Below are 144,179 nucleotides of genomic sequence, written 5' to 3'. Positions count from 1 at the left end.
ATCCCTCATATATTAACTTTGATTTTTCTCTGCACCCCGTCTGAATGCGATATTCTGCATTCTGCTCTGTTACCTTGATGCACTTATATAAGGTATGATTTGCCAGGATAGCACACAAAACAATACTTATCATTGTATCTCGGTACATGTGACAATAATTAATCAAATCAAAAGAAATTATGGAAACCTGAGAGTTATTAAGAGTGTCTAATCCTGTGTTTTTTTTTCTGCTTTGTACCTAAGAGTTGAGAATTCCCTCAGTGCAATGTAATGGGCAAATTGTCCCAACAAATGTTTTGGGAACTGTATGGGCGTATTAACTCACTCGAGTGTGGCACTTTTTTTGTTCCTAGTTTAGGATAACATAAAATTCAATGAAATTGCATTAATTTTTATTTCTCTGAGCAAATATCTACAAAAGGCCTTCTTTAGGTGAACAATGTCATTCAACAATGAAGATAAGCAAACTTAAACGGAGTTAGAGCAGAGTGTGCAAGGAATATAGTAAAGGCCTGATGGCACTTTAAAGGAAGAATAAAGTTGTTCAAAAAAGAAACTGATTGACATAACTTTATAAGAGCTTGAATCTAATCATAGGTATGTGGCAATGCAGTCCACATAGTGAAATGAAAGACACTCCTTAAGTATTTTGCTCTACCATCAGTTATCTTGCAGCTTTTTTTGGGAAACAAGGGAAGCAGATCGCAAGCAAAACAGGAGTCACATCAGAATTCCTTCAGGAATTACAGCTAGGTCAGGAGGAAACCATCCAACGTGAACAGAAGATTAAGGGTCAATGCTGGGTTGCAGTGTTAGGAAAAGCAATAGTTGCTTGTTATAGCTGTAGCCAAAGGCTTAATTTATTTTAAATAAATTCCATCTGTTACATTTCAAAGTCTTCGTTCTACTTCCTTGTGGTAGCCCCTGAGGACTACTCTATTAGTTTGAAAAACAGCTGCAATTTTGATAAGCCTAGTTGTTCTCTCTTTTGTGGTTAAATGTATCCAGACACTTATGAATATACAATTTCCTGTAGTATAACATGAATCGAGGTTAAAGCAGAATGAAATGTACATAATGTAAACTATATTTTTATAGGATTTTTTTCTATTAGTGGCAAGTTTATTGTCATTAGTTGTATTCCATTCAAATCTATCACAACCGGAAGGCAGCTGTTCAATAATAATGGAGATTACAGTATATCAGCTGTAAAAATATATTAGGACAACTACATTTTTTAAAAAGAACTATCTAGGAGCTTGGGAGCTCCTTTCTTGTATAATGATGGCATTTTGTAAAGTGTCTGCAAAAATATATGTGTGCCATTTAAGAGATGTAGCATGTACATAGAAATAAGACAGGAAAAGACATGAAAAGAAAATTGGTTTACAAGCATTAAATAGTGTTGGTGCTAATGGGTGTTGTTTTGATTGATTGTAAAGCATTGTATTGGTGTATAACTTGGATCAATAGGGGACCATTTTTGTTTTCAAATTGTATACCTCCAAATGATTTGAATAAAAAGTGACAATATCAAAATTTGCTCGTGACAGAAAATAAGCATTTCTGAGAAGAGCAAGGCAATTGTAAAAATCTCAGGAGGATGTGGACATGATGGCTGAACAGGCAGTCATGTAGCAGATTCAATGTAATGTGAACATTTGTAAAGTCTTATAGTTTAGGAAGAAAAATAATGAATGACACTCTACACTTCAGGTAAAAGTGGTGCAGAGTCTGAATAAATGGAGAAACCTAAGGATTTCCATTAGATATTTCTCTGGAAATGTAAGTTTATGTTCATAAATTCACAATAATGTCAATAATATTTTGAATGTTATGAACTGGCATTGACTACAAGAGTAAAGAAATAAAGTTAAGCTGCAGTGGGCAGTGTTGAACATTGGCACATTCACCAAAATATTGTTGGGGAAGGCGAAAAATGCCTTTAAAACAGAAGAGACTTTTCTACTGAAGCAGAGAAAGCAAGTGGTGATTAAACCGAATAATTTAAAAGTGTGAAGGGTTTTGATCTGGTGAATAAGGAAAAAGGACTTTGTTTGGTTGGAAAATTAATGTTGCAGAACAATCAATCTAAAATGGTGACTAGAATAAAAAGAAGAAAGTTTAAGAGAAATTCTTTTAAGCAGAAATTTAGTGATGGGTGGAACTGTTACCCAGGACAGAAGTTGAGGCAACACTATTGTATGGGAAACATGGATAAATGTCTATAAGAGGGGAAAACAATGTGTTTGTGGACCAGTTTGGGATTATTCTAGCAAAGACTAGCACTGAGAGATATGATAGACTAAATAACAGTGCTGGAACCCTCTTTAGTTCTACAGTTCTAAAAAATGAGGATTTCTGTGTTCAACTTCCTAAATATTTGCTTGCAAATGAACAAACTGACCACAGCACATTGATACAGAAAGCTCTTTAAGTTGGGATTGTGAAAGGGTATGTCACGGTGTTGGAGCCAGCATAGTCAGAGAAATGCATACCACTCACTACAGTATGATATGGAGTTCAGAACATTTCAGAGAACATCTCCAGGACACACACACTAAGCAACCCCACCATCCTGTGGCCAAACACTTTAACTCCCCCTCCCACTCTGCCAAGGACATGCAAGTCCTGGGCTGCCTCCACCTCCAGATTCTAGCCACCCAATGGCTGGAGGAAGAACGCCCTTTCTTCCCCCTTGGGACCCTCCAACCACGCGGGATAACTGCCAATTTCACTGGTTTCTTCATCTGCCCTCCCCCACCTTATCCCAGATCCAACCTTCCAAATCAGCACCGAACTATCACCATCACCCCCTACCTGCATCTACCCATTGCATTTGCAGCTACCTTCTCCCCAGTCACACCTCCCCCTCCCATTTATCTCTCAGTCCCCTTGGGCCTCTTCCACATTCCTGTGTCGAAATGTTGACTCTCCTTCTCCTTGGATGCTGCCTGATCAGCTGTGCTTTTCCAGTACCACACGTTTTGACTTCTGACTGCCCCAGGCCAGGATAAGACATCTGTTTATCGCTGGTGGAAAACTTGCAGTGGAACAGGAAGGGGCCAGTTATCATAATCCACCTTGGAACCAGGGAGATTGGTAGGAATAGAAACTAAGTACTACTTAAAGAGCTTAAGGAGTAAAATTAAAATGCAGGAACGCTCAGGTGGATTGTTACCTGAGCCATGCAGAAACTGACATAGAGATAACAGATTAAATGGTTAAATGTAGGTTGATTAAATGGTATATGTGGGAAGGGTTTCAATCCATGCGTGCTGGCACTGGAATAACTAAGATGGAAGTAATGTTTCAAGTTGATGTAGGAGCTGGAAGGACTTAGTGAAAAGAAAAACCATTAGCAGTAATAATAACTGGGTAAGAATAAGCAACAGTGGGTCAGAAAGGAAGTGAATTTAACAACAAAAGTAACACCAAATAAAAACAGAAAAAAAATTAAAAATAAGATACGAATGTTCAAGTTATTCACCGCAAAATGTATAAATGTAATGGTAAGTGGGAAATCAAATGCTGGAATTAGAACATAGAACATAGAACAAAGAACATAGAACAATACAGCACAGAACAGGCCCTTCGGCCCATGATGTTGTGCCGAACATTTGTCCTAGCTTAAGCACCCATCCATGTACCTATCCAATTGCCTCTTAAAGGTCGCCAATGATTCTGACTCTGCCACTCCCACAGGCAGCGCATTCCATGCCCCCACCACTCTCTGGATAAAGAACCTACCCCTGACATCCCCCCTATACCTTCCACCCTTCACCTTAAATTTATGTCCCCTTGTAACACTCTGTTGTACCCGGGGAAAAAGTCTCTGACTGTCTACTCTATCTATTCCTCTGATCATCTTATAAACCTTTATCAAGTCACTCCTCATCCTTCACCATTCCAATGAGAAAAGGCCTAGCACTCTCAACCTATCCTCATACGACCTATTCTCCATTCCAGGCAACATCCTAGTAAATCTTCTCTGCACCCTCTCCAAAGCTTCCACATCTTTCCTAAAGTGAGGCGACCAGAACTGCACACAGTACCCCAAATGGGCCGAACCAAAGTCCTGTACAGCTGCAACATCACTTCACGACTCTTGAATTCAATCCCTCTGCTAATGAATGATAATACACCATAGGCCTTCTTACAAGCTCTATCCACCTGAGTGGCAACTTTCAAAGATCTATGAATATAGACCCCAAGATCCCTCTGCTCCTCCACCTAACTAAGAACCCTACCGCTAACCCTGTATTCCGCATTCTTATTTGTCCTTCCAAAATGGACAACCTCACACTTGACAGGGTTGAACTCCATCTGCCACTCCTCAGCCCAGCTCTGCATCATATCTAAGTCTCTTTGCAGCCAACAACAGCCCTCCTCACTATGCACAACTCCACCAATCTTCGTATCATCTGCAAATTTACTGACCCACCCTTCGACTCCCTCTTCCAAGTCATTAATAAAAATTACAAACAGCAGAGGACCCAGAACTGATCCCTGCGGAACACCACTTGTAACTGGGCTCCAGGCTGAATATTTACCATCTACCACCACTCTCTGACTTCGACCGGTTAGCCAGTTTTCTATCCAACTGGCCAAATTTCCCTCTATCCCATGCCTCCTGACTTTCCGCATAAGCCTACCATGGGGAACCTTATCAAATGCCTTACTACATCCACTGCTCTACCCTCATCCACATGCTTGGTCACCTCCTCAAAGAATTCAATAAGACTTGTAAGGCAAGACCTACCCCCTCACAAATCCGTGCTGGCTGTCCCTAATCAAGCAGTGTCTTTCCAGATACTCATAAATCCTATCCCTCAGTACCCTTTCCATTACTTTGCCTACTGCTGAAGTAAGACTAACTGGCCTGTAATTCCCGGGGTTATCCCTATTCCCTTTTTTGAATGGGGGGCACAACATTCACCACTCTCCAGTCCCCTGGTACCACCCCCGTTGACAGTGAAGACGAAAAGATCATTGCCAACGGCTCTGCAATTTCCTCTCTTGCTTTCCACATGATCCTAGGATATATCCCGTCAGGCCCGGGGGACTTGTCTATCCTCAAGTTTTTCAAAATGCCCAACACATCTTCCTTCCTAACAAGTATCTCTTCTAGCTTACCAGTCCGTTTCACACTCTCCTCTTCAACAATACGGTCCCTCTCGTTTGTAAATACTGAAGAAAAGTACTCATTCAAGACCTCTCATATCTCTTCCGACTCAATACACAGTCTCCCACTACTGTCCATGATCAGACCTACCCTCGTTCTCGTCATTCTCACGTTTCTCACATACGCATAAAAGGCCTTGGGGTTATCCTTGATCCTATCTGCCAAAGATTTTTCATGCCCTCTCTTAGCTCTCCTAATCCCTTTCTTCAGCTCCCTTCTGGCTATCTTGTATCCCTCCAACGCTCTGTCTGAACCTTATTTCCTCAACCTATGTAAGCCTCCTTCTTCCTCTTTACAAGACATTCAACCTCCCTCGTCAACCATGGTTCCCTCATCCGACCATCTCTTTCCTGCCTGACAGGTACATACATATCAAGGACACGTCGTATCTGTTCCTTGATAAAGTTCCACATTTCCACGACATCCTTCCCCGACAGCCTATGCTCCCAACTTATGCTCCTCAGATCCTGTCTTACAGCATCGTATTTACCCTTCCCCCAATTGTAAAAACTTCCTTGTTGCACGCACCTATCTCTCTCCATAACCAAGGTGAAAGTCACAGAATTGTGGTCACCATCACCAAAATGTTCACCCACTAACAAGCCCATCACTTCTCCCGGTTCGTTATCAAGTACCAAATCCAATATGGCCTCCCCTCTGGTCGGACAATCTACATACTGAGTTAGAAAAGCTTCCTGGACACATTGCACAAACACCGCCCCATCCAATCTACTTGATCTAAAGAGCTTCCAATCAATATTTGGGAAGTTGAAATCGCCCGTGACTACGACCCTGTGGCTTCTGCACCTTTCCAAAATCTGTTTCCCAATCTGTTTCTCCACATCTCTGCTGCTATTGGGGGGCCTATAGTAAACACCCAACAAGGTGACTGCTCCTTTCCTATTTCTGACTTCAGCCCATACTACCTCCAGAGGCAGATCCCCCTCAAACTGCCTTTCTGCAGCTGTTATACCATTTCTAATTAGCAATGCCAACCCCCCCCCCCTCCTTTTTTACCACCCTCCCTAATCTTACTGAAATATCTGTAACCAGGAACCTCCAACAACCATTCCTGTCCCTCTTCTATCCACGTTTCTGTGATGGCCACAACATCGTAGTCCCAGGTACCGATCCATGCCTTAAGTTCACCCACCTTATTTCTGATACTCCTTGCGTTGAAGTATACGCTCTTGAGCCCATCTCTGTGTCCGCAAGTATTCCCTGTCAGTGCTACCTTCTCCACAGCCTCCCTACAGTCTTGGACATCCTGACAAACAACTAGCCTACTTGCTGGACTACAAGTCCGGATCCCATTCCCCTGCAAAATTAGTTTAAACCCCCCCCCCCCCCCCCCCCCGAAGAGTGCTAGCAAATCTACCTCCCAGGATATTGGTGCCCTTCTGGTTCAGGTGCAACCCGTCCTGCTTGTACAGGTCCCACCTTCCCCAGAATGCAGTCCAATTGTCTAAATACCTGAACCTCTCCCTCCTACACCATCCTTACAGCCACGTGTTCAACTGCACTCTCTCCCTATTCCTTGTCTCACTGTCACGTGGCACCGGCAACAACCCAGAGATGACAACTCTGTCCGTCCGAGCTTTTAGCTTCCAGCCTAACTCCCTGAGTTCCTGAATGACCTCCCCAACCCTCTTCCTACCTACGTCGTTGGTGCCAACATGCACCACGACTTCTAGCTGCACACCCTCCCCCTTAAGGATTCTGAAGACACAGTCCGAGACGTCTCGGACCCTGGCACCCATGAGGCAACAAACCATCCGAGAGTCTCGCCCATGTCCACAGAACCGCCTGTCCGTCCCTCTAACTATAGAGTCTCCTATAACTAGCGCTCTCCTCCTCTCCCCCTTTCCCTTCTGAGCCTCAGAGCCGGACCTTGTGCCAGAGACCCGGTCACTGCAACTTACCCCTGCTAGGCCTTCCACCCCAACAGTATCCAAAGCGGTATACTTATTGTTGAGGGGAACGACCACAGAGGATCCCTGCACTGCCTGCTTCCTCCCCTTCCCACCTCTAACTGTTACCCAGCTACCTCTGTTCTCTGTCATAACTATGTCCCTGTAGCTTCTATCACCCTCTCAGCCTCTTGAATAATCCTCAGTTCATCCAACTCCAGTTCCAGTTCCCTAATGCGTTCTGTGAGGAGCAGGAGCTGACTGCATTTCCTGCAGATGAAGTCAGCAGGAGCATCGGTGGTCACCCCTACCTCAAACATCCTGCAGGAGGAACATTCTACTGCCTGCGCTGCCATTACTCTACACTTAGTCTCCAAAACAAGAACACTGAGTAGCTTACCTGTGAACTTTAAAGTTAGGTTAGAGGAGGAGGATGGGAGGGAGGCCCTACTTTGTAGGGCCTGGGGACTAGAACACACCCACTCAAATATCAATCACTTACCTTCCCGACCAGCTCTGCGCTCCAACTTCACTTCTGCCCAGCTCACGCCGCTCTCTGCTGTGAAATTATTCAACAGGTTTGGCAATAATATGTGGGATGAGAAATTGACTTAAAATGAGCATGATTTTCCTTTTGTAATTAATAGTATCTTTCAAGGCAACCAGCAGCCTCAGTGATACCTGCCACCATTCCAGCTCCCACCTGCTTAACACAAAGGTTCACTCCTGGCAAATCCAGTGCTTAGCTGATTTCCCACTGAAAACTGGTTTTTGATCCAGAAACAGACCTGATCCCACTTCCCACCTCAGAAAGGGCAATACTTGATGTTGAAATATCTTCATTTCACATAAAGTCATCAATGACTTTGATATGTACTTCCAGCATGCAGGAGTGATCAATAACCCTATTCCATTTTCTCTTCCTTAATAAGGGACTGCTGAAGTCCATTGTGATACTTCTTTATTGTATTGATCCATTGAACTATTGGAAGTTCCAGACAATTGGGAATCAAGTCAATGGCAAAGACTGGAAAAGATTAGACTGCTTTTGCCAATATGAAAGCGTAAACTTAGAACAGTATAGTCAATGAATTTTGTTTCTAACCATTTTATAACTTGCTATCAGTTGAAAGTATTCAATAGATTTTCTATCAGTAGGCTTCACAAACAGGGTTGCAATGACTCATCAACATGAGTAGTACTAACACACAGCACAAAATTTAGTCATTGCTGCAAAGGGCCTCGCAGCAGATGCAGAAATGGGTGGCATTTTGCTCGTAATCAAAACACTTAGCCAGCTACCATTACACAACAGCCAGCTGGGGCAAGAAGTAAGACTGAATCCTCCAATATCTGATGGGTTCAGAAATCCAAGTACCAGTAGCACTGTGATCAGCCTGCAGCATTTCTGAAACAGCAACTTTACTGTTGTAAAGGCAGGAAGGAATCTGACTCTAAACTGACCTTCAGAATCAACCTTGTTTGTCCTGTTCTGTGATAGATATCAAAGAGGGGAACGTTCTATGCTCAGAGTAGAGAAAAGATGCTTGACTGGTTTAGTGAAACCCTCTTACATACATTCCTTGCCCAGAAACTGCAGGAGGTGCTCTTCCTCATCAACAGCATCCAGAGATCCTATCCCACTGACTGAGGTGGCCTTGACAGAGGTTACAACAGAGGTCAGTATCAAAGGAGTCTACAGGCAGAATTGGGTGCAGTGGAGAAAGTGGGGCAATAATCTCATCGGCACTACTTGGGTAAGTATGATGCTCACATTAATATGATGCCAGTAAAGCACAGTAATGGAAAGGATCCATGGTGAGAGGGTGCAATGCATTACAAAGTGATTTGACCAGCACAAGGATTCACATGGGTAGGTCCATTGACAAGCTTTCAAGTTTATTATATTATAATTAAATTAATTTACTCGAAAGAAAAACCAGATCTATTAATTAGTTTTAAATTATAGTCACTTCAATATACAGCCCTATACTGATGACTAATGTTAAATAAATGAATCTAGGTAAAAATTTGTCATTTATAAACTAAATGGTTCTGCATTTTTCAGTAAATTAACATGAGATATCGAAATGATGAATTAAGTAAAATATTTATATTACATAAAGCAATGTCAACACAAGGAAAGCATTTGATTGGTCAGTAACCTACAAGTATTTAATTGTCTTTTCTGTCAACTTAGTTAGTTATCCAAAGAATTGATGCATGGCCGGGAATCTCAGTTCCATGGAGTCAGCATTCTGTTCTTGTGAGCACTCTGGGACATTTCTCTTGTGCTGGACAATATTGTGGAAGACCTGTTATCAGTTGAAATAGCTCAAGCTCTGGCTTTGGACCATACAAAGTTAAAAATCACACAACACCAGGTTATAGTCCAACAGGTTTAATTGGAAGCACACTAGCTTTCGGAGCGCTGCTCCTTAATCAGGTGAGAGCGGAGGACACAATCCTAAGGCACAGAATTTTTCGCAAAAATTTACGGTGTGATGTATTTTTGCTATAAATTCTGTGCCTTAGGATTGTGTCCTCCAATATCACCTGATGAAGTAGCAGCGCTCCGAAAGCTAGTGTGCTTCCAATTAAACCTGTTGGACTATAACCTGGTGTTGTGTGATTTTTAACTTTGTACACCCCAGTCCAACACTGGCATCTCCAAATCATGATTACTTTGGAGCATGAGTGGCAACTAGAATCACTCATGTGAACAGACTTTATTGATAGTACTGTTCTGGATATGGTGACCTCACAACTTAAACTTAGACAGGAATATAGTGAATGGTGACTATGAAACCATAGTCAATTGTTATACAAACTATCAGGTTCACAGATTTCCCCAAGAGAATTCACTTTTGAGAGGAAGAAAGCTGCCAGACTTAGTCAGTCTGACCTATATGTGACTCCAGACCACAGCTGTGCAGTTGACTTTTAACTATCCTCTGAAATGGTCGAGCAGCCACACATCTGTGTCAACCATTGAAAAGTCTCAAAAAAGAAATGCTACCAAACAGACAACCTGGTATTTATTTAGGTAATGGAAATGTCAATGGTAAACACACTCCTGCTGACACAGCAATATCCTTCTTACCTACATTTGAGAACTGGTATGAAAATTGGAAGAGCTGTCTCTCAGACTTGTCAAGCACTATTCTGATGTTGTCATACAGCCAGAGGTAGTGGTAAATATTGCTACCAATGACATGGTTTTTTTTTTTAAAATGATGTTGTCGCTCCTTAGATGGCCATGTTGATCTTTAAGGGCCCTATTCTTTCTCTAGTTACTCTTGTGCCCTTAATGTATTTAAAATCTCTTTGGATTCTCCTTAATGCTATTTGTCAAATCTATCTCAATTTCCCTTTTTGTCCTCCTGATTTCCCTCTTCAGTGTATTTCTCCTGCCCTTATCATCTTCTAGGGATTCACTTGACACCGGATATATGCCTCTTCCTTTTTCTTGTGCAGAACTTCAATTTCTCTCATTATCCAGAATTCCCCATACCCACCAGCCTTGCTCTTCACACTAACAGGAATATACAGTCTCTGAACTTGCGTTATTTCATTCTTAAAGGTCTTCCACTTCCCAACTGCATTTGGGAAGCAATAATGCAGAAGAAAAATAAAGTAAACCCAGAATTGCAAGAGACTAAGACAAAGTAATAGCTATGATCAGAGTAATTAAACAACATCTAAATGAGTCTTCATGTGCATGTATGTGTCTGCAATGAGTGTGAGAAATATAGTTAGCAAGTTGCAGGTGCTAGTATCCACTGAGTAGTTTAATTGTGGAGATAGTAAAGACTCAGCTCAAAAATAGAGCAGGACTGGGTACAATGTATTCTTGAATTCAAGGTGTTTGGGAAAGAACAGAGGAAGTGTAATCATGTTGATTAAGTTGTGTTATAGTACTGAGAGGGAGGGAGTAAGAGAGGAGGACTGATGACAGAATCTATTTGATTGCGGCAAGAAATAATAAAACTATGACTTTGCTGTTGGGTTTATTCTGTAGGCCTGGCAAAGATTGAAGGATTTACAGGAATTAATTTTCAAAGAAATTACAATAGTGCAAAAGCTATCAAGTAGATATAGTGGGAACTTTTAATTATCCCAATGTAGACTGGGATAGTATTTTTGGCAAAAGCAGAAAAGAGTTTATAAACTGTATTCAGGAGAATTTTCCATAAACAGATGTTTCCAGTCAAATGATGAAGGAGACATTGCTGGACCTGATTCTAAACAATTGAGCACAAGTGGATCAACTGTCAGTCAGCGAACGTTTAGGTAACAGTGATCATTGTTGTTATGAGCTCACAGGACAACAGTCTATCTTGTACCATTTACTTATTGAACTGATTGTATGATGGATGCCTGCAGTTAGTGCATCATGGTAGAGATCACATGACTAAGACAGGCCAAGAGGCACATTAACACTGTATTGCATTTCTATCCCAAACATTCCCCTTGCATACAATAATAGACTGTGAATTATCTTGAGTTATCCATTATGTACACAACAGTTCTCATGCATTAGCAGCATGTTATTTTCATTTGTCTGTGCACATGTATTGCACATGCAATCCATAAATCGTGCTGGTCTCTTAATAGTATGTGTGCATTTAGTCTTCGGCTGCTCCTCTGGGTGGTGTACCTTCTCCAGAGAGAACCATTGCAGTCTCATGTGTTGTGAAAGTATTTGTTTTTTTCTGTATCTATTCTTAAGGTGCAGTGAACCTCTGGGATTGATGGTTGTTCAGTGGTCTATATCGATGAATGCACACCTTCCTGGTTAACCAACAGCAGTGAAGAAACAGTTGCCATGTGTATGCTTGCAGTAGGTGGTATATTTCCCATCTTATTTTTCAGGCTGGCCCTAAAGGCAGCTGGACCTTCTGTTGGCTGCTGTTGAATTGGAATGCCACTTTCAACTACTTTAAAATAATTTTGCCTAGGTAGACATCCTAAGCATGTAAGCATGTTGTTGCACACTTCTAGGCTCTGTTCTGCGATGAACAATTAGTGTTCTGCATTATTTAGAAATCTCTTTTGGTACTTGAGGGATACCATCCAATAGTAGTATTGCTCTAGATGAGATGAATGTCTGTGGCTGTGTAAGATCTGGAAGTCTGTATCTTCATTCTTGCCAATGTATTGGGTTGTCAGAGTAATGGTGCCATCATATAGCCTCAACCTTACTTTCAAGGCTTGCATTTCTCCAACCCTATGTTGAACCACTTTGCACAGCTCTGTGAATGTCATGATATTGTATGATGCACTGATGTCTATCTGATGCTTAATGTTGACTTGATGTTCTCCTCTGCAGTTAACTGTTCAAAGGTCACATACCATTTATTAACCATCAACCTGACAGAACCAATCTGTTCAGTGATTTGCAGTGATTCATCAGAATACTTGGCTGATATCTCTGCAGTGGCCATCTGCACTTGCTTATTGTGTTTCCTTCATGCAATGTTCCCTGTAAGCTGCACAGCCACACAGCCATGCACACCACTCAGCATGTGGATGTACTGACTTTTGGCTCCAGAAGACACAGAGTAGGAAAATGATTTGGCTTCTTACAATGAGAACATTGCTTTCCCACACTGGACATGTTTCCTTTTTAACAAGTCACACAGGATCCTCGACTTTATAAATGCAGTAGAATACAATTATAGTGAATCTGTATAAAATAATTGCCGAATTCAGGGTGCTACACTTTATGATGGCACAGCAGAGGATTCAAGAATGATTTATGAGAATAGGGCTGATAATGAAAAGCTTGGATAAAATGCTGAGTGTTAAGGAGTACATTGAAATAAGAAAGAGAGATGGAGATGTTTAGGGAGACAATTCCAGAGCTTAGGACATAGACAGCTGAAGACATGGTCATTAATGGTGGAGCAAATAATATCAGGGATGTTCTCATTGACAGAATTAGAGGAGCATGGATAATGATTAGATTAGATTACTTACAGTGTGGAAACAGGCCCTTCGGCCCAACAAGTCCACACCGCCCCGCCGAAGCGCAACCCACCCATACCCCTACATCTACCCCTTACCTAACACTACGGGCAATTTAGCATGGCCAATTCACCTAACCTGTGCATCTTTGGACTGTGGGAGGAAACCCACGCAGACACGGGAGAATGTGCAAACTCCACACAGTCAGTCGCCTGAGGCGGGAATTGAACCCGGGTCTCTGGCGCTGTGAGGCAGCAGTGCTAACCACTGTGCCACTGTGCCGCCCACCTACTCCACCTATTCCACCTACCTACCTCTGACCTGACTTGTACTCTGTGATTTTCACCGTGGTGAAAAATGATCCCAGGTTGTTGGAAAATGCACGTTATTCATGCTATTTTACATCTTGATATTAATGTCTTCTATCACCATCTCCTATTTGATGGGTAACAATGGCTGGGGTTAAACATGTAAAACCAATATGTACGTGTATCTACTGTTTTTTTATGGCAGTAGTTTGCCACCTGAGTTCTACATCTTGGAGAAATGGAACATTTTATTGATGTAATTAATTCAGGCTTCAACCTGTTTTAAACTTTATATAATTTAACCATTCATGAAAGCTGAAGTGTGGAATGATGCAGGAACTGTCAGTTCCTTAAACGGAATCATTTTTTGTTGAATTTCATGTGGAGGAAGAGGAAGAGAAGTTCTTGACCTGAACCTTCAAGGAGTACTTGAGTCTCTCTACTCTCAATCATGACTTCTCATGTTTTCTCTGGTGATCTTACCTTGACTGCTGACTCCAACTACCCGGACACCAATCTGAGGTCAATTTCCCTCCTGGTTGCCTGGAACTCTCTCAAGTGGATGTGGATTCCAGATTTTGGTTTTCAGTCCTGGTAGCTAATTTGCCTGTCAATGTGGCCAGTATCCAGGTAGGAAATAAATGGAAAAGTTATAATGAAGCCCTGCTGTTAGCTTTGGCAAGAACTCCACGTCCCCAAACTGCTGTATGTTTCACCTTTCCCTCACCCACATCCTCTCCATCTCCCAGCCGATCTTTGGCCCTATATACCTGAAACTCCATTAACATTCGTCTCTCTATTTTTCACTGAGCTGAGGTTCTTTTTTTCTTAACATGCTTTCTCTCACTTCTTTTCTTTGATTATGCAGTTAGCCAGAGTTGAGTAGATTCTTGTGAAACAAGGGGTTGAAAGGTCATTGGGGGAAGTAGGAATTTGAGGTTATAACTAGATCAAACACAATCTTATTGAATGGTGGAGCAGACTTATGGGGCTAGAAAGACTCTTGGCTGCTTCATGTTCATCATTGTAATTACAGTTGGAATGTCTCTCTTTGGTTGGTTTTAAAATAGAGGTAGAAGTGGTAAGGAAGGGAGTGAAAGTTTTCAGGCTGAGCATAAATGCAGATTTAAAATTACAATCTGATTTTCCATGATTGTATTGAATGGTATAGTGAATGTGAGGGGCTGAATAGCCTATTCCTGACCCTGATTTATAACATCAGGCATGGTGCATAACAGGGATTAACCTTCAGTTAAAATAGATCCCTGCAGTCTTGGATTCACTCCCAGCTCATTTCATAGTGCTGGTGTTTACCATTTGACCACATCTTGATCACTGGAAAATTCTGAGGAAGTTTCATTTAGTTCCTTAATTGAAAATGTAGAACGATGAAAGAAGCTCACCTGTTAATAAGATAGAATTTTATTGAATGTAATATTCCAAGAAATTAATACATGTTGAATAGGTAACAGATAATACCATTCTCCTTTGATACTACATGAGTATAAATTATGTACTCTGAAGAGCTGCAGGCTGTCGAGGACATAGCATTATATTTATTCTTCCTTTTAGCTTTTCCCCACGATCTTGAATCAGACCATTCTGTTAATAATGAAGGTTGAAGTGTGTTTTATGCTAGAAATCGGAGCAGAGAGATAATTGAAGCATAAGGCTCAGCCAAGAGCTTTAATTTGCTGGAGATCCCGCTTTGTCTGGTTTTAGCATCCGTTCCAATCATTAGTAGACAGATGCAATTAATTGTGTCATGACCGCTAAACTATGGCAGTTGAGCTCATTCTAGGAATGTGAGCTTTTGCTGTACGTTAATGCTCCAATGTCTCTTCCAGGATAATCTATCTACTAATAATTGTAGTGCAGTGAACTGTAGTGAATTATCATTTTTAATTTCACTGAACCGAATTATTACATCCTGGACTTTGAGCAGTGAAATGATCTTTCATGTCCTTGTAGTTAAATAACTCTTTACATAAATGTAGATTTGCCCAGTCACCATTCAGTGGAAAAAATTGAACCAACATTAAAGTGTTTTTCTTTTTGAAAGCTGTATAAATCCCAATTTATTTTCACTAATCCTGAAAGAATTACTGGAATGTAGTATGCAGCATTTGCAAGTATCACAACAATGACCTTTCTTCATATATGAACCCAATAGCCCAATGGCAGAGATTGAGGCCAGAATAATAAACAGGAAGACATACCAGGGCCCTGTTGCTCTAAATAGAATTTTCTTTCCCTTGTGAGTGCTGTTGATGTCCTTGCATGCCCACTCAAGAAATTGACAAGGTTTTCATGTTAATCTGTCTCACCTATTGCTGTTTCCTGTGATCATCTTATGAAGTTGATGATAGCTGCCAAGAATTGCATGTCTGAGATGCTTTAATCTAGAGAAATTGTCTTCACTTTCCTAAAGAGGAAAACATTGTTCAATATCTGCAGATAGATTCATCCACAAGAAGACATTGATCAGTGGCAGAAAGAAGGACCTCAGGATCTCTTCTTCCTAGCTCAAGGAATTTGAAATCTCCATGGTCCTTTTACTGTCATTTAAGTTAAGTTGATCGAAATCTGATATCGTATCTCAAGTTCATTCACTCATGCACAAGGAGACAAACAAATTACAATGCAGATTTTAGGATTACATTTTCATGTTGTCATATCCATAGGAAAAGGTTAATTATCCTTCTTTTTTTTTGGCTGGTAGTGTTACATAGTCCATTTATACTATGCATCCAAACCTGCTTCAGATGAACTAGTTACTAGACTTAACTAGGTTACTACATATATTGCACCTTGAATTCTGCTGTAATGGATTACATGTGCACCAGATTCAGAATGTTTGGACCAGGCCTTCAGTAATAAATATGATAACAGCAGCATCCAGTAATTGGAAGCTCCCAAAGATATTTCCTTCTAGCTAGACACTTGCATCACGTGATTACGAGTTGATGTCAATCATACACTGGCCTCAAAGCAAAATTAGGAAGTAAGTTGGTTATAATGAATTCATCCTCTAAGTACACATCCTTTTTTGAAAGAAACAGAACTTAAGTTTATTTTGAAACAACCTGTTTAGTAATAGTAATTTAGTAATATCACAATCATTTTTGTAGATCCTTAAAAACAGTTTTGTGGTTTTTATAGACACAAAACCTAATAGGGGTCAAAAATAAAATTGTGTAGGTTTACAGGACCAATTTTTCCCACGCAAGCCGAAAGGACTTATTTACATAAGAATCAAGATTTGCCTTTTATAAATTAGACAATATTTAAATTTTATGTCCAACGATTTGCTGTTGAATCGAACCCACAAAGCAACATATTTTGATTGCAGTTCACACGCCACTTTTTTCCTCTTGTCTCAGCCCAAAATTGTTAGGATATCCTTTTGTGTGGGACTTTCGCCAGCACTTTTTTATTGCTGGGTTATTTTGTTCACATGTTACTGGTAAACTGCAGTGAGTACTGATACAGTGATGGAGTCATTGAATCCCTGCAGTGTGGAAACAGGCCACTTTGGTCCAACAAGTCCACACCAGCATGCCGAGAAGTATCTCACCCAGATCCATTCCCTTACCCAATTACTCTACGTATCCCCTAACCAATGCACCTAACCTACACATCCCTGAACACAATGGGCAATTTAGCGTTCTTAATTCACCTAACCTGCACATGTTTGAACTGTGGAAGGAAGTCGGAGCACCCAGAGGAAACCCACACAGACACGGGGAGAATGTGCAAATTCCACACAAACAAAATTGAACCTCGGTTCCTGGTGCTGTGAGGTAGCAGTGCTAACCACTGAGCCACCATGCTGCCCTTGGAAAACAGTGAGAACAGTGATCACTCCACCCTGGGTGGTCTCGAACCAACAAACGTTTGGTTAACAGCCGAATATGCTGACTAATTGCGCCATCAAGACTAGCATCTTAGAGCTGTACGGCATGGAAACAGACCCTTCAATCCAATTCATCCATATCAACCAGATATTCTCAATTAATCTAGTCCAATTTGCCAGAATTTGGTTTTTATCCCTCTAAACCCTTCCTATTCATACACCCATCCAGATGCCTTTTAAATGTTGTAATTGTACCAGCTTCCACCACTTCTTCTGGCAGGTCTTTCTATACACGCACCACTCTCTTTGTGAAAATGTTGTCCCAAAGATCCCTTTTAAATCTTTCCCTTCTCACCTTAAACCTATGCCCTCTAGTTTTAGATTGCCCCATCCCAGGGAAAATACCTTGTCTATTTACCCTATCCTTACCCTTCATGATTTTATAAACCACTAGAAGGTCACCCCTCAGCCTCCAATGCACCAGGGAAAACAGCCTCAATTTGTTTGGCTTCTCCCTATAGCTCAAACACTCCTTGAAACCTCCTTGTAAGTCTTTTCTGAATCATTTCAAGTTTCATAATATGCCTCCTGTAGGAGGGAGACCAGAATTGCACAAAGGTATTCCAGTGGTAGCCTAACCAATGTCCAACACAATGTCTGTCCTGATGGAAGGCTTCTGCCTGAGACATTGATTTTCCTGCTTCTCAGATGATGCCTGACCTGCTGTGCTTTTCCAGCACCACGCTCTCGACTCTAATCTCTATCATCTGCAGTACTCACTTTCGCAATGTCCAACACAGTTGCACCATGACCAGCACTTGGCTTTTTCATCCTTTTTCTCTTAGACACTCCCTTGAGACTGAGAATAACTTTTTTCCACTCTGAGTTTGTGGGTCAGGATCTACACACCTTATAACAGTGTAGCAGGTAGTGTTGAAGAAGAATATGAGTGAGATCTTCAGGTTTCCATCTGCCCCTTTTGCTGTTTGTTGTTGACCTCCCCCTAGCTTGTTGGGAATGTTCCAGATGCTTGGCTCCATCACAGAAACTAGCTCTCCATTTTTGGGTGGTCTTGAACAAGAAATTCCCACATCAGTGGGGTGTTGCATATTTTTGGGGAGGGTGTGAAAACATCCTGTGTTTACACTGACTTCCTGCTAAAAGCTTGCCATGGTGAAGCTTGCAATAGACAGCTTGATTTTGAAAGTTTATCTGAGGTATCCAGAGTATATGATACAGCCAACGTAGCTTATTGACCATAATGATGCCTTTAACTGGGGGTGTGAGCCTGAGAGAGAACACAAGTATTGCAGTACCTCTCCTGCCAGTGTTTTTGCAACAATTTGCAGAGGCTTCACTTGTGACTGTTCTCTAGGCATTTGAGGTGCACGATGTACATTCTCCAATTCTCTGACACATGCAGAAAGCAAGCAACATTACTACTGCAGAGCTAGGTGCTAAGTTTGATGGCTTTGTCAATCAACATTCTGCTCCTCAGATAGCCATGAACACTGACACTAACTGGAAGGTGATATTGAAAAGAGGCCTTTAAGATATGGGAACTTATCCACATTGTTCAGTGGCTCATTGTGGACTTTGATAGTTGAGTGACAATATTTCATGGTAACAGGAGACTGGTGAAAGACTTCTGTCTTGCAAATATTTAGCCTAAGACCCATTCTTTCATAAGCTTTCATGAATGTGTCAGGAATAGTTTGGAATCTGGCCTCTAAGTATTCACACACAAAAATGACACTTTTATACTGCAGCTCAATGACTGAGATCAGGCAGGTTTTGATTCTGGATTGATGGTAACGCAGATTGAAAAAAATTGCTGCTCGTCCTGTCGAGATGCTTCAACAGGAAACTTGATGGAGTTGGGGTGGTGTGTTATGCTGAGAAATGTAGAGAAGGCGTGAGGACGTAGCCTTGTCTGATCCCAGTTTACACACATATATGGTCTGCAGCAATTCTATTGGTGAGGATCCCAGATTGCATATTGGCATGCAACAAGCGGAGATGGTATCAAATTTCTGCAGGTAAGTAAATTTGAGGAGGATACTCAATAATCCCTTACAGTCAATAGACTCAAAGTCCTTTATGAGGTTAAAGAGAGCCATGTATAAAGATTGTTGCTGCTCTCTGAACTTGTCTTGGACTCGTGAAGGTTATGTCCATTTGATGGACAGAATCTGCATAGTAACTTGGAAGGAGCTCTTCGGCCATTGGGGGAAGATGGTTGAGGAGGAGTTTTGCAATTACCCTCCCTGTAGAACATACCAAGAAGATCTCTCTGTAATTACCTCAATCTGTCTTATCTTCTTTCTTGAGAATGGTCACAATTATGACATTTGGAGATTTACTTGCATGTGCCCTTCATTCTGGATGAAGGAGACAAGCTCATGTATTCAGGCTGAGAGTACCAGTCACTGTATTTCAGTATTTCTGAAAGGATTCCATCTTCACTGGTAATCTACTTGTTTCTCAATTGTCAAATGACTTTTACCAGGCTGGGGTTGGACTGAGATGATTTTGGGTACCATGCTATAGGATGTGGTTGACCACATCCCATATCAAGCTATTTATCAGTACACCACTGGCCACTATCCCTTATCTACTAGATAAAAAGGTAAAAACAAGGACTACAGATGCTGGAAACCAGAGCCTAGATTAGAGTGGTGCTGGAAAAGCACAGCCAGTCGGGCAGCATCCGAGGAGCAGGAAAATTGACGTTTCAGGCAAAAGCCCTTCATCAGGAATAGCTCTATTTTGCCTGAAACATCGATTTTCCTGCTCCTTGGATGCTGCCTGACCTGCTTTTCCAGCACCACTCTAACCTAGACCCTTATCTATGAGAGACCAGACTAGAAAATTATGAAAGAGATTAGTGCTGTATTTGAGAAATAACAGGTTACATCTTCATCATGGAAGTCTGGATGCAACAATATAACATCTCTTTCAAATTACATTGTATACTTTACCAAAATAAAATTAAGCTGGTTTAGTTATGTCAGCTAAATAGCCAGCATATACTTCAGAATAATGTATATAGTGCTGGTTTAGCTCCTGTGGCTGAGTTAGACTTGTGACCAGCCTCTAAGAATAGAAGGCAATAGCAAACTCTCATTGCCTCGAGATGCCTCAGGATGAAGCGTCAGCAGCCAACAAGCCAAGGGCCTGGGTTTGGGCAGTGGACTCATGGAATGAAAACATGGAATTAACATTTAAGTAGACAAAGATATATGTTTTACATGTCCTGCATTTCCCTCTAATGTGTGATACTTTTCTGTAATTGTACAGTGCTCCCAATGGATGAGTAGATTAGTAATATGTATGTCATAGCTGCTGGTTTTCACGTGTCTGGTAAAGTGATTCAGTGTTTTCAATTGAAGAGGAAAGTTTTTCAGGAAATTTGGAATGTATGTGCTGAATTAGTGACTGATGTGCCATAGGTATAAGGTGGCAGTGGCCTGTGAGACTATAAATGCTATCTACACATTTACCCACTCAGGTGGCAGACAACTAATTTTTCTTTTCGACGACTGCCTGCTGCTTGCCATATCTGTTCCTTTGCACTATCTCTTGTCACAGACTATTAGGTACCAAAGAAGATTGGTGGGAAATTGCTTCAGTGTGCAGGAAATTGTATCTGCAGCCTCTCAGAAACTCTCTTGAGTCTGACACCATTCTGCTACAGCTATTGGTGCAGTAGAGTAAAACTAGTCTTTATCTCAAAATTAAATTTCTAATGTATGCTGTTAAATGAATCGAAATATATGTTAAAGATAAGTTTGAAAAGATTTTCAGAATTAAGCAGTAATGGCAATGTGATTGCACAATATTCCGGAGTGCTGTGGCAGCAGTACCACAGGGGTGCAGAACATTGATTTTACTCTCTGCCCTGCTTGGCTCATGATTTCAACCATGTTAATGTTTTGAAACATTTTTGAGAAGAATTCAAACACCCCTGGAGTGGAGATAACAATAACAGGCTTGTAATTTGTCTCCATCAACTTTTTTTTCTCAATCCTTGCTGCAGCAGAAACTTCCAAGGAAGGCAGGCAAAGTGAAAAATGCAATTTACATCTGCATCACTCTTCCTTCAACCTCTGTGTACCGCATCTTTTCCTAACTTCCTCTCTCCTCTCATTGTCCTCGAGACAAGGTGTCAAACTTGTTTAATGAAAATTCTCCTCTTCCCTTGGCAGTCCTGCCCATTATACGGCCTGTATGGAAGAAAGGTGTTTAAAAGCGTGCATAGTTTATATATATCAGATTTGGAGTTTAGATTTCAAAACAGAAGCTGATGTCTGTTCATTATTTCCTTGAAGAGTTTGCTTTTTAAGAAGGAAACAAGGTCTGAAAGTCCTGCCAGAACAGTGATTAAATACTGCATTTGTAATAAAGCAGGTAACTCCACATCCCTGCGATATTAATGGAAAGATGGTTATGTTGTCGAGTTTATGATTAGATTCCCTACAGTGTGGAAATATGTCGCTCAGCCCAACGAGTCCACACCAACCCTCCAAGGAATAACCCACCCAGACCCATTCCTCTACATTTACCCCTGACTAATGCACCTATCATAATGGGCAATTTAGCATGGCCAACTCACCTGGCCTACAAATGTGCAAATTCCACACAGTCGCCTGAAGCAGGAATTTGAATCCGGGTGCATGGTGCTGTGAGGCAGCAGTGCTAACCATTGAGCCACCATGCCAACCATAAAAATAGGCAAATCATGAAAACCCATTAGCTTCTGTTTCCAGTTCTGAAGAAACTAAGGTTGAATTCAGAAGCAAGTTTACTATCTCTCCGTGAAAGGAGTTCAGGACAATTCAGGGAATAATTTGCCTCAGCAGAACTATTTAGTTTGTAAAATTTCCAAGCCATTTTTTTTTGCTATATTTTCCTTCCAGTTAACTCATTAACATGAAATGCAAAGGAAAAAAAAACTTTGTTCTGTAATGTGACCACCACTGCTCAGGAGGTGGTAGTGAAGTGGCAATGTTACTGGACTAATAATAAAGAGCTCCAGGCTAATGCACTGTGGACATGGGTTTGAATCTTATTAAGGCGAGTGGTGAAATTTGAATTCAGTAATTCCTGGAATTAAAAGCAAACCATATTTAATTTTCCTAAAAATCCATCTGGTTCATTACTGTCCATTATGGAAGAAATTCTACTGTCTTTATCTGGTTTAGTTTACATGTAATTCAAGATCTACAGCAGTGTATTGTGCAACAGAAGCTACACCCAAATGATTTTTCCAGCGTGGAACATTGCAAGATCCTCATTTGAGCAGTCTGACTATCAGAAGCTGTATTTCAGCACTCTAAAACCTAATAACTATATGTCTTTGCTTTGGTTGAGTATGGTGATTCTCTAGTTGAAGATACACATCATGACTTTAGTCTTGTTTAAGTTCGTCTTTCATACAACTTTCCCCTTCATACACATCAGTTACATTGGATTATCCCAGAATGAATGTCTTATATAGCATGACTTAGATATGATAAAACACAACCAGCTCAGTCAGCTTTGCAACATGCTCCTCACTAGCATGAGGGACTTGAACCTGGTAGAGCTGTATTGCAGACTATTCAAGTAAGTGCCTGGCATAGTCACAAAAGTAAATGATCATATCTTTCCACCAATATTCTGGACTCTGCACTAGGAAACCACCTGATGAAGGAGCAGCGCTCCGAAAGCTAGTGCTTCCAATTAAACTTGTTGGAGTATAACCTGCTGTTGTATGAATTTTAATTTTATGGGAACAGTATGGTTATTTTCTGAAAAACACAACGTGGACACCTGATCCTGAGCAGCATATGGCTCAGGTTTGTGACTGTGTTTGTATTGCTAGTTCTAATTATTGTTGCAAAGTCATGTTACATGATGGACCCATGCCTTAGTTGTGAAGAAAACGTACTCCGCTCAATAAATTCAGGTATTCTAAGGTTCAGCTGCTCTATGCCTTGTGAGCAAACATATAAAGGCAAGAATTATTGTGTCCAAAGGGATAATGGTGATTGACATGAGAAATAACGGCTTAATTATGTAAGGTTAAAATTGTTCTGTTTTATATATTAAGTAGTTACATTATATGCATGCATTTTTATATTTCTCCACCTTTAGCACAGCATATCTGCTGTTGAAATCCTCATTTGTGCTTTTTTTTTTAACTTCAGACATGACTAGTCCAATGAGGTGAAATTCAGTACTGAAAATGCTGGAGATTAGAGCCAAGAGTGGGGTGCTGGAAAAACACAGCAGGTCAGGCAGCATCCGAGGAGCAGGAAAATCAATGTTTTGGGCAAAAGAGAACATTCAAAGCTCTCTGACACCTATGTTCTTGCTGATACCAAATCCTGTTCCGTCAATTACTCCAACTCCAATGACCAACATTGAGAACTTGTCGAGTATCAACTGGATATTAAAAGTTTCTTCCTTGTTTTCAACTCTCTACATGACCTTGTCACCTGAATCCTTGTAATCTCCTCTGTTCTATCTGCAGTTCTTCAATCCTGGCTTCCTAACCAACCCTGCACCATTGGCAACCTGGTCTTTAGCTTCCAAGAGCGAAAGATCTGGAATTTCCCTCTCTAACTCTCTCTGCGCCCCTTCTCATTTCTCATTTTAGACACTCTTTAAAACCTAACCAAGCTTTTCATCATAGCTCTAATATTTCTTCATGTGCCTTTGTCTATATATTTTCCCCTGTTAATTCATATCTGTCTGAAATAAATGTTTATAAGCAGTTATAATGAGTCAGTAAAAAATCATAGTATCATAGAATCCCTACAGTATGGAAGCAGGTCATTCGGCCCATTGAGCCACTGAACAGCATCCACCCAGACTAATCCCCCACATCCTATCCTTGCAACCCTGCAATTTCCATGGTCAATCCAACTAGCCTGAATATCTCTGGACACGATGGACAAGTTAGCATGGCCAATCCATCTGTTAACAGACTGCATATCCACGTTTCAGTGTTCTGTTCTTTCAAGTATCGATTTTATGTATTTTTTCACAAAGTAAATTGAGAGAAAAGCCAATTTATGAATTCATGCAATATCCAATTAGGACCTCATTACTGTATAAGCTCAATGCAGAAATATAATTTAACAACAGAAAATGCAGCACCTGATTCTAGTTTGGTCCTCAAAATTTCAATGCTTTGCAATTCTCCAGGCAATAATGTATCCCAGTTGCAGAGGCTGGGATGGGACATGATGCTTTTGTTTTGAGGTAATCAAATGTAATACCATTGTTGATTAGTGAAAGAAAGATGGATCTTTGGGCCCTTGGAGACTAGACTACACTGAGGCATCATGGATGATGACACCATTGCACAATTTTCATAGAGGTCTCATATGACAAAGCACATAGGAGAATCAGAAATTAAAAAAAAACAAAATGATGGAGAAACTCAGCAGGTCTAGCAGAACCTGTGAAGGGAGAAACAACATTAATGCCTTGAGTCCAATATGACTTTCTTTTTTTGGATCTCAAACCTTAACTCTATTTCTTTTTCCACAGATGCTGCCAGGCCAGTTGTATGTATTTAGCCTTTCCTGTTTTTATTTCAGATCTTCAATATCCGTCGTATGTTGCTTTTATTTCAGGAAAACCAAGCCCTTGTTTCAATTTAATTTGGAATACTAAACTATACTTAACACTTCTAAAACATGTGGAGAGAAAATATGGTGAACTTCTTTAATAGATGAGCCATTATATAGTTTGTCATGCCTCTCTCTACTGATCTGGGCAGACGCCTCACCGTGGATCAACTGACAACCAAGCAAGAGTAGGATAACGAAATGAATCTGTCATCAGCTCCCAAACAGCTACTTTAGGCAGGAGGACAGATGCTTGAGATTGCTCACTTCTTCCAAGAAACTCAAAAATGAGGTATAATTGGGCATGTTTACAATTACAGGCCTGTTGCTTGTTTTGTCTGTTTTTCTGTTTGAAGGCACCTACATATGTTGCATAAGTTTATGTTTAATTAGAATCAAAGAGTAATTGCAGGATTTTTTTTAAAAAATGAACTAATTTATCAATGTCTCTGGTGGTTATGCCCTTAATGTGTTTGCCAATTTTCTTCATCTCTTGCATGACATGAACCGACCTTAGTTATTGTGCATGAGTTTGTTCAGTGATTCCCCAAGTTAAAAGAGTAATACTGGATTCATATACCAGACAGCAAGCTGAAAGAGTATTGTGACTGATACTGGAGCGTGTTCATGTGTTTGCTGTGTCTTTACTGTGTTCTCGTCTCTCTGTCAGAATGTTGTGATTCAGGTACTAAGCACAAAAATCCAGGCTGACACATCAGTTTACTTTTTAGAAAGGGCTGCATTGCTAGAGATAAAAACAATTTTCATGGTAGTGTTTTGAAGAAATGTTATTCCTGATGTCTTGATCGATATTAATCTCTTAGTCAATGCCAAAAAGCGTACATTAATTGGTCATAATTATATTCTTGTTATAGAGCCAGAGTTGTATAACATGGAAACAGACCCTTTGGTTCAACTAATCCATGCCAACCAAGTGTCTTAAACTAAAGTAGTCACCATAGGCCAGTGTTTGGACCATATCACTCAGAACTTTTCCTATTCATGTACTTTTCCAAATATCTTTTAAACGTTGTAACTGTACCTGCATCTACCACTTCCTCTGACCTTCCCCATACACACTACTCTCTGGTGTGAAAAGGTTGCCCCTCAGGTCCCTTTTAAATCTTTCTCCTGCCACCTTAAAAATATGCCTCCTAGTTTTGAACTCCCCCACCCTAAGGAAAAGACACCTGCCATTCACCTTAGCTATACCCTTTATGATTTTATAAATCTCTGTATGGTCACCCCTCAACTTCCTATGCTCTGGAGTAAAAAGTCCCAGCATATCCTTGTAACTCAAGTTCTCCATTCCCTGAAATATCCAGGTAAATCTTTTCTGAACCCTGTCTAATTTAGTAATACCCTTCCTATAGCAGGGTGATTAAAACTACACACAGTACTTCAAAAGTGGCTTCACCAACATCCTGTACCTCAACATGACATCCCAACTCCTATACTCAATGGTCTGAGCAATGAAGGCAAGTATGGAAAATGCCCTCTTAACACCCTGTCTCTACCTGCAATGCAACTTACAAAGAATTATCTGCCTGAACCCCTGGGTGAGTCTGTTTGACAACACTACCCAGGTTTCTTTCATTAACTGTATAAGTCCTTCCCTTGTTCATTTTGACAAAATGCAAATACTTATCCAAATTAAACTCTATTTGCCACTCCTAAGCCCATTGGCCCAATTGGTCAAGATCCCTTTGTAATCTTAGATAACATTCTGCACTGTCAATTCTACCAGCAATTTTGGTGTCATCCACAAAGTTACTAACCGTGCCTCCTAAATTCTCATCCAAATAGTTTATATAAATGACAAATAATAGTGGACCTAGCATTGATACCCGGTAGAATACGAGCCTTCAGCCCGAGAAACAACCCACCACCACTAACCTCTATCTCAAGCCAATTTTATATCCAATTGGTAAGCTGTCCCTGAATCACATGTGATCTAACTTTTCTAATCAGTCTACCATGCAGAACTTTATCAAAGGCTTTACTCAAGTTCATGTTGATAATAACTACTGCTTTGCCCTCAGCAATATTTTTGGTGATACCATTTACCATGCACAAACCATGCTGACTATCCCTAATTAGTCCGTGTCTTTCCAAATGCATGTAAATCCTATCTCTCAAAATCCCCTCCAACAACTTATCCATCACTGATGGCAGACTCACAGATCTCTAGTTCCGAGGGTTCTCCTTACAGCCTTTCTTAAATAAAGGCACAACATTAACCACCCTTCAGTCCTCCAAAACCTCACCCATGACTATAGGTGACCTTTAAAGGGCCCTATTCTCTCCCTAGTTGCTCTTTTCCTCTTAAAATGCCAGTAGATTCTCTTTAGATTACCCTTAATCTTATCTGCCAAGGTTACATCATATCCCCTTTTTACTCTCCAATTTCTCTCTTAAGAATATCTTATACCCCATATACTCTTCAAGACGTTCATTTGATTCCAATTGTCTACGCCTAACAAATGCCTCCTTCTTATTCTTGACCAGATCCTCAATATTTTATTCATTCATTGTTCCCTACTCTTACCAGTTTTACCCTGCACTCTAACAGGAACATAATTCCTCTGTACTCTTCTAATCCCATTTTTGAAAGCCTTCTACTTGCCAGTCCCTTTACCTATGAGCAGATTACTCCAATCAATTTTTGAAAGTTCCTGTCTCATGCAATCAAAATTTGCCTTACTCCAATTAAGACCATTAACTTTTATAAAAGGTCTATCCTTTTCCAAAACTATTTTAAAACTAATAGAATTATGATCACTGGTCCTAATGCGCTCCCCACTAACACTTCAGTCGCTTGCTGTATCTTATTTCCCAAGAGAAAGTCAAGATTTTCTCCATTTCTAGTAGGTACATCTATATATTGATTAAAAAAAGATTCTTGAATGCATTTAACAATTTGCTCACCATCTAAGCCCTTAAATATGATGGCAGTCCTGGTCTACATTTGGAAAAGTTAAAAATCCCCTACTATTACAATCTCATTATGGTTACATATATGTGAGATCTTTCTACATATTTCCTCCTTGGCTGTTTGACTATTGGGTGGCCTCGAGTACAATTCAATAAAGGGGATCTTCCCCTTTCTTATTTCTGAGTTCCACCCATATAGCTTCACAGGATAATCCCTCAGAAATGTCCTAAGTACAGCAATAATGTTATCCCTAATCAAAAATGTCACTCCCTTTCCTTTCTTGCCTCCTTTTCTATCCTTCCTATATCGTCACCTGGGACATTGAGCTGCTAGTCCCTCCCTCAGTCAAGTTTCTGTAATAGCTGTGATGTCCCAGTCCCATGTTCCCTTATATACTCTGAGATCATCTGCATTAGCTGTAGGACCCCATACATTGGAATAAATGCAGTTTAATTCTTCATTTACAGCATTCTCTGACTTTCCCTTGCCTATTTTGTCTAATTAACTTGTTCTCTTTAACTTCAGAACCATCCTCATCTGAATTTCTATTCTATCTACTACTTAGGATCTCCCCTACTCCCTCCTTACTAAGTTTAAAGACTTCCAAATAGAACTAGAAAATCTCCTCGCCAGGATATTAGTCCCTTTCAAGTTTCGGTGAAATTCATACCTTTCAAACAGGTCTCATTTGCTCCAGAAGAGATCCCAATGACCCAGAAATCTGAATTCTTGCCCACTGCACCATCTCCTCAGCCATTGATTTCTCTATTCTATTTTTCATTCTTACTCTCACTAGCCTGTGGTATTAGGAGTAATCCAGAGATTACTACCTTTGAGGTTCTACTTGTTAACTTCCTACCTAACTTCCTACTTTCATTCTGCATAGCCTCAATCCTAACTATCTTGTTCTTACCAATGTGTACAATGTTCGACTTCTCACTCTTCTCTTTGGCAATAAGCTGCAATCGCTTTGAGACATCCTTGACCCTGGTACCAGTGAGGCAACATACCTTCCTGAAGTCAACCTCATGGCTGCAGATTCTCCTACCTGACAGGAGACTCCCCTATAACAATTACTCTTTGAATCTTGACAAACTCCTTTAATATAATAGTCATTCTTGGTGCCCAAGATCTGGCTGCCATTTCTATTTTTCTCTGAGAAATTTGTCCCCACCACTCCACACCGCCGCCTACCCCCCACCCCCACCCCCACACCCCCCCACCCCCACCCCCACAGCAGTACCCAAAATAGTATAGCTGTTTTAGAGAGGAATAGCCACAGAAGACTCCTGCACTGCCTCCCTTCTCAAAACTCGCTAACCTACCTATCTCTCCTGACAGTCACCCATTTATCTGATGGACCGTCCGGTCAGACCACTTCTCCAAATCTACTAAACATAACACACTCTGCCTCTTGTATTCTCCTCAGTAACTCTGCCTCTGCAGTCAATCCAAACAGTTCGATATGAGATGGGGAAAAAGAGGCTGGAGACAAGAGTCAAAAGATGCTGTGCTGGAAAAACAGTTGATCAGTTAGCATCCAAGGAACAGGAGAGTTGACCTTTCGAGCATAAGCACTTCATCAGGAATGTGTGATGAAAAGCTTATGCTCGAAATGTCAACTCTCCTGCTCCTCAGATGCTGCCTGACTGCCTGTGTTTTTCCAGCACCACACCTTTTGACTCTAGTCTCCAGGGATAGTCAACTGTTCCCCAATCTTCCACACACAACAGGAGGATCATACCACTCCATTGACTGCTGTAATCACTCCTTAAAAATTTGCTAATGTTGACTTGTCTAAAAAGACCCACATTTTCCTCAGTCCAGTCTTTATAGACTGATTGTTGCTGTGACACTATACTGGGAGAATATAAAGCCTATATTCTATAATATAAGGTCTAAAAGAAGAAACTGTAAATCCAAACATTAAAAAAAATCACCCTTTCCTTGCATACAGTTTTTAAGCATGCAAAAGAGAGAAAAAAAATCTTAAAATCCAACTCTTAACTTAAACTCCCAGCAACTGAAAACAGTCTCCTCCTCAGAATTTCTATTAGTTGGCTCTCAACTCTCCAGCTCTGAGTAAAGGTATGTTGATCCTTTCGACTCCTAGATTCAGCCTTGTAAACATAACGGACCCAGGAACATGCTTGATGTTGTTATTTAAACCACTACTAACAAAACCTCGACAAACAAGTTGAAAATGTGGATCTTCAGAATTCCATCCACAAAAGAAAATCTCTCCCCAGAGCTCACGGCTTCGCGACAAACACAAGAACAGGCCTCTCCTAAACTTTGTTTATTACCAATTTGTTTAATGCACAAACTTGCCTCTCCATTCTTACATTATAACCGTGCTTATATTTGTTTATAAAGGGTGTAAAATCTTTGAAAAACCTAGTGGTCACAAAAGCTGCCATTAAAAAAGCAAAGTTAAAAATCACACAACACCAGGTTATAGTCCAACAGGTTTAATTGGAAGCACATTAGCTTTCGGAGCGACGCTTCTTCATCAGGTGATAGTGGAGGGTTCAATCCTAACACACAGAATTTATAGCAAAAATTTACAGTATGATGTAACTGATATTATACATTGAAAAATTGATTGTCTGTTAAGCCTTTCATCTGTTAGAATACGGTGATAGTTTCACTTCTTTCATGTGTAAATCACAAAACCATTTTTTAAAAAGTTACATTCTTGGGTTAGCTGTTAACAATGGTGATAGCTAGACAATATGTTGAAGGTGTTGGCTCCCTGTGTTCTCTGTCTATGCCATGATGTTTAGATTGATTCTAATCTAAAAAGTGAGATAACGGAGTTCTACATGAATGCATGCAGTTTTTGAACAAAGTACAATATAATCCTGCAAGTACAAATTCACCCCACAAAATATATGTCTGGGCCTTTGTCTGTCCGTGTGTGTGAAATAAAAATGCTTTTACACTTTTACACTTGCATTAGCAACAGTGAACTGCTTGAGAGGAAGTTCTTTCAAAACTAGCATCACCTTTCATTTACCCAAAACTCTGTGATGCTACAAAATTGCTGCTGGCTGAATCACCAAGTTGTTTCTGTACTACTTCATGCATGCCACTCTCCTACATATCTGCCCAAAAGATGTAATAATTTGTTAACATATCGACTGTGGATATCTTTGAGTTTCTGAAATGTCTTCTTGTTTGCTGTAAACATGACCGAACCTTGCAGTTTGGATCTCATTCATGAGATTCTGTGACATTGCATTGATTGATACTGACCTCCTCCACATCACCCAAATCACTTCATAATGTTGTGTTCATAAAATCAAGTGGCTGTTTAATTAATTTGGCACTGTACCAATCTCCATATGAAAGCAAGCCATCTAACCCCAGGCAAATCAGGAAGGCTTGCAGCATATTGTGTCTTTGCCTTGCCTTGTATCTCTGTTCATCATCAATCAGCATCACTGCTGCTCAATTCTCATTGTGTTTGACTTCAGGATTAACAACAAAGTCTCTTGCAGAATGTACACCTCGACTGATGTCTAGTTCAAGATGATGTGTCATACTGTCACCCTTTATGTTTAGATCAGGATGAGTGGGAGTTCTACATTTGTCAAGCAATTAGGTGCATCAGGATAGCTTTTTCTTGCACATATCTTTAACATCTTCTGCATTCCCACTAGACTACATATACATGGCATTTCTCGTCTAAAACAATGTCCGCACCTTGCCAACAAGCTTCTTGCTAAATGATCTAAATTCTCTGGAACTCTAGCTAGGTCTGCAGATTAGATTATCCTTTAATTCTTCTCCTTTGTATTTTATTTGCATTGCTGAATGTCCTACCAAATGTCTGGTAGGTTTTAGTGTGACCAGTGCCTTCATGGCTTGGACTAGCCCTGTCACTGGCCCATTTTCCACAAATAAAGAGCATTCCATAGCTAAGAGAAAGTATTTCAACATTGGGTTTCAAGTATTATCATGATCTGGCAAATCAATATTTGCTCCCTTTAGTTACACAGTTGTCCTAAGACCTTAAGAGCCAACCACACAGTACGGAACTGGGACTTTGTATGTTAGACCAGGTAAGGATGACCAGTTCCTTGAAGGCCTTGAAGGATTTAGCAATGAAATTGGGTTTTTGCAATAGTCATTGAATCACGCAATTATTATAGGACAGAAGAAAGGCATTCAGCATGTCGTACCTGTGCTGTCTGCAAAAGCAATTCATCCAGTCCCACTCCCCTGTCTCTTATCTATGTGTATTTCCTATCAGCTTCTGATCCAATTCTCTTTGAAGGCTGCAGTTAATCTGTGTTAAACAATCTCTGAAACAGTGCATTTCAGATCTACACCATTTGCTGTTTATAAAAAGGATTTTCCTCATATCACCATTGATTTTTTTTAGTCCTTAAACTGATGTCTTCTGGTTCTTGATCACCAGTGGAAACAATTTCTCCCTATTTATTCTGTCCAAAATCTCAACTTTCTCCTCTTTCACAAAGACTAAGGCAACATCTTCTTCCTTGGTAAAGAGAGATGACAAGAATTCATCTGGTGCCTCAGCATTCCCCTCTACTTACATATGTAAATCCTCTTTTTAGATCCCTAATCAGGTCTATTTCTCCTTTTACTCACATTTTGTTAATTATATGTCTTTAGAAGACTTCAAGATTATTTTTTATTTTTAGCTATTAGTCTCTTATCATATTCTCTCATTTGCATTTTTCTTCATTCTTCTCTGAACTGTCTGTACTCAGCCTAATTTTAGTTGTACTATCAGCTCGACATCTATCAAATGCATTCTTTTTCTGCTTCATTTTCCCTCCACCTCTTTCGTCATCAAGGGAGTTCTCAATTTGATCACTCTACCGTACCCCTTCAAGGGAATATACATGGATTGCACCAGAACCATTTCTTCTTTAAAGGCAGCCCATTGTTCTGAGACAGTGTTGCCTGATCATCTCTGATTCCAACTTACTGTGGCCACATCTGTTTTCACCCCACTGAAGTTAGCCCTTCTCCAGTCTTTTTATATATTTAACACTGAATTGCTCCTTGTGGCTTTCTATGTCTAACCTAAACTTATGATGCTATGACCATTATCCCCTAAATGTATGTTCATTAATTTAACTCACCTCATTCCTCAAACTAGGTCCAGCAGAGTCTACTTCCCTAGGAATTACTGATGTGCAAACTTTTCTTGATTGCACTGTGGAAATTGTTGCACAAAATAAAACAGATAACCATGTATGCCGGAACCTGAGCACAGAAATGCAGATATTGCTGGAGAAACTCAACAGTTCTTGCAACACCTCTGAAGAGAAAACACGGTTGACAGCTTGAATCAAGTGACTCATCTTCAGTGCTGATAGCATCCAGTACTTATGCTGAAGGCGGGGAGGAGGTAGCGGAAAAGGAGGAAGGGGGGGAGTGAGTGGATAGATGGAGACAGAGCTGATGGCTGATAATAAGTGAGGGAAGAAGATAAGCTAGAGAGGGGGCCTATGAGTGGTTAAAATGGGTAGGCTGTGCTGAAAAAAAACATGTCATGACAGGACCTGGGGTGTGGGGGTGGGTTAAGGACACAGAAGAAGGTGTTCAGGCTCTAAAATGATTGAACTCAATACCAAATCCTGAAGGCTGCAGGGTTCCCAAATTGAAAATGAGCTCCTGTTTTCCCAGCTTGCACTGAGGCAAGCCCGAGGCAGGGAACATGGCGATGTATTAAAATGGCAGGCAACTGGACTGGATAAAAACAAGGACTGCAGATGCTGGAAACCAGATTCTAGATTAGAGTGGTGCTGGAAAAGCATAGCAGTTCAGGCAGCATCTGAGGAGCAGTAAAATCGACGTTTCAGGTAATAGCCCTTCATCAGGAATACAGGCAGAGAGCCTGAAGGGTGGGGAAGGGTGGACTGGAGAATACACTGATCTATGTAATGGTACGTCCACTTTTTCTCTCAGCTGTAGGTCTTTTACATCCTTAGCCTGTAAAGGATATTCTTCCTCTCTACTACTGTATCTGCTACACTAACAGCTCATTTAAGATTATCAGGTGAATTTACAAAGTGACTACCTTACACATGCTAGAAACTACATATATTCATATGCAAGCAAAACATCCATAATCAGGCATGACACCTTGTCTGAATTAAACAAGAGTGTGTGCTGTAATAATTCAATGGTGTATTCTTTCTGGCAATATGTCAACTTGCTTTGTTGGACCTTTCTTTCATTCAGTATAAATTGTTGCTTCTTTTGAAATTTGGCATTCCTGCATTTGTCCTGATGAATACAAGGTGAAAAGAGAAACAAAAATATTTTTTCAGCAATATTTTATTTAAATGTAATTTGTTTAGTAATACAAATGAAAGCAAATCATATTACTGAAGTATTTTGGAATTTTTCCTGGCATCAGTGTCATAATCATGAGGTTTTATCATTTATATATGCATTTTTGAAGCAATGTTTAGCTTGGGAATTAAAGTTGTAAATGGAAAAACCTGGTTAAGAAATTGAAACTCTAATGCAAAGACAAGCTCTTTACAGGAGGTTAACTTACATAATCAGTTAACTGTGAATGAAAACATTACAATGAATGTCCAATATTTAAATTTGTAATGCAGACAGAAGGTGTACCTTTTCTTCAAAATAAAATATTTAATTTGTTTATGTAGTTCCCAGATGAAAACCAGTGGTATAGTTCACCTAGTTAATCACTGATCTTTTAATTTTTATTCAAATATAAGTGGTCTATAACAAGAAAACAGTAATTTGACCCATTTTCCTATATACACCTGAGATCAGTTTTTTCTATTCCAATTTTCCTATTCCCGTATCAGCTGGATGTAAAATTGGTCTAATGAATCAATTCTGAAGTATGTTTCTTTTATCTTTTCTGAACTACCCATATTTGTGGAGATTGCAGCACATGTAGCACATGCCAGATGAGGATACAATCCTTGCTAGGGAATGAATTAATCTCTTCTGTTGGAACAAATAGTCTGTTATAATTACGAATGTTAACTTTGCCTCAATGGTAAAATTCTTTCCTCTGAGTCTGCAAACCATACAGAATTTTCTATTCCAGAACCATTTATCATCCTATGTATTTATACCTTAGTCATCTGTTTTTAAAGGAAACGGGTCAAATCTTTCTATTATCTCCCCTCTATACTTTAGTCCTCTAATTCTGGAGGTTAGTTTTATGGCTCATCCCTATACTTTCTCCAAATCTCTCTCATCGTTTAGTCAATGGAGTTGAATACAAATCTCGGGGCAATACTTCATCAAGGCACATTTTTGAATCTCAACCATGCATTCATAATAGTCTCAGCTGTCAAAACACACCCTTGCAACTCTCGACAATAGAACCTTGGAAACTGAAACACGAGATGTGCTTTTTTTTATTTCAAACCAGATGGCCTGTCAATTAAAGTAGTGCAATAGGTGGTTGGATTTATTCTAAGTTTATGCAACAGGGCCATTGAAAAAAGCTTAAAGTACTTATTTACATTTGACATTGATATCCTTATCCAAATCTTTTCTAGATCTTGGCAAGAACATATTTTCCTCCAGTTTTCATAGAGTTGTAAAATTCCTATAGTGTGGAAGCAGGCCAATCTGATTGTACCATGTTAATATTTCCAATGGGAAATGCTGATCAATCATCAACTTTGCAAAAGAAAGCCCTTTGATTAATCAATGCAGTAAATGTACATTTGTCTTGAAATGCAAAATATAATATTCACGTTTTAAGTCAAAACATTTTTAATATGCTGTTAGGAATGTTCCTTACAGGCTTCCCCCATTGCTCGTGAACTCTCAGATAAGAGGGGATTTAAAAAGACTTGCAGATTTGAGCAGACCCAACAAAAATGTTATGATATATTAAATATAAATTCACCAAGGGCTGTCAATGTGATCCAGATGACAGCGGATGTCCATGTCAGGTCGTGATTCAAACTTAGACCAAACCTCTTCCTGCCTGTGTAGGATAGCTTGAGTCAGGGTTATACAGGAAATTTAAGTTTGCTGTGAGGAAACTAATTTTTGGCAATTTCACCTTTGACACCTGGAGTACAAAAAAAATCCAATCTAAATATTTTTCCCCTGGAGATATGCTGATGGCAGGCCAATTTTTTGTCAATTGTTGTTGGTCACAGTGGATTTCCAAAGTGGATCCAAAAGTGGCAATATTGTGCATTGTCAAACTATATTAAGCCATCTGCATATATTAAACAAATGAGTTAATTGAAAGCTACATACCGCACAGGAAGAAGCTAGTTCACCTGAAATGCTGCTTAATCAGGAACAGAATTGTTGCAGGAAATCCTGAAGCCCCAGTAGACTACTTAGAACTTAATCTGAATGTACATTTTTGAACAGTCTCTGAGTAGGAGTGCCATGATCAGCAACCTCTCAACTGGCCATGGCTGCAGCTCCTCAGTTTCACTCACCAAAGTCTTCCCAGACTGTCAGTTTCAGTGAAGAAAGCTCCCTGTTGTACCGTCACCTTGGGGACCATAGTGAGTTGCTGACAACTCAAGAAGAAGTCCCACCCGTTGATAAAACAGGGTTTACTTGCTTGTTTGCAAATATAAGTACCTTTCTCTCTCCTTCAAATGTGCCTGGTGAAACCTAGAAGTGTATGGGATGATATCAGAATTTGATGACAATGCAGCTTCTAGAGGATCTACTGCCTTGTGGGCACACAAGCTGGTCACTGCCTGGGAAAACACTTTGCGTAGTTACCATTTCAGGTTTACCTTCCATTAAAAGATTGTTTGGTTCAAGAGGAAGTAATCATTTTTGAGCAAAATAAAAGGTAATTCTGCAAGTACAAATTCACTCCACAAACGTATACGCACGTGCGCGCATGTATGTATGTATGGGGAGGTATGAGTGTCTGTGAGAGAGTGTGCATATGTATGTGAGTGTGAGTGCAAAGGGGTATAAGTCTGTGAGAGGATGCGTGTGTGGGACTGTGTGTGAGCGAATTTTAATTTGCTCAAAAACTGCATGAATCCCATGTCAAATTCTGTAGATCATTTTTAAAAAATGGAATCAGTCTGAACATTGGGGCGCAGACAGTCTCACACAGGACACCTCACACCTTCAATGCATTATCTGAGACAACATGGCACCTATTGTTAAAGTCACTTGAGAATGTAACTTTTAAGAAAGGGACTGAAACCAACATGGTTATTCTAATAGATGAGAGATTTAACAAACAATCCAGGTCTTTTTCAATATATAATTTCAGTTACATCACACTGTAAACTTTTGCTATAAATTCTGTGTCTTATGGTCTTATACTCCACAACCACCTGATGAAGGAGCAGCGCTCCGAAAGCTCGTGCTTCCAAATAAACCTGTTGGACTATAACCTGGTGTTGTGTGATTTGTAACTTTGTACACCCCAGTCCAACACTGGCACCTCCAAATTATAATTTATAATATTTACTGAGAGACATCTGATCTTTGCAGCCTTTACATTTCTTCATGCTGTATAGATCTTGAAAGTATTCTCGATCCATCAAACTGCCTGTCCTTGTAAGGTTATAAACAAATGCTTCAATAAATTTGTGTGCTCTGTCTCTCCCCACTGCCTACATATTTAACTATCATCCCTATCACTAGCCTAGATATTAAACATAAAAGAAAAAAACATTTTAACCTGCAGTCTTTGACTCCCTGAGGCAGCTTATGTGGGTTGCTAAGCAACTAGTGAATACCTGGTACAGTGAGTTTGTGTACCTTCTCCCTCTTTCTGCGTTGGATTCAAAGTCAAATATAGTTCACGTTCACACCAGCAGGGATCTCTGTTGACCTGAAGCCATGTTATAAGTTGTAAATTATTTTTAAACTGTTTCTGGTAGTCTATTTTGCTAATTGTGGTCAAAAATAAATCGATCTTAAGCTTCATACTCATGAGATGTCTAATTAGTGAATTACGGCTGCTAAGTGTGAATTATCTTAACATAGCACCTTGAGGAATTTATACTGTTTGTTTCTGGAAGTCTGTGATATGAATATTCCCATCATGCCAACAGGCAGTTAATCAGCTTCTGGCATTTCCTAACTGCATTATTCCAGGACGTTCACAGCAGATATTTAAAGCACAGGAGTGTTATTTGTTACAACACTGATAAAGAGTATTTAGCTGTTGCCATTTTTTAAAGCCTGTTATGCATGGGAGTTAAATGCTTTTGTTGTTTTTTTCTAATCTATTAAGCACCCATCTTGAAGCTGATCTGGTGTGGGAAACATATCAAACAAACCACATGGAAAAATACCTTGAATTTTCTACACACGTGCTATTGGTTTGTATCATAGCATTTATACCAGAACATTAGAAATTCAAAAATTTGTAACACTTCCCTTGACCTCTCGGTATTGAAAATCACATTTCCACTAAATTGCGATGCATAATTATAATTCATCGAAATTAATGGGGCACAAATGAAGTTCCAGGAACGTACATAATTGATTAAATAATTTCTTGAGAATGTACTTGCGCATCAAAGTATCAAAAATTATCAGCATATAATAATATGTCTGTAATAATGATTCCTTAGCACTTCTCAGGTAGCTAATAAACCATTTAGCCAGTATGAATGCCCGAAGAGTCATTTATCTAGCTGGACCATGCCTAATAGGAATAAATAATGGTTCAGCATTCAGTGAGAAAATATCATGTTACTAGCTAGGCACTCTTAAGTCTTTGTGCATGATGAATTTAAGTGTCTTTTAGGTCGAGGATGATGACCTGCAAGTATACAAGGAGAAAAGGCATATTTCAAAACATTTAATGGACATGGCAACTGCAGACTCAATGTGAACAAAGTCATGACATAAGTTTGTAGAAAAAGGTTCTATTTCCTAAGTAAGTGCACAAAGGTAAGGCTTAAATAATTTTGTTGCATCTGTTATAATACCTGATGATGGGAATGCAGAACAAATCAGATCCATGTATAAAAGCTGGCTTGATAGATCAAATGTTTTATTTTTAAAGTTGGTTACCATGGTAGTTAGTTATTGGACATAGTCAAATGCTATTTGCTCTTGTCAAAACATCCCCATATGATTCAGGGGAAGTGCTATATGCAGATACAGTTCCAATGTTTAAAAGACATTTGGATATGTAGATAAATAGGAAGGGTTTAAAAGAGTGTGGGAAAAACACAAGAAAATGGGACTAGTTTTGTTTGTAAAAGCTGGTTGGCATGGTCCAGTTGGACTGCTGGATCTGTTTCTGTATTGTATGAAACTCTATGAAACATTAACTATTTTTAAGTGAAACTCCAATGAAACAGTATTAGATTCTGTCAGATATCCCCCCCCCCCCCACCCAAAGTAACTAAAATGATATGTTTCATATAAATAACAATTTCCTAAAGATTTTAGATATGCAAATGTAGCAACAGGAATAGCACATTGAATCTGTCATGCCTGCTCCACCATATAATATAATCATAGCTGACTGAATACTTCAATGCCTTTTACTCATATCACACCAACTGATGCAATTGACAACTAGAAATCAATCATTCTCCACCTTAACATATTCTGAGCTTCCTTGGCCTTCTGGGAAAGAGTATTCCAAAGATTCACAACCTAGGTAAAGCATTTCTAATTATCACAATCCTAATTTTTAAATTGTGCCCCCAATTCTAGGACAAGCAAGGGAAGCATCTTACCTGAATCTACCCTATCTATCATCAAGTGAATTATCTTACCTGTATCTAATGTACCTATCCCTTTAAGTATTTTGTTCTTCTCAGATTTTGCTGAATGGAATATTGTCATTTTATGATAAATCCAATCCAGTGTTTCTAAAGTTAATATTCATTTGGCTGTATCAGTAAATGGAACTTTCCAATATCCTTGTGATAAGTCAATTTTTGTAACAAATCATGCTTGTCCTATCCTCTGAATGCAATCCACCAATCATGGAATTAGTCGTGAATTTGTTAGCATGTTGACTTTGTATTAAATACCACACAATATTTGTGATTCATTTGGTATAAGTGATGATCACCTCAAATGAGCTCCACTTCAAGTGTTGATCTGCAAGGCTCAGTGCTGGGATCACTACTTTTCACTTTATACATTAATGATCTAGATGAAGGAACTGAGGGCATTCTGGCTAAGTTTGCAGATGATACAAAGGTAGGTAGAGGGCAGGTAGTAATGAGGAGTCAGGGAGGCTGCAGAAAGATTTAGACAGGTTAGGAGAATGGGCAAAGAAATGGCAAGCAGAGTACAACATGGTAAAGTATGAGGTCATGAACTTTAGGAAGAGGAATAGAAGCATGGACTATTTTTAAATGGAGAGAAAATTCAGAAGTCTGAAGTGCAAAGAGATTTGGGTGTTCCAGTCCAGGCTTCTGTTAAGGTAAATTTGCAGGTTGAGTTAATAGTTATGAAGGCAAATGTAATGATGGCATTAATTTTGAGACGATTAATATAAAACCAGTGATGTACTTTTGAGGCTCTATGGGGCTCTGGTCAGACCACATTTGGGGTATTGAGTGCAGTTTTGGGCCCCATATCTCATGAAGGATGTACTGGCCCTGGAACATATTCAGAGGAGGTTCACGAGAATGGTCCCAGGAATGAAATTCTTAACATATGACGAATGTTTGAGGATTCTGGGTCTATACTCAATGGAGTTTAGAAGGATGAGGGTGGATCTAATTGAAATATAAAGAATACTGAACAGCCTGGACAGAGTGGATGTTGGAAAGGTGTTTTCATTGGTAGGAGAGACCTGAGGGCACAGCCTTAGAGTAAAGGGAATACCTTTTAGAACAGAGATAAAGAGAAAGTTCTTTAGCCAGGGAGTGTTGAAGCTATGGAATTCACTGCCACAGACAGGTGTTGAGGTCAGGTTATTGAGTATATTTAAGACGGAGATAGATAGGTTCTTAATTGTCAATGTGATCAAGGGTTACGGAGAGAAAGTGGGACAATAGTGTTGAGAAACTTATCAGCCATGGCTGAATGGCGGAGCAGACTTGATGGGCTGAATGGCCTAATTTCTGATGCTTTGTCTTATAAAACCATAAGACATAGGAGTGGAAGTAAGGCCATTTGGCCCATCAAGTCCACTCCACCATTCAATCATGGCTGATGGGCATTTCAATGCCACTCACCAACACTCTCCCTATAGCCCTTATTTCCTTGTGTGATCAACAATTTATCAACCTCTGCCTTGAAGATATTTAACGTCCTGGCCTCCACTGGGCTCCATGGCAATAAATTTAACAGGCCCACCTCTCTCTGGCTGAAGAAATGTCTCCTCATTTCCATTCTAAATTGACCCCCTCTAATTCTCAGTCTGTGCCCACGGGTCCTAGTCTCCCCACTGAATGGAAACAAATTCCCAGCATCCACCCTTTCTAAGCCATGCATTATTTTTTAAGTTTCTATTAGATCTCCCCTCAACCTTCTAAATGCTAATGAATACAATTCCAGGATCCTCAGCCGTTCATTGTATGTTAGGCCTACCATTCCAGAGATCATCCGTGTGAATCTCTGCTGGACACGCTCCAGTGCCAGTATGTCCTTCCTGAGGTGTGGGGCCCAAAACCAGACACAGCACTCCAAATGGGGCCTAACTAGAGCTTTATAAAGTCTCAGTAGCACATCGCTGCTTTTATATTCCAATCCTCTGGAGATAAATGACAACATTACATTTGCTTTCTTAACCATGGACTCAACCTGCAAGTCAATCCTTAGAGAATCCTGGACTAGCACTGCCAGATCTCTTTGTACTTTGGCTTTATGAATTTTCTCACTGTTTAGAAAATAGTCCATGCCTGTATTCTTTTTTCCAAAGTGCAAGACCTCGCATTTACTCACGTTGAATTTCCTGGAACACTTTCCTAAACTGTCTAAATCTTTCTGCAGCCTCTCCACCTCCTTAGAACTATCTGCCAGTCCGCCTAACTTCGCATCATCGGTGAACATCATCAGAATGCCCCCAGTCCCTTCATCCGGATCATTAATATATAAAGTGAACAGCTGCAGCCCCAACACTGAACCCTGCGGGGCACCACTTGTCACGAGGTGCCATTCTGAAAGAGAACCTTTTATCCCAAAAACGTGGTCTTATGGTCTTTTGACTCAGTTCAATAATGTTATTGTCCATCATGAACTTAATCATTTCCCTCAATTGAGCTAATGTATCTGGGTTGAGCCTGTACTTTTTTTTAATGGATAGCGCAACTCCGATATAATCATTTTGTATAGCCAAAGACGTATTTCTTGAAATAATTAGTCAAATCAATTCATGAATTTGTAAGTGATTTTGTTAGTCACTCTGATAGTTTTCTTTTTTTTTATGCACGTCTCTTTTATCCACTGACAGAACATTTACACAACAGGTGGCTGTATATCAGGCACAGAAATAAAATTTGCTGTAAAAGCACAGCCGGTCTGGCAGCATCAGTGGAGAGAAATCAGAGTTAATGTTTCAGGTCTGAGGAAGGGTCACATGACCTGAAATGTTAACTCTGATTTGTCTTCACAGACGTTGCCAGATTTGCAGAGCTTTTACAGCAATTTCTGTTTTTGTTTCTCTTTTATCCAAACTGATTATTAAATTTCAATTTTTGAATATTAATTTCTGATTAATTCTCAAATTGCTCTTTTTTTAAAAAATTCACTTCTTGTTTCTTTCTTTGCCATAAAAACCCACTCCCCAAATAGCCTGCTTGTCATAGCACCATTTAAACATAGTAAAGTAACACACTCTGATTTTTCTCTTATCTGAAGTATTCACTTTATCATTCATTTCACAGTTTTTTTTCCATTTCATAAAACTAGTGGGGACCTCACTTCTCAAGCTTCCTCAGAGGCAAGTAACAATACTAATACCTTGTCTCCAGCAACAAAACTTTGAGCTTTTTCTTAGTCTTCTCTAATTTTTCTTCTGAGAACTTTTCAGGTGCTTCTTGAACAACTCAAATACTTTGCATAGATTTTCTCCGGAATGTGATACCTATGTCAGAAATATATCACCTAGGCATTGACTTGTAAACTTTCTGTTAATCTACTTCAGAGGGTCTTTTGCCTGATGTCCATATATCAGTTGAAAAGGACTGAATCCTGTGAATTCATTAAGGACATCCCTAATGTGAATGGTAACAAATGAATTCCTTTATTGCAATCATTAGGACATTGCCGACAACAAACTCCTTTTGGTTTGATTTAGACACCAGAAATAATAACTGTAAATCCAGCCTTGTTGACATTGTCACATGTACTAAGATATAGTGAAAAGTAATGTTTGCATGCTAACCAGACCAAGCATAGTTTACATAAGTACATCAGGGTAATAGAACAGAATGCAGAATATAGTGTTACAGTTATAGAGAAGGTGCAGAGAAAGATCAACTCTAATATATGAGAGATCCATGTATAAGTCTGGTAACAGCTGGGAAGAAGCTGTTTCTAAATCTGTTAGTATGTGTTCTGGCAGAGGAAACTCCTGACAGTTGTGGCAGAGCAGGTGATATGCTGGAACATGATATTATGGATTGTTGTTGAATAAAATTCAGGTGCTACTGATGGTCTTTGGTGCCTCTTGGATGTCTAGGTTAGAGTTGCTAGGTCCATTGGAATTCTGTCCAATTCAACACAATGCCACATAAGATGATGGAAGGTATCCTCAATTTAAAAGTAGAACTTTTGTCTCCACAAAGACTGTATGGTGGTCACTATTACCATTAATTTCATGGAAGCATCTATGACTGGTTACCAACAGGGATGGGGTGGGGTAGATGGTTATCAGCAGGAAGTTTCCTTGTCCATGTTTGAGCTATTGACATGAGATTTCATGGTTTGTGGACTCAATGTTGTAGACTTCCAGGGGTTAATTCCTTCCTGACTATATAAAATTGGGTCTCCACCTCTGGCACACCTGTCCTCCAGTCTGACAGGACATGTCCAGGGATGGTGATGGTTTTGTCTGGGGTATAGTCAACAGTGTACGATACTGTGAAAATAATATATGTTTTGTCGAGCCCATGAGAAAACTATCCCAACTTTGACACAAACCTCTAGAGGTCAGAAAGGATGATTCTGTCAGGTCAACAAGGCTGGATTTACAGTTATTATTTCTGGTGTCTAATTCAATACTGAATGTTCCCTTTGGTGTTTCATTCATTAGACTTTGTAGCAGTTCAATACAACTGAATGGCTTGCAATGCCATTTCAGAGGGCATTTTAGAGAAAACCACATTACTGAGGGTTTGAAATCATATGGCGCTAGACAGGGTAAGATTTGGATATTGAAACTAATTTTAACATTCTTTTATTCAATTACTATCACAATACTTAGATGTCATGATTATGATTGTAAATTTTAAAATAAAAGTTATCTTCATTGACCTTATCGGTATACTCTAAGAACTAGGCACACAATATTGCTTGAAAGAGTAGCTCAGTGAAGAGTAGTGTTACATTTTCCATGCCATTGAGTTTGCAGCACCACACAGTATTATAATAACAATTTTCAGTGACACACAAAACATTCCATATTTATGCAAGCAGAAATGTCTCCTGTAAATCAGCAGATAACTGTGGCTCAAAATCTCGCTAAAAATACTGCTATAAGATGTTGTTCCAGTAAGGTATCATCTTGGCAGACTTTAGACAATCCTGGAGTCCTTTGGGCTTGTTTCTGAAAATTATTCTGTTGCCATTTCAATGAAACGTGCTCCAGGACAATGACCTCGCTGACTAAAAATATCTCCTGTCACTCAGAACATTGAAAGCTACGTCAGCTCTCAACCTTTCCTTACCCTTATCAATAAGCAGTCAAGTAAGTTCCCCTCCAAATCTCTCACTGCCCTGACTAGGAACTATCTTTCCATTCCCTCAATTGTCACTGGGTCAAAAGCCTGGGACTCTATCGTGCAGCACTGTGGCTGTCCCTACAACCCAAAGACTATAACAGTGATTGCCACTATCATTGCCAGGATAAGTCCATCATGAAAACCAGCCTTCCTTCCATTAACTCTGTCTACACTTCTTGCTGCCTTGGGAAAGCAGCCAACATAATCAAAGATCCCTCCTGCCCCGTTTATACTCTCTTCCCCCTCTTCTTTCAGGCAGGAGATATAAACGCTTGAAAACACATACTAACAGATTTTAACAGCTTCCACCCTGCAGTTATCAGAGTTTTGGCAGGGCAAACCAGGGTAGGAGCTATGGAGTTAATGGGAAGGCCCAGGAGTGTGTTGCCCTCGGGGAGCAGGTGCACAGTTCCTTGAAAGTGGAGTTGGAGGTAGACTGGATGGTGAAGAAAGTGGTACACTTGCCTTCATTGGTCAGTGCAAGGAGTTGGAAGGTCATGTTGTGGCTGTGTAGGACATTGGTGAGGCCACTTATAGAATACTACTTACAATTTTAGTTTTATGGCTACAAGAAAGATGTTTTAAACTTGGAAGGGTTCAGAAAAGATTTACAAGGCTGTTGCCAAGGTTGCAGGGCTTGAGCTACAGAGACAGGTTGAATTGGCTGGGGCTTTTTGCTTTGGAGCATTGGAGGATGAGCGATGAGGTTTATAAAATCATGAGGAGCATGGATAGGGTGAATAACCAAGGTGTTTTCTCCAGGGTAGTGGAGTCCAAAGAGTGCATACATTTAAGGTGAGAAGGGAAAGATTTAAAAGGGACCTGAGGGGCAATTTTTTTCACACAGGAGGTGGTGTGTGTATGGATCGAGCTGCCAGAGGAGGTGATGGAGGCTGATACAACATTTAAAAAGGCATCTGGAATGGGCACATGAATAGCAAGGGTTTAGAGGGTTACAGCCAAATGCTGGCAAATAGGACTAGATCAGTTTAGGATATCTGGTCAGCACAAATGAGTTGGGTCGAATGGTCTGTTTCCATGCTGTGTAAATCCATGACTCTATGACTCTAAGTGGTGTATTTGCTTTTCCTAAGAATCAGGTAGATAGGTTGGCAGTTTCTCCTCCGAGGAAATGAATTCTATGATGCAGAGCAATAAAACTCATAAGACTTAGGTATATCATGTGAAACCAGAAGAGTCTCCTGTACACTAACGCATGTGAGTGTATATAATGCATATAACATTTGTCATATTACTATTATTCCCTGGTTACATTATTGCGCAATGAGAAATTATGCTAATTGTCAAAACTATGAGGTAGATTTTAACCCTGGGCATGGAGCAAGTGGACCATGCATGATATGCCTGCATGCCTCAGAAAATTGTCACGTATTTAGAGGACTGAGTCAGAGGAGTGTGGAAAGGTATGTGAAGACATTCAGGCTACTAGCTGCTGCTTGCTGTCTCAGGCTAGAGCAACAGCAGGTAGCTGTCCACTGAGGACACCAAATGCTAATTGGATGGTCCACTTTGGGGAACACCTCTTTTCAGTCAGAAGTATGAACTGAGCTTCGAGCCACCTGTCAGTTTAATCCTTCAATTTGCCTGAATGCTTTCCTCTTTGTCTGCAGCCTTTGTTTCCTTTGCCTTTACAGATTTCAGTTTCACTCTCACATTTTTCTCCTGTTTTTACTTTTGGTTGGCAGCTGTTTATCATTTTACTGTTCACTACTCTTGTGATGCACTCTACATTCATTAACTTGCCCAATTTCCCCATTCATATTGCTCCTGCACAACTCTATCACTTAAGCTCTTACATTTTACCTTTCCATAAATCTTCCACTTTGCTGAAGGATCATTGACAAGAAACACTGACCATGTTTTTGTCAGCCTCTGGAGAGGGTTAGCAGCTGAAAAAATTGGCAAACTGGTAGCAGGAGGGGTTAGGAAGGAAAGCCGATGATTTCCAATTACTTTGGGCTATTTCTCTGGGTGAAATAACAGTGACCACTCAGTTGGGCAGTTAACAAATCCTGTTAGATGACCTGTGGACTGTACTTTATGACCCGACTAGTACTGGAGAGACCTCTGCCTCAAAGTGAGCCTGTCCCGTACATTGTGGTGGTCTCATAGGGTTATGGTCCTTTCTTCCTTCAGGCTTCATTTTCTATAGTTTCAGGGAATTATATATTTATACCTCAAGTTTCTTTGTTCCTGTATCCCATTTAAAAACTTCCAATTTTATTTTTATTGCCACATCATATTCATTTTGTCAAGATTAATCCTTTCACTCTTCTCCTATTTAATTTGTTCATTGTTCACTACAGATCTGACCTTCTTATCATCTGCAAACTATAACATTTTGCTCTGTTTACTCCGGTCTGGTCATTGATATGAATGGAAAAGATCAATAATCCTAATGCTGTCCCATCATTTCATCGTTCCTTCTGTATGAAAAACAAATGTTCACTACTACTCACTACTTCCCATCCCTTATTTAATGTAATTTAATTTGTACACTACCATGAGCTTTAATTTTACTAAATGTCATCATGTGCCCACTTATCAAATGCCCTTTTCAAAGTTCATTTACACTACATCAGCCAGACTATTCTCATCAAAGTCCTGATCAGGTTTGTTTAACATAATTTATCTTCAACAAATCTGTGCTTTATTTTCATATATTAGCCCATATTCTTCCAAATATTAATTATTTCCATCTCATATTATTGTCTCTAAAACTATATTCAGCAAGAAATATTATCTTGTCAGAAGTGCCTTTCATAATTTTAGGATGTCTGAAAGAACTTTGTGCTCAGTGGAGTATTTCTATTATTTAGTCACTGTGGTGATGTAAGAATACCGTAACCAATTAATGCACAACAAGGCTTCAAAAACAGCAAGAAGTGATATTTTCTATTGCTTCATTTCCCTTATTGTGGAGCACTTCCTCTCCCTAAAGAGTGTGAATGCAAAAATTTTAGTGAATAACATTTGATGGACTTCTCTCTCTGGTAGGAGGGGTTATCTTCGACTTGAGCAAGAATACAAAAAGTGATAATTAGTTTTGTTTATTAAAGCATGCAGTGATGTTCAGGCATCAATGTGTACCTCATTATATGTGCACAACTGGATTCTACAAGATATTAGAAAGCTGATTGACATGTGAAAAAAACTCCCATTAAAAGCTGGAGGTGTAACAGGCTCTATGCTACTCTCTGTGGAAGCATTGCGAACATTTGCAGCACTTTATTTTCTTATCGGAGAGATAATTGTAAATGGTGGAAACTGTTATTTTAAGGCCCAGCTGGTCCCCTACTTTACTTGATCTGATAATGTTTCAATCCTTCAATGCTTTTAATTTAGAGTCAACCAAGAGACAATATAACTTATCAGAACCATGTTAACAAGCAGTCAAAGTTAAGATAACTATTAGAAACAAAGAGATATTGCAGGCTGAATGTTTCAGACATATCTGAAGATGATTAAGAACACTCTGAGTAAATGTGGACCAAATTTACCGGATGTCCAACTGATTATGAAAATCAGTTTAAAGAATTTACATTACATGAGCAACACCAAGAAGAGTCAATCTATCAGCAGTTTCAGGAACAAAGATGGGGACTGCTCTTTTCTGAATCTAAGATGTCTGGAAGAATGACCGAGCTACTAATTGCATCAACGTTCTTTGAAAATTTTCAATACAATTTCCTAAAAATGTAATAACTCTTGAAATTGAAACTTTATAAATGATGGGCTATATATAAAATTGCAGTATGTCAGAGTTTGCAAGCACTTGATCTGGCTTCAATGACTGGGACAATAGGTAAGATGTTGAAATTGGGCAGCTCTTTGCAAGATGTGGAATTCTTCATCCACTGAAAACCTGCCAATGTATCCAGATCACTGTAAGACATGTAATATTAAAAGGCATTGGGCATATCAACATAAGAAACCTATTCAGAAGCTGTGGCAAGATGTCATGGCAAGCCACAATCAAGAAAACAATATATAAATGTTGAAAGTGACAGAGTATGTTGGGCATAGAACCAAGTGCCTACAAAGCAGTTAGAATGGAAAGCAATGATAAGTAGCAAGTAACATTCACCCCATTCAAGTGTCAGACAATAGAGAAGTATTGACTTTCAAAGGTATTACCATCAGTGAATCCTCCGCTATCAACATATGTGGGGTTACCATTGATCAGAAACTGACTGAGCCAACGTTCCAAGAGAGGGAATCTATTCGGAATTTCACTGGTTGGCAATCTGGGGGATTAATCTAATGCTCTGGGGATATTGGATCAAAGTTCAACCCGGCCCTTGGTAGAATTTAAATTCAATTTACAATTTGAGTTGAAAGGTGCAGTAATGGTGACTATGAAACTAATGTTGAAACAACTCACCTGATTTACTAATGTCCTTTGGGGCAGAACATTTTCCTGGTCTGGCCTCCAAGTGACTCCAGATCCATAGCAATGTCGTTGATTGCAGTTAGGGATGGGCAATAAATGCTGGCTTAGGCAGTGATACCCACGCTGCATGAACAAATACAGAAAATGGAGATGAAGAGACACCGCACTCAAAATAGTGAATCAGCTTTCTCCCCATAGATGCTGCCAGACTGCTGATTTTCATCAGCAATTTCAGTTTTTGTGTAAAAAATGTAGAGACTTCTCATCTGGATGAGTAGAAAAATTATTGGTCAAGGAGTACAACTGCTAGCAAATGACATGGATGTTCAAGTTATAAATATGAGGCCTAATTTTAGTACGTTAATTGTAAGTAAACAGATTAGAAAATTTACTTAAGAAACATGAATTGGGCAAAATACCTACACTCCAGTGTATGTAGCTTAAAGTAAGAGGATGGGAGACTCAAGGTCAAGGTTCATAGATCAGCAAGTTGCTGATCTTATCTTTATTATTGCACTGAAATAAAATAATAATGTAGATAATATTAATGATAATAATAATGCAACTGGAGAAATATATGTCTGTTGCTATTCACTGAAATTATATATCCAGAAAATCAGAATAGCATCTTCCTAATTCAACATTTGAGGATTTTATGGTAAATGTTTAATTCCTTTGTTTGACTGAACTATTATTTACTTGAAAAAAGTGCTCTATGTTTTGACTTGCAGATTGTTATGGATAGGAACAGGCAACATTTGAAAATCCTGCTTCCTTTCAGTGCTGTTTGTAATTACTGTGTTTTTCTTAAGGGGAGAGATGTATGTTTCTTAACCCCTCAGTGGGGTCAACCTGAATACCGACAGCTTTCTCACGTGTTTAAATAAAGAGGATATGATTTCACTCGTTCACCCTGAAAGTCTAATATTACATCACTCACTCACCATTTACAAACCACATACAGAAAACAGATATGGTTAATGAGGATAGTGCACTTTTACAAGTTACAAATAATACAACCGTTCCTAAGTCATATGATTTGCCCAACCAGTGCAGGCCTGGAGAAGAAAGGCTTACTTTGCACTCATAAAATGTAACTAGCTGAATTCAAAGTTGCATGTAAAAATTCAGGAGTTATTTGGAGAAGAAGAATTTTTTACAGGTTGCAAAGTTAATTCTTACAATCCTATAACTAGAAAGTTGGTGATAGTGGACTTTAAATGGCAATCTTGGAAATTTTATAGTGTTGCACTCTCCAATTTTAAGCCACATATATTGGCTGCTCTTGGTTTTTCACACTGGATTGTTTGTAGACTGAGGGTTCATTTCATGTTACTTGGGGTAATGACATTCGCTACTTGCGATCAGTTTTGGTCAGCTAACTACCTGAACAATACCTCTCCACCCAGACTGGTTTGGGAATGGATGGTGGCCATCACACCTAAAACTCTCTTTATCAAACTTCTCTAAAACTCTCTTTAAACTCTGAGACAATACGAAGTCTATAGATTTTGACTTTTGGTATGAATTTTACAAATAGCTTTGTCCTGGTACATCCATTCAAGGGGTGCACCGCGCCAATATTCATTCAATTAGAACCTTTGTACAGCCTTGAGATACTTCTCAGTCTGGGCAGAAATTACAGAAGACACCCTAGCCTCAGCAGTCACTTCAACAGCCTTTTAACAATCCTTTTTGAACATTTCACTCCCTGTCACTAATTAACAGCACCGTTTTTTGCCCTATTTTCTAAAAATGTACCACGATATACACTGCAAAAATTTCAAATCTAATTAAAATACATATAAACAAAACAGACCACCTGACATCTCAAATCCAATTCACAGGAAAATTTAAACATGAAACTGAACCACATCTTCCTCTTCTTTACATATAAAATACAAAATCAGCTTAAAATTATACATTGATGCAAACTGGTAGAAAGCCAAATTCCTTAGTACTGAGCAATTGCTATAGAGTTGTTCAGTATTATAGCTCCACGTTTAGATCGATTGTTCATATTTTACCATGACTGATACATCAAGCAATCTAACTGTGGACAATAATAGTCACATTGACATCTGAATAAGTTATTAATCAATTTACATTACTGAACTATATACATGACTGGAGAGCTAAAGTTAAAATGCTAACTGAATAATATTGTGTGACTTTAAGCAGCTCCTTGAGTATTTCTATAATGTATTATCAAAAACTATAGGCAATATAAGAAAAACGTAAATATTGCTGGCATGCTAGTTTGTTAAATAATGAAAATCAATTCATTGTTAGTTAAAACAATTATTTCAAGCTGCCCAGACTATGTTGAAATTCTTGCAGCCTTAGTGAGGAAACTCACTTGTTGGCATATCAAGGACAGTTGTTTTTGTTCAAAACAGAAAAATTGCATTACATTGGAATTATAGCCTATTTTGGTTCACTGGTGAGTAATTAAAGTGGACCATCAAAAGAAAAATTGGATTTTGTTGAGGAAAGTAGTAGTGAATGATTAATACAATTGAGCTTTCTTCAGATAGTTGAAGAATATTTTCAAGTTGAATTGGAATGGTGAGGTGGGGTTGAGGAGAGTGCAGTCACATTTGGGCCCTCTCGAATTCCATCACAATTAACTTATGAATCAACACCCTGAATATATGGCTAGGAATGGGATTGGATGTTTTATGGATAAGTTTGGTATGCTTTCCTTTATTGGTCAGAGTATTGAGTACAGGAGTTGGGAGGTCATGTTGCGGCTGGACAGGACATTGGTTAGGCCACTGTTGGAATATTGCGTGCAATGCTGGTCTCTTTCCTATCGGAAAGATGTTGTGAAACTTGAAAGGGTTCAGAAAAGATTTACAAGGATGTTGCCAGGGTTGGAGTATCTGAGCTACAGGGAGAGACTGAACAGGCTGGAGCTGTTTTCCCTGGAGCATCGGACGCTGAGGGGTGACCTTATAGAGGTTTACAAACTTATAAGGGACATGGATAGGATAAATAGACAAAGTCTTTTCCCTTGGGTTGGCGAGTCCAGAACTAGAGGGCATAGGTTTAGGGTGAGAGGGGAAAGATATAAAAGAGACCTAAGGGGCAACATTTTCACGCAGAGGGTGGTACGTGTATGGAATGAGCTGCCAGAGGATGTGGTGGAGGCTGGTACAATTGCAACATTTAAGAGGCATTTGGATGGGTATATGAATAGGAAGGGCTTGGAGGGATATGGGCTGGGTGCTGGCAGGTGGGACTAGATTGGGTTGGGATATCTGGTCAGCATGGACGGGTTGGACCGAAGGGTCTGTTTCCATGCTGTACATCTCTATGACTCTATGACTCTAAGTGCAGACTGAGATAATCAGATATTTGAGGGCCATGATCCTTGCATAATTGTCAGGGTGAGGAGTTATTCAGATTTTTGAAGGTTTCAATAAATATTTTATTCGTATTAGGTGGATAGGTTCGAACCCTTGCTGAAGTCGATTACATATGATCTTTGGTGGATTAGGTGAAATAGGCTGAAACATCCTTTGTTGTGCTTTGTTAATACAGAGGCATGTGGTTAATATTGCACCCATCTGGGTGGAGCCTGGCTGCTACGAAGAGTCCAGTGTCTTCCTCTGACAGGACAGCTGAACAAATGGCTAGGCTGGAGACTTTCTGACTATGATTCTGAACAGCAGCCAGAAACTTGAAAGCCCCGCAGTCATTACCTTTGTGCATGCAGCTGAGTCTGATATTTGCCGCCAAATTTAGCGGTTTAACTAGTGCCTGAGCAATGCTGAAGAGCTCTGCTCGAATTGAAGCTGCCGAATATCCGACATGTTTTAACAGAAATCCCTTTTGCAGTGCAGCAGCTGATGCCTAGATATTGTGATATTAAAAAACTTTGAGTTCAGTATACCTGTGACCAGATGAAATTTTACAACACAAGTCCCACTTTCTATTTTAAATGTCACCATGCATACAAGTAGCCTATTCACAGACCACACCCTGTAGCTCATCTAGCTAATTATGATAATTTTCATTGAAGGAACTGCTCTATAAAGGCTTCAACTCAGGCAAAGTTAAAAGTCACACAATACCAGGTTATAGTCGAACAGGTTTAATTGGAAGCACACTAGCTTTTGGAGCGACACTCCTTCATCAGGTGATAGTGGAGGGCTCAATCCTAACACAGAATTTATAGCAAAAACTTACAGTGTGATGTAACTGAAATTATACATTGAAAAATTGATTGTCTGTTAAGCCTTTCATCTTATAGAATACAGTGATAGTTTCACTTCTTTCATGTGTAAATCACAAAACACTTTTTTTAAAAAGTTGCATTCTCGGGTTAGCTGCTAACAATGGTGATAGCTAGAAAATATGTTGAAGGTGTTAGCCCCCTGAGTTCTCTGTCTATGCCATGATGATTAGATTGATTCTAATCTAAAAAGTGAGATAACGGAGTTTTACATGAATTCATGCAGTTTTTGAGCTCAGAGGTCTACATGAATGCATGCAGTTTTTGAGCAAAGTACAATGTAACCCTGAAAGTACAAATTCACCCCACAAAATATATGTGTGCATGTGGGTCTTTGTCTGTCTATGTGTGTCTGTCTGGGTTGGGGGTTGTGAGTGTGAGAAAGTGTGTGTGTATGTGTGGTGAGTGCAGAGTGTCTTAAGTCTGTGAGGGGGTGCATGTGTGAGTGTGGGAGTGTATGTGTCTGTAAGGGTGTGTGTGGGTGTCTGTGTGCACATCTGTGTGTATGTGTGTCTGTTGTATGTGTGTATCGGAGTACCTGTGTGTGTGTGAGAGTGTGTGTGTGTAGGAGTATCTGTGTGTGTGTATAATGCAATGGTGGTCACCTGTAATGTGACATGAACCCAAGGTCCCGGTTGAGGCCCTCCCTATGGGGACCCAACTTAGCTATCAGCCTCTGCTCGGCCACTTTTCTCTGCTGCCTGTCACGAAGTCCACCTCGGAGGATGGTCACCCAAAGGTCCGAGGCTGAATGTCCTGGACCACTGAAGTGTCCCCCAACTGGGAGGGAACCCTCCTGTCTGTTGATTTTTGTGCAGTGCCCACTCATCCGTTGTTGTAGCCTTTGCTCAGTTTCCCCAATGTACCATGCTCTGGCATCCTTGCCTGCAACGTATAAGATAGACAACGTTGGCTGAGTCACATGAGTACCTGCCATGTACAAGGTGGGAGGTGTCCCCACACGTAATGGTGATATCTATGTCCACACTCTGACATGTCTTGCAGCGTCTACCGTGACAGGGTACCGTGGGGGCCAACACCTTGAACATATTGTCTAGCTATCACCATTGTTAACAGCTAACCCGAGAATGCAACTTTTTAAAAAAAAGGTTTTGTGATTTACACATGAAAGAAGTGAAATTAAGACTGTATTCTAACAGATGAAAGGCTTAACAGACAATCAATTTTTCAATGTATAATATCAGTTACATCACACTGTAAATTTTTGCTATAAATTCTGTGTTAGGATTGAGCCCTCCACTATCACCTGATGAAGGAGCATCGCTCCGAAAGCTAATGTGCTTCTCATTAAACCTATTGGACTACAACCTGGTGTTGTGTGACTTTTAACGTTGTACACCCCAGTCCAACACCGGCATCTCCAAATCATGTCAACTCAGGCAAGTGTGAAACGACATAATAGGGAGAGGTCTATGCAAGAATCCAGCCAAGTGGGACCTGTTACATTTACCTGAGCTGTAATACAATGCCATTGTTTAAACTCTTATCTGAAAGACAGAGTCTCTCACAACACTGCACCTACTCAGTACACATTGAAGTGTCAATTTAAATTACATGCTGACATGGGTGAGAGGCTAGGGTGACTTGAACTCATGCCTCTCGCGTCTACTACAAGTGTGTTGCTGACATTAGGAGGAAATCAGAGATAACCATGCTTTTCGATTTTGTCCACATTTCTTGTGAGCTATCAATCATGCATACATTTAAACTGGAAACTGCTGTCCACTTGAAGAGCTATCTTTTCAAAAATTACATGCAAAAATTACCTTTTCAACAGCCTCATTAATAATGCTTAAGTTGCATGAGACACATTTCTTAGAAGTGAAAAGCTGGCAGCCAAGGCTCATTGATCAGATGATGAGAGCTCAAGGGTGAGATGCTACCTTGCAGTCAGGAGTTTTCTCCATGCATCAACAGACAGTGGAGTATGAAATGGCCTCGACTTTCCAAGAGCTACATATCAAGAATGAGATTAAAATAGTTAGCTGCATTTTTGTCCCATTCATTCACCAAATGTGAGTATTTAATGCCCATTGTAACTGCTCCTGAGCTGCCTGGATGACCATTGTATTTATGATTAAGGCACTTCCATAATGCTATTAGGTAGGAAGATATAAGATTTCAACCTAGCAATGGTGAAGGAATAGAGGGTGGCGCTGTGGCTCAGTGGTTAGCACCACGACCTCATTGTGCCTGGGTCCTGGGTTCTATTCTACCCTTAGATGACTGTCTGTGTGGAATTTGCACATTCTCCCCATGTCTGTGTGGGTTTCCACTGGCTTCTCTGGTTTTGTCCCATAGACCAAGGTAGATGGATTGGCCATGTTAAATTACCCATAGTGTCATAGATTCATAGAGATGTACAGCATGAATAGTGTAGGTTAGATGGACACTAGATTAGTTTCACAGGTTGGTGCGACATCTAGGGCTGAGGGGCCTGTACTACTAATGTTCTTTGTTCTATGGAAACAGACCGTTTGGTCCAACCCATCCATATCAACCAGATATACTAAATTAATCTAATCCCATTTGCCAGTAACCCCTTCCTATTCATGTACCCATCCAGATGCCTTTTGTTATGGACTAAGCCGGACCACTCAGAACATTCTTAAGCATGCAGCTCAGACCATAACTTTGCAATTTGTTTCGGTAAGTATACAGTGAAAATAACCTGGATAAAGTTACTAGGTTGACTACTAGATTTTTAAAAAGACAAGAATTGATTCACAAAATAACACAATGAAACACAAGCAACAGAATAAAGATCCCCTACAGAATTTAACCTATCCAACTAGACTTAATTATGTTGTTCTGAAGATACACAACAGTCCCAATAAGCAAACTCCCTTTAAAAAAACAGTATAAATGGAACACATACTTACAGGTTGAAGTTGAAGGGCAGAAAAGAGAGAGAGAGTTTCCACACTGCTCCCTATTGAACTTCCAACCAGCTCCAGACTGAATTAAATTGCTCAAGTCAGCTAGAGATTTGACCAATCAACTTTCATTATACAGGTCACTTCTAAAACATGACCACTATGGCCTGAAGTCTCATCTGTTTACAGATAAACAAAAGGCCTCTCAAAATCCTTTCATCTCTGTACCAAACCAGACTGATTGGAGCCCAGACCATGCTGAGAAAAGTCAAGGACAGTGTATCTTTGAGCCAAGGAACAGCTTTTATATAAAAAGGACCAGCTTTGTGACACCTCCCCCTTTAGAAAATAGAACCATCTGTACCAAAAAATGGCTTCATGTTTAACCTTTCAAAACCTGGTTAGTAGTCTAAACACACATATACACAATACTAACTATAAAAATGCAAACATGTACAACCACATGCAAATTCAGGCCGCGGTACACCCACTATCAAATGCCTCCATATTTTATTTGAGCTTCGATAACACATCAGCAATCACGTTTTCGCGACCTGCCACATACACATTTGTCAAATTAAATGGCTGCAACAACAAGTTCCATCTAAACAGGCTGGCATTTTTGCCCTAAAACTTTTCCACAAATATCAATGGGTTATGATCAATGTATATGATTGTCTCAGTTGCATTGCTGGTAATATAAACACTGAAACGTTGTAATGCCAACACCAAGCGCAAAGTTATTTTCTCCACCATTGAATATTTCTGTTGACGAATTTTCAACTTCCTGGAAAAATACCCGATTGGTCTTTCAATCCCCTCGTCATCCTCCTGCAGGAGCACTGCACCGACACCCACATCACTGGTATCGATAGCCAACTTGAAAGGCTTCATTTAATCTGGTGTGGTTAATACTGGGACAGTGGTTAACACAGTTTTTAGGCTGTCAAATGCCTTTTGACAGTCCGCTGTCCACTGAAACTTCTGGCTCGTTTTTAACAATTCGGTGAGTGAAGCAGCCACACTGCTAAGGTTTGGCATAAACTTTCGGTAAAATTCACTCAACCCCGGTAACCATGGTACTGCTTTTCTCGTTGATGATGTGGGAAATTCCCCAATTACTTTTGTTTTCACATCCTATGGGGCCATTTGTCCATGTCCAATAACATGGCCCAGGAAGGTGACTTGGGCTTTGGCAAATTCACTTTTAGCTAGGTTTACCACCAAGCCTGCCATCCGAAGTCAATCGAACAAGTCCGATAAATGCTATAAATGTTCTTTTCATGAGTGACTAAAAATCACCAGGTCATTAATATACACCATGCAATTGGAATTTGGCAATGACCTTAATAGTCAGTCTCTGAAATGTGGCTGGAGCATTTTTCACATCAAGTGGCTTGATTGAACTGATAGAGTCCATTTGGTGTTATGAAAGCCGAAATTGTCTTTGCTCTCTCTGACAGAGGTACGTGCCAGTAGCCTCTAAGCAAGTCCAACTTTGAAATGTAAATTGCTTATCCCACTTTTTCGATACAGTCCTCCAACTGTGGAATTGGATATGCATCAGTTTTTGTAACGGCGTTGACTTTGTGATAGTCCACACATAACTGTTGGGTACCATCTGGCTTTGGCACCATGACTATGGTTGAGCTCCAGTCACTATAACACACTTTGATTACACCATCTTGGGGCATGCGCTTTATCTCCTTCTGAATCTGTGCCAACTTTAGAGGGTTATGCCGGTAAGGGTGTTGCTTAACCGGAACAGCATCTCCTATATCTATATCATGCATAATTAGGTTAGGACTTCCCAGTTTATTTCCACATATCTCCCCATATGATAGTAATAACTCTTTCAGGTCATTTCAATTTTTTTGTGGAAGGTAACTCAATAATTTATCCCCATTTTTGACAACTTCCAATTTGATTTGAGGAATGTCCAATTCAGAATCCTCTGGACTTGCTTCTTCCTTCTGTACTGTAGTCATTAACACTTTCTCCTCTTGCTTTCCTTCCCTATCCAAATACCTTTTGAGCATATTCACATGACACTCGGTGAGATTTCTTCTTGTCTGGAGCCCATATCAAGTAGTTCACCTCACTCAATTTCTCTTCAATTTGATACGGTCCACAAAGCCATGCTTTTTTAAAAAATATATTTTTATCAAAAAAAATAGAGGCTGTAATTGTACTTGCCTCCATCACTTCCCCTGGCAGCTCATTCCATAAATGCATCACCCTCTGCATGAAAAAGCTTATCCTCAGGTCCCTTTAAAATCTTTTCCCTCTCATCCAATGCCCTCTAGTTGTGGACTCCGCCAACCCAGGGAAAATACCTTATCTAGTTATCCTATCTATGCTCCTCATGATTTTATAAAAAATTATTAGATCACCCCTCAGCCTCCAATGCTCCAGGAACATAGCCCTAGCCTATTCAGCCTCTCCTTATAGCTCAAACCCTCCAGCCCAGGCAACATCCTTGTGAATCTTTTCTGAAGAGTCCAGGTTATGTGCATTAGCCATGGAAGTGCATGGTTACAGTGATAGAGTATAGGGATGGATCTGAATGGAATGCTATTCGGGGGATTGGTGCAGACTCTTTGGGCCAAATGGTTTGTTTCCATATTGTAGGGATTCTATGGAGAGAATTCCATGTGATGGGGTGGGGGAAAGAAAGTCAAGGAAACCTTTGAGGTTCCCATGTGTCTAATGCTCTTGACCTTCTATGGCACCGTTTTTGGGCTTGAAGCTGAAGACAAAGACACCTTAGCAAGTTGTTATAGTACATCTTGTGCATGGCACACAATATAGCTATGTTCACTAATGATGGGGGAATGAATACTTGAGGTGGTAGATTGGTTGACAATCAAGGGGATTCACTTCTCCTGAACGGTGCTGAGCTTCCTGATTGTTGTTGGAAATGCATTCGTCCAGATAAGTATTCCATCGCATGTCTGACTGTGCAATTATTACGACTCCCAGCTGATGGTGCTTCTGGAAAATTAGATCCCAGGATGAAATTTGGCCTGTAAATCAATTTTTCTTTTTGTTTTTGTTGTTAACGTTGTGTTCTGTCACTGAAATATAGTCATGCAAGCCTGCTGAATTCCTTTAGCAATGGAACAAAAGTTATTTATACCTGAGTTGAAAATAAGTTATTTGGATGTGAGCATAAGAGGTGTAGTTAGTAAACTTGCAGATGACACCAAAATTGAAGGTGTAGTGGACAGCGAAGAAGGTTACCTCAGAGTACAATGGAATCTTGATCAGATGGGCCAATGCGATGAGGGGTGGCAGATGGAATTTAATTTAGATAAATGCGAGATTCTGCATTTTGGAAAAAACAAATTTTGGCAGGACTTGGCACTTAATGGTAAGGTCCTAGGGAGTTTTACTGAACAAAGAGACCTTAGAGTGCAGGTTTGTAGTTCCTTGAAAGTAAAGTCACAGGTAGATAGGATAGTGAAGAAGGCCTTTGGTATGCTTTCCTTTATTGGTGAGAGTATTGAGTATAGGAGTTGGGAGGTCATGTTGCAGCTGTACAGGACATTGGTTAGGCCACTTTTGGAATATTGTGTGCAATTCTGGTCTCTTTCCTATCGGAAGGATATTGTGAAACTTGAAAGGGTTCAAAAAATGTTTACAAGGTGGTTCCAGAGGAAGTGGTGGAGGCTGGTGCAATTGTGTCATTTAAAAGGCATCTGGATGTGTACAGGAAGGGTTTAGAGGGATATGGGCCAAGTGCTGGCAAATGGGACTAGATTAGGTTAGGATATCTGGTCGTCATGGATGAGTTGGACTGAAGGGTCTGTTTCTATGCTCTATATCTCTATGACTCTCTGACTCTATAAATAAACAAATAAAGCTACATGGTTACAGAAGACATTTTAGAAAAATATTACACTGCACAACAAAATAAAGAGTTGTTGTAGAAAGTGAGGACTCGAGATGAGGAGGTTGGACAATTCATCAACTTCATGAACACCTTCCATCCTGATCTCAAGTCCACCTGGACCATCGTGTACACCTCCCTCCCCTTCTTGGACCTATCTGTCTCCAGTTCCGGCGACTGACTCAACACAGACATCCACTTCAAACCCACCAACTCCCACAACTACCTGGACTACACCCCCCCACCAACCCCTCCTGTAAAAATGCTATCCCTTACTCCCAATTCCTCTGCCTCCATCGTATCTGCTCCCAGGAGGAGCAATTCCATTCCAGAACATCCCAGATGGCCTCCTATTTCAAGGGCCACAATTTTTCCCCCCTGCACATCTCCTTCACTTCCCACACCTCCGCCATTGAACCCCACCCTTTCAACTGCAACAAGGATAGAACTCCCAGTCCTCACCTTCCACCTCACCACCCTCTGGATATGATTTGAAGATGCCGGTGTTGGACTGGGGTGTACAAAGTTAAAAATCACACAACACTAGGTTATAGTCCAACAGGTTTAATTGGAAGCACACTAGCTTTCGGAGCGACGCTCCTTCATCAGGTAATTGTGGAGGGCTCGATTGTAACACAGAATTTATGGCAAAAATTTGCAGTGTGATGTAACTGAAATTATACATTGAAAAATTGATTGTCTGTTAAGCCTTTCATCTGTTAGAATACAGTGATAGTTTCACTTCTTTCATGTGTAAATCACAAAACCTTTTTTTAAAAAAGTTGCATTCTTGGGTTAGCTGTTGACAATGGTGATAGCTAGACAATATGTTGAAGGTGTTAGCCCCCTGTGTTCTCTGTCTATGACCTGATGTTTAGATTGATTCTAATCTTCTGCCATTTCCGCCACCTACAGTCAGATCCCACCACCAGAGATATATTTCCCTCCCCACCCCAATTTGCATTCAGTACTGACCATTCCCTCCATGGCACCCTCGTTAGGTCCATGCCCCCGCCTGCCCCCCCCCACCCCCGACCAACCCACCCTCCACTCCCGGCACCTTCCCTTGTCACCACAAGAAGTGTGAAACCACCTACAATGATCCCCTCACCTCCATCCAAGGCCCCAAAGGATTCTTCCACATCCAGCAGAGATTTTCCTGTACCTCCAAATACCTTATCTACTGTGTCCGTTGCTTTTGATGTGGTCTCCTCCACATTGAGGAGATAGGACACTAGCTTTCGGAACATTTCAAAGAACGTCTCCAAGATGCACGCATCAAACAACCGCACTGCCCTGTGACCGACTACTTCAACTTCCCCTCCCACTTCGCCAAGGACATACAAGTCCTGGGCCTCCTCTGTCACCAAATCTTAGTCATCTGCTGCACGGAGGAAGACCGCCTCATCTTCTGCCTTGGAACCCTCCAACCACATGGCATGAAAGTTAATTTCACCAGTTTCCTTATCTCTCCTTCCCCACCCCATCTTGAACTGTCCCATCTGTCCATCTTCCTTTCTACCTATCAGCTCCACATTCCGCTCTGACCTATCACCGTTACCTTTAACTACTTCTACCTATCACCTTCCAAGCTACCTTCCCTCCAGCACCCGCCCCCCCATTTATCACTCAGCTCCCTTTCCCCACCCCACATTCCTGATGAAGAGCTTGTGCCCGAAATGTTGACTCTCCTGCTCCTCAGATGCTGCCTGATTGGCTGTATTTTTCCAGCACCACACATTTTGAGTCTGATCTCCAGCATCTGCAGTTTTCACTTTCTTCAACAACTCTAATAACATCAGCTTTTTCAGTTCTAATAAACTGCAGATTCCCAACTAAACTCTTCTGGTTTGTAAACTTCATGTACTATCCTTGCACAGAGATGACTGTTTTCCCAGAACTATCATATACTCTTCTAAGGAAAGAAACCTAAACTTTGTTTCTGACTCAATCAGGTCTCCTCCAAACTGCCTGAAAAACATTCAATCTCTGGTTTTCAAAACTACATCAATTCTTGATTATTCTGAACTGAGAACAAAGCAATGGCTATCAATAGTTACTCAGCTTGTCATAAACCATCACAAAATGAGTAATTTTCCAGAGTCTGTTTCTCTTTCTAGCTCTGCTTCTTGAACAAAAAGGCAAGATAATGGTTTTTATTCATTGTTGGAGCTGCACTTGTTCAGGCAAGCATATTTGACCACATTCCTGACATGTGCCTTGTAAGTGGTGGAAACTTTCCCTGGCTTTGGGGAAGAATTTGCATGGAAAAATTTGCAAAAATTGCTTATTTGCAAACATTGGTATCCATGTGAAACTAGATGGTGAAGTCCCAACATGAAAGTCAAAATGGTTACCTGTGACTTCGGCTTGCAATTGCTACTCCCTACATCCATCTTAAACGGTCATGGCCAGCATCTCTGAGCATGCTCCATGGGCAGCAATAACCTCCACCCATTGAGTCTAAACATTGGCACTGGACATGTACAACCATCACTGCACCTCATGGCACAGCTTTGATTCATTTGCAATATGGTTCTGCACTTTAATGTTGTACTTTGGAGCACATCAACACCTATCATTGTAATATTGTTGCCAGAATATATTGCATGAAGGGACAAGTGAAGTCTGACCAGAATGCATCTCAGGGCCCCTCATTTTCTCTTTTAGTGGTAATTCACTTTGCCTCTATTTTAATGCCTGGCAGCATCTCTACCAGGTCTTACTGTGGTAGGGAGGTCACCGAAGTTGAATCTTGTGATTGGGGGCAGTTTGCTGGGTCACAGACAGGATAATATTTGAGGGGGAAACTCAGCATATAAATAGGGGAGATGATAGTAGATTGGACGAGGGGAGGGGATCATCGAGAGCTGCATTTACCTTAACCTTAACAGGAGACAGTGCAGAATACTGTTTGGCAGAATTAACCTGTTAGGCTGAGGCTTGGTGTAATGTTGAGAGATAGAGTCATAATTCAAAGAATTGAGGGGGAACACTTGGAAGTTCAGAACTGTTGTTAGATTTCACCTGAACTATCTAATTTAAAGCCCTATCATGATACCTACATGGATATTTTGTTCACCTCAGGCAGGAATTCTGGACTGTTTCCTTATATTCATTCTGGATTAGTGGTGCTGGAAGAGCACAGCAGTTCAGGCAGCATTCGAGGCGCAGTAAAATCGATGTTTCGGGCAAAAGCCCTTCATCAGGAATACCTGATGAAGGGCTTTTGCCCGAAACATCGATTTTGCTGCTCCTCGGATGCTGCCCGAACTGCTATGCCCTTCCAGCACCACTAATCCAGAATCTGGTTTCCAGTATCTGCAGTCATTGTTTTTACCTCCTTATATTCATTGCCTTGTCCAGATTGAAACCATCTGTAAATCTAAAAACAATTTGCACTGAGTTTCAGAATCCAGTCATTAAGATAGTTTCAAAGACGGAATGGTTTCAACACTGTTCCCTGGTATCAGCCCACCCTGATATTATCTTGTTAACTAGTATTGTTTTTCTGTCCTTTAAACAGTTCTTATCCTGACTCGAATTTTACCTCTGATTCCCCTAGCTTTGAGCATCATTCAAACTTCAATATGAAGATTTTTTCAAATGTATTTGGAAGGTAAAAAAATCAGCATTACAGCATTACAATCAACATGGATTATCACTTCATCAAAATAATCAAAAACCTCATCAGATAGTAACTGTTTCATCTCAAACTGTTTATTGTTGTTTGATGGATTGTGGGACAGATAATTCTCAAATCTATTTGCAGAGATTAATTCAAATATATTGCATGAAATTGACATAGAACAAATGTGATCAAATATGGGATTGTTCTAACTTGTACAAGTCAGGATCACACCCTGTATCCCATTTCTCATACTGAGAAACCACCTTCAACAGTTAACAGTGAGTCTCTTGAGTGCCCCAGTAATGCAAAACTGAACAAAATCAATTTGAAGCACAAAAGGAAGGAAACTGCAAATTTAGTTGATGCAAACCAGTCTATTTCAATCACAGGCTTGTTTGCCACTGCTCATATTGTCCTTGATCTGGGGAAATGCTAATTAAGCATGTGCACAGCTCTTTTTGCAGGACTCTGAGAGATTAATGTTTTTCAGCTTGATTTGGAGGGTTGTTTCTCATTAGCATTCTTTTAGCTCCAGTAGGCCTTTCAGTATTAATCTTAAGACTTGTTATCTTAATTTTCTGAATTAATTAGTCCCATTATCAAGCAATGTGCCTGATTTATTCTCTGCTGAAATGGAAGGTAAATTCTATTTGTACATCGCTATGGTAAATAGAAAAGGAAATAGGAGTGTCAAAAAAACAGAAAAAAAAGCAAAAAAAATGTTCAGAAGGGTGGAATCATTGCCTTCCAACATCTCGAGAATCTATTAAAATTCTAATTGGAGCTCCTCCTGTGAACTGATCCATCCAGTTTATGCCTGAGTGTTTTTTTTTATATCCACATTAGGCTGTCCTCACCAATCAACATTATTATTACTGAGTGCTCAGTGCATTTACTTTGCTTTCAGAAACCGTCCTATTCCACCATCTGTTTTTTGTGAAACATCAGTGTAAATCCTCCTCATCTGTTTGTTTACACACCAGCTGCCCCCCAAATCCCAACTGCCTCACTTAATCAGGCAGGCAGCGATTAGGAACAGGGCTACAAATTGCTAAATAAAAACACAATTGTTTAATCTGCTTCCCAGGGCGAAAACTAAAGCTTTGTGTCTTCTGTCTGTTCTGTTGCGCACAATATGAGCCATTGGCAATTACGATAGTTGCCAGAACACTCTTCAAATGTCCTGAAGATAGTGAATGCAAGACATGTTTGATTCAAGATTTACACTCATTTGCATAATGTTCCTCTTTTCAGTATAGTAACATACGTGTATAATTTAACTAATCAAGCTTGCCTCAGGGAATTATGTATTTATTATGGAATTCTACACTCCAATAAATTATCTAGGGATTCATAATAACAACCTGTCAGACATCATCCACTATTGGTCGTCTTTGCATAATTCCTGCAAAGACAAAATGATCAATCTACCGTCCCAAAATATGCGTGGTCAGATTTAATGCAAAGAATTTCCAACCTTGGTTGAAGCTTCAGTTCCACTGATGCTGACTGGTTTAACAGTTGGACTCCTGAAATTCCATTATGCATTATGTCATAATGTTGCATCAAGTAAACTCTGCATAAAATTCTGATGCTAATTAACAACTTACAGTGAGTGGAGATATTAAATATGAAATATCCTTTATGTTGTTACTTAATTTAAATACTATAACTGTATACACAGTGGAGAAGGGATAACATGGATTCTGGAACTTAACACTGAGGCACAAAAGGCCAACTGCAGATGGACTCTTACCAAATACAAAAATGTCACAACCTTTTGTCCAAATCAGCCAAAAACCCATCATATACAAACTGCAATCTGGTAGCAATATTCTGTTAAATTGATCAGAAGCACTGTAACATTAACCAAGGAATTTTCTATTTTAAACACAGCAAAACAAAAAGCTACTTACTTCAATTCAACATAACTGGTATGATATAAGACAAGAATTTGATTACTTTCTTTCAGCAGGTACATTTTGGTCTGAAAAGCTAAAGAAAAGGCTAAGCCCCAGTAACAACTTAAAAACCTGACAAGAGTGGACCTCGTTTAGGTTAGATGTCTGACATCAGTTGAAATTCTAACAGACGTAACTTAGTTATCCAAGAAGTATGTTTCATTAGATATTTAGATATCTAATTATCTAAATAATTTAGATGACATTATTTATGTATACATAACAAGGTATGTGATGCTATAAAGTTTTGTTGCTTATTATCACAAATTATGTTATGATGCACAATTTTCACTCCATATTTCATTGAGCTGATGTTCTGAGGTAAATTTAGGCTGAATGCAGACAACTGGTGAGGGACCTACACCCCACAGCAGCTGTCATTTTAGTTCCAAATGATCTGTTCCAATGACGAGAGTTACCCTGGGGACTGAGGGCACACCAGGCGCAACATGGTGACTTCAATTATGTTCCACACTTTGATTTAGCTTGAATCTTGGTTCTGTCAAAGTAATGATTAAAGCTTTCATTTTAAAATATCCCCTTAGAACTGATAACCTTCATGCAATATCAAAATGTGTTTAAGGATAAAATGCGTTAACAGATATTTTGATACTGCTTTTCCATAAAACCAAATAAAAGTATTTTTAGTACTGGCCGCCTCGATTGAGCGGACAATATTTTTTTCCTCCTGCCTGTTTCTCTCCTCTTCTTATGTCCCGACTCATTCTGGGGTACAGTTTCAGATGTTTGGCAACCAAGGGGACATTCATCCTGTGTAAATACTCAAGGTGAATCTTGAAAAAGGACACAGCAGAGGTTAATCCTGCTTTTGTCTGACAGATATGGATACAATGGGCTAGATTTGCATTCTGGAGATGGGTAGTGAGAGTTGGATGATTCCCAGTTCACCTTGTGCACCGCAGGAAAAGCACCTACAAAGGCAAGATTTTCATTTTGAGGCATGTACTTGCTGGAATCATGCCCATTATCCCGGAAACAGTGTGAAAGTAGTTGGGCTCTAAGGTGGTCTGTTTAAAAGGCCTATGCCAGTTCTTTGTTATCATGAAGCTAACAATGCTCAAGCCTCACCCTAACACTTGCTGTGCTCGGCACTGATGTTATTTGAAAGGCTAACCAATTTGAGATGAAATGCTTTTCAATGACTTCTTTTCCTGCTGGAGATAGTGGAAGTACAACATTTTGTGACAATGAAGGGATTTTACAAGCATTTTTACTTTCCCAAAGGGTTATGTACATCTTGACAAAATGCTGAGAAGAGTTGGTTGTTTTTTGGAGGAATTCCTGCTTCAGTAATGAGGTTATATTTCCAGTCTAACTTGAATTATAGCACAACTTGGAAATCGAATACTAGTAGCAGAGGGTAGAGCTGTGTGGAGAGTGGGAGAGAAAGTGAGGTCTCTATAAGAGTACAACTCACTACAGGTCCTGTTGAAACACTTCCCCTATCTCCACTTCAGCCAGGACCACTATCTGACATATTTGTGCTTCATCAAGTGACATTGTCAGCTCCTTTGAACCAACCCGCACAGGCCATCAATATTATTGTTCACCAAAATTTCCACACCAGTAGATCATTCTAGATGGGAGCAAGAAGCAGTTGCACTACCTCACATTTTATCATCCAATGTTGGAACAGGGAGACGACAAGATAATTGTATAGAAGGAGAGGAAACTTCATGTAGATTTCAATGTCTTCTCTCTGAAGACATTGTAAGTAGGAGGGAGGAATTGTGGATTTAGCAGGCTGTTGAGTGTGTGATGCAATCAATGGCACAACAACTTGGATATTTACTTCCAGTCTATCCACTACTTCTGTAGCTAGTTCCTTTGGCCTGCTAGGATGCAATTAGATTAGATTCCCTACAGCGTGGAAACAGGCCCTTCAGCCCAACAAGTCCACACCAACCCTCCGAAGAGTAACCCACCCAGACCCATTTTCCCTCTGACTAATGCACCTAGCACTATGGGCAATTTAGAGTGGTCAATTCACCTAGCCTGCACATCTTTGGACTGTGGGAGGAAACGGGACCACCCGGAGGAATCCCACGCAGACAGGGGGAGAATGTGCAAACTCCATACAGTCAGTCGCCTGAGGCGGGAATTGAACCCAGGTCTCTGGCACTGTGAGGCAGCAGTGCTAACCACTGTGCCACCATGCCGCCCCAATATGTGGGTCTTACACATTAACAGGGAGATGTTCAATTCGCTTGCAGTTGGTGTGCAAATATGCCAAGATAATCCTTTTCATGAATACCTGCTATGTTGGCAGCAGTAAGAATGTATCAATCAGCTAGTCCCACCACCTTTAATTCTCATGCCTGGCTACTGGGTACATGAGATGTCCACTCTACACCTTGCTATTGGTATTGATTCCCCTTTGCCACCCAACCACAAAGGACAGAACACTAATAATGAGAATCCTACAGCATAAAGTAAACAGTGGTGATGAAGCTATGATTCTGCTACCTGAACCATTCAGTGAAATGATTAGTTCCCAGGATCTGATTGGTTGTATCCTCGTCTGCTCAAGGAGGTAGCTACAGAAATAGTTGATGCATTGCTTGTAATCTTCCAAGAATCCTTAGATTCTGGAAAAGGCTCAGAGTATTGAAAATTATCCAATATAATACACTTCTTCAGAAATTGAGGGGCACAAAAAAAAATTATTGGACAGTTAGCTTAATTTTCTTTAGAAAATTATAAATATTCATTATACAGGATATAAAAGGATTTCTGAAAGATTTAGAAATTTATGGGGGAAGCATAGTGACAAATTTATTAGAATTCTTTAATAAGCAAGATATGTAAAGGTGGAACCAGTCGATGATATATTTGGCTATTTAATAAAATAAGAGCCCGGAGGGTTGTAGATAGTATATTAGCATTGGGTAAAGAATTGATAATTGAGATAGGGAAAGGGACAAAGGGGGCACTTTAAGGGTGACAATTAGTGGAGTACCACAGGGATCAGGGCTGAGGCCACAATTACTTACAACATACATTAATGAATTAGATGAAGGAAGAGAATGCATTATCATCAAGTTTGAAGATGACAGAAAAATAGATGGGAAGGCAAACGGTGAGGATGACATGAAGTGAGGGCAGCAAGAAATAGACGGGCCAAGTGTTTTGGCAAAAAACATGGCAGATAGAATATGATGAAGGAAAATATGTGGTTATGGAATAGAGGAGGTAGATGGTATTTGAGTGAAGAAAAACTGCAGAAAGCTGCAGCACAGGGGAAGTTGGAAGTCTTCATGCTTGAATCACGAAAAGCTGGCCTTCTAGTTCAGTGGGAAATAAGGAAGACAAATGGAATGTTGGCATTTATTTCAAAGGAAATGGAGTATAAAAATGAGAAGGTCTTGATAAAATTATATAAGGTACTAGTTAGAATTTCTCTAGAATACCAGAACTGTTTTGGTCCTTTTATCTAAATGAAGATATACTGGCAGTGGAGACAGTGCAGTGAAGCTTCAGTAGGTTGATCATTGGTATAGAGGATGTCCTTATGAGGACATGTTGATTGAGTTTGACCTGCACTTGTTGGAGTTTAGAAGAACTGTACAATGACTTTATTAAAACCTGTTAGATTTTTAGGGAGCTTGACAGGGTAGATGTAGCGAGTTTTCTTTCCCTTGTGAAAGGGCCTCGGAGCAGAGGGCAGAATACTTGCTACCCACTTAAGAAAGAGATAAGGAGGGATTTATTTTCCTAAAGGGCAGTGAATCTGTGAAGTTCTTTACCACACAGAGGTGACAAAGGTGGTTTGTTAGGTGTGTTCAAAACTGATATGGACAGACTTTAATCAGTTAGTGAATCAAGTAGTATGGTGAAAAGGCAGGAAAGAAATGTGAAATTTAACAGTGGAAGTTGTAATGTGGAATAAAGAGATAGCAGAATAGTTAAATGCATATTTTAGTTCTGTCTTCACAAAGGAGAGCATAAATAACATCCCGGAAATGTTGAGAAAGACAGAATCTAGTGAAAAAGAGGAACTGAAGGAAATCAGTAATAGTAAAGAAATGGTGTGAGTGAAATTCCCAGGGCCTAATATTCTACATCCAGAATACTTAAAGAAGTTGTCCAAAATTTGGTGTTCAGTGATCATCTTTTAAGGTTCTATGGACTCTTGAATAGATCCTATGGATTGGACAGTAGCTAATCTAACCACACTAAAATGGAGGTAAAAGAAAACAAGGAATCGTAAACCAATTATCCTGATTTCAGTACTGGGAAAAATGCTAGATTCCATTATGAAAGACATAAAGGTACAGCACTTGGAAAACAAGATCAAATACTGTCAGAAGGTTTACAAAAGGGAAATTATGATTGACAAATCTACTGACGATCAATAGAGGACTGTCATAAGACTTTAAATTTCAGATTTTTGAAAATTGGATTCAAATCCCGCCATCCCCCATGATTGATAGTCTAGTGGTAATAGTTACTTGGTTATCACATGATCATATGGCTAATGCTTTCATGGTGGCTAGGGAATGTATATTCTGGCAAGGATTCAAGGTATTAATTGCTTGATTATTGTCAATATTTCATAGTAATAAATCACTGCAATACAACATTGCAATGGTTTCCAACATTTAAAAAAGCTCAAGACCGCTCTTTGAATTTAAGTGCAACACAGGATTGGTAAAAAAAAATCACAGAATTTTTACTGTGCAGAAGGAAGCCTTTTAGCTCATCATGGCTCATCTGTTACCTAGAGCTGAAAAATGTGTTGCTGGAAAAGCACAGCAGGTCAGGCAGCATCCAAGGAACAGGAGAATCAATGTTTCGGGCATAAGCGCTCCTTGGATGCTGCCTGACCTGCTGCGCTTTTCCAGCAACACATTTTTCAGCCCTGATCTCCAGCATCTGCAGTCCCCACTTTCTCCTCATCTGTTATCCAGTCCAGCTCTCTATCTAGTCCCAATCTCCTGCCTTTTCTGATATCCCTGCATACGATTACGATCCAAAAACAAAATCAAGTGCCCTCCCATATGCCTTAAGTGAACCTGCCTCTATCACATTTCCAAGCAGTACTTTCCACAGCTTAGCTACTCACTCTGAAAAAGTTTTTTCTCACATCACACTTTTTTCATTTGTTTAAATCTATGCCCTCTCAGTCTTGTAAAAGAAACAAATGAAACAGCTCACTCTATTTATTCTGTCCAGCTGCTTGATTTTGAAAACCTCAAACAGAGTTCCTTTCAGTTTTCTTCTTCCCAGCAAGAACAATTCCAACTTCCTCAACCTGTCCTCATAACTGAAATAATTCTCATTCCTGGATTAATTCCTGCAAATCACCTCTGCACTCTTTCCAATGCTTTCACATCTTTTCTATAATGTGGTGTCCACAACTGCACACAACACTCAGCTGAGGTCTAACAAATGTCAATTATAAATTTAACATCATATTCCTTGCTCTTTCACTCTATGTTCCTATTGATCAAAGCTGAGAACACTGTATACTTTATTAACTGCTTTTGTACCTGATCTGCTACCTTCAATCATTGTATACATATACACCCGTGTCGATTTGTTACCTTATTTTGTACTGTCTTCCAATTTTCTTCTCACCAAAGTGCATCACCTCACTTAATCTAACAGAAGAAAATATAAAATAATTTAACTTAGTGCTGTATACATCTAAAACCAAGAAAAATAGTTATTTGTTTTGTCCTTTGCTCACGATGTTTCAGTGTGATAACTGTGGCTATGCATTATTTGCCAATGCCTTAAAGCCTGGATTGAAGTTTGAGAGTGCTAGTCAAACAGAGTCCATTAAGTAGGTATCTGTGTGAGGTTGTGTAATATTTGGACTTGATTGATGTCATTTGGGAAAATGCTCTTTCAAAGAGGGGTGTTGTGTTGTTAAAGTGAGTTTTTAGTTTAAGAACACAGAATCACAGGAGTAGGTATTTTTCCATTTATGATCCCCAAAAATCAGTGTCCCTTGATCTGACTTTCAGCTCGTTATCATTTTGCATGGTAATTATTTCCTTCTCAACTTCATTGTTTTGTAAATGAAATGCATGACGGAATTTAATAAAACAAAGAACTGTGGATGCTGAAGATCTAAAACAAAAACAGAAATTGCTGCTGAAACTCAGTGGGTCTGGCAGCATCTGTGGGGAGAAAGCAGAGTTGAAGCTTTGAGTCCAGTGACTCTTTATCAGAAATAATAGCATCTTGGAAAACATGGTATTTATGGTAAAATCGGATTGAGGTGGGGTGGCAGAAGACATAAATGGAGAAATGGAGAGATGGAGCCCGAGAGTGATATAAAAAGGATAAGCAGACAAGGAGATTATTGATAGTAATCCATGATGAAGAGAAGCTGAATTAGTGATATTGTGGGCTCAGAGTGGTAAGCCATGTTGAAAGCAACCCATATAATATGATAATATGGCTCAGAGTGGATGACAATCCATTGGTTGCTCTGAAAACAACCCATGTCATGACATCACAGTGTTGGGGTATGTTAGGTAAAAAAACATTGAAGGGCAAAATCATGGTCCAAGATTATTGAACTCGATGTTGAGTCCTCGAGGCTGCAGGGCCCCCAAATGAAACCGGGATCCTGTTCTTCGAGCTTGTGCTGAGCCTCACTGGAGCACTGCAGCATGCCTGAGAGAGAGCTGTTGGCCAGGGAACATGGTGCTCTGTTGAAATGGCAGGCAACTGGAAGCACAGTCATTTTTGTACACACAACGTAGGTGATCTGCAAAGTGGTCGCCCAGTCGATGCTTCGTCTCCCCAGTGTAGAGGAGACCACATTGTGAGTGGTGAATACTAAATTGAGTGAAATACAGTAAATCACTGAGGAAGTGTGTGTTGAATCTTGGATAATGGGGAGGGAGAAATTAAGCTGACAAATATTGCATTTTCTTTGATTTCATGGGAAGGTGCTGTGGAACTGTAGGTAGGTGGTGGGAGAGGCAGAGGAGTAGACCAGAGTGTCCTGGAGGGAACATCCCCTATTGAAGGCTGACAAGGGAGGGGAGGGGAATATGTGTCTGGTGATATCTGTCCTGCTGGATGTGCCAGAAAAGGCAGCTAATGATCCTTTGGATAGTGGGTGGTAATTGAAGACAAAGGAAACCCTATTTGTTTTGTGGGAGGGGAGGGAAGGAGTGAGAATAGAAGAGTGGGTGATGAGACGGACACAACTAAGGGGACTGTCAACTACGATGCTGGAGAATCCTCATTAGTGGAAGAAAGTTGACACTTCAGAGGACTCCCTTATGGAAGCTGGCATCAGCAGAACCAATGCCACTGACACTGAGAAACTGGGAGTACAGAATGGAGTCTTTACAAGAAGCAGGGTGTGCAGATGTATAGTCTAGGTGACTGGGGGAGTTGGGTTTGTAGTGATATTGGTTGGCAGTGTATCCCCAGAACTGGAAAGAGGAATGTTGAGGAAGGTAAGAGAAGAGTCAGAGATGGATAAGGTGAAGGTTAGAACGGGATGGAAATTAGAAGCAAAATTGATAAATGTTTCCAATTGTTCTCCTCGTATCTGCTTAGGTTTCCTCCAGTACTTCTGTTTCCTCCCACAATCCAAAGATGTGGAGGTTAGGTGGATTGGTCATGCTAAATTGCCTGTAGTGTGCAGGCTAGGTGGGTTAGCCATGGGAAATGCAGCGTTATAGGGCGGGGTGGGGGAGGGGGTGGTTGGGGTAGTTGAGATGCTCTTTGAAGCATTGGTATGGGCTGAATGGCCTGCCTCTGCACTGGAAGGATTCCGTGATCATAGAGGTTTATAAAATCATGAGGGGCATAGATAAGGTGAATAGCAAAGGTCTTTTCCTTAGGGTGGGGGTGTTCGAAACTAGGAAACATACTTTTAAGGTGAGAAGAGAAAGATTTTAAAGGGGCCTGAGGAGCAATGTTTTCACACAGAGGGTGATTTGTATGCCAGGTGAAGCGACAGATGTAGGTACAGTTACAACATTTAAAGGTCATTTGGATAAATATATGAAAAGGAAAGAGGTAAATAGGTTACACACAGGCAAATGGGAGTAGTTTAGTTTGGGAAACTTGTACGGGCATGGACAAGTTGGACTGAAGTGTCTGTTTCTGTGCTGTACAATTCTATGACTCGATCTCCACGATGGAATTTGGTAAGCAACCCAATGAGTACTTGAAAGAATGGATCTGAGATAACTATAACAATTTATTTTGTCACATCTAATTCCTGAAATCGCCTGTTAAATCCTAACATTCTTAGGTGCGCTCAGTTTTCTGGGTGGGTGGAGTCATTTTTCTTTGTCTTTGATTTTTTTTCTGGTATTTTCTCCAGTCTTTGGAAGCACTGCAGCATTTTATATTTTAATTGGGAGAACTACAGACCGAGTTTCAATTTATCTACATTTGCAACACTGAGCATATCTGCAAAGTCTCTGTTCTCTCCCTGAAGTTCACAAATTACCTCATTCGATTTTGACATTATGTCTGTGAAGAACCTGAAATCAAGCATTCACAGCTCGCTTCATTCTTGATGTCAGAAAAGGGATAATTTCAAAGAACAAAGAACAATTTAGAATAGGAACAGCTCCTTTATGAGAATATTTTGTGGTTGGTGTATATCTGAAAGTATCTTATGTAGTTGAAATGTTGTCAAGTAATGTGAATGGGAATGTAATCTTAATCCATAAATGTGTTACAGTCTTTCAAACATGTACTCTTCTGCACAATAGATGCAAATACCACTCACAAGAATATTTATTCTTCTCAATAGGTCATGGTGGACAGTGATAGGTTTGTAATAGAGGAGAGATATCAAGTCATGTGGGTTATATCAGTTTTTATTTCCCATCAATTTCACGGTGAATAATCCACCCGTCCTTTGCACCAAACGTCATGCATGTTGCCAGTAGGAAATCTTGCTCAAGCTGCCTCTTGCTTTGTGCTCGCTGAAATCAATGGATGGAATATTGTTCTGCACTAATTGTGCAAGTCTGCAGTGGTGATTCACAGCATTGTAAAGTTGATGCTTACATTTATTATGGCAATTTAATTCCTCAAATTTTATGTTATTGACACCACACAGTGCTGCAAAGTTTGAGGATGATCATTATTCATGAATGTTCATGAAAATGAACATTTAAAATGATGGCAAGCCACATTTATGATGCATTTTCTCAGGAGATCTGTTTATTCCCATTATACTACACCATGGCTAATTGGGTAATTGCACTGAGAATGTATTATATACTTGAAACCATGATGTTAAAAAACCTGTATGTAAAACACATCGGGAATAGTTTGCATCTTGGACATACATCAGAGCCTTGATAGCTTTAAAACCATAATATAATTCAATGGATTCTTTGTGAAATATTGATGGAATTTTCATTTCTGAGGCTAAGTGTTAAGGCAAGTGGAAAAACAGAAGAGACTTGTGAGTGAGTAAGTTAGCTTGTGTAATTGTATTCTTTGCAGCTCATTCAATATTCAGGTGTGGTTAATATGCCAAATGGCAGAAAATGGGCAGGCAGGAAGTTCTGAAAACTGCCAGGATCTATTAGATTCCTACAATGTGAAAAAGTCACTAGGACATCATTTCACTCAGTGTCACTCAAACCATCCTCGTCATTTTTTAAATGATTCTACTATCTTTACCCTTGGAAAGGTTAACCTATGCAATCTAACATTATTGTCAGCTCAAACCTTCAACTGTAAGAAATTTCAGACCAGTAAAGGAACGAAGTCAGCTTCATGAGTTATAGACAGGGTCCTCAAATAAAATGCCTTTTCCCTCAGGAGTTTTTAACTCAGGAAAATTATCTCAAGACAGAATAAACCTGCAGACATATTATAGCAGAAACAACTGGTGGAATCATGTAAAGATTTGAACAACATGGGCTCTTATGAGAAACCTGATGGAATCGTGAGGGAAGTCAGGCGAGGTCTGAGCAACTTATTGTATTTTCCAACAGAGTTCCAGTTGTCAAGATGAGGTTCTCACTAGCACACAGAGAAATTCACTGCTTGTTAGCAGCCTCATTAACAATTAATCTTACCTCATTAAGATGCAGCTTCCAACTTTACCATGAGGAAATTAGACATTGACAATTCCCAATGTGAATATCAAGGCACACCGGAAACTAGCATTGATAGGTTGCTGAAAGGCTGCAATCATACTTGACACATAAAAAATGGTTGTGGTTGTTGGAGGTCAGTCATCTCAGCTTCAGGATATCTCTGCAGGAGTTCCTCAGGGTAGTGTCCGAGGCCCAACCATCTTCACTTGCATCATCAATGATCTTGCCTGCATCATAAAGTCAGAATTGAAGATGTTTGCAGTTGTTTGTACAATATTCAGCACCATTTGCAACTCCTCAAATACTGAAACAAACCATGACCAATTGCAAAAGATCTGGACAATATCCAGGCTTGAGCTCAAGTAACATTCATGCCACACAAATGCCAGACAATGATCATCTCCAATAAGAGACAATCTAACCACCGTCCTATGACATTGAATAGTGTTATCATCATTGAATTGCCCACTATCAACATTTTGGGGATTACCATGACCAGAAATGCAACTGGACTCATCACTTAAATGTAGTGGCTACAAGAGCAGGTCAGGGGTGAGGAATCCTGCAGCAAGTAACAACATCCTGACACATCTATAATGCACGAGTTGGGAGTGTGACGGAATACTCCACATTTGTCTGGATGAGTGCAGCTCCAATAACACTGAAGAAGCTTGACAGCATCCAAGTCAAAGCAATCCACTTGATTGGGACCACATTCGCAAACATCCAATCCTCCACTCAGTAGCAGCAGCATCTATAAATTGCACTGCAGAAATTCACCAAAGATCCTTGTATAGTACATTCCCAACCCGCAACAATTTCCATCTAACAGGATAAAAAAAAATCACACAACACCAGGTTATAGTCCAACAGGTTTATTTGGAAGCACTAGCTTTCAGAGCGCTGCTCCCTTATCAGGTGGTTGTAGAGTATATCTCCACAACCACCTGATGAAGGAGCAGTGCTCTGAAAGCTAGTGCTTCCAAATAAACCTGTTGGGCTATCACCTAGCATTGTGTGATTTTTAACTTTGTACACCTAAGTCCAATGTCGGCATCTCCAAGTCACATCTAAAAGGACAAAGGCATTAGATACATAGGAACACCAGCCCTGCAAGTTCTCCTCCAAACCATACACCATCCAGACTTCACTATCATTGGGTCAAAATCTGGATTCCCTCCCAAAGGGTTCAAAAACACCTTCTTCCACCCTGTCTTTAGACTGCTGAATGGACATCTCTAATTTCAAACCTAATGTTGATCTTGTTTTTGTGTAGCCATAACTTTGTATGCCTTGGTCTATCAAAATACTCTGTGATCTGTATGTCCTTGTATGTTATGATGTGCCTGTACTGCATGCAAAACAAAACTTTTCACTGTACCTAGGTATATGTGACAACAATAGATCAAATCAAGTCTAAAGGAAATTATGGATGAGCATAATACAAGCATGTGGACTTCAGCAGTTCAAGAAAGCAGTTCACTAAGAACAAAATCTCATAGCATAAGCAACTAGGGACAGGCAATTAATGCTGACCAGCCAGCAATATCCATGTGCCAACCTGCTCACTAACCTAGCAGCATCTCAGGGCTGCTCACATGCTCTCTTGGTGCTCACTCATCTTGAGTCTACCTGGAAGTCCATGACATCCCTGACTTTGCCTTATCTTTTCGCACTTTGCCCCTCAATTGGAGCTACCAGGCCCAAACTACTTCTGTATTACTTTGCTATTTAGGGCAGACATAAAGCTAGGATACTTGTCATAGGGTCATAGAGATGTCGAGTACAGAAACAGACCCCTTGGTTCAACTTGTCCATGCCGACCAGAAATCCTAAATTAATCTAGCCCCATTTGCAAGCATATAGCCCATGTCCCTCTAAACCATTCCTATTCATGTACCACTCCAGATGCTGTTTAAATATTGTAGTTATACCAGCTTCCACCACTTCCTCTGGCAGCTCATTCCATACACGCACCACCCTCTGCATGAAAAAGTCGATTAAAACATTTTAATCAAGAGAACATACCTCAGTAAAACATATACTTTAAAAACCCTTACCCTATTTGCTATTGTAGATTTACAAAAAAAAATTAAGATATATGTTTTATCAGACAAAAAAAAACTTAGCTGAGTCATGGTTATCAGCAAACTTCAGTCAAGGAAGGTAACCTTCAGTCAGGGGTCCCTGCACAGTAACTCAAGGACAGTCTCTGATATTAGTCCAGGGGCTTAGGCATGGTCTTTCAGCCACACTGGATGGTGAAGGTCAGGCTGCTATCCTTATAGGGGTGAAGAGCTGGATGTTGGATAACCCACCAAAGAATTGGATCTTTCTGCCCCATTGGGAGTTGTTTTCACCTGGAATGAGAGAAAATGATGGATCGAACAAGCTAAAAGTGGGTGACATAGCTATTAATAATAGTACAGCTGGGAGAAATGTGATGGGTTTGCCTGAGTTATTAAGTAGGCAGCACAGGGTTTGGATGACAAATGCAAGAAGGTGTTGCATGTAATAGTGAGAGAAGTGGTGGAAGATGGGTGCAGTAGCAGAGAAAGACCGAGTGTGAGGTATCAGGGAGAAGGTGATGGCGTTTATCCTAATCCTGTGGAGTGAGTTATTGACCTTCTTCCAATGCTGATGGGCATTCCTCAAACCGTTGAGAGTACAATGTCAAGGATGGTAACCTTGAACCAGGCTGGTAAGGTCTGAAGGCATGGTGTGCTCTGCCCCAAGGAAACAACTTTGCTGCTTTGCAATATCCCATTGACCAGGACTTGCAGCTGCCTGTCCACAAAGTGCAACATTAGTCGGAATGACAGAGCTTGTCTGGGTGCAGGTGCCAGAGGTGCCAGTCTGTTTCAGGATATTCTGACAGTGATGAGATTTTTCGGGCATGTTGGAATCAGCTAGCATCAGATGAGAGGGCTGCTGTGGTTGTGTGGCGGTAGTTGTAAGGCAGGTTTGGGATGATATGGTGAGACATTCTATTATTCCTGATGGAAGTAAATCCTCTGTGAAACTTGACAAAACTGACATATAGCCAAAATAGTGTAGGATTCAGCAATCTCTTTCTTAAGTTTATCATATCAGCACTTAGAATCCTAACTTAAGAACTCCATGATTTTATAGTCTCAATTTGGTCTGGTGAGGATTTAAGTATGAGATTACAATTGTTATACTTATGAATATTTCTGGTACAAGTCAATTCTAACTTACATTATAAAAATAAATACTGTATCATAGAATATCGAAAATAGTAAAAACATGACTATTCTACTCTAACTGTTAAATCTGCTGTTAAAAACGCTGTTGGATAGTCAATAAAATAGACTTAAAGAAATCTATATTTACAGCGTAGTAAAATTTCTTTGCCTATTTGCCTTCCCTGGGGGAGTTTTAGTGGGAATCTCGACCTTGTTTTATCCTGAAATGGCTGCCTCTGTATATGTGTCTATTTTAATGTATCTGTGTAATAATTTATTATTATTATCAATATTGCATTTCTTCATGAATTCTTATATTTCCAAATAATCCTTTTGTCAGATTTCTGTCATAGGTGTTTGATTACTCTCTCAGGCCTCTCAGAGTGTCACAGTTTTCTGTTAAGTGCTTCCTGGTATCTATTCAAATGGTGGATAGAGTGTGTTTTACTTCTAGTAATTTCTATTAACTTTATTAATACTTCAAATTTTGGTTAATTCCTTAACACACCCACATACCCCAGAGATGTCAAAGACCAGGCAAAAACTCGTATCAGTCTTCCTCCCCAGAGTTTCTCCTGCGTGCTAGAGGGACAGAAGGGAAGGTATTTTCCCAAAGGATGCCAAGAAGAGGCCATTCTGACTGAAAAAGACAACATGGACAGATGGAGCTGTGGAGGTCCATGCCACAGGTGGCTCAAAAGAATCTTCTTTCAGTTTTGCAAGACAATGAATGATCTTCTGGGCTCTTCTAGGGTATGTACCATTGTCTACTCAATGCTTTATATCTTCCAATGACTATTAGCATTGAAATGTTGTGTCATACAGAAGGATGCGTGCCAGGGATCTCCATGAGATGCCTCGTATGCAATCTATGCTAATATCACATTATTGCAGCTACCAATATTGCATGACTAGCATAATAGCAATACTGCCTCTCACACGTCAGCCAGGCTGATACCTTAAAATATACAAATCACCACAACACTCAGTAGTTCAAAGATCATCAAGTCACTGACTTGTTTTAAAAACTAGGAGAATGTACACATCTGTGGGGATCAAGACACCATCACAAAAAACGCTTTTCAGTTAATTGCCCTTTTGCGTTCAGCCTCTTTTGCCTGTCTCACTGACATCAGCCATTCTGGCTGCCTCACATTGCTGAACAACAAACGTGATTGTATACAATTGAGACTTCTCATTAATGGATAAACGTGAAGAAACTTCACCCCGAGCACCGTGAGCATTTATACAAACAAGTCAAATTTTCCTGAAGGAGCTTAGTTCCTAAAGATATAATTATCTATGAGGCCAAATGGCCCCTGTGCCATGATGTCAACTGGATAGGCCACACGATATGCGCAGCAGGTCAGGCAGCATCCGAGGAGCAGGAAAATCGACATTTCGGGCAAAAGCCCTTCATCAGGCTTTTGCCCAAGACATTGATTCTCCTGCTCCTCGGATGCTGCCTGATCTGCTGTGCTTTTCCAGCACCACACTCTCGACTCTAATCTCCAGCATTTGCAGTCCTCACTTTCGCCTAGGCCACAGGATATGTCTATGCATGAGTCACTGAGTAGTGGACCAGAGCGGCTGAGCAAGAGGTGGAGAAAGAGCCCAATGACATGGATTTCTCCTCTCTGTAGGACTAGGGAGAAGAGTCAGCCTTGCCATTTCAACAAGCAGAGGCCTACACTGGGAGCAGAAGTTTGGGGAGACCTACATGATAAAGAGACTTTGGAAGAAGGGCTGCACCCTGAGTGGGTGGGGGTTGAAGGCTGGCAATAGAAGTAGAGGAGGCGTACACAGCCTCTGCTTTCAGGAGTGGGAGTAGGGAAAGCCTGTATCAGGACTGGCAGCAGGAAAGTCAACACCAGAAGTGGCAGTGGGAAGGAAGGCCAGTACCAGGACGAACCTCCATTTCTCCTTTTTGTGCATTTGTCTTTATTAAAAAATCTTTAAAGATCTGAAAAATGTTTCTAAATGCATACTTCCTGTAGCACCAATTTTAAGACTCATTGAACCAATTTTGTTGATTTTCTCCTTCTCAATTTATGTGCTTTAGAACATAGAACATAGAACAATACAGCACAGAACAGGCCCTTCGACCCACGATGTTGTGCCGAACATTTGTCCTAGCTTAAGCACCTATCCATGTACCTATCCAATTGCCGCTTGAAGGTCACCAATGATTCTGACTCTGCCACTCCCACAGGCAACACATTCCATGCCCCCACCACTCTCTGGGTAAGGTGGTGTTTATATGAAATGCAGCTGACTTTTGGTTTGAAAGGTTTTTATTTTGCCTCATGAAACAGATCAAAAGCCAAGAAGTGTAAGTATTTGAAGAAGAGTGAGAAGAGACACTAATATTCCCTCTCTTCTTAAATTCTTTGCATTACTGTTGTAATATGCTGTGGTTATTAGCTGCTACACAATTGTCATTTGTCATGTCACACTGATGGCATGTTAATGAATGGTTGGCTGCACGATACATGTCATGCTGATAGCATGTTAATGGACGTTTGGCTGCATTATACATGTCATGCTGATAGCATGTTAATGGATGGTTGGCTGCATCATACGTGTCATGCTGATAGCATGTTCAAGGATGTTTAGCTGCTTTACACATATCTACCTTGCGTGATTGCATACATTTGAAATAACATTTGCTGCTGTAATGTGGCCAGAGTTTAACTTATTCTCATACCAGATATTTTATCAATATTTGGCACAAAAGTAAAATATACAAAAAATGCAGTTCCCCATTAATTTCCAATGAGTTAATCAACTTACAGAAAGCAAAGGTTGGCTGGTGCTCATTGATATTATACCTAGAACATGGTAACACTATCAATTATGGAGGAAAACCTGACAGGCTGACCACTTCAACTTCTTCACGTAGAGTGTGGTGCGTGTTTGGAATGGGCTGCTAGAGGAAGCAAAGGAAGCAACATTTAAAAGGCATCTGGATGGGTATATGAATAGGTAGGGCTTGCAGGGATATGGGCTGGGTGCTGGCAGATGGGACTAGATTGGGTTGGTATATCTGGTCAGTGTGGACAGGTTGGACTGAAGCGTCTGTTTCCATGCTGTACATCTCTATGACTATGACTTCTGTAAGTAACATATCCAAAACTTAAGCACCGATAGTTAATCAACATTAGGCCCAAACCTCTACTTTAAACCATGACGTAATTCTAACTGATCTCTGTATAGGGGCTGGACATTTATTTAATCCATCACCAACCATTGTCCCAGATTAGATGTGGTCATAGTGGGGAACTTTTCGGGTCATGCTCCCATTTATGCACTTGACAGACCACAGAAGGACAATGTAAATTGAGATTTGGTACACACCCTTTTAGGCCTTTATTAAAATCCAAACCTTACCTAAAGTGTGTAATTGTTTGTGGAACTATTTATTGTAGGAACAATTTTTTATCTTTAACTGTGAAGGACCTGAAACAATGCAGTCAGAATAGCGATAGAATGCATTTTTTTACAAGACTAGATTGAATGGATACCCCAAATACATGCTTGGAGTCACCAGAACTCCAACCTGACAAAACAACAGGATCTGTGAGCATAGCTGTAGTCCAGCTGGAAGCTCAGGATAATACTTTGGGTATACAGGTTCAAATCTCACCATGGAAACAGCTTAAATTCAATTAATGAAGCAGTAATTTTAAAAGCTAATCTTAGTAGTAGTCATCAGGAAACCATTATTGTTAAAGAAATCTGATTCACCTTTAGGGAAGGAAATCTGTCTTAAAATTGTTGCACCGATATGTCATAATGTGTAGTTGATTATAAATGTCTCTGAAATGGCCTAGCAAGCTGCTCAGTTGTATCATTATGATGCCAAAAATGAATGATACTGGATTGAATGCCCAGCAGTGGTCTTGCACAACAGCCAACCCAGTCAAAATCTTGGAATTCAATTACTAATAGCACTGAGGGTATTCGTACACCACACACAATGCACCTGTTCAAGATGGCGGCTCACCACCACCTTCTCAAGTGCATAAGAAATACTGGTAACTCTGTCAAAATGCATGTAAGTATGAGAAAGATTGTCAGAAAGATCTTGGTTGCATACCAAGAAAACAGACATTTGATAGATGCAAAATACAGAAACCTAAAACTTGAAACATGGGGAAAGGTGGCATGGTTAGCACTGCTGCCTCATGGTGTCAGGGACCTGGGTTCAATTCCACCCTCAGGCAATTGTCTTTGGGGAGTTTACGTGGTCACCATGTTTTTCATCCCACAGTCTAAAGATGTGCAGGTTAGGTGGATAGACCATGCTAAACTGCCCATAATGTTTAGGAATGTGCAGGCTAGATAGGTTAGCTGTGAGAAATGCAGTGATAGGGTTGGTGGGTCTGCATAAGATGCTCTTTGGAGGGTCAGCATGGACTTTATGGGCCATATGGCCTGCTTCTACACTGTAAAGATTCTAGAGGCTTGTGCCTTCTTTTTCAACAGGTCTCTAAATATTATTGGAGGTTTTATTTAAACAGGCAAGATTTAATTAGTTCCACCATCTTAAAAATCATCTTCATAAAGTTATAATTTTGTGTTGTGGAAAATAAGAAACTGCTGGCCAACTCATTATATAATTTCTGCAGAATGATCCAGTGACTGACATAGTGAGAAGCACAGTTTGAAACTGGGCAACACAGAGAGCACTTGCTTGGTCAATATGGGGCTCAGATTGCAAGATGCTGAAGAAAATTCTGAACATTTCCTTTATCTGCCATTTTCCATTGTCATTGAAATTGTTGACAATAGTATTGCAGGTGAACATGGTAACACAGTGTGATTTAGATTAACAAATGGTAACAGTAAAATTTACATCGTCAAAGACAAAGGGGCTGATTTCAGAAATAATCCAGTTCAAATAACTACTGCAACTCCATCTGCCACTTCAGTACAATATTAAAATAATAATTACAAAGCTGTTAGTTTCAAGGCTGTAAGGTACTTTAATAATTATGATGACATTTACAAAGTACTCAACCTTCACTTTCATAGCTTACAATATAATCTAATCATACTATATGTTTCAATCATCACTCCCTATTATCTAATACTATACTGTCAAACTGTGACCTTCTTCAGCTGTACATTATTTGAGGCTTTTTAAATTGATTCCATGTTTCTAAAGAAATTTGGGGAGTTCCCTTGGTAAGGATGTATTTCCATTCCATATGTCACAATACATTACAAGACAAATTCCTTAAACTATACATTGAAAAATAAGACATAGGGCTCAATTTCATAGATTGCAATCAAATGAAGGAGGTGGACTCATAAATGGATAGTTCACTCATGTTCATCACTGCCAATTCTTCATGCAAATCGAGTACAGGAACTCTCCAGGTTATGAATGAGTTCCGTTTTTTCTGCTGTTTATAAGCCGAATTTGCGTGTATGTTGCAAATTAGTGTTACCATTGCAGGTAACACAGATTTTTAAACATAATTTTTAAAAATGAGAAGCTGGAAGTTGGTTTGTAAGTATGGAATGTTCACGAGTCGGACATTTCGTAACCCAGGAATTTCCGTATGTTGTGGCCAAATAGCAGTGCTGTGGCAATAGATTAGCTGACTCACCGTATGATGCGTCTCCACACCCAGTTGGTCCTTTGAGGTAGGACATCCAGCACAGGAAGGGTCAAGTTGTTAAGATTAAATCAGTCTGGATGTACTAGGGAGGTGACGGCCTAGTGACTTTATCGCTAAACTATTAATCCTGAGACCCAGGAAATGTTTTAGAGAGCTGGATTCGAATCCTATTGTAGTAGGTGGTGGAATTTGAATTCAATAAATATCTAGAATTAAGAATTCAATATCTCCTCACTCCGTATGCCAATTTGCTCAAGAACCCCACAGTCCCTCTTCCTAAGTTTACATAATCCTCTTTCTCCTGAGTGAAGACAGATGTTGCTGTTGGCCTAACACCTTACCAATATTCTCCATTTCCATACACAGATTTCCTCCTTGGTCACGAATGGATACTACTTTTCCCTCATTATCCTCTTCCCCTTAATAACCTTAAAGAATATTTTTGGATTCTCTCTAATTTTACCTACCAGTGTCCCTCTTTGCTCTCCTAATTGCTTTTTAAAGACTCCCCCGCACTTCCTATACTTCAATAGGGTCTCCACTGATTTGACCCTTTGAATCTGCTAAAAGTCTCTCTTTTCCTGCTTATCAAGTCCTGAATATTCCTAAATACCCAGAGTTCTCTGGGCTTGTTGTTCCTTCATGCCATCCTAAAGGGAACATTTTATGCCTGTTCTCTTCCCATTCATTTTTGAACACCCCAATTGTCCTGCCTGTCGATCCTTTACTCCAAACTGCTGAGTTGTCAGTCCTCCCCCTCTTCAACCAAGTCTCCGTGATGGCAAAAAATATTGCAATTCTATGTGCCAATCCATGATCTCAACTCACCTACTTTACCTACAGTATTCATTAGCATTAGAGAAGATCCAGTTTCATCTTACTCCCTTGCATTGCAACATGACTGAGCTCTCTGTCCTGGTTTCTTTTTGCTGCGTCTGTATTATACTAATGCTCTGAGTCCCTCCTCCTGCCCTATTTTCCTATTTCTGCACGTTGTGCCTCTTTTCTTTTGCATGGTGATCACCTAGTCCCTCTCAGCTTGCTGCTCTTTACTGTTGGGGTGACCACCTCAGAACACTTGCTTGTGAAGTAGTCATATCAGAAAACACCACTCCCATTTCCTTTTTCCATTAGAAATGTATGGAAAAGGAATCATATTATATCCCTTATTTGCTTTTCAATCTATCCCTTTTAGACAGTCTGACATTCAAAAGTTCCCCAGATCTTTCAACCCCTAAGTAGTGACTACTCCCCACAGATATATATCTCCAATCTCAATGTCATGCTTTGGAGGTTTGACAATTCATGCTAATCTGAGACATTTGGAGCTTATTTGGTTGTCTTGCTGCTGGTTGCTCTTACAATCATCATCAGAGTATTCTTCCTCGCTCTCTTTGTGTGTGATTGGTGAGCCATACATTCAGCTGGTTTACAGTCCTTTTCAATGTGATACATGATCAGTAATTAACTTGTATGATTTAGTCCCATTCAGTATTTTGGAAACTTTGGCTGGTATCCAAGTACTTATGATACTATTTCTATTACTATTTTTAACTCGCACTCAATGCTAAATACACTGTTTGTTAGTTCTCTAGCTGTATGTTCATTATGTATATCTATTGTCTTCTTCTGCTTTTGAAAAGGAATGTGTGTACCAAAATTGGTAGCTGGACAAGTTCACTGATATCTGCATTTTGGGTATAAGTGTTGGTATGGCACAAAAATGTAGCAGAGCAATTTGAAAATCTTGTTTCTTTGCTCTCCTTTTAATGATTGTTGATTTGTCAGTAAATACCATATGCTTGTCATCCTTTCCATCATTTAATCCCCTCTGTTACTGGCCTTCACTTTTGTTCTATCCACGCAACCTCCCCCATTCCCACCTCTATACTTGCCTCAGTAGCTTACACCTGTAACTTTTACATTTGTCTTGAAAGATTAACTCTCTGCCTTCCCCCACAGATTATTGCCTTACTTGCTGCAAATTTCTAGCACTTCAAGTTTAATGTTACAGGTTATATAAAGTACATTATTCTTCCTGTAATTATTTTACCTCAAATTAACACTTAACTTGAATGTTATCACACAGTTGAGAACCAAGGAACTGCACATCAAATATCTTAGCCTGGGCAGAGACCTTTTTTTTTATCATATTGTCTATTGCTGGAAACATAGTGCATTACGGGAATTAGAGAAACACCAACAAACATTAACATGAAAAAAATTAAAACAGATATTGGAGAAATTTATCTAACAATCACGCTTGAAGTCTTACATCCTCTTGAGACCTGAAATATTCAATTTGCAAATATAATTTGGCATCAGATGAGGAAATTATAATTACTATCCAAAACTTCTCGTAACAATGGGAAACTCAGTTTAATTTTGTGCTTCCTGAAACAACTTGAAGGTCATCACATTTTAAATTTCTTTTCTCACCTGCGTTCCTTTGGTGTCCCCTGAGGATCTGCACTGAGACCCTCCTTACTTCTCATACACCTGCTGCTACCCTCAGTGATACCATTTAAAAACAGTTTTAGTTTTCTTCTGTACACTGATGGTGTCCAGGTCTAGCTCACCACTACCTTTCTCAACACTCCTCTCCCTCCCTCTCCCCTGGCTGTTGTTGTATTGTCTGACTGCTGGTACTGGATGAACAGAGATTTCCTCCCGTTATACATTGGGAAAACCGAAGGTACTGGTGCAATTTCCACTCCTTGGAAATATAGTGAAAAGTGGGTGAATTGCAGCATTCGCAGGCGAGTAGTTGGTTGAGTTGGCCCAGGGAGATGCTTATCTCCTTCCCACCACTTTTGTAATTAAGTTATAAGACACAGTGGCTCAGTGGTTAGCACTGCTGCCTCACAGCGCCAGTGACCCGGGTTCAATTCCCGCCTCAGGCAACTGTCTGTGTGGAGATTGCACGTTCTCCCCATGTCTGCGTGGGTTTCCTCTGGGTGCTCTGGTTTCCTCCCACAGTCCAAAGATGTGCAGGTTAGGTGAATTGGTCATGCTAAATTGCCCGTAGTGTTAGGTGGATTAGTCAGGGGCAAATATAGGGGGGATGGGTTTCTCTTCGGAGGGTTAGTGTGGATTTGTTGGGGCGAAGGGCCTGTTTTCACATTGTAGGTAATCTAATCTAATTAAGGTTAAAAATCACACAACACCAGGTTATAGTCCAACAGGTTTAATTGGAAGCACACTAGTTTTCATGATGAAGGAGTGTCGCTCCGAAAGCTAGTGTGCTTCCAATTAATTCTGCTGGACTATAACCTGGTGTTGTGTGATGTTTAACTTTGTACACCCCAGTCCAACACCGGCATCTCCGAATCATAATCTAATCAAAACATTCATAAGTGATATTCTTGACTGATAATCAATTAAGGCCTTCAAGTGGCCAATTAACAGCCACTTAAGGGTCTCAACCTGGCACCAATCCAGATACCTGCCTACTCAGCAGGTGAGAAAAACAGAGTGTACTGCCTACTAGTTTTGGAGGCCTTTGTTTGCCCCAAATTGGGTTAGCAGGAACAATGATAGGATGCAAAGAATTGCTGCTGAAAGCCATCCTCACGCTGTTGCCTCTGCTCCCTGACCCTCCTCTCCCTGCACTCAGTGTTCTTGTCCTAAGATACAACTTACCTGCTCATCATTGCAGCCTTCATGATTGGACGATGAGGGCCATCAGCAATGATATCCAGCACCCAATGGCTCTGGCATCTGATTGGTAAATAAAGCAGGACTTCAGTGGTGAGGCACTCGATTGGATGAGAAGGTTGCCAGACAGTACTTTAAGTGCTTAATTGTCCTTGATCTAGAAAGCTTTCTTATTTGTGAGTGGGGAATTAATTGCCCCTGAAGTTACCCACTCTCACACTTAGCGCACAGATTACTGAAACCATTGTCTCTCCTCCGTCCACAAGATCTGATCAATGATGATTCCTCTTCTTGGCAATTGTCTGAGGTGATCCATACTGTTAACAATCTTGGAGTCAGATCTCACCTGAGATGTCATCACCAAGATCTGTTATTTGCACCTCCATAATTTTATCTGATTCTGCCCTGTCTCGATCCATTTACTGTTGAAACCTTGAACATTGTCTTTGTTACATATAGACTTGACTTTTCTAATACTCTTTGTTAGCTTCACATTAAAGATAAGTTGGATGTGATAGAATGGCACTCGTCTCTTTCCATGCTTCATTTGACCACACTAGTCTTTTTTTAAAAGATCAAGCTTGCCAATCAGTGAGTACTTACTGTTTAAGTGTTGTTTCTGCAAATGATATATCATTTTTTTCTTGCAAGTTTAGTATTAAAATGAAATGAAATAGTATCTATATTTTTTAATCCAAACTAAATAAACAGGTGAAAAACACTGACTCTCAGACATATGCATTTCAGGGTTCTCTCACACAACAAAAATAAATTACAATGTAATTTACAGTGCTAGGTTCACATAGATTAAAATCCATGTGAACCTCAGATATACATGATTCAATAGATTGTTGATTTAGATAGTTTCACACAGCGTTCAAAGGTCCTCATGAACTCTGCAATGGGATAATTTAAACATGTTCTGGATTTCACTCCAAAACCTCTCTAAATTACTACTTCACTTTCTTACTTTAAGATGCTCTTTAAAATTGACCTCTTTGACCAGGCTATTGACCATCAATGCTAATATCTCCTCATGTGGCTTAATGTTTTATTTTATATTGCAGTAGTTCTGCACAGTATCACAGATGATTTATTACATTAAAGGTGCATTATAGTTGCAAGTTGTTGCTGTGCCTTCTGTTATCTCATGAGTTAAATCATCATTCATTCTCCAGACAAACATATGCAATTACAATATGTTTGGTGGTAATTAGAGAATAGTGGCAATTGCATAAAAATGTGTTGTTATGCATTATGTTTCCCTGTATATGGAGTCACTGTTAAATAAAAAGCCAAATACTCTCAAAAAACCCTAGGAAACCTAACACATATTTGTGTACATTTCCCGAGGTAAGTTGTATGATAATGATTGTGTGAAGTGGAAGATTTACTAAATTGGATTGAAAGCTTTATAAATAAGTTTTTTTAAAAAAAATCTATAATGTGATGAATCTAAGCTTTATCAGGCATTTTTAAAATCTGCACTCAATAAAATAAATGTAGTGTTTGTCTCATATCTTGCTCTTTGCAAATGCTATTATTTGGCAATAAATTTAAATCTTGAGAAATCCTAGCACAGAGCTTCACCTGGCAGAAGCATGCATTTAAAAAATAGGGTAAGTGCTGCCCATGTTTTTAAGTCCATTCATTCTAATGGACAGGAAATCATTGGCAGCAGCTATCTGATTTTCCAATATTTGCTATTAGCATTCAAAGCTCTGCGTTGGGAGCACTGAAGATGAACATTTACCATGTAGTTGTAATAAAGCTGTCATTTTGATGTCATGTGGTTTTCTGTTTGTTTGTACATCAAATTACGAACAAACATGTATAAACAGATACAACAGAGACATGGATAACTCATCTGCACAATCAGCTGCCTTAGTCATGTAAGTGCAGACAGCTGCAAAGGGTTCAGAAAAAATCCAAAGTACTCCACAGTCATGTTTTAAATCCAACTCTTTCAAGCATAATTTTCTGGTTGGCTACATTTTGTTTGCAAGAGTGTAAGCATGCATTGAATGCAATGGCCCCATAAATCTACCAAGCAAATACCTGGCCCCATTCAAGATTCTTTTGGTCTCAAAGTCTATTTTGAATTCAGGGCAGTGTTACAGAACACTTAAAGGTAAAAAAACACACAGTTATAGCTTTTTCATTGCAAAGTTTATAGTGCCTCTGAATTTGATAGGATTTATTAGTAAACATGACTATTTGGATATTTGGTTTCTTATTCATCTGAACTTACATCACATTACTTAGAATGTAGATCCATCTATGGTATGATGGTCAATAGTGTATTGTACACTTCATGGGTGACAGAACCAATGGAACACTCCATCGGCCAACCACATGCCATTAAATGTCACCGGGACTAGCAGCCATAAATCACATTGAAATTTCGCACTGAACGCTATGTGCATTGCAACATCTGAAACGAACCTAAAACAACTTTAGGGTAGTTAATTAGAACTGAAACATTTTTGAAAAGCTGCAAAGTGAAAAGCAAATCTTGTCTGCCTTTATATTCCCACCCTAAATGCTTTCCAAAATTGAATCTGAATCCTCCTGCGAAATCTTCAGTTGGTCATTGCAGAAATTTAGCTCTGATAGCCCTTTCTGTTCAAATAAGGAATTGAATCTTTCAGTGGCATCTTCAGCAGCACTTGAATCCCACCAGTAAACCCCTGCATCTTGTGGAGACCATTAAGCCGCTGAAAGTAGGTGGCCCTGTGCTTTCACAACAGAGGGGAAATATCCTGTTCAATGAAGGACGAAGAAGACACCTTTCACCTGTTGAATTCAGGTCCGCACAGCACCTTATTACTGCTTTGGCAGTCTCTAGTGCCTAACTAGAAGACATTAGTAATGCAGAAATTGTGTATCATTGTCACTTCCATTGCCACTGACAAGACCATGTTGAATCTGGACTGTGCCTTTCAGATTTCATGGAGCCTTTCATATGGGTGAGTAGCTACTTTCCTGTGGATATGTCATTACACTGCTCTCAACTTCCTTAAAAGGCTTAGAATTAATATTAAACTTCAAAAGAAATTGCTACCAGATAACTAACAGCACATAAATAAACCAGCAAAAATGAGAAACTTTAAAGACAAGAAACAATAATAATTCCCAAACAGCTGGGTTATGGCTTCACTTGTCTCATTAATGATCATCCAGGGCAAAAATCACATCAGTAGCAGGTGACCAAGATCATCAGTTTTCAGGGTACCCAGCAGCACACAAATATTGCTATGAATCTGCACTGTAACCATCACTATGACAACGAAGGAGTCAAGAGATCAAATGGACTTTTATTGGATTTGGTAAGGGTAATGATGGGACAGTGCAACAAAATTTGTTGCATAACTCACCCATTACTGCTAGCTAGTTTTATTCATTGACAATGGTGTATCACTCTTAAAACATGAATTGCATTCTGTGAGTTTCCTGCAAGTTCAGGCTCAGTACATTTTAATTAAACAGTTTTTACACAAAGATGTACCATGTTTTAGTTCTGAATAAAGTTAAGCTAAATGAGAGTTTGTATTTGCTGTATGAGCTTGACACTTGTGTCCATTTCTTTCTTGACTATATTTATTCAGTTATAAATTGTGTTTCCTCTCTGGATCCAATTTTATTCTGAGAGGGATTAAAATAAAGAAAATGTTGGGAGCATTCAGCAGACTGAGTTATCTGTCACAGATATTTAAACATCTGAGTTAATGGACTGGATAGGAGAGGATGGACTGAGGTTTCTTCAGCATCTGGTGTTTTTTTTCTCTCTGTTTCTTGGCCACAAGCAGCAAGACTGAGAGGCGTAATCAGAAAATTGAGGAGGTTGAGACAGAGTCATGGGAGAAATGATTCCTTTCTTATGTAAGGAAGTCAATGCTATACACAGTATTCTTGATACATAGTGATCAGTAGTGATCTTCCAATTATCCTTAGATTCTGGAGAAGGTCCAAAGGATTGGAAAACTGTGAGGTTTTCACAGATGGGGAGGATTTCTTTTTCTCAAAGATCTTTTTTTTCTTAAAGTGACTATGTGGAACTCTTTAACACAAAAGAATTCAAGATTGAGCCATCAAGTAAATTCAGAGCTGAGATAGACAGATTTTAATCAGTAAGGGAATCAAGGTTATGGGCAAAAGTGAAAGTGAAAATGATCAGGTCAGTCATCATCTCATTGAAGGGCAGAGTGGACTTGATGAGCTAAATAACCAACTTCTGCTTCTGCATCTGCATCTAATTATCTATGGTCATCAATGCCTTGACCAAGTGCAACAAAACATTCTGATTACTTCTATTCACTTTTCCTCGCAACAAGCAACAAGATGCCATTTGCCTTGCTAATCACTTGCCAGATTTCTCAGTACATAAGGTTCTGCAGTCGCTCTCTGTTCAGATTATATATTGCTGTCTTATTCTTCTTGCCAAAGTGGATAAGATCATATTTCCCCACCAGCCACACCATGTGTCATTTGCTCACTCACTTAATCTTGCAAACACTTTGGGTGGAATTTTCCCTTTTGGGGCTAATGCCATGGCAGGTAAAGTACTTCAACTGGGGGAGGGGAGGGTTTTGTTGGGTGATTACCTTCTTTAGAGCTCATTGCAAACTCATGCACGGGAATGAACACCCAACTGTATTAAGGACTGAGCATGACTATCAGCTCCCCACCATACAACACCATAATTGAAACTTTCTGCTCAGACACAATATTTTAAAAGCAAATGGACGGCACTTTGGTTTCTGAACTGCACAACCATCCCAGACCCTGCCAATGCTGGTGGTGCCAGAGAATTTTAGTGCAACACCTTAAAGTTGTTCCTGCGGGTATGTGTGAGCACAGGGACATGCTATCCCTCAGAGATGATAACAAGAGACTATTCTGACTGATGATGGCAGCCTCTACATGGACTTTAGCAAGGCCTTCGACAAGGCTCCGCATGGTAGACTCGCTAGTAAGGTTAAGTTACACGGGATCCAGGGACAGCTAGCCAACTAGATACAAAATTGGATTGATAGCAGAAGAACAGAGGGTGATAGTAGAGGGTTGTTGTTCATACTTGAGATTTTTGACCACAGCTGTGCTGCAAGGATTGCTGCTGGGTCAACTGTTTTCATCATTTATATAAACAATTTGGATTAGAATATAGGAGGCATGGTTAGTAAGATTGTGTATGATGCCAAAATTGGGGTATAGTGAACAGCAAAGAAGGTTATCTAAGAGTTCAAGGGGACCTTGATCAACTGAGCCAGTGGGCTGAGGAATGGCAGATGGAATTTAATTCAGATAAATGCGAGGTGTTGCACTTTGGTAAGACAAACCAGAGTAAGACCTACACAGTTAATGGCAGGGCCCTGGTGGATGTTTTCAAACAGAGAGATATAGGCGTGCAGGTACATACTTCCTCGAAAGTGGTGTCACACACAGGTAGACAGGGTGGTGAAGAAAGCTTTTGGTACACTTGCCTTCATTGGTCAGAGCATTGAGTACAGGAGATTGAATGTCATGTTACAGCTGTACAAGACATTGGTAAGGCCACATTTAGTGTACTGCATACAATTCTGGTCACAGTGCTGTAGGAAGGATATTATTAAACTGGAAAGGGTGCAAAAAACTTTAAAAGGATGATACCGAGACTGGAAGATTTAAGTTAAAAGGTGAGGTGGGATAGACTGGACTTTTTTTTCTGGGGCTAGGTGGCTGAGGATGACTTTACAGAGGTTTATAAAGTCATGAAGGGCATGGATAAGGAAAATAGTAAAGTGTTTTCCACAGGAAAGGGGAGTTGAAACTAGAAGGCATAGGTTTAACGTGAGAGGGGTAAGATATAAAAGGGACGTGAGAGGTAACTTTTTTCACACAGAGCGTTGTGTGCATGTGAAATTAGCTGCCAGAGAAAGTGGTAAAGATGAGTACAATGACAACATTTAAGAGACATTTGGACAAATACATGGATAGCAAAGGTTTAGAGGAATATGGGCAGGCAATTTGGATTTGTTCAGTTTAGGAAACCTGGTTGGCATGGACAAGTTGCGCTGCAGAATCTGTTTCTGTGCTGTATGACTGTATGACTCCATGGTATATGCAGAGTGGCTGTGGCAGTCAGCATGGAAACAACACATGAGACATGGCTGTTTCAGTGTCGCAAAAGAATAAATGATCTCTTACAGTCTGTCAGAGGAAATGGCACTGCCCACTATGTCGTTCATTCTCCCATGACCGTGTCCTATCGTGATAAGGTTCTCATTGCTGAGGACTGTCATATGCAACTGTAGGTAACAACATCTCCATTCTATGCTTGATGTCTGATCAATAGCTTCTTTGTACCTTCTCATGTTGATGGAGAGTAAAACATTTTGAGCGCATCTTACATATCCGTATGGTTCACACTTCAATCAAAAAGGGACCTCCAGCCCTCATGAGCTCAGACACCACCAGCTCACTCAATTTTCATCACAACTAGGAGAACTGACACATCACATAAACAAAAAGTGGCTCGAGGATCAGATTCTCAGACATTTATCATCATATGAAGCTTCACTGAAATTCATCAACTTCAATTCTTTCACCAGAGAAAAAGCCACCGTTCATTCAGGAACCTCTCAATCAAAAAGTTCCCCAAAGCATTTTCTTCTTACTAGGAGCACACATGGATAATCTCAGGTTAATTGGTTCCCACTAGTACCTGGATTGCTTTAAATATGGTTCATGTGCTCATGGATTGCTATGAATATTGTTTAAGTACTCATGGCAATGGGTCTTAATGCCTCTCCCCATTTGTAGCACATGAACTTGCAGAACAAAAGACAGGATTTCATAATGGTGGTGACTCTCAAACTCCAAGCCTGCACCCATTCAAGGAGCAGGCTGCTTAACTCTCACAGATATTGGGGAGCAGGTCTGTGCAGAAGATTACATATGTCCAGTCATATCATGAGAAAATCTTCAAGCAGCTTCTCACATCAACATCAGACTCCAAACTTTAAATGCAAGCTTTTTTTGCAGTGACATTAATACATCTTCATGTTTTTAACAGAAATCTCTGAAACAAATGCTCAAAGCCCTAGGAGATGAGGAAGTGTTCCATCACTCAAGGCCCTCTCTCTCCCAGCCACGTCGATACATCTCTAAAGGGGAGCTGCACTGATCCTCAGAGGAAACACCATCAAGTCATCTACTCCATTCCTTCACCAGCCCAGTGATGTCATAATAACATATATAGGCACAGGATCAGACTGGTAAGCACAACACTGGCACAGGCCCGCAGCTACAGTGGACGAAAGGTTTTAGGTCTCCAACACACAGACTACTGCAGAAAAGGCCCCTGTTGAGTCAACTGCAGACAATGAGTCTCTAAAACTCAGTTAGTCATGACAATCCTCAGCAATGAGAATCTTACCACGATACCACATGGGAGAATGAACGACATAGTGGACAGTGGCATTTACTCTGGCAGACCGTAAGAGATCATTCATTCTTTTGCAACACTGAACCAGCTATGTCTCTGTGTTGTTTCCATGCTGACTGCCACAGCCACTCTGCATATACCATGGAGTCATACAGTCATACAGCACAAAAACAGTTTCTGCAGCACAACTTGTCCATGCCAACCAGGTTTCCTAAACTGAACTAATCCAAATTGCCTGACCATATTCCTCTAAACCTTTCCTTTCCGTATATCTGTTCAAATGACTTTTAACTGTTGTCATTGTACTCACCACTACCACAGTCTCTGGCAGCACGTTCCATCTGCACACAACCCTCTATGTGAAGAAGTTGCTCCTCAGGTCTCTTTTAAATATTTCCCCTCTCAAAACCTATGCCCTCTAGTTTTACACTCCCCTACCCTGGGGAAAAGACTTTTGTTATTTACCCTATCTATGCCCGTCCTGCTTTTATAAACCTCTACAAGGTCACCCTCAGCTTACCCACACTCCAAGGAAAAATGTCTAGTTGATCTTTCCTTGCCTCATAACTCAAATCTTCCAGTCTTAGTAACACCTTTGTAAACATTTTTTGACCATTTTCCAGTTTTATAATATCCTTCTGACAGTACACTGAACAGAATTGTATGCAGTACTCCAAATGTGGCCTTATCAATGTTTTGTACAGCTGTAATATAGAGTCCCAACTCCGATACACAAAACTCCAACCAATGAAGGCTAGCATGTCAAATGCATTCTTCACCGCCCTGTCTACCTGTGACACCACTTTCAAGGTGGTGCACCCCTAGATCTCTGTTTGAAAACATTCACCAGGGCCCTGCCATTGACTGTGTATGTCTTGCCCTGGTTTGTCTTACAAAAGTGCAATAACTTATCTGAACTAAATTCCAATGGCCTTTCTTCATCCCACTGGCCCAGTTTTTCAAGAATCCACCAATTTTAATGTCCTTCACAAATTTACTTACCATGCCTCCTATATTCTAATCCAAATTGTTTATATAAATGATGAACAACAGCGGACCCAGCAGCAATCCTTGCAGCACAGCTGTGGTCAAAGGTCTCCAGTCTGAACATCAACCCTCTACCACCTCCCTCTGTCTTCTGCCATCAAGCCAATTTTGTATCTGGTTGGCTAGCTGTCCCTGCATCCCATGTGATTTAACCTTACTAACCAGTCTACCATGCGGAGCCTTGTTGAAGGTCTTGCTAAAGTCCATGTAGAGACTGCCATCATCAGTCAGAATGGCCTCTTGTTCCCATCTCTGAGGGATATGATGTCCCTGTGCTCACACATACTCTGCAGGAGCAATGTTAGGATCTGGCACTAAAATTCTCTGGCACCTCTTGCATTGGCAGGGTCGGGGATGCAAAGCCCACTGATGATTGTGCAGTTCAGAAACCAAAGTTCGTCCATGTGCTTTTAAAATATGGTGTCTGGGCATTGGAACCCAGAAAGTCTCAATGATGGTGTGGGGACTGGGGGGAACTGATAGTCATACTCAGTCTTTAATACAGTTGGGTGTTCATTCCCATGCGTGAATTTACACTGAGCTCTAAAGAAGGTAATCACACAACACAACAAAACCGCCCCCTCCCCCAGTTGAAATACTTTACCTGCCATGACATTAACCTCAGAAGGAAAAATTCCTTCTGAAGTGCTTGCAAGGTTAAGTGAATGGGCAAATGACACATTGTGTGGCCGGTGGGGAAATATGATCTTATCCACTTTGACAGGAAGAATAAGACAGCAATATACATAATGTGAACAGACAGCGACTGGAGAACATTATGGTGCTGAGAAATTTGGCAAGTGAATAATAATTTTTGTTTAATACAGAAATCTGGGTCCATGTGTTCTGTTGATCTTGGTTTGGGGTACTGTGTCCTTACAAAAACTTTGACACCTGGTATGATTCTGCAAATAGTGGGGCTCAATTTATGGCATGTTGCCTCAGTAGTTCATAATGCTATGCAGCCTTGCTGTACTCCTGTGAAGACATTGAAGGATTCCGTGAATCCTGTGTTGGTCTTGATGCAGCAGCTGGAGTCTCAGTATGAGATTTTGAAAACATTAGATACAGCTTTGGGATGCTGAATTATCTTGGTGAAGTATAAGTGTAACTGCCATTGGACACAATTGAAAGCCTTTTTGAAGTTGTAGGTTGAATGTAGTAAACATCAAATAGCTTCTGATACTCTAGATTTTGCTCAACAATGTGCCTCAGTTAAAGACCTACTTGGAACAAGATCTGCCAGCTCAAAAACATGCCTATTCCTCAGTAATTGTAAAGTTTGTTTTTGCATCAATCTGTTCAGGAGCACTCTACTGAATACCTAATGAGGTATTGATGGCTGTGTTTGTTCCTCCAGTTATTATCGTTGCTGTGGTTCCCTTTTTTTGTCTGTTTGACAATTATGCCTTGTTGGTTATCTGGGACATCTTCCACACTCTCAATCTTGTTGAACAATCTGTTAGTTCTGTTAATGCAATATTTTTGCCATGTTTCAACAGCTCGTCCTGCCCATCTCATCAATCTCAGGTACCTTCTAGGTCTTCAGGCTCTGATAGTTCTTTGGACATCTGATCTGACAATGTCTCCCAGGTTATGTTCAGCTTCTGAGGATTGCTGAGTTCATTGAATTCAAATTTTGACCCACAGATGGGCTGCTTCGGGATCTCCCACTTTTTCTTCTTTTCCTTCTTCATTAACAGCTGCTTACTGGTCATTAGTTTTGTTTGGGATGGTGGTGTTGTTTCTTGAACTGGTCAGTTCCCATAATACCCTGCATAGCAGATTGGAGTCATAGGCTGTTTCTTATACCTTTCAGCCTTTTAAACCGCGCTAGTCTACGTTTGTTTTCCCACAGATTTATCACAATTTCAATACTTCTCGTCATCTTCTTGTCTTGGTTTAATGTCTTTTCCTTCTTTTTGTTAGCTTTCTTTCATCAATCAACTTGTATGCTGGGTCAATGATCCATCCTTCTATTTTGCTTCCTTTGTTGCCCAATGGTACCTTTTGCCCTCTACTAAATGCCCCTTTTGAAGATTTGCCACTGTTCCTCACTATTGCCTGACCTCATTAGTATTTTGAATCTGTCGGAGAGGGCTAGCTGAAGACTGTTCAAATGTCCTTTGGTCTCTCCTTTGCAAATGGCCACAGTGACTTTGCAGCAATTCAGCTTCAGGTGGGGCCAAATACAAAGTGTGATTCAATCCTAGATTGGCACCTTAACAGTTTCTGGGCATCTTGTAGGGATGAGCTCCATCTGTTGCTCACACATAAACAGTCAATCTCCTTCAGGGTGTTACCATCTGGAGACATCCATGTTATTTCCTGGTAGTTACATTTTAAAACACTTAAAATTTCATTCTTCTAAATTCTTGGCTCGGGGTTCGTCATATTATATCAATTCAAGCACAAAGAAGGCATAAGATTTGTCCATAAGGGTGGCGTAATGGTTAGCATTGCTGTCTTACAGCACCAGGTCCCTGGGTCCAATTCCAGCCTGGGTGACTGTCTGTGTGGAGTTTATCCATTCTCTCTGAGTCTATTTGGGTTTCTGCCAGGTGATCCGGGTTCTTCCCACAGTCTAAAGATGTGCAGGTTAGATGGATTGGCCTAGTGTTTCGGGACATGCAGGCTTGGTCGGTCAACTGTGATCAATGTTGGGCTATGGGGATAGGGTGGGATATTCTTTGTGTAGACTCAATGGACCAAATGGCCTCTCCCTGCACTGTAGGGATTCTATAAATTTCTATTGCAGCAAGGTCACATAGTGAAAAGGGCTATTCAGTCCATTATGCCTGTACAAGTTTATTAATTGCGCCTCATTACCTAGAGCCAATTTTTTTCCATATTTCCTATACCCTTGTACATTATTTGCATCTAAATTATTACCCAATGCGCTCCTAAATACTTAATAGCATGAATTGTAAGTAGTTCATCCAAATATTGACTCTTTCAAAATGTATTTTGCTATTGGCAGATTTTAACTGAAGGGGTGTTAACTACATGTTGGGATGAAATAACACAATTGAATGACTATTAAGAACATAAAATGGATGTATTTTTGGGATAACTTATAGGGAATATGAACAATAGTGGTGCTGTCAGTGTGGTCTTATAATTGACGAGTTTTGAGATTAATAAGATTCCAATCATAACATTGCACTTGTCTTTACGAAGCTGGAAGAATCAATGTAAAACGTAATGTAAATTAAGTATTTAAGGACCCAATACCAATATTCATTTGTGTTCTGAAAGCCTCAAAGACAATCAGGTATAAATTATGTCTCGTTGTAGCAATAGATTGAAAGTGAGTCAATATTTGTGATTCACTGCACATACAGTGCAGAATCTGACAGGGGCCTGGGGGATGTGGGCTCTGATGAGATTTATGGCAGAATAGTGTGAAGATGTCCAGCCAGTCCAACCGCGATGTCAGGAGTAACTTGCATAATATTTTAATGTATTTGCCCTACGGGGGAGGTGAGTTGCCAATTGTTGGAGATTATAACTTGGAGAATGCCTTAAAAATACTGCAACTCACTTCATTAATGTTCAATTTCTTATCTTGCCCAATTGGTCAATCAAGGTGTAACAATAAGAATTTTCAACATAGACGCCAGTTTGGGTACCTGGTGTTTTCAGTTTCCATGTTGCTCAGCACTGAATAGCATCTCTGGGCACAATCAATGGGCACCTGCCACACACACTCTTTGTCCATGGACATTGGCATCTGACATTTGCCAAACCCTCATGACTGTCATGGCAGTCAGATCCATTTTCAGGTCACTTAGCAAGCACAGACATGTAGTGCAGTGTGTACAGACAACTAGCATTGGAAGGTTGTTTCAAGGACACTGTGCTCAAAGTAAGCCACACAGCTCATGGACTTATTTTATTGATTTACTTATTGACACATGTACTTATTATATGTATTTGTGACAAATTTAGACCAGACTACAACCTTACTCTATTAGCCTTATTTGGTAACCAACGACATGAATCATAGTCCCTCCTTTTTTAAAAAGAGTGGAGTTACATTAACCTCCAATCCATTGGAACACTTCCAGAGTCTACGGAATGCTGGAAAATGATCGCCAATGCTCCTGCTATTTCTAGGGCCACTTCCTTAAGTACTCTGAGATGCAGAGCATCAGACCCCAGGGACTGATTGGGTTTTAATCCCATCAATTTCCCTAATACCATTTCCTGACTAATGTGGACGTCTTTCAGTCCCTCCTTCCTGCTTGACCCTCTGTCATCCAGTATTTCCTGAAAATTATTTGTGTCCTCCTTAATGAAGACAGATCTAAAGTATTTGTTCAACTGTTCTGCCATCTCTTTGTTGCCTATTATGAATTCACCTGATTCTAACTGCAAAGGACCCCTGCATTTGTCTTTACATATGTGTAGAAGCTTTTGCAGTCAGTTTTTATGTTTTCTGCAAGCTTTCATATTCTATTTTCCTTTTCCAAATTAAACCTTTCGTCCTCCTCTGCTAAATTTTACATTTCTCCCCATCCTTGGGTTTCCTGCTTTTTCTAGCCAACTTAACTGCCTCCTCTTTGGCTTTAACACTGTCCCTGATTTCCATTCTTAGCCATAGTTGAGCTATCTTCCCTGTTTTACTCTTACACCAGACAGGGATGTACAATGGGTGAAGTTCATCCATGTGTCGGCCATTGCCTATCCACTGTCAACTCCTCAAGTATCCTTGGCCAGTTTATCCTAGCCACTGCAGGCCTCATACCATCAAAGATAGCTTTCTCTAAGATCAGGATCTTCATTTCAGATTTAATTGTGGCACTCTCTGTTTAAATGAAGAATTCTACCATATTATGGTCACTCTTCCCCATTTCATACCAGAATGTTTCTAATTAATCCTCTCTTGATACACAATGCATAGTCTAGGGTGGCTTGCTCTTTAGTTAGTTCCTTGACAAATTGGTCAAGGAAACCATCCCTCATGCATTCTAGGTAATCCTCTTCCAGCAATTTGGATCCCTCCCTCTTGCACCATCCTTCAAACCACACGTAATCATCTTAGCTATCCTGCCATTTCAACTCCAGCTAGTTTATGGAACTGGTAGCAATCCCAAGATTACTACTTCTTAGTTTAACTCCTAGCTCTCTAAATTCAGCTTGTAGGACCTCGTCGTATTTTTTATGAAGTCATTGGTGCCCATATGCATGGCAGCTGGCTGTTCAACATCCACCTACCCCCCAGAATATTCTGCAGCTGCTCCGAAACATTCTTGACCCTTGCACCAGAGGGGTAAAAACAAGGACTGCAGATGCTGGAAACCAAATACTGGATTAGTGGTGCTGGAAGAGCACAGCAGTTCAGGCAGCATCCAACGAGCAGTGAAATCGACGTTTCGGGCAAAAGCCCTTCAAAGGGCTTTTGCCCGAAACGTCAATTTCACTTATCCTTGCACCAGAGAGGCAATGTGATATTAAAGAGTGAACTTGCTCTGTTGACCTGCAGGAAACTGGATATCTTGAGGCTAGGGTGGGATGCCGCTGACTTACAGATAGATTGTAAGAAATTTACATCATCATCTTCTATTATTCAGAACCATTTACATGGCCACTTCCTTGCAGTTCAGAGCCATTACATTTACATTTTCATCCCCTATTCAGAAATCAACAGGAGCATTGCAGTTGGAATTTTACTACTCCCCTTTAGTCAAAAATAAAATTCACAGCAGATCTGGTCATTACGGGATGGTTTGCATTACATTGTTTCTGGAGATGATGTGATCATTGCATTGTGTCTTGAATGACATGTGACTGTGAGGGAGTGACTGGGGATTGTTTTGTGGACATTACTGACTGTGATGTAAAGATTTTATATAAAGAAAGGACTGTTTTCCTTAGTTCGGAGAGCGCTTTGGTACACCTCCATAAGCCCTGAGAGGTGAATGTTAATGTTCCACCGGAAAGTTTGTACTGTACTGTACTTAAAAAAAATTTGCTTGTTCACAAAAGTTAGTATGTTGCAGTTGTATTAAATGTGCAAGATTCTCAGGAAAAAAAGAACTTAACAGCAACATATGATCCTGGACTCTTGTTTGTGGCCACAGAGACAAATATCTATTCCCCTGACAATTAAATCCCCTATCACTAGCTCTGTCATGATTGTTCCTGTCCTGCTGTGCAGCAGAGGCAGCCATGGTGCTATGAACCTGGTTGCTGCTACCTTCCCCTAGTCAGCCATCTCCCCAAAGAGTATTCAAAACGATATACCTGTTTTGGAGGGAGATGACTGCAGGGGGCTCTGCACTGCCTTCCTAGTCATCCTGTGACTGTTGGTCACCCTATCCCTTTCTTCCTCAGTAATTTTCATCTGTGGTGTGACCAACTGACTGAACATGCTGTCCATGATTCCCCCAACCTCGTGAATGCTCCAAAGTGAGTCCAACTGCAGCTCCAGAGCTGTCAAATAGTCAGGCAGGAGCTGGAACTGCACCCACTTCCTGCAAGTGAAGGAACCAGGGACACTGGAACAGTCCCTGAATTCCCACTTTGCACAGGAGGAATATAATATGAGCCTGGGATCTCCTGCTATGCCATAACCCTTATGTTAACAATAGTAGCGATGCGGAGAGAAAATGAGAGAAGAGATACTACTCACCAGTCACTCACCTGCTACCTGTGACTTCTCAGTTAATCTTCCTTCTACTTCTTCTTTACCCTCATGTCTTCAGCAGCTGCAGTTGTTTGCTCCTCCTTCAACTGTCCTATCTCGCTGCTGCTCGCCCTCCGCTCAAAGTCTACGCTTACTTCTCCAGCAGCACTTCAACCACAAAGAATAGAAAAGATGTAGAAAAGGCAAAGTTAGCCATCATGGGGTACTTCAACATGCTGGTGGACTGGGTAAATCAGGTTGGCAGTGGTTCACAGAGAAGGAATTTGTGGTATGTCTATGGAATGGCTTTTTTTGTGGTGGAGCCTACTAGGGGATACCAAGTGACTACTCTTCCCTAAGGCGCTGAGACACGGTCGCTGGCTAGCTACATTTGTAGTGTCTGTGCTATGTCGGTTGCTGTCACAAGGAGTAAATGTGTGATTGATAGAGCTTGGTGACATACAGAGAGGCATACACCCTGTTGACTGAGGACAGCTAACCAGTCTGGTGATTTGCATTAACTGGAAAGAACAATGGAAGGCAAGAAAATATATAAATATATGGATGCTAAGAGCATCCACGCATAGCACGTTGGCCCAGTGTTTTGCAGTGCTGCCTCGCAGCACCAGGGACCGAGGTTCGATTTCACCTTTGGGCAACTGTGTGGGTTTCCTCCTCTTACAGTCCAAAGATGTGCAGGTTAGGTGAGTCGATCATGCTAAAATGCTCACAGTGTCCTGAGTTACACAAGTCATCTTGATTGGCCATAGGAAATGCAGGGTTACATGGATAGTTGGGTTTTGGGTCTGGATGGGATGCTGTTCAGAGGGTTGGCATGGACTTGATGGGCCAAATGGCCTGCTTCCACACTGTACGCAAACTATGATTCATGTCAGTTGATTAGATTAGATTAGTTATGGTGTGGAAACAGGCCCTTTGGCCCAACAAGTCCGCACCGACCCTCCGAAGAGCAACCCACCCAGGCCCATTACTCTACATTTACCGCTTCACGTAACACTATGGGCAATGTAGCATGGCCAATTCACCTTTTTTTGCACATTTTTCAGACTGTGGGAGGAAACTGGAGCACCCGGAGGAAACCTACACAGACACGGGGAAAATGTGCAAATTCCACACAGAGCTGGGAATTGAACCCGGGTGTCTGGCGCTGTGAGGCAGCAGTGCTAACCACTGTGCCACCGTGCTGGCACAAAGTAAGTGAAAGCTAATAGAGTAAGGTTGCAGTCCGGTCTAAATATGTCACAAATACATGTAACAAGTACATGTGTCAATAAGTAAATCAATAAAATAAGTCCATGAGCTGTGTGGCTTACCTTGAGCACAGTGTCCTTGAAACAACCTTCCGATGCTAGTTGTCTGTACACACTGCACTACATGTCTGTGCTTGTTAAGTGACCTGAAAATGGATCTGACTGCCATGACAGTCATGAGGGTTTGGCAAATGTCAGATGCCAATGTCCATGGACAAAGTGTGTGTGGCAGGTGCCCATTGATTGTGCCCAGAGATGCTATTCAGTGCTGAGCAACATGGAAACTGAAACCACCAGGTACCCAAACTGACATCCATATTGAAAATTCTTGTTGTTACACCTTGATTGACCAATTGGGCAAGATAAGAAATTGAACATTAATGAAGTGAGTTGCAGTATTTTTAAGGCATTCTCCAAGTTATAATCTCCAACAATTGGCAACTCACCTCCCCCGTAGGGCAAATACATTAAAATATCATGCAAGTTACTCCTGACATCGCGATTGGACTGGCTGGACATCTTCACACTATTCTGCCATAATCCCCCAGACCCCTGTGAGATTCTGCACTGTATGTGCAGTGAATCACAAATATTGACTCACTTTCAATCTATTGCCACAACGAGACATAATTTATACCTGATTGTCTTTGAGGCTTTCAGAATATGAATAAATATTGGTATTGGGTCCTTACATACTTAATTTACATTACGTTTTACATTGATTCTTCCAGCTTCGTAAAGACAAGTGTAATGTTATGATTGGAATCTTATTAATATTAGAACTCATCAATTATAAGACCACACTGACAGCACCCTATAAATTATTTCAAAAATGCATCCATTTTATGTTCTTAATAGTCATTCAATTGTGTTATTTCATCCCAACATGTAGTTAAAACCCTTCAGTTAAAATCTGCTAATAGCAAAATACATTTTAAAAGAGTCAATATTTGGATGAACTATTTACAATGAGTGCTATGAAGTATTTAGGAGTGCATTGGGTAATCATTTAGATGCAAATAATGTACAAGGGTAGGAAATAAGGAGCAAATTGGCTTTAAGTAATGAGACGCATTTGATAAACTTGTACAAGCATATGGACTGAATGGTCTGCTTTCAGTTTTTTACCTTGTTTATAGAAATTTATATAGTCCCTAGAGGCCATTTGGTCCATTCAGTCTACACTGATCCACTGAAGAACATCCCATCCTATCCCCATAACCCAACATTTACCACAGTTGACCCACTAAGCCTGCATGTCCTGAAACACCATGGGCAATTTACCATGGCCAATCCATCTAACCTGCTCAAGTTCATAGAGGCACCTGCGATAGGGTTAGGTTTATGTTCGTGCTAAAGTCATTTGGTGCCACCCAGCCCAGTAGCTCAAGGGCAGCCTCTGACAGCAGTCCAGGGGATTGACCGTGGTCACGTATCCTGTTGGAGTCTTTTAAATCTGGTGACTGGTGTCTCTGCAGTCTAGGAAGTGTGTCACGTGTCCTGTGGCTCCAGACGGCCAATCTGGGGATGGGGTTAATCCAGTCAGGGAGATGTAAATTTGTCAGTCCGGATTTGGGTACTTTTTCTGTGGTGCTGTCTAGTTAGGTCATCCAAGGGAGTGTGCGACAATCATTCCGTCTGCCTAAAGCATTTGGAATATGGTAGATGAACTGATGGAACAAATCAAGGTCAAGAATATGATCTCATAGCCATTATGGGAGCATTGTCACAAGAAAGTTAAAACTGAGAACTTAACATGCAGGGTTATTTGACTTGTCAGAGACACAAGAGGGATGGAAGAGTTGGTGGAGTAGCACTATTAATAAGCAATGAAATGAGGACAGTTGTGAGAGGTGACCCAGGCTCTCATGATCTTGAATCCATTTGGGTGGAGATAAAAAGCAGCAAAAGAAAGAAGAGATTGGTTGGAGCAGTGTACAGACTCCCAGACAGCAGCTGCTCTACAGGAAAGGCTATAAATCAAAACAATAATAACTGCATGTAAAAAAAACAGCAATAATTATGGGTAACTTTAATCCTCATGTTGAATGCGTTAATCAAATTGGGGAGAGTACTTATGAGAATGACATCATATCATGGATTAGAGATAATTTCCTTCAGTAATATGCCATGGAGCCAACCAGGGAACAGGCTATCTTGGATCTAGGAAAACGTTATGGGACCGGCTTAATAAATGATGTCCAGATAGAAGATTTCTAGGAGTAGTGATCAAAACATGCTAGAATTTAATATTCAATTCGAGAGTGAGAAACCAGGCTTGGCAACAACTCTGTTTAACTTAAATAAAGGCATTATAACGAAACGAGAATAGTTTGCTAAAGTGAAATAGGCAGATACACTAACAGGAATGCAGATGCTGGAATCCAAAGTAGACAAGCAGGAGGCTGGAAGAACACAACAGGCCAGGCAGCACCAGGAGGTGGAGAAGTTTATACCTGAAACGTTGACTTCTCCACCTCCTTTTGCTGCTTTCCTTTGCTCTTCCAGCCTCCTGCTTGTCTAGTAAGCAGTAGAGGCAGACTTTCATGGAGGTAATTCATGACTCTTATCAAAAATACATCCCAGTAAGGAAGAAAGATTCTAAGAGATGGATAAACCAACCATGGGTGTACAAGGAAGTTAAGGAGAATATGAAGTTTAAAGAAAAAGCATATAAGGAGGCAATGATCACCCTGCAAATTGGGATGAATTCAGAATCCAGCAAGGAAGGACTTAAAAGATAATAAAGAGAGAGAAAAAAAACTGTGAAGGCAAACTAACCAGGTATATATAGAGACTCTTCAAACATATAAAAGGGAACAGAGAAGTCAAAGTGAATATAGCCCCTTATCAGAAGAGCCTGGGAAGATGGTGTTGGGGAACAAGAAATGGGAGAGGAGTTAAACAGATCTTATATCAGACTTTACAGTGGAAGGTCCTTTCAACATTCTAATAATACTTAAGAATATAGGGGAGGAATTACCATCATTAAAAAAAAGTAGTGCTAGTCAAACTCATGGGGCTAAAGGCAGATAAGACCCCTGGCTCCGATGGCTTGCATCCTAGGATCCTAAATAAGGTACTTACAGAGTTACTGGGTGCATTGGTTGTAATTTTAAAAGAAAACTCCCGCATTCTGGAGAAGTACTTGAGGTTTGAAAAACTGCAAATGTGACCACTCTATTCGAAATATGGTGGGGGTATAGACAAACATCAACATAGGCTTATTGGCCTAACATTTTTGTTGGAAAAGTCTTGGAATCAATTATGAAGTAAATAATAGCAGAATATTTGGAAAACCATTATGTCACCAAACAGAGCTAACATGGCTTCATTAAGGGGAAATTGTATCTGTCAAATTTATTTGAGTTTTTCAAGGATGTACCAACTAGAATGAATAGAAAGAAACCAGTAGATGTTTGTATTTGGACTTACAGAAGGTTAAACCATAAGAGCCCGTGATGTTGGAGGTGGTATAATAACATGGATAGAGAATTGGCTCATGGGCAGGAAACAGTGAGTGAGGATAAGGCGTTCTTTCCCAGGTTAGTTACCCATGACTAATGGTGTTCCACAGGGATCAGTGTTGGGAACATAATTGTCTACAATACATATTAATGAATTGGAGGTAGGAAGAATATGTACAGATTTGTCAATGAGACAAAAATAGGAGGAAAGGCAGTTTACAGATAGACATTGATAAGGTTAAGTAAGTGGGCATAAAGTTGGCAAATGGAGTATAATGTGGGAAAATGTGAAATTGTACATTTTAGAAAGAAGAACAACAAATGGAATATTATAGAATTGGAAAACACTTTAGAAAGCTACAAAACAGAGTGACTTGAGGTACCTGTGCAAGAAACATGGAAAGCTTACACACAGCAGGTAATCAGGAAGGCTCATGGAATGTTGGTTCTTATTTCAAGGGAGTTGGTGTATAAGAGTAGGAAAGTCTTCCTGCAACTGTATAAGATGCTGGTGAGACTATATCTGGAGTACTATGAGCATTTTTAGTCCCCTTATTTAAGAAATGGTATTCTTTTCATTTTAGGCAGTTCAGAGACGGTTCACAATGTTGATTCCTGGTATGGAGGGACTGTCTTATGAGCTAAGGCGAAACAGGTTGGGACTCAACTCACTGGAGTTTAGAAGCTTGAGAGGTGATCTTATTGAAATATATAGGAATCTTAAGGGGATTGACAGGGAAAATGTTGATACAACCAGAGGCCATAATAAAGGGGCACTAGTATAAGACACGGTGTAACCAAAAGCTGCTGTGGAGTGATGTTTGTGCCTGGATAGGCTAGACATATCGAAGGTCTTTTTTGCCAGAGGCCTTCAACCTCACCATGGCAGCCACTGACTCGCCCATCCCATCATCTAGCTGCATTGCTCCAATCTGCAAAGCTGTCTCCCAGTCTGCAAATTGTTCCTCTTTGGTTCATGGAATATTATCCTAATGTTGTATCTTCACTCACTCTCTACTCCATCTCCTTCACTTCAAAGCGAAGAACTCCAGCCTGACATCTGAAATAAAGAACACAGACCAGTTCCATAAAGAAAACCACATTTGATAGCCTGGCCTCTACCTGAGATACCATGGTCACACAGAGGGAGATTGGCAAATTTTCCAGACAGATCCACTGTGATATTTTGATAAAGGTCACCTGAAATTGTGACACCAGTTTGAGTGGGCAGGTGTGTTACATATGAAAGCATATGGGGAAGTCCATGATGATCCTGAACTGAAGAGTGGGTTCCAAACATATGCAGCTCTTTGAGAAACAGCTGGACGTGAGATGATTAATGTGGCCAGGTGAATGAGACAGTGAGTGACATCATCAACACAGTGGCATATACTCCAAAGAGAAACTGACTTTAAACAATTGAGGAAGATTAATATAAAAGGGATGACAAATTTGCATTGGGACAGGTAAAGTGAGATATTGGGAGAGAGAAGACTGAATAAGAACAATCCAAATGTTGGATAGGGGTAAAGAGAGAGAAAAGTGTAGTGTTGGAAAAGCACAGCAGGTCAGGCAACATCCGAGGAGCAGGAGAATCGATGTTTTGGGCATAAGCTCTTCATCAGGAATGCGTGGGGGGTGGGAAAGGGGGCTGAGAGATAAATAGGAGGGTGGTGTCAGTGTGGGGAGTAAGTAACTGGAAAGGTGATAGGTAGGTGGAGGTGTGGGGGTAATGGTGGATCAGAGGGGAGGGTAGAACGGATAGGTGGGAAGGAAGATGAACAGGTAGGACAGGTCAAGAGGGCAGTGCTGAGTTGGAGGGATGGATCTGGGATGAGGTGTGCAAGGGGATATGAGGAAACTTGTGAAGTTGATGTTGATGCCGTGTGGTTGGAGGGTCCTAAGACAGAAGATGAGGTGTTCTTCTTCTGGGCACAGGTAGTTGAATTTGGCAGTGGAGGAGGCCCAGGACTTGCATGTCCTTGGTGGAAAGGGGAGGGGAGTTCAAATTGTCGACCACAGGGCAATGGGGTTGTTTGGTGGTGAGAGAGCTGGAGAACCTATTAACATCCATGTTCCACCATTGCTTGAAACTTATGTACCTATGAATGAATAACTTAGAATTCCTTCAGGAGAAGTTGTGACCCCAGGCAGGGCCAGAACAGAACTAGAAAAGAACAGGGTGAAATTGAGCGAGGGAGAACTCCTTTCGGTCAAGGTGTGAACAATATGAATTGAGAGGTGCACACCTGTGGCATTTGAGGGCCATGCATCTCACGTACCTCTCTGCTACTCTTCTTCCTCCCTGTGCATTCAAGCAAAGCTCCAGATTTCCAACAGCACAGGCTCCTCTGCTGCCTGGGCCAGAGCAGGTGTGTCATCTCTGGCAATCCACCAAGTGCCACTGGCCTACCATATTTTCTCCTTGGCCCAGCTGCAGTGCTGTTGCAGTGAGGGCCTCACCAGCTTGTGCTCCCAGACTTGCAATGGCATATGTTTCCACTGAAGTGTCAGTATCTGGGGTGTGGGAGTATAGAAAGCATTCTTGCTAATGATTGCTCTGAAACTTCAGTACAATGCTGAACCTCACCTATGAACTTCCAGAGTGCTAGTGAAGGGGGAGTTAAAGCTCCCTGCCCTGCACCCTTTAACATGCACCTTACAGCACAGCATGCATGCCTCTGCTTGAGGCTTGTCTGCTCCATCCGTTTTTACTTTCCTTTCTTTTGATTTTCTTTTCTTCTTTCACTATTTTATTTTCTTACTTTAATCTATTTACCTTACGTGAGGTGTGGGTTTGTGCAGTGCAGAGAAGATCAAGTGGGCAGGGCGAACTCAACATGGTGGCAAGAAAGGTAGGTGGCATCATTGGCAGTCATCACGAACAACAGCGAGAGCGGGAACGTGTAGCAGCCGGCAGCATGTGGCGAGCCTTACCAGGGATGGTATGAGATAAGCTCGGGATGGAAGTGGATGTTAATAACACCATTGAGATAGGATTGTTTGTTAAGATACAATGAGAAATGTAGCTAAGCCTCACAGTCAAAAACCTTCCAAAAAAATCAACATAACTGGCACTTAGTCAAAAAAAAGTAAGATTCAGCCCACAATGTTTCATTAGAATGGCACAGGCCAATGAAAACACACCATGAAAAATAGAAGTTATCTTTTGTCCTGTTTGCAGTCCACATTCTGCATTCCAAACACAGCCACAGGCCCTTGGAAATAAGCTTCAGGAATTGGCTTCATGGGCTTTTGGTCAGTTTGGAGTTAGTTCAAATCTATGCCATCATCTAGAATAATGCAGCTACCTTTAACTGAAGGGATTTTTACTGCCAGTGGGAGTTAAGTTCTTTACTCAACATTATTCCTGGAACTTGCCAATAATGCAAGTCACGCTGTTATCATACTGGACAATTGTCCTTTCATGCCAAACAAGGCAGTTCCAATCAATTAATCTTATTTCCAAACAAATGCCAGAATTCCACATGAGCTCTCCCAGTTTTCTGCCATAACTCTCACAGACTCACCAGAGGGACCTCACAGAATTTCAGGATTAAAAGAATCTGCAAAATTGATGCAGACATATTGGACGCTCCAGGCTGTGGTTTATCTTTCAGCCATTTCTGGTGAAGTACCCAGCAGAGAACATATATAGTTCTGCCAAGCAATAAATAGAGTCAAAGAACTTTACAACACAGCAGATGGCATTTGAGTTCATTGTGTTGGCTCTTTGAAAGATATTCACTTAGCCCCATTTCCCTTATTTTAGTCAGTATTTTACAGATGTTTATAAAATTTACTAGTTAAACCCTTTTCTATTGAAGCTTCTGATGGGGCATACCATGTATTAATACCCTCAAAAATATCCTAAATTTTCCTTCTTTTTTTGGTGATGCTTTTAAATTTATGTTGCCAATCATTACCAAACAGTGGAAATAGTTTTTGCTTGTCTACCTGATCAAAGCCTTATCTTTCTTAATACTGCTTTTCTATCTCTGTTTAGAGTCACAGAGTCATAGAGATGTAAAGCATGGAAACATACCCTTTAGTCCAACTCGTCCATGCCAGCCAGATATCCCAGCCTAATCTAGTCCTACCTGCCAGCATCCAGCCCATATCCCTCCAAACTCTTCCTATTCATATACCCATCTAGATGCTTTTTAAATCATACTTGCCTCCACCACTTCCTCTGGCAGCTCATTCCACACATGTACCACCCTCTTCCACCCTTAGGTCTCTTTTATATCTTTCCCCTCTCATCCTAAACCTATGCCCTCTAGTTCTGGACTCCCCCACTCTAGGGAAGAGACTTTGTCTATTTATTCTTTCCATGCCCCTCATGATTTTAGAAACCTCTGTCAGGTCACCCTTCAGCCTCTGACGCTCTAGGGAAAAGAGCTCCAGCATATTCAATCTCTCCAGAGAGCTCTAATCCTTCAACCCTGGCAACATCCTTGTCAATCTTTTCTGAACCCTTTCAAGTTTTACAACATCCTTTTGATAGAAATGAGACCAGAATTGCACATAACATTCCAAAAGTGGCCTAATCAATATCTTGTACAGCCGCAACATTACATCCTAACTCTTGTACTCAATACTCTGACCAATAAAGGAAAGCATATCAAACACCTTCTTCACTATCTTATCTACCTGCGACTCCACTTTCAAGGTGGAACTATGAACTATGAACCTGCACTCCAAGGTCTCTTTGTTCAGCAACACTCCTCAGGACCTTCGCATTAAGTGCATAAGTCCTGCTAAGATTTGCTTTCCCAAAATGCAGCACCTCACATTTATCTGAATTAAACTCCATCTGCCACTTCTCAGCCCACTGGCCCATCTAAGATCCTATTGTAATCTGAGGTAACATTCTTCGCTGTCCACTGCACCTCCAATTTTGGTGTCATTCACAGACTTACTAACTGTACCTCTTGTGCTCACATCCAAATCATTTATAAATATTCCTCTACTGAAGTGTCTTTGCCTAAGTAAAGCACTTTGTCCTTGCTATCACTTGAAGTGAATTATTTCTGAATTGAGGATTCTAAGAAATTCTTAAACCGCATGTTCTTTATCCTGCTATTGTACTAAATAGACCCCCATTAATAAACGTTATACTTGTGTTTGTGTGTGTGTGTGTGTGTGTGTGTGTGTTTGATATTGTACTTTATTATTTTTCTCAGGGTTAGTAATTAATACAATTCCTCTTTCTTTCACTCAAATAACATTGCAGTTGGCTTCTTGGTTTCGATTAATACAATGTTTTAATTGAAAACTAATACATCTTCAAGCTAAAAAATGGTCTTTATTGTGGCCCATTCACCCCTTCTCATCAAGTTGTAACAACTTCTAAGTCACTCCACTCCTTCTCATTTTCAAAGTTTTCACATATAATATTTCTTATTTCTCTTCTAAATATATCAGTTCATATTTCTCTATATTAATTTTCATGTAGTTTTTGCCCAATCCAATAACCTTGATATGTTCTTTTGAAATTGTTTATAATTCCTCTATTAGTGTTGTCTGCAAATTGTTATGCATTGCCATTCCCAAATCCAAACGATATCGGTGTAGTGAAAGGAACAATGGTTTCAATACATGTTCTTGTGGAATATCACTGTTTAAACAGCAAACATTTTATGAACTAGCATCTATAGGACCTGGACTGTGTGGGAAGAGGTTTACATAACCAGTGTAAAAACAACTCTAAGAAATAAAAATGTAATGCTAAGTTATACACATCACTGTTATACTTGATTTACAGCATGAAATCACTTAAGTGATAACGAATGTTTGCCTGAAATAAAACTCACTGGCAGAACCTTCTCATTCACATGCTCAACTGAATACTAGGACATCACGGTAGATCACAGTATTTGAGGAGAAATTGACTCAAAATTGAATCAATCGTTGAAGTAACTTTCGTGATATTTGTCATACATAATTTTAATGGGTTTATTGAGAGTGACAGTTCATAAGGTGCCGGTTAAAACTAAAAGTTTGCCATATTAGTTCAAATAACATCCACTACTGTTTTCTGGTGTTAAATAAACTAATAAATTATATTCTTTTTACAACACTGATTGATTTCTGTAATGAGTCCCCCACCAATTCATCCACGAATAATTGCACACACAAGAGAACAAATATAATTCAATAATTCACAATTTTATCTGGCAGCCTACACTAATACTAGATTCATTTAATCTTTAAGTTTGCAGCTTAGTTCTGACATACATCGTGAGGCAGCATACTCCTATAATTTTTTTTAGATTAGATTAGATGAGATTACTTACAGTGTGGAAACAGGCCCAACAAGTCCACACCGCCCCGCCGAAGCGCAACCCACCCATACCCCTACATCTACCCCTTACCTAACACTACGGGCAATTTAGCATGGCCAATTCACCTGACCTGCATAGCTTTGGACTGTGGGAGGAAACTGGAGCACCCGGAGGAAACCCATGCAGACACGGGGAGAACGTGCAAACTCCACACAGTCAGTCGCCTGAGGCGGGAATTGAACCCGGGTCTCTGGCGCTGTGAGGCAGCAGTGCTAACCACTGTGCCACCGTGCCGCCCACTAATGATGTGGAGGTGCTGGTGTTAGACTGGGTTGGACGAGGTCAAAATTCACATGACACCTGGTTATAGTCCAAAGGGTTTATTTGAAAACACAAACTTTTGGAGCGCTGCTCCTTCATCAGGCTAACACATAATGAAGGAGCAGTGCTCCAGAAGCGGGTGTTTTCAAATAAACCCCTTGGACTATAACCTGGTGTCATGTGAATTTTGACCTACTCCTGTAACGGCATTACATGACCTGGTTCTCTGAAATATCTAGCATTGATTTTTTTTAAAAAACTCTAAATATCCAGGGATACCTCAGCAGTATCAACTAGTTTGTACACTTTTTATCCTGATACACACCTTTTTCAATCCCGAAGTGTGCCTTAAAGCAACATTATCCTCAGATCAGATCTGAGTGCATACCTTACCTCTTCAAAAAGGGAGATTTATCGAACCTTTCTCCAGTCCTCAATGCTCTCACTTCCCCTCACCTCAGTCACTCTCCATGCCACACCTAACCACTCAACCCAACCTCTGTAACTAATGCTCTTTACCTATGCTCCAGATTCCTTATGCCCCTGATGTCACCTGATGTTCCTCAGGCACCCTAAAACAACTCAGCGTCTATTTCTACAAACCATCCTTTCCCAATCGCTACCATACCAACTCATTGAGTATCCATGAGTAATGCTGCACACAGGAGAATAAATTTAGTTCAATTACTTACAATTCCATATAGCAGACTATACTCTGTCGTGAAAAGGACCCTAATTCATCAAAAGCATATTTTGATACCTCTGGAGGCTTCTCGTCAGCTCTTGACAAGTTTCACTATTCCAAGGGCTTCCTGCACGTTTGACACATAACGCTTCTCCACAGCTAAATGTCTCAAAGAGTTTTGGAGGTGGGACTTGGAATTCTCAAATCCTTTTTGTTCACCACAACAGAGATGTGCTCCATTGCTCAAGACATTTGGCTCAAATGTTTAAATGATGTGGCCCCAAAGCTTGAACTTTGTAAACTTTTAATTGAAATGAGTGACATATTTGAGAACAAGTAAGATAAAAAATGCTTATCAGGTACCTTTGTTATAATTTTTCTATTGCACTGTACATATTGAAGAGAAAACATAAATTAATACACTTCCAGTTTGGTATAGTGATTACACTGGTTGCCATCTGCATCTTTAAAGGAAATTAAATGCCAAGTTAGCCGACTGATAGCAAGTACTATATTACAATAAAGACAGCTGAAACCAATAGCATCAAACACCAATAATGCTAATATCTCATGCAACAGTAAAATTGTGTTATCAGTCCAATATCTATTCATCAACAAGTAAACGTTTCTTCATCGATCTCACATCAGTTCAAGCAAAAGACTTCAAACAAGTGCCATACTTTTGTACTATTTCCAATGCTTTATGTCATAGTTATGTCCCAAGTAAGGTTTGAAAACAAAATATTTGGTTGACAAGATATTGGATGCACTTGCTTTTGCCTCAGAGAGCTGATGACTGTTTGTGCAATTGCACTTATAGACTATCCCATTCCATGACAGCGGTGTGTTGCAATTATTGTTTTCTCATTTGATTGTATTTCTCAAGTGCATGATGCAATAGTCAGAACTTACGTCGGATGATGAGATCCTGCCATTAACATTTTGTTTTTTTTTGAAAAAGATTACACTTACTGGATGTTCAGATTGTGTGCAACCAGATTTAAATTGTAATGCTATTTTTCTAGTAATTATGCATTCATCCTCAAGAATACAGTCTGCCACCTCTGAGCTTCACCAAGAAAATGGCTGAGTGACCATCAAACCATACATATCTGCAATGGAGTGAAAGATCATAATGAGTCTTCACTTACAACGTAGTTGAGAGAAATCTAAATCTACTACTTTTACTCCATTTGTTTCCCTTGGTTTTGTATCTTCCCTTGCTTCACATATTTATTCAACTTTTCCTTAAACACATGTTCTTAGCCTCAGACCTATACCCTGAGACAGAGGATTCCATGTTCCAAACATTTTCGATGTAAAAAAATGTACTCCAATCACTCTGTTAATTGCTTTTTCAAATTAGTGATGTCACTGTGACTGACCATTCAATCATGAAAAATAATTTTCCTTGTCCAATCTATCAAAATCCTTCTTTTTAATCCTTCATTAACTTGACACATTTTTCCCTTGTTCATCATACATTTAACTCACATGTATCTGCATTAACCTCCAGCTGCCATTCCTCAGCCCATTGGCTCAATGGATCAGAATCTTCTGTAATCTGAGATAATCTTCTTCACAGTTCACTATACCACCAATTTTGGTGTCATCCACAAACCTACCAATCATGCCTTCTAAATTCTCATCCAAATTGCTTATATAAGTGACAAATAGCTGTGGACCCAGCACCAAACTCTACGGAACACTGTTGGTCACAAATCTCCAATCCGAAAAATAATGCTCCATCACTCCCTCTGGTTCCTACTGCCAAGCCAATTTAATAGAAACCCTACAGAGTGGAAGCAGGCCATTTGGCCCATCAAGTGCACAATCATCTATCCCTGTAACCCTGCATTTTTCATGGTTAATGCTATACATCTCTGGATACTAAGGTCAATTTGGCATTGCCAATCTACCTAACCTACACATCTTTGGGCTGGTGGAAGCAAACTGGATCACCTAGGGGAAACCCATGCAGACACAGGAAGAATATGCAAACTCCACACAGGCAGTCACCTGAAACTCGAATTGAACCTGGGTTCCTGGAGCTGTGAGGCAACAGTGCTAACCACTGAGCCACCGTGCATCCTAAAGTGTATCTAAATGGCAAGCTCCTATGTAGACAGGCCAACAAGGGGCGAGGCCACATCAGATTTAATACTGGGTAATGAACCTGGTTAGCTGTTAAATTTGGAGGTAAGTGAGCACTTTGGTGATAGTGACCACAATTTGTTTTTTTTCCTTAAGTGATGGAAAGGGATAGGTATATACTGCAGGACAAGAGTTATAGCTGGGAGAAAGGCAATTACAATGCAATTAGGCAAGATTTAGGATGCATAGGATGGGGAAGGAAACTCCAGGGCATGGCACAATTGAAATGTGGGGCTTATTCAAGAACCAGCTACTGCGGGTCCTTGATGAGTTTGTACCTGTCAGGCAGGGAGGAAGTTGTCGAGCGACGGAGCTGTGAATTATGAAGGAAGTTGAATCTCTTGTGAAGAGGAAGAACAAGAGATGTGACGTTAGGGCACTGGAGGCTTACAAGTTAGCCAGGAAAGACTCAAAGAGAGAGCTAAGAAGAGCCAGGAGAGACATGAGAAGTCATTGGCAGATAGGATCAAGGAAAAATCTAAAGCTTTCTATGGATATATCAGGAATAAAAGAATGACGAAAGTAAGATTAGGGCCAATTAAGCATAGTAGTGGGAAGTTGTGCGTGGTGTCAGAGGAGATAGGCGAAGCACTAAATGAATACATTTTGTCAGTATTCACACTAGAAAAAGACAATGTGGTTGAGGACAATACTGAGATACAGGCTACTAGACTATATGGGATTGAGATTCACAAGGAGGAGGTGTTAGCAATTCTGGAAACTGTAAAAATAGATTAATCCCCTAGGTTGGATGGGATTTATCCTAGGATTCTCTGGAAAGCCAGGGAGGAGATTGCCGAGCCTTTGGCTTTGATCTTTATATTGTCATTGTCTACAGGAATAGTGCCAGAAAACTGGAGAATAGCAAATGTTGTTCCCTTGTTCAAGAAGGGGAGTAGGGACAATCCTGGAAATTATGGATCTGTGAGCCTTACCTCCATTGTGGGTAAAGTGTTGGAAAGGGTTATAAGAGATAGGATTTATAATCATCGCGAAAGGAATAAGTTGAGTAGGGAAAGTCAACAATGTTCTGTGAAGGGTAGGTTGTGCCTCATAAGCCTTATAGAGTTCTTTGAGAAGGTGATGAAAGGTGGATGAGGGTAAAATGGTTGATGTGGTATATATGGATTTCAGTAAGGCATTTGATATTGGTCCCCATGGTAGACTATTGCACAAAATACAGAGGCATGGGATTGAGGGTGATTTAGCCGTATGGATCAGAAATTAGTGAGCTGAAAGATGACATAGGGTGGGGGTTGATGGGAAATATTCATCCTGGAGTTCAGTTACTAGTGGGGCACTGAAGGATCTGTTTTGGGTCTACCGTTGTTCGTCATTTTTATAAATGAACTGGATGAGGGCATAGAAGGTAGGGTTAATAAATTTGCGGATGACACTAAGGTCGGTAGAGTTGTGGATAATACCAAAGGATGTTGTAAGTTACAGAGAGACATAGATAAGTTGCAGAGCTGGGCTGAGAGATGGCAAATGGAGTTTAATGTGGAAAAGTGTGAGATGATTCACATTGGAAAGAGTAACAGGAATGCAGGGTACTGGGCTAAGATTCTTGGTAGTGCAGATGAGCAGAGTATGTTCAGGTACATAGATCCCTGAAAGTTACCACCCAGGTTAATATGGTTGTTAAGAAGGCATACGATGTGTTAGCTTCTATTAGGAGAAGGATTGAGTTTCGGAACTATGAGATCATGCTATAACTGTACAAAGCTCTGGTGTGGCCACATTTGGAGTAATGCATACAGTTCTGGTCACCGCATTATAGGAAGGATGTGGAAGTTTTGGAAAGGGTTCAGGGGAGATTTACTGTGATGTTGCCTGGTATGGAGGGAATGTCTCATGAGGTAAGGCTGAGGGACTTAAAGCTGTTTTCATTAGAGAGAAGAAGGTTGAGAGGTGACTTAGTTGAGACATATAAGATATCCAGACGGTTAGATAGGTTGGACAGTGAGAGCCTTTTTCCTCAGATGGTGATGGCTCGCACAAGGCGACATAGCTTTAAATTGAGGGGTGATAGATATAGGACAGATGTCAGAAGTAGTTTCTTTACTCAGAGTAGTAGGGGCATGGAACACACTGCCTGCAACAGTAATAGACTAGCCAACTTTAAGGGCATTTAAATGGTCATTGGATAGGCATATGGCTGAGAATGGAATAGGTTAGATGGCTTCGGATTGGTTCCACAGGTCGGCGCAACATTGAGGGCCGAAGGGCCTGTACTGCGCTGTAATGTTCTATGGTCTATGTTCTATGTTTTGTTTCCTTTAAACTTGAACTACAGAATAAACACAAGCTAGGAGACTGGACAAAGAGACAGCGGCAATTTAAAAAATCATATTAACTGGAGTACATTGAGTTGTATATAGTTTTGCCTTTGCTCTAGAGCTTTGAGAGTTCAAGGACACACACAGATTCTAAACTAAGGGGAACAATGTTCTGAAAACAATGTTCTGATTGTCTCCTGACCAGGTGACCATGGCATGTGGGGTGGCAAGCACAGCAGAAATACCCAACTTGCAAAGAGAAACCATTGAAAAAAACTCGCTCTCTGTTTCTCTCTCTCTATGTGGAGATATCAGAAAGTCTCCAGTATTATAAGAGTCATTCTGGACTTGGGACATTAACTCTGTTTTTCTCTCCACATACACTGCCAGACCTCTTGAGCTTCTCCAGCACTTTCAGTTTTTATTTCAGATCTCCAGAACCTGTACTTCTTTGCTTTAATTTTGTTTGTGGTTAGAATTAAATGGTAATTGCCAGTCGTAAGCACTTCTTTTCAATAGTGGAAGGTCAGCTTAATTAAATATGAACTGACACTTAATTAGATATGAATCCTCACTAAGTGTCTTGGATAGGTCTTTTGTGTTAGTAGTAGCCAGCTAAGTATAACATAGCACCTGAGTGCAAATTCCAGTAGAATGCCAGAGTTGAGTACTTCAGGGACTCAACCACAGAAAGGGAAACAGGTATTTGGCTGCTATTATTCAAACATTTTTCAGCCTCCAAGAACTTATTCGTGCTCTGACACAGGGGAAGCAGCTGGTTATTTGGTGAATATCTGGAAATTGATTAAAGTTGATTCTATTCCTAAGACTTGAGCAAGAACAGAGTGGTTGAGAATGAAATGTAGATCAAGAGACCCAGCTACAGTGAGGACATCAACAGAGTGATGTTGTGAACCAGAATGTGATGTGAGTACTTGGAAAGCAGCTAATTTGTGATTAGAATTAGAATTTCTAACATTTAAAGTAATAAAAAATAATAATATGTGAAAATACAAGGTAATGGATTTTGGCTAGAAGGAAGGAGGAGCCGAATATGAATGAAATGGAGAAAGGTTGCAGCACAGAATGATTTTGGGGTCCTCGTGCATAAATCACAAAAAGCTAACATCCACAGTAAAATGTCCAACAAGGCTTTGCATGGTACACTGGATAGAAAGGTTAGATCACATGGGATCTAGGGGGAGCTAGACAGTTGGATAAAAAATTGGCTTGAAGGTAAGAGATCGAGGGTGGTGATAGAGGGTTGCTCTTTGGACTGGAGGCCTGTGTTGCTACAAGGATCAATGCTTGATTCACCACTTTTTATCATTTAGATGAATAATTTGGATGAGAATACAGGAGCTATGGTTCATAAGTTTGCAGATGACACTAAATTAGGTGCTGTAGTGGAAGATTACCTCAGTGTACAACAGTACCTTGATCAGATAGTCAATGAGCTGAGGAGTGGCAGATGGGGATTACTTTAGATAAATATGAAGTGTTGCATTTTGGTAAGGCAAACCAGGGCAGGACTTATACAATTAATGATAGGGCCATAGGGAGAATCGTTGAACAAAGAGACCTGGGAGTGTAGATACATAGTTCCTTGAAAGTGGAGTCACAGGTAGATGAAGAAGGCAGGCTTGTCTTCATTGGTCAGAACATTGAATATAGGATTTAGGATGTCATCTTGCAGCTGTACAGGACATTAGTGAGGTCACTTCTAGAATACTGCATACAATTCTGGTTGCTCTTCTATGGGGAGGATGTTGTTAAACTTGAAAGGGTAAAGAAACGACTTACAAGGATGTTGCCAGACTGGGAGGTTTGAGAGGCTGAATAGGCTGGGACTTATTTCTGTGGAGTGTCAGAGGCCAAGGAATGATCTTATAGAGGTTGGTAACATCATGAAGGACACGGATAGAGTGAATAGTCAAGGTAGTTTTCCTTGGGTGGGTAAGTCCAAAACTAGGAAACATAGGTTTAAGGCGAAAGAGGAAAGATTTGAAAAGGATCTGAGAGGTAACTTTTTCAGGCAGAGTGTGATAATTGTATGGAACGAGCTGCCAGAAGAAATGTTGGATTCAAGTGCAATTACAACATTTAAAAGGCATCTGTATGTGCATATGAATAGGAAGGATTTAGAGGGTTATTGGCCAGATGCTGGCAAATGGGACTAGAATACATTGGGATGTCTGGTTGAGTTGGACTGAAGGGTCTGTTTCTGTGCTTTATGACTCAGCAGGAAAAGGGAATGCAATTGGGATATTGGTCTTTATTTCAAAAGGGAATAGAATCTAAAAATAATTAAGACTTACTAATAATGTAGAAGGCACACCTAGTGTATTGTGATCAGTTGTGAATTCATTGAATGTCAGGGCAGACCTGATGGGCTGAATGACCTACTTCTGCTCCTGTATCTTATCGTCCCAAACTGTAGAATGACCATATCCAGAAAGTTGTCACATGCTCTACTGATGTTCTCAACTGATCTCAGAGTTGTACATAGAAATAGTGTTAATTGATAATATTCCTTTAAATGTTCTATCAAAAAAGTCAGGATCCTAAAATTCCAAACTCAATGACATCATTTTCCACCATATTCACTGGTGATCTTGCTCATCTTCACCAATTTCCTACTTCTTTGGTTCCTTTGTGCCCCATGATTCCCCCAGTGCCCCATTCACACTATTTTATTTTGCCCGCGTGGAAGTTTCTGCATTGGTGAATAAGATCAAACAAGAAAGCCATACAGGGCTAACTTGTGAAGAGCTTGGATAGTGGAATGAGGAATGTTGTCTTATTTTAGGATTTTTTTTTTGGTCTAATCTTCAACCTTGTGCTCATTTTCAAAATTACCTTAACGATCAATGTTATTTTTAGACTCTATCAAAATAGCTATTCTCCTTCCTTCATCTTATCTTTGCACTCCCATTATTATGATATATCTGAAAGGGAAAATGGGAATAAGATAAAATTAGTGAGCATAATTTCTTGATATTAAGTGACCAACGATGCTTGAAGAAGCTTCTGGCTGCAACTTTTTTGAAATGTCAATACAAACAGTACAGAAGGCAAGTGGGTGTAATACTGACTGAAGTTTGAAGGGAGGTTGATCTTATCCTTGCCAATATATTTATTTAGTATATGTCTCCAAATAAAATAATTGAAAGCCAGTATGGAAGTTGCAGACTGATAAGGATCTAGATCCCAGAAAAACAGAGGGATCTGGGTATAAAAGTTCATAGACCCCTGAAAGTGGCAATACAGGTGGATAGGGTGGTTAAGAAGCATACAGCAGGCTTGCCTTTACCGGCTCGGGCATCAAATATAAAAGCTAACAAGTTATGCCGCAGCTGTACAAAACTTTAGTTAGGTCAAAATTGGAAGATTGTGTGCAGTTCTGGTTGCCACACTACCAGATGGATGTGGATGCTATGAAGAGGGTGCAGAGAAGGTTTACCAGGATGTTGCCTAGTCTGGAGGGTTTTAGTTATGAGGAGAGATTGGATAAACTCAGATTGCTTTCACTGGAAAGACGGAGGCCGAGATGCGACCCGATAGAAGTTTACAAAATTATGAGAGGTATCAGTAGTGTGGATAGTCAGAGGCTTTTCAAGGGTGGAAAGGTCAACTGCAACAGGGCACAGGTTCAGGGTGAATGGGGAAAAGTGCAGGGAAAGTTTTTGACGCAGAGGCTGTTCGGTGTCTGGAATGAACTGCCAGTGGAGGTGATGGACGCAGGCACATTAGCAGCGTTTAAGACCTATCTTGATAGACACAGAAACGTGAGGCGAATAAGACAGATACTGTGCATGGGCAGTGAATAGTGGGTCAAAATAAGGACTAGGAATTAGTGCAGGTTTGGTGGGCCAAAGGACATGTTGCTATGCTGTATTGTATTGCATGGTGTAAAATCATGAACCATTGAAGAGCTTCATATTGCACTTTGATTGCTCCTGGGAAGACTTTCAACTAACAAATATTTTCTAATGAAGTAGACCCTGATAGAGGCTGAGACAAACAGCAACAATATGAGGAACTGTGTAATGTTGCTTTGCATTGTGTGCATTAACAACAATATTTAGAACTCGCATTTCGCAAGGACTGGACCTAAGGAAATGATCCTCTGAGACAGTAGAATCTTGTAAAAATTGCAAAGTCAATTGGTATACTGATTGTGCAATGAATTCTGTTTAGATAAATATGCTGGGAACTACATTCGATAGAACCTGTGCTGAGGTGTGGGGATTATGATGCATGATTAACTTGTGCCCCATGATTGCAACGTGGGCAGCATGCCAATTTTGTGCCACTTGCTTATATTGACACATCACAACCAGCCAGAGCTAACCATGCTGTTCACTTTCCAGATGCATGAGCAGAGGCATAAACACGAGCATGGCAATTATCACCTAAAGCAAGCTTGTCCCTTTGGAAACAACAGGAGCTGGGAGCCACAGTTGAAAAAAGTGTGGCAGGAGGAAAGTAAATATTGGTAAAACAAGGGAGAGTGTGTTCCAAGGACTTCAAATGTTTCACATTGAAGAGGTAGTGAAATGGTGTTAATGTAACTGGATAAATCATGCCAAGTCCTAGATTAATGTCCTTAAACCATGTGTTTGAATTTCAGCACGGCAGATGATGAAATTTGAATTTAATAACATTTTTAAAAAGCGGTCTAAATTCTTCAATCGCATTGAAGGTGCAACCCATTGTCGATTTCTATAAATATGCATTTGGTTCACAAATGTCCTTTAGGGAAGATAATTTACCATCCTTACCTGGCCTAACATGTGATTCAGTTCAAGGGCAATAAGGGACAAGCAATAAGTGCTGATTCAGCCAGTGATGTCAACATCCCATGAATGAATTTATAAACAATTGGAGGTCTTGATGGAGGAGGTGGAAATGAAGAGGGAAGATTACTTGTCTATGGAAGAAAAGAGGGTCTACAGAGACATTGACCAAAAGGCAGTCGAATCAGAAGCTGAAACCTCTGGAGGTTGCTACTGGGAGAACAAGACTTGAGAATTTGGATGCAGTCCAGCAATAAGTTCAATAATGTCAAATCAATTGTTAAAGTCAGGGAATACATCTTCAAAGTCCATATCCTATCAATTGCACCAGTACGTCATTGCCCAAATCATCCATTACTCAACTACCAAAATATCTTATACATTATGTGCCTAGCAGTCATTTGTCAGCCCCACCCTCACATGTTTAGAATGGCTGTCAGCTTCATATTCACATCTCACAGACTGAACACAATGCCCACCTCACAGTCACATCTTAAAAACACAATACACCATAGTTACTAACACACTTGATGTGGAGATGCCAGTGTTGGACTGGGGGTGGACAAAGTCAAAAGTCACTTGAAACCCAGTTATAGTCCAACAGGTTTATTTGAAATCATGGATTTTTGGAGCACAGCCCCTTCATCAGGAGCAGTGAGAGAAGAGCACAAAGACACAGAATTTATAGGCAGAGAGATCAAGGGCAGACAGATAAATAAATCATACAATTGGTGTGAGTGGAGTGTCGGAAAGTAAGTCTCTGCAGGTGACCGTGGGTATTAGACATTGTAAGTCAATAGTCAACAGCTAAAAAACAAGTGAAGAGATGTCCTATAATCCAATTAAATGAGGCAGAGAGATAATTAAAATAAAGTAAAAATAAAGTGGTGCTAGAGACAAACCAACTGACTGGAATAGCATAATACAATCACTTCTCATATGATTTGATAGTTCTGTTCTTGTGCAATTTCGCGTTATAAGAAAATCATGTAGTAGCTGTACCATTTAAACTGATGGAACTGGAATTGCATTATAGGTAAGGAATGTTTGCGGTCGACAAATAACAGTCTAAATTCTTCAATCGCATTAAAGCCAATTTGCATTGAAGAAGCATGGATAATAGCAGAACCTACTGAAGGTACAACAGTCGCATGCCAAGGGTCTAACCAAAGTAATAAATAATCCAAAACTGTCCAAATTAATTAAGGTAGAGAGATCAGAACAATTTATCAAGGTGATGATGTCAAAACCTGTTTTGTCTCCAGCACAACCTTATTTTCAGTTTTTTTGTAATTATCACTCTACCTTATTTAATCGGTCATCTCTTCACTTACTATTCAGCTGTTGACACTTTACTTACACTGTCTGATACTCTTGATCACTGCAGAAACCTATTATTCAACCTGTCGACACTCCACTCACACCATTTGTATGATCTTTTGACCTCTCTGCCCATTGATCTCTGCCTATAAATGTTGCCTGTATGCTTTTCTCTCACTTCACCTGATGACGGGGCAATGATCTGAAAGCTCGTGCTTTCAAATACACCTGTTGGACTGTAATCTGGTGTCATCTGACTTCTGACCAATTTTACCATGACTGTTAGGAATTGGAATTCAAGACTAAACTAAGGTTGGTTCCTGCTTTTTACAAGGCTGCCAGGAGCATGATTGTGGCAACCCCGGGTCCTTAACTGGTCTCAAGATAGGTTTGCTCTTCACTTTAACAGATCCAAGGCAGGAGTTGAAATGAGTTAGCTGGACAGAGCAGGTTAAAAGGTCCATCTCCACTCTTGTCTATTCATATTCACAAATACCTTAGTAAGGACATTCAAACACATGTGCTGTCAAAGTTGTGTCATATCTTGAAGGCCTCAAACTATATTTGTGTTAATTTTAAAGATTTTAGTAGTATCACAAAAGTCAGTATTTACACTTAGGTGTATTTCTCACCCATGAATCCCATATCCCTCGACAACTCAACCCCTCACCAAACCTATATTTCATCCCACGATCAGTTTCACCTTACATCCCCTTTATCCAGTTTTTATTCATATGAAGTCCTATGGCAAAATCTGGATTGCAAACAAAAGTCCATAAGTTCCCCAAAGCCTGCAACCCTAAAATACTTAGCTACGATTTTATGCACAAAATAGAAAGCTGGAATGCATACAAAGAGTCCTTAAATCACTGGCATAAATGATTTGAATCTTGATAATGTTATGATCAGGTGAAGAGGGGTGACAGCTCTTTTTTTTAAAACCAACCCTCAGTCAGTTGCAAAAAAAGAGTTTTTACATTTATATTTTAGCACATTGTTATCACATATCATTGAAACTTAGTTTTACAGAAAGAAACTGATGGAGAGCCAATCCAAATTTTTTCTGAGTTAAAGAAAGTTGAATTTTATTGCCCATTATCCATAAAATTTATAAATCATGCCTTCAAGCAGACACACAATATTGCTGATAATGAGCTCACAAAATGGGGTTGGCAGAGCTATATGGTACAGATAGGATACTAAAGGTAGAGGCAGTTAAAGATGCTAAAGGTCCTTGGGCTGTAAGGATAAAAAGATCTGAATCTCGTGTTGAGCTGTTGTCCTGCTCCTTTAGCAGCGGTGAAGTTTGCATGTCTTGAGTTCTCAGTGATGGTATATCCTCTAAGTTGCTTTTGGATTGGCACTGGTTTCTGAGATTGAGTGAAAGGATGATTAAGAGAGAGTTAGAAAGAGGGAAAGAGATAAGAACATTGAGTATCCTTGCTGTTATCAGTTCAAGTTGCTATCTCTCTTTGCTCAAAGGCTATTGTTGATATACTGTTGCTCTGGTGTCTGTCACTGTTTCATTTTAGGCTGGATAGTTGCAGGCTTTCACTTCACCATACGTGCAGTCATCAGGCAAGTGTTAGTAAAATATGATGTGACTTCTCCCTGAGTTTCAGTGTGTCTTGATGGTTCTTCTGCAGCAGCTGGTTTCATGTTTTCCATGGGGTTGCCTTGGCTTGTCAAGTGATCACTGCAGTAATTTTAGACTCACAGTGTCCTTTTTAATACTATTTATATTCGATAAAAGTCTTGGGTATTAAAGTAAAAAAATGAAAGTAAACTATTGGCGGTCTATTTTCATCATGACCATAACAAGAATGTTTATACAGCTGCAGATAATAGTTGTACAGTTTATTTGAGAGAGTTACAAGCTTTTGGATACAATCCAACCTTGTAATGTGTTAGTAAACAATTGAAAGTATCAAGACCAAGAGGAAAGTGGGTACGGTAGATAAGGAAAAGCTGCTCCTGTTGGTGAAAGGATTGGGAGTGAGAGTGCATAGAATTCAGGTTAATAGCAAATGCAGCAATGGAGACATGAGAAACTTTTCATGCAGCAAATGATTAGGGTGTCTGATGTGCTGCACAAGATGGTGGTGGAGGGAGGTGCAATAGAGGTATTCAAGAAGAAATGCATTATTTTCTAAAAAGAAAAACATATGAAGGCAGGGAATGGTAAAAGGACACTGCTCATTTGGAGAACTCATGTAAACATAATGGTCAAAAAGGCTTCCTTCAATGTGTATCAATTCTGAGAATCTGCATCCAAGTGTTCATACATACCCCAAATAAATAGATTGACTTCAGAATTACCTTTCTCAACAGATCTCTCTACTCAGAGCTGCGAGGTGTGTGCCTCTTCAGGGGTAATTTTTAAATAAAGTCTGGTTTATCTTGCAATTTATCAATTAACTACACATTACTCTTTAGGTTAAGAGAAGTTAAGTTTTATTACAGCCTTAAATTGGAGACATATAAGCTCTTAGAGAAGCAGTAGTGAGTTAATTAGTAGCTGGTTTAATCTTGTGTTTGAAAGTTTGAGTCCGTTCCTTTTGTGAAGTCTAAATAGAGGCCATACTCAGTGTGCAGAATTAAAGTTAAGTGGGAGCTTGATGAGTTCATATAGCGGGGGGGGGGGGGGGGGGGGGGGGGGGAGGAGGTTCATCTTAGACTATTTTCAGCCTCCATAAAGAGTTGGCTCTTACTTCGGTATAGACCAATTGGTGAGTTCTCTGACTTTTCCACTATTTTAATTATAATAAAGAGTTTTGAAACTTGCAGGATGGCAGGTCAACTTGGCAAAGTAGAATGTACATCCCGCAGTATTCATGAAGTTACTTGAGCTCTGAGTTTTGGAGTCACCATTGTGCATCCACGAAGCAAAGACACAGCATGTGGATAGCATAATAACTCAGATGATCATTCCATAGGTTAGAAATGTATAGGTAGCAAAGGAATGAGCCAGCCAGTCTTAAGGAAACAAGACATGCAGTACAGAAATCCTGGAGTTTATCTTGCTTGACCATTGGTATTCTGTTTTTGTTGACTCAACTAAATGGAATGGTGGGGGAGGGTTGCAATGAGGAGAACGAATGGAAGAGCAATAGTGGTTGTGGACTTCATAATCAGGGGTTCAGAAAGGTGTTTCATGATTCCAGGGAGGTACATTGCAAAGAATATTCTACAATGACCTCAAGTCATTTATCTAGGAAGGATAGTCATCCAGAGGTTGTAGTCACTGTTAGCATCAATGTCTTAGGCAGGGATAGGGATGAAGTTCTGAAGGAAGATTCAGGGAACTAGGTAAGAAATTAAAAGGCAGAACTCTAAAACAATAACGTCAGGATGTCTTTCAGTCCCACCCTCTTATGCCAGTAGAAATGACAGAATTGAGTCATTGAATGTGTAGCTGGAAAGCTAGTATATGAGGGTGGGTGTCAGATTTCTGGGGCAATGGAACTAGTTCTTGGGAAGGTGTGACCAATAAAAGTTGGATGGATTATGTCCTCATGACCTGTCCTACCTGCCAATCTCCCTTCCCACCTATCCACTCCACCCTCCCCTCTGACCTATCACCTTCATCCCCACCCCCATTCACCTATTGTACTCTTTGCTACTTTGTCGTACCCTCCTCTCTGACCTATCACCTCCATCCCCACCCCCCATTCATCTATTGTACTCTTTGCTACCTTCTCCCCAGCGCCCCCCCCCCACCACCCCCTCCTCCATTTATCTCTCCACCCTGGAGGCTTCCTGCTTCTATTCCTGATGAAGGGCTTTTGCCTGAAATGTCGATTTTTCTGCTCCTCAGATACTGCCTGACCTGCTGTGCTTTCCAGCACCACTCTGAACTAAACTGATTTCCAGCATTTGCAGTCCTCACTTTTGCCTAGTGGATTATACTTGAACAGAACTAGCATAAGTATCCTTGCAGGAAGATTTGCTAATTCTGCTAGAAGGAACTAGATGTGTATGGTGATGTGAGCATGAATGAAAATTCAGATCAGGAAAAAGGAGACAGAAAATTTGTGATTTTCTTTGAAAGAGAAAGTAATTAAGGTTTAAAAAGTGTAAAACACAGGAATTTGATATTAAAAGACATACATGTAACTGCAAGAAGTGTAACAAATAAAGCTGATGAACTGAGCACAGGCAGACACATGACATTGTGATAACAGAAAATTGGTTTGAAGAGGGGCAAAAATGTAGCATCCCTGGATATAGTTTTCAGGCAGGATAGGTTTGGGGATTTGCAGAATGTGGTGGCATAAAATTATTAATTTAAGAATCAATTATAGCTGTGAAGAGAGATGATAAATTAAATGAAATCTTAAATGGGTTGAGCTCAGAAACCAAAAAACAACCACAATGCTGACCATGTAGAATCACCCCTCCCTCTACTTCCACACCACCCCCATAGCCAAAAAGAGTTAACAGACCAACAATGTAGACACATTTCTGAGTATAAAGATAATAGGCCAATAATAGTTGAGGATTAAACCTAAATATCAATTGGGTTGCAAATAGTATGAACAGCATAGAAGGCAGAAAATTCTGAAGTAGCACTATTAGCCAGTACCTAACAAGTGAGACGGTGCAATTCTATACTTAAGTCTTAAGAAATAGAACTGAGCAATTGAATGAAGTAGCACTCAGTGATCATTTTGAAGATAGTTATTATTATGAAGATGCAGGTGTACTGTACCTTTAAGAAAGTTAAAAGCTAGCAGAACTACTTGACAGCACCAAGTGTTCTGATCAAGATGTAATGTAAACTTTTGGTCCAGCAACTAGTGTAGCTGGTTGCCTGGAGACAAAATCAAATTTGCCAATCAGTCTAAATTATACCCAGGAAAAATACCAAACTCCAATCAAGTTTGAATTTAGTATATATTGACAATATTAAAAGCCAATGACATTATCTGATGCTTTGGGGGTATAAGACTGGGAAAAATTGAACAGTTGAGGGAGAATTGCCAAGCCACCAACACATGCAGACTGCCCGGAGAATAGCTCTCTTAAAGGTACCTTTATCAATCAGTGACCTGTGAAACAGAAGAAGAAGAAAAGAAGACAGAAGACAATATAAAGAGAAGATTGGACAGCTGGTTGGTTTTGAAATTTGAATTTTGGTAAATCTTAGTCATGGGTTTTATCAGACTAGTATTATAGAAAGGAAAGTAAAAGATAGGTCAGAAGGGGTTGTAAATAGTTGTTAGTTATTTATTCTCTGTTATACTTTAAGAAATAAAGTTGTTACTTTTACTTTAACTAGTCCTTGGCCTCTCAACTTTTCACAGAGTACTGCAAGGGAAAAGTCTTGTCTGTGTTGTTGGTTTAAAGTAAGTAAGCAGGAGGGTTTACCCTGTGTCATAGCATTATCACAATGTAGTCAGATTTAGCACCATTATGGAATGGGGCAAACATAAGACATGAATAAAAGTTAGAAAATGGCAAACTCTACAAAACTGGGCAATCTTTACTCAACTAAGTAATGACTTGGTAAAGATGGACAAAGCTACCGAAAGGAAAATCTGTTAAATCAGTGGGAGCTGTTTAAGAATGAGATTCTACACATAGTGTAGACATGCCCCCACAAAAAACAAAGGGTGATTTGCCAAATCTAGAGGCTGCCAGGTTATCCAGAAGCATACAAGGTAGGATAAAGCAGAAATGTAGAGTTTATAGCAAACTCAAAAGTACTACTTCAGGAAGCTCAGAGGAATTTGGAGAAAATGCAGGAGTGAAGTTAAAAAAGAGATTATGAAAACAAAGACAAAATACAGAAATAAATTGGCCAGTAAAGTTAAAGAAACTCCAAAGATGTTATTTGTTCATGAACAGCAGGTCATATGAGTATGTACATGGAAACATCTGTCTTGATGTAGAGTATCTAGACAGGAGTCTTAACGATTACATTGTCTTCACAAAGGGGTGATGCAGATTTTTCTAGGTAAAGAGGAAGAAAGTGAAGTGTTAGTTGAAATAAGAATTAGGAGAAGTGCTTGAGGAACTGTTCTCTTTAAAGATAGATAAATCATCAGAGCTGGATGAACTCCATTTTAAGCCAGGGAAGAAGTAATCTGAAGATCATGTTCCAATCTACACTTTATATACCAGAGGCTTGGAGGTCTATGCATTATTAAAAAAAAACAGTCCAAGGGATAGGCCAAATAATTAAGCTTGTCAGTCTGATCTAGGTTCTGGAATCAATATTGGGAAAGAAGATTAATTGTTACTTGGAAAAACATGCATCAATCAGGAATAAAGTCTAGAGAGTAAGGAAGCGATTTACAGAAATGTTGCTAGGGATTGGAAATTACAGCTGGATACACGAGTGCTGTTTTTGATTAAACTAGCAGGCTGAGAGGTGACTCAATTAGGGTATACAAAGTAATGAGTCAGTTGGATAGAAAGACCTAGTTCCTGAGCAGACCAGTCAATTACTGGGGTTCACAATTTCAGATGACGGGTAAAAAGATTAGAGGGGGACGTAAGTAAAAAGATTTTCACCCCGAAGTTGATGAGTGCCTGGAGTTAGCTGTCCAGTTTGGTGATGAAGGTGGACAGCCTCAGTTAATTTAAAAAAAGAACCTGCCCCTGTACCTGAAGCACAAAACTGCAAAGTTACAGGCCAGGCACTGAGAACTGGAATTAGAATGGAGTGCTAGTTTATTCAGTCAGTGCAGATACAATGGGCGGAACAGCTTCTTTTTATGCTTTTCTTTGTAACTTTACTAAGTGTCTATGGTTCTATTATCTTTTGCTCAATGACTGTCTCTGAATTAATTGACATCTGAAAGAGCCTGTCTTCAGCTAATGCCATCAACAGGGGTCAGGCTTCACTTGGAATGAGTTTTATTATCACCTCTGCAGTTATCTCACTAACCGATGCAAGGTACAGCCCAGTAAGCAAGTTGCCACTGCAACCCATGGCCAAAGAAGGCTGAGGGGCTATTTCCTGTACATAAGGATTCTTCCAAACTGATGCTGTGCCTACTTCTTCAGAGATTATATAATCCCAGCGAAGGAAGAATTGTCAGGCCAGAATTTGTCAGGTTATCTGTCAGAGTGGAATAGAGTCACACAAGACGGGATACAGCCCTTTTTAATATGGCACTAGCTGCCATATTCTGTCTGGTAAATTTAAAAGGTGCAATTTTTGACTGAGTGAATGGTAGTGATTGTCAGATGAGTATATAGGTCAGAGAGGTTGTCAGATGGTCAGGGGTGTTCAGTGAGGAATCCTCATCATTGGCCACCTTGTTGTGTGAGGCTTTCTGCACTATTTTTCAATCTGGAGTCATTATCTTCTCCTAGGTGGGGATGTCTAAGATCAACTTAGTCTGGTGTTGCAGAAGAAAACCAATTACTATTCTAATGAGAAGAGGCTCTTGTTTTAAAGAAGATCTACTTTATCACATGTTCTGTGTAGAATTTACATTGATATTACGGATATTGTTACAAAGACTGAGGAGAACTTGGATGTTAAGTTTGAGATCTTAAACTGTTCTTCCATCAAGTACCGATGACATCATTGTAGTGGGTTGTGCTTGAAGCGCTCCTCAGTATTAATTCTTTCAGACCCTTCAGCACCTTTCTATAACAGAGGTGATCAGGTTGGAGTGTGAGAAGGATGGGGGTGTGGGTAAGTTAGACTGTTTTGCCTGAAGTTTCCTAATCTATTCCTCAACCCTAACTTAAATAGCCATCAAAATGTCTCCAGTCTTCTGATACCACTCTTGAATCCAATGAGCAATTGTGATGAGTTTGTCTTATATTTCTACCTTTCTTCTTTCCTCATCATTTTTTAGGATGTATTCTATTGGGAGTGGGCAATTCACAAACTTCCAATAATTATCACTGAACTTCTTCCCTCTTGTTTTCTTCTTACTACTTTTGTGAGGCCAAACAAAAGTTACTCATTAATGTGTGATAGTCCCTCAGTACAAGGATGACCCTTGTTCATAGAGTCGTCCTACATGGGGATGCTCTTGTACTGCAGCTATCACATGGCCCTCACAAACAAAAATCTGTCCCACTTGCACCACCTGCCTTGGACGTACTAGAAGGATGAACAAATTGCTAAACAACTGGGTTGGCAGATGACACCCCTTCCATGGTTATCAATTTCTGATATTGGAGGTACTAGCCTGCAGGCAAGGACACTACTAGTGCTCTACAACACTTCCTGTTGCTCATTCACTGTTTTTGTCACATCCTCTGTTTCTTTTCATGGAATCCCTAAAGTGTAGAAACAAGCTGTTCAGTCCAACCAGTCCACACCGACTCTCCAAACAACATCCCACCCTATCCCTGTAATCCTGCATTTGCCATGACTAATCAACTTAACTTACACATCCCTGAACACCACGAGGAATTTAGCATGGTCAGTCCACCGAGCCTGCACATCTTTGGACTGTGGGAGGAAACTAGAAAACCCAGAGGAAACTCAAGCAGACATGGGGAGGATGTGCAAACTCCACACAGATAGCCTCCCAAGGTCGGAATTGAACCCAGGTCCCTGGACCTGTGAGGCAGCAGTGCTAACCACTGAGCCACCGTGCTGCCCTTCTGTATGAAAATTATGTTTTAGAACCTTAATAGGCCCAACTTCAAATGTTAAAATCCACAAGTTTAAATTTATTCAAAATAATATGGTTTATTTGAAGTGGATGTGGTACTTGTCACAGTAGAGTATTATTTTATATCTGTTTGCCATTGTCAAATTTCTTTCTGTAGTAAAACTGCCTTGAAAATAAATATGCATTGTTGAAAAAAAATTCCAATGTGCAAATACCACTGTGCCCTCACTGCATGATTTGCTGCATGAATTGCACAACCTTCAAATCTTATGGCCTATATAAAGATTTCTTGTGGGTGAAAATGAAAAAGACAATTCAGCATGGTATAAAATGGCTTGTTGTTTTGCTTTCTGCCATTTTGCAATTTCCTTGAAGACCAATTTCACATTCCTTCACTTTAGAGATCTTTTTTAGCATGAAAAAAAGAGCATGAAACTATTCAGTTAAAAATTTATTTGTCAAAAATGAATATTTTTTTCCCAAGCATTTTAGGGAAAGAAGAAACCTTTGCTAATTCACAGGCTTGATGAGATTGATGGCCTGTTGTGTTCACTCTGTTTTTAAAATATTCTTGCTGCTGTGAATTTAATTCACCCTTTTCTCATTGTCACTGACAATCTTGTCACTGCTGAGATTGAGTAAAATATTCATCATATATCATGATGACTGATTCATTATGTGATCTCTTTTATACCAGTGGGATGTTATGGACAAGGGAACGGGCACAAAGATATTTGATGAATAGTTCCACGTATGAAGAAGATCTCAAGAATCCATACGTTCTGTACATTTACAAAGTTTCTCATGAAACTGAGGATCTTTGTAACACCTTACAATGTGTTGAAAGTAATATTTTAAATTTCTTGTCCATTTGCCTCCTTGTAGTTTTTTCACTCCTCTATTAGAATGGAAATATAAACTTATTTGAGATTGGCATTCTCAAAACAGTATGAAAGGACTGTTACATGTATATGATGAGATGTTTAGTATTCAGGCACTCTTCTTTGAGCTACATCTCGATGGGGGGTCATGGGTCTTGATCGGCTGTGAGTGGGAGTCTCGAAGGTAGTGTTGTATGTCAGGTACAAGGGTTAAGGACATCTGCTTGAGGATAGAGAAGAATTTTGAGAGGGATAGGAGGGATCCAATAGTTATTCACATTGGTGTCATTGACATGAAAGAATATTTTGTTTGAAGACTTTGAACACTTAGGAGCTAAATTAAAAATAATTAATCAAAAATAATAATTAAAATAAAGAACATCTAAGGTAATAATCTCTTGATTACTACTTAAGCTGTGGGCAAATTGGCATAGAGTAATTAAAAGCAATGGTTATCTGTGTGGCTTGGATTAGTGTGGGTGGAATGGACACAGGCTCTATGACTGAAGTAAAAGGGAGCTATTGCATTGGGATGGGCTTCATTTGAATTGTGCTGGGACTAGTGTCTTAGCTAGTCAAATCACTAAGGCTGTCGACAGACTTTAAACTCATTAAGTTGAAGAATGGAGTTTCGAAGACAGAAAGTATGAGCCAGCAAAGCAAGAGGGTATGGCAACATTACAGGACAACTTTTTGGATAACAAACTCACAGGGGGAACAGGCTGGGACAGAGTATGCAAACATAGAAATACAGCAGTAAATAGGGTCTAAGAGGAAAAAAATGGAAAAAGGCAAAATAGTGGCTCTTTATTTAAATTTATGTAGTATTCAGAACAAAGTAAATGAATTAATGACATCATAGTCGATTATAGGGTATGATCTTTTCACCATTACAAAGATGTGATTAAAAAGAGATCAAAGCTGGGAACTAAATTTTCGAAAGAATGACAGGGAGGAAAGGGTTGTAGGGTAACATTATTGGTATGGGATGGCATGAATATGATATCAAGAAATAATCTTGGCTTCAAAGATATAGAATCTATATGGGTGAAGGCCTTCAAGGTTTTGCATGGTAGACTGGTTAGTAAGGTTAGATCACAAAGGATCCAGGGAGAGCTAGCTAATTAGATACAAAATTGGCTTGATGGTCGGAAATGGGTGGTGGTAGAGGATTGTTGTTCAGATTGGAGAACTTTGACCAGCGGTGTGCCTCAAGGATCAGTGCTGGGCCCACTTGTATTTGTTAGTTTATATAAACTATTTGGATGAAAATATAGAAGCATGTTTAGTAAGTTTGTAGATGACCCCAAATTTGGTGGTATTGTGGACAGTGAAGAAGGTTTTCTAAGATTACAATGGTTTGTGGATCAACTGAGCCAGTGGGCTAAGGAATGACAGATGGAGTTTAATGCAGATAAATGAGAGATGTTGCATTTTGCTAAGACAAATTAGGGCAGGACTTGTGCAGTTAATGGTAGGGTCCTGGGGAATGTTGTGGAACAGAAAGACATAGGGGTGCAGGTCCAAATATTGCTTGAAAGTGGTGTCACAGTAGGTAAGGTGGTGAAGATGACGTTTGGCATTCTTGCCTTCATCAGTTCGAACATTGAGTACAGGAGTTGGGACGGCTTGGTATAGCTGTAGAACTCATCAGTATTGACAACAGGGTCAAACTAAATGTTAAACAAGCTAACAGGAGGAGTCCATTGCAATCATTGGGAAAATGGTTAACTGACAACATGAAAACTTTGGGAATATGCCAGGAGAGATGTAACAGATCAATCTGATGTGTTGCTGGACAAACAGTGTTAAATTTCAATGAAATGGAACTTTTAAAATTCATGAAGTGGCAGTGTTGCTTAAGACTGCAGAGAGATATGAGTCCAGTGAATAATACTCTGGACTTGAGAGAATCCAACAAAAGGATGACCACAGAACTTTGTCCTACTGCTTCAAGGCTGTTCAAAAGGTAAATGATGAATTTAGCAAGCATACCACTAGTGTACTGAGGACTAATAAAGGTCCCTGATATTTACTGTGGCAGATTTCAAGAAGTCAGAGGCGAAGAAGTTAAGGGATGCAGTGACCTTGACTGTAATAGGCTACTCTTACTAACTTGGTTGCAGGACTTGGAAAAATTAAGATTTCTTGAGTCAATAAACTGCATGGAGAAAGCAAGGAGTACATTGTACTATTTGATTTTCTTTCTGGTCCAATCTCACCCCAACGCAAAATGGGATTCATAGAAACACCCCAAGAAAGGATTGCATGTCAGTCAAGAATTGAAATCACTTACTAGCTTTGAGGAAACACGATCACAACCTAATATAAGAAAAATCACTCCGAATTCAGTCAACCTTTTTCCCAAAATAACATGAGAGGAACATAGGAACAGGACTAAGCTATTCAACCCATGGTACCTGTGCCACTATTCAATACGATCATAGCTGATCAAATAATACACTAACCCAGGCAAATAACATATTTGAGATAATAATCAATTTTTTAGAGGAGACATCTGCTCAGCTAACACAGGTGGAAGAGGAGCTGTTACAGGAAGAAAGTTGAATACAAGCTCTTTATCCTCGATCTGATTAAAAGATTGCTATTTTTTAAGAATCTCTGGAGGAACATGCACATACAGAAATGTCAGCTTGAGCTCAAAGCAATGCTAAAGGGAGTTACCTGCAGATGGAGATGTACACAACAAGGAGCTCCAAGTCACTCATGAGGCAACATTTTCATAAATAAATACCAGCAATTATACATTAGTAAATGAATTCAAGCAACACATAGAGGAAACCAAAAAGCTACTGAAGCAGCAAGTGGACTTCAAAGAACAAAATAATGATGAACACTGGGCTGAATTAGAATTAGCTTCGCTACAGTGTGGAAACAGGCCCTTTGGCCCAACAAGTCCACACCAACCCTATGAAGAATAACTCACCCAGACCAATTCCCTTACCCTATTTTTACCCCTGACTAATGCACGTATAGTACACACCCCTGAACACTATGGGCAATTTAGCATGGCCAATTCACCAAACCTGCACATCTTTGGATTATGGCAGGAAACCCACACAGGACACAGGTGCAAACTCCACACAGACATTTGCCCGAAGCTGGAATTGAACTCAGATTCCTGATGCTGTGAGGCAGCAGGGCTAACTACTGAGACACCGTGCTGGGAGAGTGTTATAAAATTACAGCTTTAAAGTTTTAAAATTGTGTGGGATCAAGATGGTAGCGGTAACCTGGTCCATGACTGCCTGAGCACACAAGTACTTACATGTCCTCCTTCTCTCCTTCGTTCCCTCCCTCACCTCTCCTTACTTTCTCAGACCTCCCTCGACCACTCCTGCTCACTCAGTTCTGAAGATTGAGACCCGAGCACCACTCCTCCCATTTTCTGACTGCCTCCAAACTGGATTTCTCACACTCAGAATGGGGCCTAGCTGTGGCTACACAGCCTACAATTGCCCACCCACCCACCAGTCATTGGACAGAGCTCCTTTTGCTCCAAGTATAGCGCCACCCTGCCCCCATTTCAGTGTTCATATAAACCACAATAATTTTATAACAATTTCTTCCAGTCCAGTGTTCATATAACCCTCAATAATTTTATAAAAACTGCTCCATTCCGGTTTTCATATAACCCTAAATAATTTTATAACAACTCACCCAGTCCAGTGTCTTCATAAATACCCCAGTAATTTGATTATAACCCCTCGGCTGTGTTTTTTTTTAAGAACCCACACCTGCACTCGAAGAAATCTATATTGAACAGAGATTCATTGGCTTACTTGTTGCCACACTGTCTCAGAATTGCAAAGGACCCACTCTGTACTACATCCTCAGGAGAATTCATACTCTCAACAAACAGTATTTCAATTCCAACTCAAACATCAAAAACTATAAGTACAACAAACTTTTATCCACCCACCTCCATAACCAGTGCTCCTCAAACATTCCAGCAGATTCCCCTGGCCCCGGAACCTATTCCACCATTAGCTATGCAGCTGACGCAGCTACTACCCCCACGCTGATTGATGATGTCACTTCCGCCCCCATCATGGCCACTCCCACAACCACTTCCACCCCTCACAATTCCTCATGCATCACACCTGACATCACTTCTGCCCTTCACATCATCGCTGATGCCACATGCTCAGTGACTTCCGCCACCCCTACTGCCGTGGTCACCACCCTTCTGCCCCCACCAGCGCCACTCACCTGCATTCTGCTGACATGCCCCCCACAGACCCTACTGTCACTATCCCCACCCCCCAGAACCCCAAAGGGAACACTACCCCTGCTCATGACTCCACCCCCATTCCCCCCACCATCACACCCACTCCAGTTACAGGTTCCGCCCCCACTCCCAGCTCTACACCCACACCAGATCCCAGCTCCCAGCCCTGCCGAGTTTTCACCATCCAGACCTCCCCCTCACTGAGGACGAACGATCAGTCCTCAGCAAAGGACTCACCTTCATCCCCCTCCGTCCACGCATCAATGAATTTAATACACGCCGTGATGTCGAACAATTCTTCCGTCGCCTCCACCTCCGAGCTTACTTTCACAATCAGGACTCCCGCCCACCTTCTGAGGACCCCTTCGCCCACCTCCAACACACTGCATCCACCTGGACACCCCGCGCTGGCCTATTACCTGCCCTCGACCTCTTCATTTCCAACTGCCGCCGGGACATTAACCGCCTCAATCTGTCTACCTCCTTCCCCCACTCCAACCTCTCACCCTCACAACGCACAGCCCTCCAATCCCTCTGCTCCAATCCCAACCTCACCATCAAGCCAGTGGATAAAGGGGGTGCAGTAGTAGTCTGGCGCACTGACCTCTACACCGCTGAACCCAAACGTCAACTCGAGGACACCTCTTCCTACTGCCTCCTCGACTATGACCCCAACCCCCATCACCAAACCATCATCTTCCAGACCATACAGAACCTTATCACCTCAGGAGATCTCCCACCCACAGCTTCCAATCTCATAGTCTGGGAACCCCGCACTGCCTGGTTCTACCTCCTTCCCAAGATCCACAAGCCTGACCACCCTGGCCGACCCATTATCTCAGCATGCTCCTGCCCCACTGAACTCATCTCTACCTACCTCGACACTGTCCTATCCCCCCTAGTCCAGGAACTCCCCACAAACGTTCGAGACACCACCCACGCCCTCCACCTCCTCCAAGACTTCCGTTTCCCTGGCCCCTAACGCCTCATCTTGACCATGGATATCCAATCCCTCTACACCTCCATCCGCCATGACCAGGGCCTCCAAGCCCTCCGTTTTTTCCTCTCCAGACATCCCCAACAGTACCCTTCCACCGACACTCTCATTCGTTTGGCCAAACTGATCCTCACCCTTAACAATTTCTCCTTTGAATCCTCCCACTTCCTCCAGACCAAAGGGGTAGCCATGGGCACACGTATGGGCCCCAGCTATGCCTGTCTCTTTGTTGGCTACGTAGAGCAGTTGATCTTCCGTAATTACACCGGCACCACTCCCCACCTCTTCCTCCGCTACATTGATGACTGCATTGGCGCCACCTCGTGCTGCCGCGAGGAGGTTGAGCAATTCATCAACTTCACCAACACATTCCACCCTGACCTTAAATTTACCTGGACCATCTCTGACACCTCCCTCCCCTTCCTGGACCTCTCCATCTCCATTAATGACGACCGACTTGACACTGACATTTTTTACAAACCCACCGACTCCCACAGCTACCTGGATTACACCTCTTCCCACTCTACCTCTTGCAAAAATGCCATCCCGTATTCCCAATTCCTCCGCCTCTGCTGGATCTGCTCCCAGGAGGACCAGTTCCACCACAGAACACACCAGATGGCCTGCTTCTTTAGAGACCGCAATTTCCCTTCCCACATGGTTAAAGATGCCCTCCAACACATCTCATCTACATCCCGCACCTCCGCCCTCAGACCCCATCCCTCCAACTGTAACAAGGACAGAACACCCCTGGTGCTCACCTTCCACCCTACTAACCTTCGCATAAACCAAATCATCCGCCGACATTTCCGCCACCTCCAAACAGACCCCACTACCAGGGATATATTTCCCTCCCCACCCCTTTCCACTTTCCGCAAAGACCGTTCCCTGGTCAGGTCCACGCCCCCAAACAACCCACCCTCCAATCCTGGCACTTTCCCCTACCACCGCAGGAACTGTAAAACGTGCACCCACACCTCCTCCCTCACCTCTATCCAAGGCCCTAAAGGAGCCTTCCACATCCATCAAAGTTTTACTTGCACATCCACTAATATCATTTATTGTATCCGTTGCTCCCGATGCGGTCTCCTCTACATTGGGGAGACTGGGCGCCTCCTAACAGAGCGCTTTAGGGAACATCTCCGGGACACCCGCACCAATCAACCACACCGCCCCGTGGCCCAACATTTCAACTCCCCCTCCCACTCTGCCGAGGACATGGAGGTCCTGGGCCTCCTTCACCGCTGCTCCCTCACCACCAGACGCCTGGAGGAAGAACGCCTCATCTTCCGCCTTGGAACACTTCAACCCCAGGGCATCAATGTGGACTTCAACAGTTTCCTCATTTCCCCTTCCCCCACCTCACCCTAGTTCTGAACTTCCAGCTCAGTAACTGTCCCCTTGACTTGTCCGGACTTGTACTACCTGCCTATCTTTTTTTCCACCTATCCACTCCACCTTCTCCTCCTTGACCTATCACCTTCATCCCCTCCCCCACTCACCCATTGTACTCTATGCTACTTTCTCCCCACCCCCACCCTCCTCTGGCTTATCTCTCCACGCTTCAGGCTCACTGCCTTTATTCCTGATGAAGGGCTTTTGCCCGAAATGTTGATTTCGAAGCTACTTGGATGCTGCCTGAATTGCTGTGCTCTTCCAGCACCACTAATCCAGAATCTGGTTTCCAGCATCTTCAGTCATTGTTTTTACCTTGTTGCTATAAATACTTAAACTTTGTTTTGGAATGGAGGGGGATGTTGCAAGTTTACCTTAGTTTTAAGAAAGCTTCCCTTTAAGAACTCCACATTCTCTGTGATACAATGATATGACTCTGCCTGAATATTTTTATCCTTTGTCATATCAATATGCACACACAGAAATTAATTGTGTTGTGGCAATACCTACTTCAAAACTTACAATGCAGTTACTAGGTAGAATTTCACATGGGTCAGAACAATATGGGCTGTGGTGAGATTAGTGGCTGGATCATAGGAATAGTCTGGCAAGGCCAATCTTGACTTGGGGAGCAACTCACTATCTTTTGTGCATCTGTTGGACACCAAGGTAAGTTTCTCGCTAGTCAGTGGCAAGTTGCCAAGTAATGGACATTATTACTTGCAAAACATCTTATGAACTGCACATCTTGCTTCATTAACATGCAGCTTACAATTTAACCAAACTCACAAATCAACCTAAAAGTTGCATATTCGGGAATTCTCGATAAGGACTAAAGAGCAGGTACTTGGTGACTTCCATTTGCCACTGGCTGTTAGGAACCTTCATGTTGCTCAGTGTGAAACAACATCTCAGGGGTACATCCATAGCAACCCTCACCCTCAGACATTGTCATCTGACATTTACTAATTTGTGATCATCATGACATCTCTCAGATCCACTTACAGAATGCGTAGGAAATACAGGCCTATATTGCACTAACTAGCATTGATAGCCTGCAGCAAGGACACTTTGCACAAAAGGAGAGGCACCCAGCTCCCCTTTTGGACCTCATTGCATCTCGCGGCCACTTAGTTGCTATCTTATCGCTCACTACGTGCCCATCTGCATGCTCACTGCATTCAGGCCTTGCCTTCCATTGCCTGTTGGTCTTTGTTACTTCAGCCAGAGCCTAAAGGCTATCACTACTGCTGCTTTGACACATACACAGATAGGTTGCTTGTCATACTTGTCATTAGGGATCTGTGTGGAGGGTGGGAATCTTGCTATACAGAACATTGAGGTGTCAATCTAACACTTAGAGCATTTGTCAACTGTTTGTGTGGAAATACATTGCATATTCATTCAATCAAATAGCCATGCCAGAAACTAACTGGGAGCTAATCCTATAACCAATCAAGGCAGGGCTGCTGTTGGTCAGGAAGTACCAGCACCATCAGTCATGACCACAAAGTTTGGCCATGATTACTTACCACAAGTCAGTCACCGTCAGGGGATATGTCCATCTGTAGGCTGGAGAGTGTACAACTCCCATAGGGCCAGCGTAATTGGTCAAGAAAATGTGTTATTGGTCAATTAGGTGTAAAAACAGTGGTCAGGAATTTCAGTTGGCAGGTCTCAGTGCTATTTAAAGTTGGTCAGAGACCTGGGATTAATACAGTCCTGGGGGGGGGGGGGGGTTCATCTGTTGTCCTTGATGAGGGAATAAGGGGTCTCTGTAGCATTGTAGGTTCGGGGGCATCATTACAAATAGGGGTGAGGGAGTCAAGGCAATGGGAAAAATGCAGAGGCTTGTATTGAGGTGCAGTAAGGTCAATGATGGGAGGATACTCAAGGTTTAAGGCAGAATCAGAGGGCACAGTATGCTATGGGGAATGGATTACTGGCAATGACCACCACTGTGGCATCCAAAGCAGGAGTGTGGAGAACCGGAGTAGGCATCATTCGGGTGTAATGTCAGGGCTTAGGGGACAAGAACAACAGCTGGAGGCAAAGTTCAGTGATCAGTTGCCACATGGGGTGTGGGGAATGGATTGAAATGAGCTGTTGGGGGTCATGTGAAGTGAAAGAGGACATGGA

The sequence above is a fragment of the Chiloscyllium punctatum genome, chromosome 2 (genome assembly GCF_047496795.1).
Source record: "Chiloscyllium punctatum isolate Juve2018m chromosome 2, sChiPun1.3, whole genome shotgun sequence".
Classification (NCBI taxonomy): Eukaryota; Metazoa; Chordata; class Chondrichthyes; order Orectolobiformes; family Hemiscylliidae; genus Chiloscyllium; species Chiloscyllium punctatum.
Note: the sequence above shows the minus strand (reverse complement) of the source record.